Raw genomic sequence first — 121,896 nt, forward strand, 5'->3', positions numbered from 1 at the left:
TCTGTTCACAATTTAAAATAAACTGCCCTTTAAATATGTGCCAGCTGCTGTGACCCCGGCGGTGGGCCGGAAGGAGGTTAGCAGTGTTGTCACCAACACCTGTGTCCAGAGAGAACAAGGACAAGCTGTTCCCGTGTGTCCTCAGCCACTGCTCTCATTGACAAAAATGCCACCTGTCCTTCAGATTGACACCACAAGTGTCAGCAAGGCCTCATGACGTGGGTAAGGGGACAGGAACAGGGCAGGGTATTAATACCTGAAGCATTTCCCCTCTTTTACACATTTGTGTTTCTCTGTTTCCCATCTCCCACTCCCTCTCCCTCCATGCCACATGAATTGTGTTTGGCCTCTATTCCCAGGGAATGGAAGCCCCCAGGAGCCCATGGAATGCTTCTCTGAGGCACCTCTCACCTTTGTGCTGCCAGCAAAGTGAGAGGCAGAAATCAGGAGTGAACAGCCCCACAGTGTCACTGCTAGTCCCCAGGTCTCCAAAGCCCCTCCCCAGAACCCGTGCGAGCCACAGATCCCTACAGGATGATGTCAGTGGTAAAATCAACCCAAATTACTGGGAACTCAGGGCAATATCTCTATAGGGTTCAGAACCCATTTCTGGAGAGATTTTTGAAGGGACCTGCATTCCGCACACACAAAAATTCAGGAAACATGACCACATCTGTTGGATATTTGCAGCGCACTTAGGAATGAGGACAAGGCTGAGCAACAGCCTTAAGCAACAGGTAGGAAGAAATAAAGCAGCTAATCCTGCTCCCTCCAGGCAAACTCACACTTTTCCCACTGCTGCTAGGCTTTAAACACAGCAACAGGGATGATATCCAGGAGATAACTGAGCCTAAAAAGGCAGCTTTGCCAGAGGCAAGTCAGCAAGAAAGGGACCAGGAAACAGTCTCCTGGAAGTGTGTGTGAGATCTCCCACTCATCACTGCAGGAACTGTACATGCCACTCACTCTCCCATCCCAGAATTCTGAAAACCAGCCTCTTGGAAAAAGCACTTGAACAGAAATGCAGCTTTCAAACTCATCCTGTATTGTGTCAGTCTGTTTTTGAGGCACTCACCCAAAAAACTTGATCCCTAGATGTGGTCTCTCAGCTGCCTGGGCCATTCCTTTACTTCCTCTGAGGGCATTTCCAGTCCGGGCTGCTTCCTCTCAGTGTGAATGCAGTTTTGTGTAGCCCCACAAGAAGCAGTAGTATGGACCTTTGGGCTGCAAAAGACACAGAAGCACAGATTGCTGTGACAACAGGCATGTCAGAGATAAAAACACCTCCTCACCAGCCTGAGGAAAGTCAGATTTTCTCACAGAAAATCCCTGTGGTTATGGGCTTTTAAACCTGAACAAACTCAGCTGTGTCACAGCACTAAGTGTCCCACTGGCAGGCCCAGCGTTTTGCTCTGAAGGGAGAATTCTGATTTGGCACCAAAGAGCTTCTTCCGCTCAGCAGCACTGGAGTAGGAGGAAGGAATTAGAGGTCCTCTGTGCATCTAATATCCAGGATTATTCCCATGGAGTATTTCCTTAGATCAGTCCAGCTGACTTAGACCACTATCCTGTACAGACTCCACTGAGTGGGGATGGAATGCAGCCATGGCAGGGCCAGGATTTTAAACATAACAGCAGTGGGGTGAGAAAACTCTTTATTATTTACAAGACAATGTACAAGAATGTTATAAATGGATTATGATTTGTGCTAATGAAAATTGTAACTGTATCAATGTTGTAAAAAATATATCTGTTATAAGGCAAATAAAGGAAATTAGGTTACAAAGCAGATAGGACCCTTAGCAGATGTTACATGAAAAAAATAGGATCCAGGATGTAGCTTTGAGATAAGTAAAGTCTCAAGACAGAATCGACCTTGGGATGAACAAAGTTGGCTCGAGAATCATCCTTGGGATGGACAAAGATGGGTTGAGATCTGAAGTTGTAGTTTTATGTAGTAAATGCAGAGCTAATTTTTTGGAACATAATGCTTACTTAAGTAACACAATGCAATCAAAAATAGGAGGAGAATTATGGAAAGTGTTAATGAACATGCATTAGCATACAGTATATATGTTTAGTTTGGATTACTTTGTTTTGTACATGAAGATGGAAATGGTCCCACTCCATACCCTGATCAGTTTTGCTTCTGCCTTATCAGAACCTTAATCAGACTTAATTAACCACAGCCAAGTTTTACCTTATATGTATTTACCTCAATATGCTTGTATTCATCTCAATATGATTATATTAATCTCAATTAAAATTGCTGCTAAAATTTAATTTTGTTGTCTGTGGGACTTCATTCATAACAAGAACATGCAATGACAGGACAAGGGGTGAATGGCTTCAAACTGAAAGAGAGCAGGTTTAGAGGAAGTATTAGAAAAAATTCTTCCTTGTGAGGGTGGTAAGGCCCTGGCACAGGCTGCCCAGAGACTTTGGCTACCTCATCCCTGGAGGTGTCCAAGGCCAGGCTGGATGGGGCTTGGAGCAACCTGGGACAGTGGAAGGCATCCCCCGTTTTCTATACCACAGGCAAATTCTTTTATCTTCTAGGTGGTACTGGGATACTTTTTATTGCATTTTCATATGCTTCAAGCATTGTGATTATTTCATTCATATGCTTCATTATTTTAACAATCCAAATAAGCATAAACAATAATAAAGAGACATTTATACAAACTAGAATCAAAAGCATTATTATAGGATGACACAACATGTTTAAGATCCCAGTGGTGGTAGAGGACCATCCAAAGAGTACCTTCCACCAATGGTAAGTCATGTCATCCTTTACTCATTTTAAAACTTTCCCTATCTCCCCAGCATCATGGTGGACTGTGATTAAAGTTTTCTTTCCAATCTCCTTTACCTCTCTGAGAATATTCTCTAGGTCTTCATGTCTTAATAACTATTCTACTAGGGAAAGATGCACCCCGGTGGGTGTGGGTAATATCTCCTGAACCATAGTAAAATTGATTTTTACATATTGGTATGACAAAACTGGTGCTTGATCAGAAAAATTGCACCCATCTATTTTGACAAAATTTCAGATACAAAGATTAGAATAGTTATTATTCGCAGTTGAAATATTTATCACTATGCTGGGGCATGCTGTTCTTAGACACACATAGCCTTGGCCTATATACACAAGCATAGTTGTCTGGTTAATTGGATGAACCTCAAAATGACAGATACTCTGTTCAGTATCTAAGCAAATGTCTTGTTCATTTATCATATTGCTTTCACAAATGAATCCTAGTTGTTCTCTTACAATACAAGACTCTATATTTACAGTGTGCTGTTTCCCCTCGGTTTTTCGTGCCCAAGTCCTATGTTCAGAAGGATGTAACACAGCTTTGTCATGGTTCAATCCTACGGCAATGATGGGGTGAATAATGTGTATTGAGGAATTATGTATGGTCAACATGACAGCCGTCACTGTGCTAGTGACAAGCTCAATAGTGAAATTTACTGAAGTCTACCAGGACTGAAGCTCTCTCTCTAACTCAGCAGCATTGTCCCAGTGATCTCAGTGGGAAAGGTGCCCTCCCCTCCCTCTCATATAATTGAGGGAGTCACTGATTGCATTTATACTTGTGCCTGTACACAGCTAAGGGCTAAAGAAACATTGTCTTGAACTGCATCTAGTGCGATTATCATTAATTCAAGATCCTGTTTGTAATAAATAAGGGCCAGGAGACCTTGTACTCCTTTCTTGAGAGCCTTTATTAAAAGGCAAAAGAAGAGGGGGGGCTCAAGGGGCTGCGCACACCACCGCTGCTCCCACTGAGTCCATGCCGCAGAGGAGGATTTGTCAGGCCTGCCACTGCCACTGCCACTGCAGGTCCAGGGCTTCTTTCCTCATGGGAGCGTGTAGAATCTCACTGTGGCTCACTTGGTCCAGGGGTGTCTCTGTTGTTGAGTGCGTTGGAGGTGAGGGCGAGACAAGAAGTGGCTCCCTTCAGCAGCTGGGTGGTTTTCTTAGCTCAGTGGTGCTCCCCGCAAGCTCTCATTTGGCGTTGGTCAGCTGTCCAGGAGGTCTATTCACCTCTACTGGACTTCTGGGTAGAGCAATGTCTCCTGGGAGCTATGAGGTTTTTACATTCAAGGTGGAGCCAGCAACTGTAGGACAAGTTATGAAGGGTAACCATGGTGATGAAGTATCCACCGAAGTAGCAGCAGCAAAGGCAGGGCCTGTAACTATGGAGACGGAGTGGCAGCAACGAAGGTGGAGTCTCTGGCCTCTGGTGGGGAGCAGCGGAGGCAACGCAGGAAGGGGACGGCAGGGGAACAGGAATTAGGATCTGAGAGCTGTAAAATAACTTGAAACTGGTAAGGTAACAAGGGCTGGGGTTACAGAACTGTACAACAATTGCAACAACTGTCTTTTAATTAATACAACAAGAAAATTATAACCTTTGATCTTCCATTCTTAGAGGAGTGTTTACTTCACTGTTCTGTAGTTTTCCACCCTGGTAATATTTTAGATAATTTCCATTGGCTAGTGCCTAGGAAGTAAAGAAGACTGTAGAGGTTTTTGTAATTTAACTAGATTGCTGCCTGTTACAGCTAATCACTAGTACTTTAGAATCTATTTCATTCAAAATCCCCAGTCCCATTTCCAGTGCCCCTGTAAGGTCGCTCTTCTTTCGAGTTGTGTGGGGCTAACTTTCTGTTTCATTTTTTCCATGAAAGAATTCTTAAGGAATGGAGCACATTCCAAACAGATGTTAGAAGCATTCACTTGTACTGCCATTTCAACTCATTTCAGGGACCATTGTGGGTTAATCAATAGCTTTTGAATTCCTGTATTTTTAATAGTATATGGCCCTATTTCAGTAATTGCAGGTTGGAGCTCCTCCTTATGTTTGGGCTTTTCTTTATTTTTTATGTTTTTATCAAGAACCTTGCTTTCTTTTAAACAAAATTGTTATTGTATAGAAACTGTGTTGCCCCTTGTTCTTTGCCTTCAATGACATTTCAGAAACTGTACAGTTGATTAAGCATTTGTTACCAATTTCTGTTGAATGTATAGACCCATATTTTGTCATATTGTATAACACTTCCCGATTAGTTTGTTGTGTTCTTAATAACACTTAATACATATAGACATCTGTCTTGGTTTGGAAAGATAGGTGTCTGTCAGGGAAAACTGGAGTTTCCCTTGGAGTGGAGAATGTAAAACCCCTCCCTCCAAATTATTATAATTTTGCAATTAGGAGCTTTCAGGCAAAAAATATGGAAATAGGAATAACAGTTCTTTACTAGGAATATTAAAAATGCAGATGCAGTAATACAAAAAAAAAACCAAGCAAGCAAACAAACAAAAGTCCTAGAAAACCCTGACGGTGTCAGGAATATGACCTGACACTCTGTTGGCCAGGGTGTTGGAAGCAGTCCAAATAAATCCTCCTGGAGTGACAGATGTGGTTCTGTTGGAGTAGAGATGATCCTGTAAACAGGTTCAGTGGCAGTGAGATGAGTCCAGTCTTCCTCTGGGAATCCAGTGGAAAAGAAGATGATCTAAGGTCCCTGTGTCCCCATTTTTATCTGGGTAGGGAATGGTTGGTTCCTCCCCACTGGGTGGAGCATCTCACAATGGGATGATGTCATGTGTCCTGTGAGCCTAATGGCCCATTAACAGAAGATATCCCCCCTGAGGGTGGACGAGGTTGATGACAGAGATAAGAAACACTGCCCCATCTGGTTTTAACAGATGGTCTATTGTTGGAAATCACCCACCCTCCCCCCTCAGAGTTACAAGAGATAAAGAGAAAAAAAAAAAAAAAAGAAAAAGAAAACCATCTCCCAACTGCTTTCTACAGATGAAATAGAATACACAACCTGCAACTTACTAACAGTGGTGGTGCCATTGTAGGTGCTTGTGGGTATTACATTTTTTGTTTCTTCCAGTTTCTCATATCCTTTGATTAAAATTAGGATCATGAAAAGAGTAACTTTCCAGGATGTACTTGCATGACTTTCCAGGAAAACTGTGGAGCCTTTTTGATTCTGGTGTGATGTATCCAGGATGCTTGTTCCTTGATCTTGACTGCTGCAAATGAAATGAGCAGTTGGAATGGTCCCTCTCACTATGGTTCCAGAGATTTTCTGCAAGAGACTTTAAATATACATAATCTCCAGGTTGCATGTTATGCACAGGCCCATCCAAACCTCTGCTTCGAGTCCTAACCACATGTTTATGAATGTTGCTGAGTTGTTTGCCATCATGTAGGAGGCCAGAATTTCATCCCCAGCTTGTGTGAACATCCCTTTTTGTATTCTATAGTGTGGAGGCAGATGAGCCTGCCAGGCCTCTGCCCTGGAGGGATGTCCTTTGAATGGAATGTGATAAGCTCATCTCAACCCTCCCCAGGAGAGAACCCTTAGATGAGGCAGTTCTTTCTCCAGTCAGGTTAAAGTACCCATAATGTTCTGATATACTCGTGTAGATTCTTTCCAACCCATTGGCTGCTCCCCTTTGGTACCACCCCTGCTTTCCCCTATAAATACCCCAGCTGTACCCCTGTTCTGGAGGGAGCTGCCGTCCCTGGCTACCCTTTGCAGGGCTGGACAATAAAGGCTACTCTGTGGAATTTGCTACACAGCACTCCTGTCTCTGTCCCTGAGTTGGCCTAGGACCACCTCAGAAGGCAGACCTGAAATCACTTCTGAAAGCTGAATCCCTTGCAGCCACTGGCTGCACCTTGCTGAGGCTGCCTGGCAGCCAGGGGGCTGCCCGAGACCCCCAGAAGGCTGTGTCAAACGAGACCTCTCTCTGTGGGAAGATTGCGGCAGTCCGGGTCAGTGGCGAGTTCTAACGTGGGTTAGAATAATTATCTCTGCCTTTTGTGCAGAGGTGTTGATGAGCTAAGGTCCTGACTCTATTATTTCTTGACTGGTGGTGATGGCGTGTTGTTGTTTAAATTTAGGGGGACTCCCGGGGGGGGTCCCCTGGGAGACCCCCGGGGTCCTAGGGTCGTGGTTGTTCCCGTGCTGGCAGGCAAAGAGACTTCAGACGCCGGTGGGGTGCTGATGAGGTGAGGGTTTATTCACTGAGGGAGAGGGGAAGGGAAGGGGGGAAGGGGGAAAGGGAAGGGGAGCGTTCGGAGGCCTCCAGGGGAAGAGGGGCAAAGAGGGCGAGACCCCTTGCCTTAGCATTCTTAATACCGAGGTTCAAAGGGGCGCAGTAACATTTTCTAGCCAATGAGGTTACAGATAACTTGATACTGCAGGGAGGTTACAGACTTGGGATAAACCATACATTTTCCAGGGGTGAGCTAGAGCAAACCATTTCCATAAAATGCAATTCCACAATGGCATATCCAGCGTGTCTTTTGCTGTTCAGGACATAACTGCTTCCATCTGAGAACCAGTTTTCTATGTTCTCCATAGGGCTATCTTTCGAACATATTGCTTCAATGGTATCTAGACAGTCATGATGCACTGGTTCCCCTGTATTTCTGCTAAGGAAAAAGGCTGGATTGACAATGTTAGTTACTACAATTTCAACATCGTCTTGCATTGTAGCCTGGTATTTCAAAAATCTTTGTGGGGAAAGCCATTGCCCACCTTTCATCTCTAGTACTGCAGATACTGTACGGGTTACTAACACAGTCATTTTCTGGCCCAGGGTAAATTTTCGGGCCTCCTGGATGTTTAGTACCATGGTTGCAACTGCTCGCAAACATCTGGGTCAACCTTTCACAGTTGTGCCCAGTTGTTTGGACAAGTAAGGCACTGCTTGGCGATACAGACCCAGATCTTGTGCTAATATTCCTAGGGCAATCCCCTGCTTCTCATGAGAAAAGAGAAAAAATGGTCTACTCACATCTGGGAGTCCCAAGGCTGGAGCTGACATCAGAGCCTTTTTCAGTGACTTAAAGGCTTGTATAGCTCCTTTATTCCACCAAACGTGTTTTTGTTCAGTGGTTATCAGTGCATATAGGGGTTTAACCACAGTCTGTAGTCGTAGATCCATAGCCAACATCACCCTGTCACTCCCAAAAAAGTTTGTAACTCTTTCACTGTTTGTGGCTTAGGGGTTTGGCATATTGCTTCTTTGCAGGCTTGTCCCAAGTTCTTTGTTCAACACTGATCTCATATCTCAGACAAATTACCTTCTGCTGCATTACTTGAGCCTTCTTCTTAGAAACCCGGTACCCCTGGAGCCCCAAGAAATTTAGCAGAATCACTGTCCACGTCAGGCAAGCATCCGTTGTCCTGGTGGCAATCAGGATATCATCCACATATTGTAACAGCTTCCCTTCTTCAGATGGGGCCTTCCAAGTTTCTCTTGCTAGTTGATTGCCAAATATACTGGGGCTGTTCTTATATCTTTGTGGTAATACCATCCAAGTAAGCTGGTGTCTTGGGTTGCAATATGTAACCAAAGTGTGTATTCTATTTGCCATGTGTTGAAACTGGTTGGGGAGGTGTTTTTCTTTATCTCTTGTACAACTCATTCCTCATAACTCCAGGGGGCAGCAGGCAGGTGCCTTCTGTTAATGGGCCAGCTGTTAAAACCAGGGGGAGCAATGTTTCTGATATCTTCCATGACCCATCCTCCCTCCAGAGGATAACTTCTGTTAATGGGCCATTAAGGTTCACCACATGACTGGTAAAATTGCATCATTCCATTGTGTGATGCTCCACCCAGTGGGAGGAGCCAAGCATTCCTACCTGGATAAAAACTGGGATTCAGAACAGCAGAGCAGCCTGTTTGCCCTGGATTCCCAGAGAAAGACCAGACCCATCTCGCCACCATCTCCTCCCTTCTACAGGATAATCTCTACTCCAACAGAACCACATCTGTCACTCGAGGAGGACTTACTTTGGACTGCACCCAACACTCTGACCAGTAGGGTGTCAGGTCGTATTCTGACTCTGTCAGTGTTTCTAGGATTTTTTTGTTTGTTTGTTTGCTTGGTTTTTTTCTTGTATTGCTACACTTGTAATTTTTAATATTCCTAGTAAAGAACTGTTATTCCTATTCCCATATCTTTGCCTGAAAGCCCCCTTAATTGCAAAATTATAATAATTTGGAGGGAGGGGGTTTACATTCTCCATTCCAAAGGAAGCTCCACCTTTTCCCTGGCAGACACTTGTACTTCCAAACCAAGACAGTTGGATCTTATGCCCAGCTGGGCATAAGACCCAGCTTATGCCACTTTTGGGATTCTTCCATTAGAATGCAAATATTTTATGGCTGGCTTTATGGAGAGGGAGACAAAAGAAGCCATCCTTCAGGTCTAAAATAGTAAACCATGTTAGTTCAGGTGTCAATACAGACAACAAGGTGTATGGGTTTGCCACCAAGGATAGAGGTCCTCAGTTATTTTATTTACAGCTGGTAATTCCTGGAACACTTGATATGACCCGTCAGGTTTATGGACAGGTAATATGGGAGTATTAAAATTGGACTCACACTCCTTTAACAATCCCAGTAGTAAAAATTTTTCTTTCACTGGTTGAATTCTTTCCCTGTCTTCCCTTTCCAGGAGATACTGTTTGATTCTCACTGGCTGCCATCCCTCTTTGAGTTTGACCTTGACAGGTGGAGCATTCTTTGCTTTCCTGGGCACATCAGTGGTCCATACCCCAGAATATACCTGGTCCGTGATTTCTTTGCTGATTTTTTACTCTGTAGGAACACTAGCTAAGGATAGGCTCATTATTTGTATATACTGGAGATCATTTACCTTCAGAATAATTTCCCCTTTTTCAAACTTAATTACTGCCCCCAATTGCTCTAATAAATCTCTTCCCAAAAGTGCCCTTGGGGAATTAGGCATATACAGAATTTTGTGGATGCCCCATTGCTTTCCCAATTTATATCTCAGAGGTTCACAAAAATATCGCCTTTTCACTTTGGCCAATTGCACTTTTTACCATGATATAATCATTTCCCAGGGGCATCAAAGCTTGGTTCAAAACCAAGTATGCTGCCCTTGTGTCAACCAAAAATTTTACCTCCTTTTGTTTTTTCCCTAGCTTCATTATAACCAGGGGGTTTGCTAGGGTGTACTCCCCAGGTCCTTGTCAGTCTTCCTCTACAGGAGCCACTATCCTCCTCCTCTCATTCTCCTTATCCTTTGGTTTTTCTGGTCATTTGTTTTTCCAGTGGCCAGACTGTTTGCATGACGTACATTGGTCCTTGCCTAGTTGGGGCGGTCCTTGTTTGGGTTTTCTTTTTCCCTCCCCACTGGCAACTGCCACCACCTTTCCTTGTCCTTGCTTGTATTTTCTTCCCTAACACTCTCCACACTTCATCTAGCAACACTTCTAGGTTTCTGCTTTCTGTAGGATGCAGCTTTTGAAGCTTACGTCTAATATCTCTTGTAGACTGGCCCAGGAACAAAGAAATTAATTGTTGTTTTCCTACCTCTGACCCAGGGTCCAATGGTGTATTGAAGTGCATCACGTCCCTCAGTCAATCCAGGAATTCAGATGGTGACTCAGAGAGACCTTGTTTGATTGCGTATAATGCTGAGCAATTTATGGGTTTAGGAATGGGCCTTTCCATTCCTTTTGAGATCTACTTCTAGTATGCCTGTAATTTTTCCATTATGTGGAGACTTGTTTGCATCCCATTCTGGATCTTGGAGGGGGATGTATTCTTTAACATCTTCTCCTGTGGTTTTATAATAATCCTCAGCCAAATCTCTCACAGTTTATAGAATTACTTGTTTTTCTGTTTCAGTCATATATTTTAGTAATACCTGGATGTCATTCCAATCTGGAGTATGTTGTTTTACTATAAACTGGAAGTCTTTGGATACACTTACTGGATCATTCCGGTAGTCTCTGGCAACCCTCTTCCATGCCTTTAATCGGTGGTAGAACAAGGCACCTTAATTAGCATCGTCCCTCCCTCAGGTCCTACTGCCTCTAGAAGAGGTGCCTGCACAACCACTGGAGCCAACTTCTTCCTGGTGCAGGAAGACACAGGGCTACCCAGCGGGGTGAGGGTCCTGTCTGAGTGTGATCTTGTTCCTGTGGTCAAAGGGGAGGCTTAAACAGATCAGTTAGTTCCTGTTCTGGTGCCTGGGGGATTTTATCTATTCTAGTGCACCGTTGGCCAATATTGCACACCGAACAACACTGTTTCAATTTACTTTCAAGTTTTTTGTTTTTTACTTTACTTTTAAGTTTTCTGTTATTTTCTCTCTTGAGAGCAAGTAGAAGACAGTCTTGTGGTGGCACAATCCCACAGTCTCTTTGCCACTCCAGGTGGTTTCGGAGGGTGAAAAACATATCCACATATGATGCTTCCTCCCATTTTTCCTCCCTCCTTAAAAACAATATTAACTGCAAAATAGTGTTATAATCAATTGGTCCATTCAGTGACCATTTGACGTCCTCCTCTAATTTGTACAAAGGCCACCACTGGTTACAATATTTAATAATGAGCGTTCTCTTATTCTCTTTGCCTCCTGACCCAGCTATATCCTTCTAATGCATTAATATGCAGCCTAAAAGGGGGACTGTGGGACCTCTTTGCTCTGGTCTTTCCCCAAACTTTTTGTCCCCTTTGGTGTTTTTCTTGTTGCCCTTAGTTCCCACATGACCTTTTGTACACTTTATTATTGTCTTATCCCAGTTCTCTTCCCAGCTATTCACATATACAGATAGATATTCAAAGCTAGCTTAATATGTTATTGGCTACAATCTTGGATCCACAGCTTCCCAATGTTAAAATTGTTTGCAGTACTGGACACACCATATAGAATGTTTTAAACACTGTCCATCTCTGGCTGTTCCCTTCGTGGGGTCATGAAACTACAGACTGGGACTCCTCACTCGTTTCACAGCAATGCTGTGTCTCAAACACACACACATACACAAAAACGTGAAATGTTTTAAAACTTAGTACAAAATACCGGGCATTTAAACATGCAATTAAACATCCAATTAAAATTAAACATCCAATTATTATTTCAGTTAGTACCCCTCCATCAGCTGCAAATATTATCCAAGTAACCATTTAAAAGGGACCACTTACCCTTCTTCTGCTTCTTATACAATCATTAGCAGGTCCGTCCTGGCTCCCAATGCTGGGATGCAGCGGTGACCCCAGATTTTGCTTAATTTCCTATAGAAATTGCTCTTTGGCATAATCTAAACTGCAAATCCAGTTATTTCCAGTTTTTGAACACTGGTTTCTGCTTATCTGTCTTAAACAAATGAGCAAGGTCCTGGTTTTGTATGGCAAAGGATTATCTGTTTTTAACACACTGGATTACAAAGCAAATTATAATCTGTTTAAATTTCATTATAAATTCCCTATATCAGGAGCAAACTCTGCCAGGACTAGAAAAATCCTCCCACGAGAGGTCCACGGCAGGTGGGTTCAGGAAGAACATCGAGTGGCTTGACAGAGTCCAGAGCTAGGAACGGAGCTGGGAATGGAGCTGTGGAAGAGGCTAGAGTGCCAGAATTGGCTGAGGAAGCTGAGGGGGCCTCAGCCTGAAGAAAAGGAGGCTCAGGGGAGACCTTCTGGCTCTACACAGCTCCCTGACATGAGGGGACAGCCAGGTGGGGGGCGGTGGGGAGTGGAGGGCTCTGATCCCAGGGAACAAGGGACAGGACAAAAGGAAACAACATCAAGTTGTACCAGGAAAGGTTCAGGTTGGACATTCAGAAGAATTTCTCCACAGAAAGGGTGGTCAGGCATTGGAAGGGGCTGCCCAGGGACTCCAAATGGTAGAGTCCCTATTCCTGGAGGTGTCCAAGGAATGCCTGGACATGGCACTGTGATAAATCATGTGGGATAATTTGTGTTTATAATGTATGTGTAATATAAACCAAGTTGTGCTCTTTAAAATAAATGGTAAAAATCATTCGAGCCAGGGGGATAAACAGATTCGAGGAATTGAAAACTACTCTGACAGGAACCTGGGAACGACTGAATTTACAACAGAAAGGAGGGGAGGTCCAAGGAAGATGGATCTTCTCCAAGATGGAACTGCGAACGGCCCAACCATTACCACCGATCTGGATCTCGCTCCACCATGGGGGACACACATCTCAATGCACGATTCCCAGAAATTGTATTTAATATTCATCTCCCCGAGGAAGAACTATTCAACCAACCAGAGGATGAATCTACATGAATTTGAAGAAAAACTGAAGGGACAAAGAGAGAATGAAGTAATACCCTGTCCTGCTAAAAAAAAAGTATATAAACAGGACTCACAAAACCAAAGATGTGAACAAGGGAGCTATGGTGCGATAGAGGCCACAGCTAAGATTCACTCAGTGCCGATCCCGGGACTCGACACTGATTCTTTGATTGTTGGCTTAACCAAAATTCTGTTTGTTGATTCTTTAAAAATTAATAAAATAATTTATTAATTTGGAATTGGCTCTACATTTATTACAGCACTGAGTGCTCTGGACTAGATGACAAGGTGGGGGTCAGGCACAGGTTGGACTCCATGATCTCAGAGGTCTTTTCCAACCTATTTGATGTTGTGATTCTATTTCTAGAAGTTAAACCAGGGGTTTGGGTCTGGGTTTTTTTCTTTTTACCCGAAAAAAATTTAAGTTCTGACTTTATCCAGCAGCACAGACCAGGTAAATCTGCACCAGGTAAAGCAGCAAAGTGCCAGAGAAGCAGGTAAGCCCCTTGAGACGAAAGCTAATGTTTTTACAAACAGTTTGATGGGTGAAGGGGTGGATGTTAACGTCTCTGAAATGGGTCTTAATGTCTCTACTAACTTTGGGCAGCAGGTTTGTTGCAGAGCCCAGACAGCTTAGCTTCTGAAACAGACATGTGTCTGCACAAGCCTGAACTTTGGGGTGGCCTCAAGGGGGCACTTTTTGGTAGGCTGCTCGGGAAGGCTGAACCTTCCCAGTACCTGAGCGAATGGGGAAAGAAGAGGGCAACCTGTGCCCAGGAGTTTAGGATAAAAGGAGGCTGCGCCCTCCAAAACTTGGAAAGATAAAACGCTGCAGGCCTGTGTCCCGGTGGACTCTTTCCCTTTATTCTTATAAAGTTGCAGGACTCCTCTGTCTCTTTTTTTGATGTAAACCTCTGGCATGCGTGGATTTTCCTGAGACCTTCAATCCCTCCAGCTCTGAACAGAACCTCCTGGGAGCTGCCACTGGAGCAAAGCTGAGGCTTGGGGGTATTTGCACACCTGAAGGGTGCAGACACAGAAAGTGGGGCAGACCCGAGGTACTACAGGAATCACAACGCAGGAATGTTCTCTGGGCAAACACCAGACCCTGTGGCCTTGGAAAAGGACAGTGTTAGTCTTGGCACAACGACGAGGCTTTTTAAAAGAGTCACAAGTCTCAAATACAAGAGGTTCTTGTATTTGGCAGGACCAAAGCCTTTGAACCTGAAGGATCACTGATATCTATAACCATAAATCAGCCAAAAACAGAAGCAAGGGCACCACTGCGGCCGGGGCTTTTCCCTCTGATAAACACAGGACCACTACGGGTGTGAGGGAGAGCAGGGCCATGGCGGGAGAGTGGAGCCGTGTGGGGAGAGTGGGGTGTGAGGGGCGAACGGGGTCTGTGAGCGAAGAGAGGGACCATTAGGGGCGAGTGGGACTGTGAGGGGAGAAGGGGCTGTGAGGGGAGAACGGGGGGCTGAGGTGAGAAGAGGCTGGGAAGGAGCGGAGCTATCGCGCGGCTCAGCCCCAAGGAGGGGCGGCGCTGCCCCGTACGGAGAGCCAGGCGGGAGCTGCCCGGGTCATGTCCGTCGAAAGCCCCTCCGGCAACGACAACTGCGGACGCCGCGAATCCCACCGCCGGCTGCCACCACCGCGTCCCCTCAGCTCGGCGGAAAATGGGCCCACCCTCAGCGACCGGCTGGGCTGTCTGTCCTTCGATTGGCCAGCAGTGCTGTCTGTCACTGAGCATCCTGCTCCATGGCCAATGGGCGCGCGGGAAGGGTCGGGGTGGGGCCTGCAGGACGGGGCCGCGGCCGCGCTTGGGCCGGAGCGAGGGGCAGGTAAGGGGCAGATATGGGGTAGATGTGGGTCGGTATAACCGGGGGCCTGCGGGGCTCGGGCCCGGCTCTGGCCCTGCTCCGCTCCCCGCACCCGGGCGGGACCGTGCGGGGCTGTGCGGGACCCGGGGGTCTGGGGGCGGCGGCGGCCTGCACTGCCGGTGGCATTCCGGGAGGCCGGGTGGGACCGAGCGGTGGAAGCCCCTGGAGGGCTGAGGAACCATCCGAGTCTTCGGCGGGAATTGAGGAGTCCGGCCCTGCCTCGGGCCCTGGTCTGTGTCGGAGGTGGTTCGAGCACAGATCCGGCAAGGGACACGGGCCAGAGTCTTAGAAAGGCTCCAGGTGATGTTCACAGAATCAGTCCCAGAATGGTTTGGGTGGGAAGGGACCATAAAACTCATCCAGGCCCAACCCCGGCCATGGGCAAGGACTCCTTCCACGAGACCAGGCTGCTTCAAACCCCGTGCAGCCTGGCCTTGTACACTTCCAGGGATGAGGAGATTAAAGAGGAGGTGATTATTGGACACTCCCAGGGAGCAGGATCACGGGGTGGCTGTGTGCAGCGATGCCCTGCTGAGGGGGCCATCCCCTTTTGTGGGGACTCATCCTGGGAGCTGCCAGCCAGGTTTTTGCCAGCATTTACAGCCCCTGAAAACTTCACCTCAGCCACGTACCCACTGCTGTGCTTACTGCGCTGGTGGGTCGAGATGCAGCTGCTTTTGCTCACATGGCTGCTGTGGGCTGGGCTGATGGTCTGGAAAAAGTAGCTCTAAGGCACGTCCATATAGGCACGTGCATATGTCCCTTTGCTGTCAAACTTGGAGATAAATATGCCTTAATTATCCTTTGTATGGCTGAGGGTGTTCTGCAGTTCATGATGTGTGAACTCTGCCCAGGTTCTAAGTTTTTGTTTATGGTGTAACAGATCACGTGCTTTCCCCTGCTATTATTAATCATGATATCATTCATTCGGTTCAGATATTCTGAACTGGGCTGAGAGGCTAAAACTGAATTCCAGGTACATGCCCCCATTGCTGTGTTAAAAATTCAGACAAAATTTCAGACCCCTTTAAAATGGGGAACGTGGACTGGGCAGCTCAGATCTGGCCTGTTCCCCAGATCTGTGATGATCTGAACCCCTGGAAAGAACCGTTGTTTGAGGAGATTTTTGAAACTGTGGTGCAAAACCTTAATAAATCATGGGATGAGGTGATAGGACTGGGATGCCTTTTTGAGATCTGGCAGCTTGTTATAAGTTGCTGGTGTTTTGTTTAGATAAAGAAGAAAGGAATTAGGTGTTTGTAATCCATTATGTGAATTTAAGGTGTTGACATAAGATAAAGCAAAGGATGATGGAATATTGCAGTGATTTAAATCCCAATGGAATCAGGTCAGGTGATGGAGTACAAATACCCTGGAGTAAGATGTGGGATTATATGGGAGCTGATTAATGAAGGTGTAAATTCCACCCCCCTTCCCCTGCTGAAGCCGCTTTTCCATGCTGTCCCAAGGTCCCCAACACCTGCTCCACCTTTTCTCTCTGAGGCTCAACGCCAGCCTGGCCAAGGCTAACTTGCCTTTTGTGGTACAGGGAATAAATTCATATTCTTACAGATTTGTGGAAGCACATGTCTCTGGAACAACTTTATCCACACACACAGCGGTTGGAAGGAGATGATCTTTAGGGTCCCTGCCAGCCCAAACCATTCTGTAATATGTAGCAAAAGGCATTAATGAATTCACCAAGCTACCAGCTTGAAGTAATTTTAAAATTAGGATTTACTCTTGAGATAAAGGAGGTTTAGGAATTGGTTTGGAATACTTAGGAATATTCCATCCCTTTCCCATAGCTCATGTCAGGAAAATACATCATTCCCTTCAGCAGCAAGACTTTGACTGTCAGAAGATGAATGATTTACCATTCATGACAGTGCAGCAGGGAGGTACTGCTTTAGGTCAGTTCTGTGTCTTTTACTGAGCAAAACTCAGCACCAAAATATCTGTTGCTGGGTTCCATGGTAGTAAGAGAGGAACAGGTTTTGTGCAAGTCCACTTGTAAAGAAATCAGTATTTTTGCAGGGCTGGGGTAGTTTGGATGTGTGGTTGTACAGGGTTGAAGCTCTTCTGACAGGAGTGTTCTTGGGATATGTGTTAAGTGTTTCCAAGAGTTCCTGGCTGGCATCAGCTGTGATTCAGGAACAAATGTCTTCTTCTGGGCAAAACAGAGGCAAGCGGGCCAAAAAAAATCTCTGACTACCTCATTGTGGCTGCTGCCAGCTGAGATGCTCTATCGTGGATGTGAGTTTTGTTCCCTCAGGCTCACAGGATGTTTGCTCAGAGCTCCTGGAACTCTGTGAGCCCCGTGCTGCTGCTGGTGCTGCTGGGCTGTGTCCTGTGTCCCCCAGCACAGGCCAGCAAGGTGGGTGACTCTGAGCTGCGTGTGGGGCACAGCAGAGGCGGGGTGTGAGGGGACAGAGCTCTGTTCCCTCCTTCACATGGCTCCTGTGCCCTGCAGAGCTCCGAGGACATTCGCTGCAAGTGCATCTGCCCCCCGTACCGCAACATCAGCGGGCATATCTACAACAAGAATGTGTCCCAGAAGGACTGGTGAGTGAGTGGGAGCAGTCTCAGGGGTCGGTCCATGATAGGCAAGCTCTGGAGTTCCTGGTGCTGGTGCTGAGGAAGGGATTTCCTGCCTGTATGTTTGCAGAGGGAGCTGCTTTGGTGGGTGATGTTCAACCCAGACCAGAGACATTTTTTAAACACAAACTGAGGAATCTGGGCTGATGTGTTAACCCACCGCTCTTGGCACATGTAGGGTGTGCCCTCCAATCCCTTCCACCTGGACTGGATCCCTGCAGAAGGCACTGGGACAGTCTATCCCAGGGACTTTGGGCCAGCTGGGCTGTGAGGGCAGCTCTTAACACCAGATCAGTGTTATCAGCCTGACAGGAAGGCTGGGACAAAGTCACCCCAGTGTCCTTGCACAGAGCCCTGGTTTCACCTTGTGCTGCTGCTGGTTGTGGTTTATTTGTGCTGCAGCAACTGTCTGCACGTGGTGGAGCCCATGCCAGTGCCCGGGAACGACGTGGAGGCCTACTGCCTGCTCTGTGAGTGCAAGTACGAGGAGCGCAGCACCACCACCATCAAGGTACCTGAGCTCAGTCCCCTGTCTGTACCCTACTGCCTGACACGCCACAGCAGCCCAGGGTGACTGCAGTCACTGCCTGTGCCCCTTGCTGTGCCACAGCAGCCCAGGCACTGCCACAATGGTAGGTTTCTGAAGAGCCCAGAAAGAGAAAGCTGTCACAGCGAGTACGTGGTGGCAGTGCCAGGGATGCACTCTCTCTGCAACTCTCTGAAAGGAGGCTGTGGCCAGGTGGGGGTTGGCCTCTTCTCCCAGGCAGCCAGTGACAAGACAAGAAGACATGGTCTTAAGCTGCACCAGGGGAGGTTTAGGTTGGACATTAGAAAGAATTTCTTCACAAAAAGAGTGTTGGATACTGGAAAGGTCTGCCCAGGGAGGTGGTGGAATCACTGGATGTGGAGGTATTCAAGGAACAACTGGATGTGGTACTGAGTGCTGTGGGTAACAAGGTGGGGATGGTCACAGGTTGGATGATCTCAGACATCATCTCCAGCCTCAGTGTTTCAGGGATTCTGTGACTTCTATGATTTCTGTGATTCTGTGTCTGGGGCGTTCCTGGTAGTGAAGAGCTGTGTGGGAGCCCAGTCCTCTTGCTGGGGATGTGTGACAGTGCCAAGTGTCTCTGACAAGAGCCCCATCTCATTGCTCCTTATGTGCAGAACATGCCCTTAGCTGGCACAGTGAGAGCAGTTTGCAATGATGGCACAAGCTCAGGCTCCTGGCAAGAGCAAGAGACTCTTGTGAGCAAAATGAGAACAAGAGATCATACATTGGAGGCAGCTGCAAAGGAGCTTCCTGACCTCTGTGGTGCTTCTTATCTACACTGCTTATCCTTTCCCCCTGCACTGTCCTCAACTGCAGGTGATCATCATCATCTACCTGTCGGTGGTGGGGGCCCTGCTGCTCTATATGGCGTTCCTGGTGCTCGTGGACCCCCTGATCCGCAAGCCAGACCCCTATACCCAGCCCCTGCACAACGAGGAGGACAGTGAGGTGAGGGGGCAGGGGGACAGGAGAATGGGGTACAGGGAAACAGTGACCTCCTTCTTGTCTACTCTGATCCAGTGAGGGACCAGCACTGCTGCCTTGGGGGCTCTTCGACAGGTGAACATTTAGACTCAGATCTCTGCAGTTCATTCAGAAGCACAAGGAATATTCAAAGCTCTGTGTAATGAGCCCAAGGCAAGCCCTGCTCTCAGAGGCAGAGTGGGCTTTGTAGCAACTGGCCTGAATTTGGTTTGCCCATCTAGAGGGAACAAGAAGTCAAACAGATTCTGTTTGTGCAGTTGGAGTTTTGTGATGCTGAGCTTCCATGGAAGGATGAGCTTAAGTGTTGGCTGAAACATCTTCTAGACATTTAAAACATTGGCCTATGGGGTGCTGTTTGATCCTTTTCTGGGGCTGGGCCCTGCATTGTATCCAGGCTGTTCTTCCTTCTGCTTCTTCCCAGAGCACAATTTTATTCAAACACCATCTTTTTGTGGGACACTGACATACAAACCACGGGCAAAATTATTAGGACCCAGTAGCAAAGAAAGAGCCACTCTATCCTTCTTTCTCTCTTTGTCATACACCAGTTTGGGGAGAGGACAAATTTCTTGCTGCATAAAATTCCTGCAGTTGCAGCGCTGGGATGGACTGTCCTATTTGTACTTTGTTGTGAGTACAAACTATTTGGCCCAGTTCCTTCATACTCACGTAAGTGAGGAGCAGCTGCTCCAGTGTTCACAGTCCATCCATTGCCTCCTCTGCTGAAAAAGCAGTCCCTGCAGGAGGAGATGAATTGTATCCCAAAGTCATGAGTCTGCATCCTGCTCTGCAGCAGTAATTCAGATCCAGACCCAGGTGCACATGGTAAATGCCTCGTGTTGTTAGGTGAGGTTTATCTCACTCCAGGATGCTGGACTAAGTCATCTGGGATAGGCTTTGTTCTGTGCCTTGATGGATCTCCATCCATCATCAGCGTGGTTTTAGCAGGGGGATGTGTTTCACTTCAGCACTGTGGCTCCTTGCAGATTCCAAGAGGGGATTTCCAGCAGAGCTCTACATTTTGTGCAGTTCCTCTTCTGGGGACTTTTATCTGGAGTCGTGGGTGATACCCAAGAGCAAGGACTTGGGGGCTGGTGTTGAGGAGCTCTGAAAAGGTTTTTCATCAGAACCACTCAAACCTTTCAGGTTCAAACTGCTCTTTCAGGTGGAGTTTCTCCCCAAGTCAGCTGCCTCCCTCTGTGTTTGGGCCGGGCATTGCCTGGTCTCCAGCCCCTTTCCTTTCCTTGCAGGACACTCGCTCCCTGGGCGCAGTGCCTGCTCTGGCTGGTGCCAGGGCCAACACGGTGCTGGAGCGGGTGGAGGGGGCACAGCAGCGCTGGAAGCGGCAGGTGCAGGAGCAGAGGAAGACTGTGTTCGACCGGCACAAGATGCTGAGCTAGGCCCTGCTGGGCTCTGCCACATCAGGACACCCCAGCGTTGGAATGGAACCTCCAGCGCTCCCTGATTCACCGTCTCCAGAGGGAGCAACAGTCCCAAAGCCTTCTCTGGTCGTGTCCCCTGCCCTTCCCCAGCCCAGCCACGCTGGCCCCTGGGCTATGGCTGCCATGTGGAGCTTGGCCAAACATGGGACTCCATCAGCCTACCCCAGCAGGGACAGGGACTGGGAATGGAGCACTGGGAGCTGGCTGAGTCTTCCTAGGAGAAAAATAGAATTTTGATGTGGGATAAATTATGTGATGTTTCTCCAGGATGCAGCAGCCACCTCTTCCTCCTCCTCCAGTGTGCACTGATGGTCCCTGGGCATTGTAGTGCTGAGCCACGTGTGCAGCACAGGAACAAAGGGGAGGGGGTTTCTGCCAGTGGGCACTGCTGCTTCGGCTTATCCTGATGTAAATGGAGAGATTTCCATACCTCTGGAGTCTGTCCAGATTTACACCAGCATAACTGAGACTACAGCCTGCTTCTAGGCAGGTGAATATCAGAAAACCTGTTAGTATGTACTTCAGTAAGAGTCCAACAAGTAAAAAGCATTTTTATCTTTTTGTGCTTTACCAGTAGATAGAAACCTCCTGGAGTGAAACCTCTCCATTTGTACCCACACTGGTGACCCTTGGTGTTCTCCCAGGGTGGGCAGTGGCATTTCTGTCCAACAGAGCTGGGGCAAAGGCTCTCCTGGAGCACTGGAAGCACCTGTCAGGGCCCTGGGAAGTGGGCACCTGAGCCACTCAGAACACTCCAAGAGCTCTGACAGCACTTGGGCTGTGTGGAGGAAGCTGCAGTGGTTCTGCCATGTGTATTGATGCCACTGAAAACATTTGGAGTTTATGGTGTAGCACCTCTATTAAACGCAGACAAAGATCTACTACCTGAGTGGCTTCTTTTTAGGGGAAAAACCCCATCATGCTAGATCTGGGGCTCTCCATCTGCCTCCCAGTGCCCAGCAGGTGAGCTGATGCCACCTCAAGCCAGAGCTGTGGTTATGGCACTACAGGAGTGTCCCTGGCACTGCTCCCTGCTGACAGTGACTGTCCTGCTCCAGGAGCACCAGGCTTGGGACATGGGCAGATCACAGTCTTGCTTGGCACAGGTTAGTGACTTACTGCTCTGGGCTATACCGTGGGAAAGCTGAGCACACTGGGATTCTTCCTTTGCAGGAAGCTGAGAAATTGTTGCTTAAAGCCTAACTGGGAGAGGTGCTATTCACTGCCCTGTCTGCTGGGGCCAGCAGCTGCTAGTAGAGCATCCAGCCTTCCAAGGTGGCCCTGCCAGACAAACCCAAACAGCAGTTTTTGAGAGCCTGTGTGTACCCCAGTTACCCTTCAGCACCTCACTGAGCTAAAAAAGATCCAGAGCTCCATATTGTACCGAGGTCACATTTTCCTTGGCTCATCTTTGTTCCCTGGTGCTCAGTTCTGGGCCTTCCCCCCTTTGTGGAAGCCCCATCTTGCCTGTCTTTCCCTCTCCATGTGAATCTCGTATGGACATGAGGCGAGGTCCCAGGGAACTGATTTTTTGCCTTCCAGGCGGGAACAAGCAGTGCTGGTGGGAGGCGCTGCCCAGGGCCAGGCCAATGGGTCCATCTGGTGGCCCCCGATTGGCACTGCGAAATGGCCGGGCAACAAGCTTGCTACTGCCACGAGCCTGCTGAGCCTGCAGGGTGAGGAGTTTGGTGAGCAGCACCCCCAGACCTTCCCCTGAGTGCTCCGGGAGCAGCTAGGAAATGGGATCAGAGAGGAGGGAGTTAGAAATCAAGAGTTCTGGAAAAAGAAAACTTAGGGCAGGTATGGTGTGGAAAGGCTGCAAAAAATACCTGATTAATTACATGGTTTATTAATTAGCTGATTAGCTTTGCACTGTATATCATCCTGCCCAGGAGGAAACGTTTTCTACTGTCCAGCCTTGAATTCCCAAGCCCCTTCCCCTTCCTGTGTCCCCTCACTGGGATATCCCCCAGCAGGCACATCCTGATGGGCCCCATTCCCAGACCCATCCACAGCCCACAGCAGTGGTTCCCATCTCTCCAGACATGGGGCAGTGGGAGTCAATGACTTAATTTCTTATCCAAAAAGGGCATGTGAAAAATAAAGGACTTCTTAGAACCAAATCCAGCTGCTTTGACATCCTGCCACAGGTGTTGTGCTCAAGAGCCTGCTGTGGTCCAGATGTCGATGCTCTGGATGATGAGCCACTCGCTTTGGTCCTGGGTCACCCGGATCCTCACGCATTCCACACGCCCAGGCAGGACTCCCTCCAGGCCCCGCTGCTCCAGGGTCCCCTTCTCAAAGGAGCCCACGGGGATGTAGGAGGAGCAATCCCGGCTGTGGTCCCGGCGCCAGCCCAGCTCCAGCAGACCTGCGCGTAGGAAATCACCTGGGTGCTCCACAGAGCCCGTGCGTACCCGGACACGGCTGACTCGGGCTGGGTGCTGGAACACGATGGAAAAAGTACTGCCAGCTGCTGGGTCTTTGCCCCAAAAGTAGCCCTGTGCTGAGCTGTAGGCCTTGAGGGGCTTGTAGTTCTCGAAGACTGACATGCTGGTGTACAGGGATGCCGGTGGGTTGTCTGGGAGGTCCAAGGCATCAGCCTGGAAATCCTCGTCCTCCAGGCGGTTGACGGTGCCCTGGAAGGAGGAGTAGAGGCCCATGTGCTGGAAGAGGGATGGCTTGAAGCGGATCACATCCTTCTGGGTGAGCAGTTGGCGGAAGTGGACCAGCAGCCAGTCACAGGGCATTTCCTGGTAGAAGAGGAGGAGGAAGCGAGCCAGGCGAGGAAGGTCAGTGGAGCGGTAGAGCTTTCCAATGTAGCCCAGCTTGGAGAATTCAAGGGTGGCCCAGTTGGAGCCCTCCTGGGAAGCCAGTGCCCTGCGGATGGCTGTCAGGAAAGACCTGGCACTCAACACGTCATCCTCGATCATCAGGTAGTAGGAGGAGAGGTTGGCAGCGAAGTTGAGCAGGAAAGCATAGTCCACATTCTGCTTGGAGCGGAACTTCACCCGCTCCTCTGCATCATTGAAGTTCCTCTTCAGGCCTTCCAGGGTGGGGTAGAACTCAGGAGGACTGTGCATGAGCAGGAGCCGGCCCAGGAGGATGTGGCGAGCGAACTTCTGGGTGATGGTGGCGGCAACGCGCACGTTCCAGCCGGGATCAGTGTCAGCCAGGTGCACCACCACCACCATCTCCTGCAGCTCCTCCTCTGTGGACTGGCTGAAGAGGGACTGGAGTGTGGCTGGGAGGTAGAAACCACGTGGCCTCTGCACAGACGCCATTCCCACTGCCAGGAATTCTGCAAGGCAAAGGAAAGGCACGAACAGGCAGAGGGGTGACCTGGGATCAGCACAGTGATGTTCTTCCCTGCAAGATGTAATGAAAGGGCTCCACAAACCTCTTCCCAGCCTGCAGGGCCAGTGATGTTTGTAACCCCATGTCTAAGGCCGGTGGGTCCTTCCTGAAGCTGAAGCCTTCAGCATCTCAGGAGGGAGCCAATATTGGCCCAAATAGCAGCAAGAAGGGAGGCTGAGGAGGCAGGGGCTCCTCTGAAAAAATATTCTTGAAAAACACCTTAAAAAAGCCAAACCCAGGCAAGTAACAGTGCAGAGAGAGTCTATATGGCATGAATCACTTATTGATATGGCTGCACATCCTGGAAGCGTTCCCCACTCCACACCTCATGGGCATGCACCCACACTGGGATCAGGCACCTTCTGTCCTCCCCATGGCCCAGCACTGGCTGCCTTGGTTCAACTTCTCTTTCTGCTGGTCAGGACAGCACCATTCCTGTCATGGTTCCAGCACAGCCTCACAGATTGCTCTGAGCTCCTTCCCGCAGGGTTTGCATGGGAATTGCTTCTTGTGCACCTAAGAGCTTGGCCCATTTCTCCCACACTGTGGGGTTGTCCCAGTGGTCCAGCTCACCATCTCCACTGGAACCTCAATCCCAGGGAGATGGGATCTCAGCAACCCTCCCCAGGGAGGTCTGAGAAGCCCAAAACACCTGTGGTCACTCCAGTCCCAAGGTGCAGAAACTTGGACCCTGCATGGAGCACGTGGAGCTTCCCCAACTCCTCCATTCCCAGAGCGAGCAGTGAAGGTTGTGGAGGTTTTGGAGGAGGTTGTGGGCAGGTCCCCACCTAAAAAGGCTGGACACAGCCCCTCCCTGCCCCGGCAGCAATGAGGGGGCAGGTCTATTCTGGGATGTGCAGCACTCCCAGATGCACACACCCAGAAGGTCCAGGACCACTCACTTTTTTGGGGAGCCAGGGTGCCAGCAAGGATCTGGTAGGAGACGTTGTGGAGTGCAGAGAGCTCGCCTGTGTCCCTAAGGATGCGCTGGGCTCCCTCCGGCTGCAGCAGCTGCAGGGTCCTGTTGGGAGCCACATCCCTGAGCTCCACCTGCATGGGAGCCACAGGCAACCAGGTCACACCCCAGAGCACCATGCAGCAAGGGTGGATGGCAACAGGGGGACCCAGAAGCGAAGGGGAGCCCCTGTCCTGCCCTCCCAACTCCTGGATTCAGGGGGGTACAGCTGCCGCAGGCAACCCCAGGGAGAGGAGAAGGCAGAGCTGGGGGTTGGGGGTGGCATGGGGCAGGGGAGAGAGCAGAGCTGAGGCTGGGGTCCATGTGGGGCAGGAAGGGATAGAGGATGCTCCAGTGACCTCTCCAGTGGGACATCACTGGTTGGGGACTCACCTCCAGGGGATCCTGTTCCTGCCGGCTGCCTCCATGGAGGAGGAGGAAGAGGAGGAAAGAGGCAGTGAGCAGAACCATGAAGAAGCGTTTCAGGGAGCATCGCATGGCCCCTGCTGGCTGAGGCCTGGGGAGAGGGGACATGTCAGGGCACAGGTGGCTGGGGAAAGCCACCACCCACTGGATGGGACAGTGGGACAGCACCTGGATACACCCCTGGGACTGCCCCCCTGCCCTGAGCACCCACAGGTGCACACCTCGGGGCAGCCATGGGGCATCAGGGGACACTTGTGCACTGTCCCCTTTGGGCAGGCAGGGACAGGGACATCCCAACCTGACCAGGACAAAACCAGCCAGGTAAAAAATCCCCCCAAACCAGCCCCAGGACACCTCAGCTGCCCTGGGGCACCCCAAGCAGCACCCTGGAGCTTGAGGCAGAAGAAATGCAGGTGCCTCAGGAAAAACTTTCAGGTAATGGGGACTCCCCAGGACCAGTCAGCAACACCCCAGAACTTGTCACCAAGCCCTGGGAAACACTCATGTCTCAAATGGGCCCAGGCTGCTCTTCCAACACTGTGAGGAAGCAGCTCCCCACCTTTCTCCAGGTAGGCACCAGCTGACCCTATCCCAGCCCCACCCCCTGCTTGGTAGGACAAGAAAGGAGTCCCTGAGGGGACAGTGTCACCTTCAAGGAAGTTGCAGTGAACTTGAGATATTTTACCTTGTAGCAGAGGTGTGGCAGGAGGCTAAAAAGCTCCTGTGTTTGCCTGGGTTTTTTCCATTACAAATACAACAGTGCTGCCCTGGAAGAGAAGCAGCTGAGCCTGGGCGAGTGCCCAGCCTGACGGGGCAAACACCCTCAGCCCCATCCAAACAGTGCCTTGGCTTGGTCAAAGCAACTTTGAATGCAAATGTGGAAGAAAAGCCCTCCTAAGCCTTCCCAAACCAAGGCTAGGCTGCCCAGAACTGAGCCCTAAACACTTTCCTGCCCCAACCACTGCTGTGTAGGGAATGCTCCGAGCCCACCCTCGGGCCCCACACATGCGAGCACAGCACCTCTGGGGCCGCTGCCCTGGAGTGTGTGCTGAGCTTATTTAAAGGAGAACCCTCCAGTTTTTGTGCCCAGGAGTCCTCTGGAGGGGCTGTCAGCTCCTCCAGAGGCTGACGCCGAGCAGATGCCCCAGATCCGATCCGCAGCCACTCTGTCTTTGGAGCACCGACCCCGCCCAGGGGCACGGCTCATTCCTCGGACATAAACACTTGGAGCCGGAGAGCCGCGCTTCCAGGGCGGCGGGACTGACTCCCGGCAGAGACAACAAACTCCTGGAAGCTGCTCAAAATCTCTGTCCAGATCCCAACAGAGAGTGGGGCTTCTCTGTCTCTAACAGCTCTGGAGACCTCACCAGCTCAGGGGAGAGCAGCATTAGGGATCTGTGTGAGCCACGGAGACATGACATCCTGACACCACCCTGGACGTGGATTTCCAAGCCCTGACCTTCGGGATCTACTGCTGGGCCACCAGGTGAGCTGGAAAGGGTGAGGCTTGGCCACATGCCAGGCTGGGCATTTGCCAGTCTGGGTGGCCAAAGGTTTTTCCGACTGCTGGGGGAATGTCTGGCTGCCAAGGGCCCATCTGGCACAGAAAACAAGATGCTGCTCAGTACCCCAGCTCTCACAGGCAGCAACTCCACCCAAGGAACAGACAGCCCATGGGGAGCAGGGGTCACAGAACAGAACAGAAGGTAATGAGTGCAGCCCCACAATTAGCACCCTGATTAGGATTTGGATTTCTGCCTCCATGGAGGAACAAAGCAGCCCAGGTAAGGTAAGTGCAGCATCCTCCTGCTCCAGCTCAAAGCGCCTCCATAGAGTATCCCTGTCCCCACACTCTGCTCCAAGCACATCATGCACCTTCCCCACAGCTCAGCATCCCACTGCAGGTGTCCCCAAAAGCCAGCCCGCTGTGGGGACAGTAGGAGCTGAAAGCCACTTGCTTGGAGCCAAACTCTTCCCCAGCCTCAGGCCAGGGCAGGGGGAGGGAACAGTCCATTCCCAGCCTCTGTCCCACAAGGCTCCGAGGAAGCTCTCAGTGTGCAGGCAGCTCCAGCTGCTTCTGCCGGCGCCGGGGAGAGCAGGGTTGGTTGCACAAGGAGGAGGAACAGCAAGGGCTTCCTTCCCACTGCCAGGAGCGCCTTTCCATGCTGGGGGAAACTGAGGCGCAGACATAGGCTACGTCACCCAGCAGAGTAAACACCAGCTCTCCTGCAGCACAGCTCAGTGCCCTGCCCTGGGGTCACCAGGATGGAAAGGGGTGGGATGGACCCCAGCACCAGAAATGGGTGGGGGACACTGCAAATTGTGGCCGCACGACATCCCCCATGGGCAAATTGTGGCCATTCGGGGCTGTGTGGAATGGGCGTTCCTGGGCTCCTGGGAGTCAGGCGAGGGTCTGGCCCCACTGTCCGTGGATGTCTCTGCTCCAGAAGTTGTCCCACAGGGACAAAGGAGGGGAAATGCCCCATTCCAGTGGCACATGGCTCCAGGGGCAAAGCTTTCAGTCAGGTCAGGTGTGCCACAGCACAGCGGGGGGCCTGCAGTGAGGGACACTTACACCAATCGTGTCCCCACTGCTGACAGCTGAGAATCCCCAGCCCCTTACCCTCCCCCCTGGGTCCACAGGCACCCTCTCAGCGCACCCACCACGGGCACAGACTCACGGCTGGGCAGCAGCCTTGCCTCTCCGGGGTGCTCGGCCTTGGCCACTTCCCCGGGCTGGCCAGACTCTGGGTTCTCGCTCACACAGCCCCACCACGAGTCCCGCAGAGGAGGAGCGCCTGCCAGCGGCCTCTGCCCCAGCAGCTCCAGAGAACCGGCCAGGCCGGCAGGGACTCAGGTGGGACGGGCCAAGGGCCCCCAGCCACCGGGGGAACTGTGGCAGCCTCACAGACGGGCATCCCAGGATGGCATCAGCTGTGTCCCACTGACCCCATCCTCACAGGCAGCTCCAGTCCCCTGGGCAGCACCAACCCCTGCTGGGGGCTCTTGCCAAGCCCCAGCATCCCAAACTCTGGCACAAACCTTCCACTTCACCAAGCCAGCAGCTGGTGACACAGAGGTGGTGACACAGAGCTGGCACAGCTTTTTACCAATTTATTTTCCAGCTCTTGTGCTGAGGTGGCAAAAACCTCTGGGGTTGCAGAGCCAGAACTGCACACCTGGCACCCCAGGCCAGGGCAGAACCTGGATCCCACCTGGAATGTAACCCCAGGACATCACAGCTTCCCCACACACTCCAGCTCCTCACTGGACCATTGGGCATCACAGCTGGGCTGGGAATGAAGCCCCTTCTGATCCCAGTGAACCAATGTAGACCACATGGGCCACTTCAGTGGCCCGGTTTGTTCCTCCACCCTCCCAGCCTTTTCTCCCACTGCCTCCCTCCTCCAGACCCAGAGCAGGAACACGGCTCTGGAGCATCTACGAGTCACCAACGGCATCGCTTGTCCCCAGCTCCCAACCGGATCAGCTCCTTCACACATGGCAACTCACCCACAGCATCGCAATGGAGAGGAAACCCCTTCCCTTCCCTTCCATTCCACCCACCCTATTTATTCACACAGGAGTGTGTATCCCACTTCCCTTCTCTCCTTGCTGGACCTCTCTTACCTTCAGGGAGGCCTCAAGTCTCTTGCCAGGCTCTGTCTTCTACAAATCCCCCATGATGACATCCAGCCCCAGCCTCTCCCTGTGGGAGCACATGGAGCCTGAGACACCTCTGTGAGAGAGATAAGGTAGGGCAGGAAGCAGATGATGGTGCTGGGAAGGCAGAAGAGATGTCCCCAGGCTCCTGGATCTGCTGGCTTTCACTTTTCCTCCATCATTTGAGTTTAAATCCTTACATTTCTATGGTGGCTCTGTCCCAGTGGGGTCCCCGGGGCTCAGTGGGGACACCCCACCTACACTGGAGCAGAGGCAGTCCAGGATTCCCACCTGGGCAGGGGTTGGAGGACTCCAGGAGGACCAAGGGAGCTGAGATGGTGCAGCCCAGCAGAGCTGTGCTGCTCAGTGGCCCAGGGTGTGAAGGACCATGGGGCTTGGTGGCAGCTGCAGAAGGGGGAGGGCTTTTCTCACCACAGCTGCCCCTGACCCCCACCCTGCACAGGAAGGAAACCTGGTCCTTCCTGCCCCTGCAGAAAGGAAGAGGGGGAGGACTGTGACAACCAGCAGAGCCCTGGGTCCCCAATGCTCAGGGTGCTGCAGCCCTGCTATAGGAACAGCCAGCATGGCCAAGGGGAGCAGCAGAGCCTCCAAATTCCCTGTTGATCCCCACAGGCCACTTCAGGGTGCAGTGTTAGGGCAAGATTTGACCCTCTCCAGGCATATCCACAAGCCTGCCTGGAGCAGGAAAGGAATCCACAGCTAGGACATAGCTCTTGGTGCCCAGGCAAACACCCTGGATCCTCTTGCCCGCAAAGAAAGTGCCACAAGCCCAGCCTGAGCCAGTTCATTCAGTCTGTTATTCATCCCTGTCTGTTATGGAGCAAGTCTCAGATGGTGTTTGGGTGCTGAAAAAGGGTCCCTCCACCTGCTCCCTGTGAGGGCCACAGTATAGCCCCAGTGCCCAGGAACCAACCAGAGCCTGGCACCCAGAGCTGCTCTTAAACCTCCCTCTGGCCCCAAGCCCTAACACGCTCTGCTCACCGAAATATTTGACCAGGGGAAACAGGGAGGTGGCTGAAATGAGGCTAAAAGGCATATTTTTGCTTGCTTTTAGAATAAGCTGAAGAAGAAAGAGAAGCGCCAGGTGCAAAGGCTGCTCTGAGAGGGTCCCGTGGCTGCAGAGGCACACCCAGCTCAGGGGGCTGGGGAGGACCAGTTCCCCCACTTGGGGCCAGAGCAGAGGGACTGGGATGGGAGAGGCACAAGGGGACCTACAGCAGGGCCAAGCCCCCTTCCCCAAGCCCCCAGGCCTTGCCTTACCCAGCTGAGCTCCTGTTGGACACCGGATCCCTGACAAGGTCAGGAGCAGGGTGAGGATGGTGGTCAAGCCTTCCTGTCTCCCCTAGGAAACCAGAGAGCCAGGCAGGATCTGTTTACAGCCCTTCCATTATTCAGGAGCAGGACAAAGCAAAGGTAGAACAGGGCCCCTTACACAGGAGGGAGAGCACAGGGAGAGCCACCGTGATGCTGATCTGGGACTCCATTTCCACACCACCGAGCACCCCTCTCAGCCGTGTCCTACAGAAACGCGTGACACCAAACCACAGCCACTCCTGCAGATGCACTCACTGCATTCCACCGCAGAGAACACTGACAAGGACCTTTTTGGCAATCAAGCTTCAAGAGAGGGTGGGTTTAGGTGCCAGGGTGAAAATCCCCTACTCGGGGTTGAGCTTTGATATCACTCCCTCACTGAGTAAACCTCAGCTCAGGGTTCAGGGTCTGATGCTCTGGGTAAGGACCAAGGGGAACACCTGCACTTGCAGCTCTACAAAGAGGCAGAATCCGCCCTCCAGAGCATCCCTGCCACTCCCCAGCCTCCCAACATGGATCAGGACATGTTCCAAAACTGTGCTGATCAGCACAGTTCCAGCACCGGGATCACTGGGAGCTTTGTAAACTAAAAAACTGAGAATTGTTCTTGTACATTTTATACATTTCAGCCTAGAAAAAGCCCAGCCTGGGACGGGCACCTCTGGCTTAGGGGCATCTGCCTGTATCTAAATATCCATATTTGAATCCAGCAAGTCTGTTGGTAGCAGGAAACATCCCATCCACCTGCTTCCTGCTGTCACAGCCTGTGCCGCCTGCTCCGGCTGCACTGCCCGGGATCAGCCAGGGAATCCTGGGAGCTGCCAAGCACCTCTGCCCCCTGGATTTGCCATATGCCTGATCAGAAGGTATTCCTGCTTTGCCAGATGGCAGGAACAGCCCTAGGAGCTGTCCTGTAGCTCTCCACAGGAGCCAAAGCAGGGCCCAGGCTGCCATTCCCAGCCCCGCTCAGCCGGAGCAGCTCCCCACAGGTACGGGCACAGCCTCACACAGACACCAGCCTGCTCCACACTCCTGCCATCAGCCTGAGCCAGGAACCAAACCCCTCTGTCCCACTCTCCAGACCCTGCATAACCAGCAATCACCAGGTGTATAGCCCTGGCATCATCACTGCGGGAGTTTTCAGGGAATGTAGCAGGAAACAGCCTGAAGCAGTCAGAACCAGGCTCTGAGTAAGCTGCCACCTCCCACCAAGACAACCAGAAACTGCAGCCTGACCATGTTTCACTGTCTGAGCTGTCCCTGTGGGACACCACCTGTCCCCGAGTTCAGTGGTGTTTAACCCCACAGCAAAAGAAGCACTGCCCTGGATCAGCTTCCTTGGGGATGGAGCCCCTGCAGCCCTTACACACAGCTCCAGCCCCAACCCTGTCCTGCCTCTCCTGCACCACAATCACAACACAGCCCAGGCTCTGCTGTCATGGCAGCCCCAAGAGCACTGGAACAGCACATTTTTTTTGCCTTTTATCTCTACTAAACCAATTTAAGTTCAAAACTTACCTGGTGGCATCAAGAGAAGTTCAGCAGTGGTGCAAAGGGGAACTGTGAGGCAGGAGCTGTCCCAAATGTGTTTGAAGTCAAGATGAAGAGCCTCCAACACAGATCCAAGACTGGGGCAGATGTCCTTAGTGGTGATTTACAGAGTGGCAGAGGCACATGCAAGAAACTCCTCCTGGACAGCTACACCAGGGTCATGTGGGGTCACAGAACCACTGCATATTCTGAGCTGGAAGGGCCCCACAAAGACCAGAGTCCAAACCAAGATGGCAGAACTCCCTCTCCTGCAGAAGCTTCATTGAACATTCTACACAGACAAGAGCTTGTTCCTCCTGCTTGGGACCAGATGTGATGTGCAGTAGGACTGAGGAGCTGATATATGATAGGCAGCAAAGCTCAGTTCAGGTTCTGTATCTGCACAGCTGCTCCCCTGCCCTGCAGCACCTCCTCAAGGAGCCACGTGTTCAATTAAACCTCCAGCCAGGCTCATTCTGGTCAGACCACACTCCTGACAGGCCCAGCCCCTGCACCCCTCACTTCTCAGTCAACCCAGAGCCACAGGAAGTTTCAGGGTTGCTTCTTCCTCACAAAAGTCAATTTGTTTAGTCAAAAGCCAGATCAGTGGCTTTTGGTTGCTTGGGGGTTTTTAACACAATAGATTTCCACACTGCTCTCTGAAAAGACAGAGTCAAGTCCTTCATCACTGCTTCAGTTATTTTAGTTTATCCCCTCTTCTCCCTCCCTGTTAAGGTTCTCTGAAAAGCACCTTCTGGTTTTAAAAGTTCTCTTTTTCTCTTCTTTTCAAAGAAAAACACCAGTGTGAGAACTTGAGTACCTTTACATTCAAGTGGACTTTTGCCTTACAACTCTTTGAATTAATTCATTTGTTTGATCATTTATGCCTTTTTCTTTCCTTAAACTTGGATCTGCTGGGCTGGGAATTAAGAGTATTGTTGATTACTGCTGTCTTGCTCACTGCTTCTCAGACACCGAAATAAAACAAACATGGATTTTGTTTGCAAATTGTTCCTGGAAAGCAAAATATGAAGTTCTTAGAAAGCAAAACTTCTTGCTTCTTCCTGAACAAGAGAACACAGGACCACTTTGATTAGCACCAAAAGGATTTTAAATGAACAGTTCCAGGGAGCTCCTTTCAAATCATAAAATGTCAATTTTACATAAAAGTGTTTACAAATAGTTTCTGCTTTACACTCAGCTCTGCTCATTACTGACCAGAAGTTATATACATACAAACTAGCTCAGCAGCTTCAACCACTTGTAAGGAGACTGCAGAATTTATTTCAGAAATAAAAATAGGATTTCCTGGTTCCTAGAAATTCTCTTCAGCCTGCCAGATTCAGTCCCCTGTGGGCTCCTGCAGCCTCAGGAGAGCACTAAGCCTTTGGGGAGAAGGGGTACTGTGGGTGCCACCAATCCAGGAGCCTGACACTGTGCACGGGGTCCAGCACCACCTGCACCCCCTGCTCCACACGTGGCTTCTTCCCGTTGCGCACGGGTGTGTCCTGGAACACCAGGCGCACACGGTGGTGCCGCATGTCCGTGCTCACCGAGATGGAGAACTGCAAGAGAGGAAACCACAGCTGCTTCAGAAAGTCACAGTGACCAAGAGAGCTCTCAACACAACACTTCTAGATTTTATAAATTCCTCTGAATTGTACAACTCTAAGGTGTTTCACAGTAACACTCTCAAGGCTACAGCACTGGATCCAAACTGGCTCTCTGGCTGGCAGCCCCAAATAATCATGCTGGAAGCTGTAAGGGTTGTAAAGGAACACTGGAGCCACCTGGGCAGTGGTGAAGTCACCATTCCTTGCAGTGTTCAAAAGGCCTGCAGATTTGGCACTTGGGACATTGGCTAGGAGTGAACACTGCAGTGCTGGGACTTGATCTTGAAGGACTTTTCCAATCTAAGTAATTTTATGAGTCTGATTTTAAGTGAACCTGGAAGCAAGTGGCTATCAGAAATCTGGAACTCACTGCCCAACTCCTACGTGAGGCCAGACTGAACCTCTCCTGAACACTAGCCACATCTGAAACCCTGACTCCCAGTCAGGAACCAAACACACATGCAAAGAGTTTGCTCATATGGGATTTTACTCTCAGAATTTATTGCCATAAAGAGATATTGTCCTGTGAGGGGCAGGCTTCCACTTGTGCTGCTCTCTGTCTCCTGTACTTGCTGCAGTTCTGGTAATTGACCTGCTCCCAGACACTGAACAACCACAGCTCCTGACAGATTCTCTATATCCTGTCTATTCACTGCACCAAACAAGGAACAGCCAATGGAAATTGAGAAGTTAAACTGAGATTCTGAGCATTTCCTCTCTTCATTAACCATACCATTCCCAGAACTGGTTTGCTGATAGAGCAGTAAGATTTATACAGCCCAAAAGAGGCACTGAGTGGGACTCTTGGGGTTGTCCTGTATGATTCCTGGAGTTGGGCTCTATGATCCCTGATTCCAACACTGCAGATTCCAGGTTCCCTCTTCATGTCCTTACAGGAACCTCATCTGCAAAGCCTGGCAGCTTTCTCCCACTCACCAAGGCGAAGGTCATGCCCATGACGATTGGCACGAAGATGAAGTTGAAGGTGGTGATCTGCAGCAGGCAGCAATCCTGATCTGGGTTTGTGTGCACTTCCTCATACTGGATTGGGGGCTGGAGACCTTTGCAACACTTGCTCTTAAATCTGGGAGACTTGAAAGAAAGAGAGGCTGATTTAGCAAAGCAGGAACCTCTGCTGGGTTTGGCTGCTCCTCCCCAGTGTGGCCTGGCAGTCTCTCCTCCTCCCCAGGTGTTTGGGCAAAGTGTCACGTTAACAACAAAATACCATCACTCAGGATGGGCAATTTGCAGGACCATTTCTTTAGAGGGGAAATCTGCACAATTCCCAAGGCTGCCTGAAGTTACTGGTTTCTCCCAAGACCCACTACTGCAGGCTTTCCCTGGCGTAGCTGGCTGTCTTCACTTCTCTGAGAAATCTTGGCAATGGCATAACAAGAAGCTTCAGATTTTGGTCAACATTTTGACCACTGCATTGAGACAGTCTGGGTTTTGGTAGCAAAGAGTAGTGACGACCCAAAGATGAGATTAATTGGTGTAAAAAATTATCCACATTTTATAGCAGGGAAAGGCTACCAAAGGAGAAAATAAGTATGTGGGATTCTAATTGTCTTGGTAGCACAGACTGAAAACTGAGTGTAGTCCCACAATGTGCTTTAGTTTACCATGGGCATCAGTTTGCATTTACTGTCTCAATGGACAAAAAGCTTCCACTTCCCTTCTACCCCCCTGAAAAATAATTTCTGCTTGAAACAAAAGTCACAGCTGATCTGGTTCTTCATACCTGCTTTTTGAACTTGAAGTTGAATTCCCACATTGCTTCTTGTCTGTTCCCTACAATCTTTTTGCACCAGAAAAGCAGACACTGAGGCAGAAAAAAGAAACAGAAAATTATGAAACCCTTAGAAGCACCACTTTAAATAAGTTTTAACAGATATAAAGGCTTCCAATTGCAAACACAATTACATAGGAGCAATTTAAAGCCATTTATTCAAATGAATTATGTTCAAAGAACCCTCTCAGCAGTGTAGATCTCCCAGTTTCAATCTGGCCAACTCTCCATGCAACACATAGTCACTGAAGTGCCAAATAGCAAAATCCTGTTGTGCCACTTTTCCCTTTCCTAGGGCAGAGATGAGTGGTGCACATTCACCCATTCCCTACCACCCACCAGCAACTCCCATTAAACTGGGTTCCAAACAAGGCTAAAGTGAGGAACAATGGAGAACAGAATAAGGATTGAGAAGGAAAGGATCTAGAGGGAAATACAAAGACCAGTACATGAGCTATGAGGTGATGGATGAAGAAGTTCCTAAACCACTGTGATGTCAAATGGAAACCTTGACCTTGCCATCACCAGCACTGACTGTCATCCTTTCAAGTCCAAAACACTGCCAGGACAGCACGGTCTAACCACGTTCTGTCTCCTTTCAAAAGAAAATGAAAAACCAGCCTCAAACAGCTTCAGAAGTCACCAGCACTGCCCTCCCATGCAGACATACACCAGGACTGCTCCAATTTCACTTAGTTATCACTGTGTGGGCCACAGACTCCAGCCCAGGAGCTCAATCTAGAGCAGAAGGCTCAGAAGAACTCCTGTAGGAGGGAAATCCCTGCCTGCCAGACACAATACAAGCAACCAGCCTTCAACAGCCAGGAAAAGAACCTGGCAAGTCAGTCCTCCCATCCCTCAAAGCTTTTCCACACCACAGATGCCAGCCCACCACAGCTGGTCTTATCTTTCATCAGCGTCAGCAGGAAAAGGAGTAATAATGTGGGTGAAGAGAACTTCCTGTGATCCATACACAGCCTCTCCTGAAGAGAGAAGGCCTGACTGAGTTGCAGGGCAAACCACACATTTAACTTCATTCCAGGATGGAGTGATCCTAATAAAACAAAGCCAGAACCAGCCTCCACCACAGGGGCTCTGAAGAGACCAAAGGGGTACAAGACTCTACTTCAACTCTGAGTCATATCCATATCCAACAAGAGTCCTTAAAGGACCTTTTATCTCCACAGTGTTCATGAGGTGAACAACAAAGCTCTGCGAAGTAAAGCTCAGAAACATGCATGGAATAACTTCCACCTAGGAGAAAGCAGCCCTCAGGGGTTTTTCCAATAAAAACATTCTCCAGATCCTTTAACTAAGATGAGCAGCAGATGCTGCTGAGTTGAACTCCACCATCAGTGGCATTTGTAGTTCACCTGCAGAGACAGGCTGGTCTAGCAACCTGTTTGGTCATGGCAAGTAGTGAATCACGAAAGGTCAGTACCTCCTAAGGGGCAGAGGATGTCGTCCTCGGGTCAGCCGTCCTGCCCTTCAGACGCGCCGTGCGGCTGCCGCTCCGCCCAAAATAATGGGGTGTCTTTAAAGGGCAAACACCTCTGCTGACACCATAACGGCTCCAGTGTCCCACACAAGCTAGGCTAGGGAAAGAAAAAAGGAAATTAAAGAGGAAAAGCTAGGTTGGATCACACCCGGGGCTGGGCTCTCCTCTAGCCACATGCAGTTTAGGTAGGTGTTGCCGTTAGTGTCAGCAACCCACAAAGGTACGACCAAAGCCCAGGAAAGCCATAACGTGGGGAGGCACTGCCAGGTCCCCCTGCAAACCCTCTGTACTGAGGAATTTCTGTGCACAGTCCCACAGGTGGAGCTCAGAGTCCTGCAGTGCAACGGTACAGCAAGACCAGACTCAGGATGGCTCTTTCATGCTGCAAGGGGTTAGGTCAAACCTCTACTGCTCTGACAAAGTCTCATTCCCATTTAATTTCCTTTTTTAAAAGCTGAACAATGAAAGACTGCACTTAAAGGATCCTTGTCCAACTGTTAGTACAGGAGAAGCACTAGCAGTGGGCACCAAAGCCGTTATGATGTCACCAGGAATCCTCCCAAAATGCCAAGCCTGCCAGCACCGCCTCAGGGTTCCAGCTCCTGCAACCACGAGCAGTGGGAGCTTGGGCTCAGGACTACTGGAATTTCCTCAAAGTGTCTTGCTTTTTCAGTTGGTAAGAATGAAGATCCCAAACTTGGGGACTCAGGAAGAGAAGCACACACAGAGCCATGTGTTTTTCCCTGTGCTGCAGCACCACCTCCTGTGTGCTGCTGGATGCTCCCCGAGCCTATGACAGCCTATGACAGGGAGAAGAAGGAAGGAGGGTGAGATGTCACGTACAGATAGATGAGGCTCCTCTATTTTGAATAGCAAAGAAAGAATAACTCCTCAACAAAACCCACTTCAGTTTGGCTCCAAAAACCTCATTCAACAGGTTTTTGACCTTGATTTGGAGGGTGGAGAATTCATTGTTGCTTAAGCCACTCACAGAGCATTGACTAGTTGCAAGTTAAAACCAAACAAGAGACACAAAGGCATTTCAGAGTTAATGGTCAACAGCAACTAGAGTGCAATGATATGCAAGTGCTGCAAGCTGGGATAGTGCAGGGAATTACCTGCCCACACCACAGACAAACCTTTCACAACCCGACGCAAGTGCAGCCCAGTCCCAAAGCAGACACTGGCTCTGCACATTTGCCATGCTCACCCCAGCATCACCACCCTGCTTCACCCACACACCAGACCATGGATGACCTGCAGGAAAGCAGGGTGACACAACTCCTGGCATCAGTGTCACTCCTGAGCTCTCCAGAGGCCTGTTACAGAGAGATGTGCTCTGACAGTGTCAGAATAAAGCAAAACATATAAAAGCTGATCCTATGGAGGCTCGTTCAGAGAAGGGAAGTGCTGCAAACATTCCTGGCAGTTCTGACATCCAGTGAAACCAGAGCCCTTTTGCTGGTTAAAACGGTGTAGTGTAGGACTTAGACAGAAGTTACTCCAAAGAGTAACTGCACAGGTACAAGTAACCAGCCCACTTTTACAAATCCCACTGAGAATACCCAGTTAGTGACCATCCTACTCCACAGCTTCACTGGTGACCATCTCCACAGTATTTGCTTTTCTTCTAGAAAGAAAAATACAAACCAAACAGAAACAGCAACATCTCATACAAATCCCAGGTCCTGAGTGATGCCACTTACTCTGGAATTCTTTAAAGTGCTGGGAGTACTGTCTGGGATGGCGGGGTTCCTGGAGAGGCGGGCGGCGAAGGGCTCATACATGTGGAACAGGGAGCGGATGACGCAGGCGCGCAGGCAGTGCAGCTTCTCCATGGACTCCGGGCGCAGGCGCAGGGGCAGGTACGCATCCAGGCTGTAGTGCCTGCAGAACCCACAGGAATGGTGTCAACTCCAGGGCACAGCCAGGGCAGGGCAGGGACAGAGCTCTGTCACAGGAAAACTCCACATCTGACTGACCACTGGACTCTGGTAAACTCTGAAGGCTGAGAGGGGGTTATGCTGCTGACGGGACGTCACATGGCAGCCTCAAAGCCCTGACCTGCACCAGGCAGGCTTCCAGCCCACACATCCTGCTACAATTCCCAATGGCTACTAGTCTGCCTAGAGACCAGCTGGGGATGGAGCTGCAGGCTGCAGGTTGCTGCAGGTTCCCAGGGACTCCCAGCTGAGCTGACTGCAGCTCTCAGCACTGCCTGAGTCGCCTGAATGCCTGCCCTCAAGGGCTATTCCTTGATCACATTCCAAAGGAGCCCTTGCTAGGGAATGTCACACTAAAAAACAGGGGTGAGGGTGACCTCTACTCTGTGCCCCCACTGCATGTGCCTCCTGGGCAACAGGTGTGTGAAGAAAATGTTCTCTCCTGAAGGAATACCCCGGTGGCATGCACTGGGACAGAAGAATTTGTATCAAGTGTTGACTACCCCTTTGCCCTCCTTGCTTTCACTCACTCCTGTCACTATACAGCTCCAAAATGGCCCAATTACAGGGAGGTGGCTGTGATCAGAGCTTGAGGCAGGGCAAATTGTCCATCAGTGATGTTTGCCTTTCCACACTGACCATGCCATACACACTTGGAGAGGCTGATGTATACAAGTGTTGGGCCACGGCAAGCAGAAAAGGACACAAAGCTCTGAGATTTTACAGGGAGCATACAGGAATACACCACAGAGATCCATTTCCTGATCCAAAGCAGATGTGATATTAGAATCTTATTATGGTTTGGGCTGGAAGGAACCTTAAAGCTCAGCTCATTCCACCCCCCACCATGGACGGGGACACCTTCCACTATCCCAGGGTGCTCCAGCCTGGTCTCGGACACTTCCACAGATGGGACAGCCACAGTTTCTCTGGGAAATCTGTGCCAAGACCTCACTGCCTTCACAGCCAAGAATTTTTTCCTAACATCCAATATAACCCTCCCCTCTCCCCTTTACAACCATTACTCCTTGTCCTGTCACCACCCACCGATATAAGAAGTCCCTCTGCCTCCCTTTTATAAGCCCCCTTAAGGTACTGGAAGGCCACAGGGAAGTCTTCCCCAAGCCCTCTCTTCTCCAGGCTGAACAACCCCAGCTTTACCAGCTTGTCTTTGAGGGAGAAGAATATTCCACAACCCCTTGCCAAGAAAAGCCCACATCACCATGTCTATGTTCAAACACAAGGCCCAGGCCTACAGGGAATTATTCCCTTATTTCCAGCTCTGCAGAGAACTGCTCTCTACTGAAACCTCCCACAACCAGTTTAAAAACTCTCTAGAGGCTCACCTTCTGTAGAGCCTGGTCCAAAAGGCAGCAGTGCAAGTGACAGTCCAGGCTTTCTTGCAGATCAGAGAGAACCGGACAATGTCCTCAGGGCGGATGTAGGAAGCCAGGAGCAGCCAGATATCGATGGGATATTCCTCTCCTCCTCCCCCTTCAGCATCTTCTAAAGGCAGTGAGGGTGTATTAGCACAGGACATCACATCTGCACCAATTCCCACCTAGAGACACCTGTTGCACACTGGGCCGCTGAATTACACACACAGAGTCAGCCCAAGCCCCAGTCCACACAACCTCAGTGGCCCTGCTGCCCACTCCCATCAGTGTCCACACAGCCACGACACCTCCCTCATGCTGGACACCTGCCACTGTTAACCCTGCTGCACAAGTGTGCAAAGTGGCAGATCCATAAAGGAATTCAGGCTGAAAGGGTTCTCTGGAGGTTTCTAATCCAGCAGCTCAGCTCAAAGCACTAAGAATTAGGTCATTTTGTTCAGCATCTTATCCAAGTGAGTTCTCTGTGCAAGGATGGAAACCACAAAGCTTTTCTGGACCCTGTTTCAATGCCTGACCCTGTCACAGCTGAAATACCATACTGAAGTTGGGAAATAAAAATTTGATGTAAAATAAAGAGGCAACTTTATGTAAAAGAGGGCCAAGCTCCCTCTTGCATTTTTAATCAAAAGGGCACATTCAACAGGTCACTACAATTGCTTCACACTTGAAGACTTAGATCATTGATACACCCAGGCTTGTCAATTCTTTGTTCCAGTGGTCACAATGTTTTGATAGGAGCTCTGTCAGGGAGGAAAATTCTGTTCTGCATCTGGCAATCAGCTGCTTTTCTCAAATCTCTTAATTTCATTAAAGCTTCTTGGATGGGAATTTTTAATGCAATTCAGACAGAGAGAATGGCCTGCTCTTCCTCTCAGAGGTGTCAGAACTGCTCAGCCAGAACTGAGGGCTCACACTCCTTTCATTCCTGGAGTGTTTTGTAGTTTACACCACATGTAAAGAATATTTTTAAAGAATATAAGTAGGTGAACAATACTGAGCATTAGGGAGGTTAAGAACAGAAAAGGAAAACATAACTTGTCCATAGTGCTAATAGGAAAAGCTGCTGTGAGGTCTCTGGCACAGAAGAGGTGTTTGGGAACTTGAGGATGCCAGATCTAACCCTGAGACAGCAGGTTAATACAAAGGGCAGTTCTTTAACCTCATGTGATACTGGCCAAAGAAAACTCTGGACATGATCATTTCCCCAGAGCACTTCAGATTTATGGCAGCCACACCCACAACGGGCTGCTGCACCCACTCTGCTGCATCAGCTCTGACTTAAGAAGCCATCAGATTCCCCACTGCTGATCTCAAGAGGGCAGCCAGAAGCATCACTGTTCTATGCTGTTTTTTCTTCCCTAAACAAGACAAGGCTGTAATAGAACAGAATATTGTCTTAGTCTCATAGCTCCAGTCACTCAGATATTATTTTGCCAGCATTCTGAAGGATGCCTTAATACAAGAGGTTAAACTCTTAACTCCCTTCCCAGAGGAAGTTCTGTCCACCTTCAGTCTGTGGTGGATGATCACGTGCTACATAAATTGCTATTAAGCTCAAGAAAACTGGTTAAAATTTGCTTCTCAAACTGAAAACAACCTGTTACTAGAAACTTCTTCAGGGTTCCCCAGTCCAGCAGAGCTGTTTGCTGCTTACACTGCATTGTCAACGGATTTCTATGGAGTTGCACAAAGTGTAAATGCTGAAGGATACATCTCCCTTGAACTAATGTATTATGATGCTACTAGGATCAAATACACTTCCTTGCTGGAAAAAGAGCCCTTTAAACCCATTTGTAACAAATCACAGCCTTGGAAACACACTGAAAGCAGAACTTGTGTTTTGCCAACAACTGCATCACTGACAGCAGCACTTCAACCCCAGAGCAAACCTCCTGCCACCACCCCACGTTCAGTGAAGCAACAAAGCCAGCGGCAAAGCAGCACAACTTTGGAATAGCAGTGTTTGTTTTCCAAGGCTGAAGGACATTTGCTAAAAGCAAGGAGCTCACAGGCTCTGATTTCATCTCCCAGGCTCTGCCTTTGTGCAAATACAGCTCCTGTAACCAAGTGCCAGCAGATTTACAAGTGACTAAACCCTTGGAATGTCTTTGTGCACATACAAATTTCAGAATGCTCCAAGAGCCCCATGACCATCCTGTAAATCCCCAGCATGAGCATCCCCCACGCAGGACATGCAGCAGGAGCCCACAGAGCCACAGAAGGGCAGGTGACCACACCTTTGTGCCTTTTGCTCTTCTTTTTCCTCGAGGCAGCCCTCCCATTGATGCTGTCCTTGGCATCCATCTCATCGCTGCTGTCACAGGACTCTCCTGACACGGAGAGAACTTCCTCAGTAGGGACACAGGAAGCTTCCAAACCACACAGGGATTTTACTGGAATGAAAAATGACAGTAAGTTCAACAGCAGAGAGGAAAACGTGATCCAAGTTCAGGAGATGCTTCAGTGTAGCCACTGCCTTAAAGCATTCTGGTGAGTGACACAAGCAAAATAAATCCTGAGCTCAAGGATTACCTTGTCAGGGAAAGATTAGCAGGGGTGAGTCAATGGGAAACATAATTATTCAGCTGCTTGTTTTAAAGAATGAACAATAAGGATGATTACCAGCACATTATGCAGATCCCACTGGTTTAGCTGAAGCTATTTACAACACCAAATAAACAACAGGCTCTTTCTAAGGGGTAACTGGTTTCCCTGAACAGCAGAGTTGCCTTGCATGGCCGTGTTCAGCCAGGAGCCAGCACCTGCTCTGGAGCTGTTTTATGAGCAGAGAAGACTCACTCCCTTTGTAGCAGGACAAACATCCTGTGGCCAATGACACAGTCCACCAGGGCTGGAACTGTGTCAAGTGCACAGGAGTTTCACTTAACCTGGAATTTAGTGAAGGGAAAGACTCTGGCCTCGTGAAGAAAACAGCCAGTTGAGTCAGCTGGAGTTTGGAGTTGGTTTTTTTTCTGTATCTGGGGACATGTTTAGACATATGCCTGTTCAGAAATATTATTTTTAAAACTCTACCTGTAAACTGAGGGCTCATTAGGGCACAAAAATCCACATGTGAGTAAGTAATGACAGTCTTGGAAAAAGAAAGGTGTGGTTCTACCTTACAGCTGTGAGGCACAGCCAGAGACACCAGCACTGCCACAGCAGCACAAAGGCTTTGCAAACAGGCTGTGAAATTCATTCAAGAGCTGAATTCCAACCCAGCCTGGGTGAAGAATAGAACATGACCATGAGGTCAGAGGAGGCTCACGGTGTTCAAGCATTTCTACCTAGCACAAATAGAAGCCCAGGAAGGTTTTACACATCCCAGTTCCAGTTACTGCAGTCACCAGAGCCACTGAAGAGCAGAATGTGCTGTTTGAATCACAGAGTACCAGAAAAACAACAACAAGAAACCGAACATAAACTCAGGTGAAAAATATTCTCATTTCTAACCATCTAACAAGGTTTTAAAATGAAAAGACAGCAAATGGAAAGATAATCTTCAAACAGGGCTTGACTGTACCCACTGACTAGACACACCTCAGTGCTCTGCTAAACCAGTTCTACCTCACTTTGCACAGTTTGTACTGTAAACTGGATGCTTTCCTGGCACCTGTATGTATTCATGACAGTTAGTTCCCTCACTGCCAAATCCTACTGCCCTCTCCACATGACCTTTTATAGATAAAAAGAGAGTGAAATAGGTGGCAACACAAATGATAGTGAGTTAAGATATCAACTTCAGCCAAGCAAGAGAGGACATAACTGACAGGGACTCAGAGTGGGGTTTAGAAGAAGAGTCCCACTCTGCTACGGAAAAGTCAGTCTCTGAGTCAACAGGACAGTACATTGAGCAGTGTAACCCTCTCTTCACCTCACTGTTGTAATCCTCCCATCTTGAGCATTAGAAGGGGGAGGAAAAAAAGCCCAGAAAAATTCCTCCTGGGCGTGGCTCCCCTGCCGGTGAAGCTCCCATGGGATGCTCGCTGTGGGAAGTGCCCTGCCTGCTGCACTCACACCCAGCACGGGGTTTACTCTGAGCCAAGCTTCTGGAGAGCAGCAAGGCCAAAGGTTGGGGCTCCCGTCTCCACGCGTGGCACTCCACGATGCACAGATAAGGCTGGGCCAGATAAGGCTGCAGCACAGTCATGGCTGCAGCAGATAAGGCTGGAGCACAGCCCTGGGGCTGGGGAGGAGATCCCGAGGATCCCTGAATCCGGAAGGGAAACCCCTGAGACAGCACTGCAAAGACCTAGGAAAGGGGTGGGCAGGAAACTGCTGCAACCTGGAATCACCAGGATGAGGTAGGGGTAAGCCAGAAACACAGCAGGAAAGGGGATAAACTGGATGAAGCAGGTGATGCTGGGGGCAAGGAGCACAGAACACCAGCAGTTTGCCAGCATGATGCTGAAGTGCCGGACTTTGCCTCAAGGAGACAGAACACAGATGGGTGAACAGGAACAGGAATGGAAGAGGGAAGCCCCAAACAAAGGAGGCCACAAAAGAGGGAGGTAGTAGTAGCTTTTAAGCTACTCAAGCTGAAGAGGATGTTCACATCACTACTGCCCCTGACAGGCACTCATGCTAAGCGCATACTGTCTCCAACAATGCAAGATTTCAGCAGCAAACCAAGAGCTTCCCTTTATGAAAAGTTCAGTCATTGCTGTCAACACAACATCAACCTCCAGCATGTGTGACCAGATACATTTAAAAGGCCTAAACATCACCATTTCTCAAGCAAGTGGGGTGTGTTCGTTCAGAAAGCTTCCAGACCAGGAGGAAGTAGGTAACAAAGTACTGCACTACCCTTCCAGGAAAGCTCCTTGTTTACAGAGTTCACCAAATAAACAGCAACACCCTCCCAAGACCTCCTTGCAACATATGTTTGACAGAAATATCACAATCTTACTCTCCCTGGAAAGAACTTTACCTACTAATAAAGTTATCTACAGTTTTATATGTGGTAATAAAGAAATAATGACTTTTATCATGTTATTGTCTGCTTCAAGCAGGAGATGACACCCAAGCCTCTCCTTCTCAGGCACTAACAAAGCCTCAGCAACTCTTGCACCAGGCTTTCTGCAAACCTCCTGTCTAAATCCTTAACACCCAATTGTCTACAGAGTAGCACAGGCTCACTGTCAGCACTAAAGGACACACATTTTCTCAGTTTAAGGAAGAGGAGCTTCCCATGTCACACAGAGGCCTGCAGAACGTGAAGACAGCATGGGGAAGGCTGGGGCCCCAGGGCAGACTCACCTTCCTGCTGCACTGCATTGGCCACAGCTTTCTTCACCCGCCCAGACTTCACGACAGCTGGGTCTGAGTTGGCGTAATCTGCCACCGTCACTGCAGAGAGGGGGAAACAAGGGTCAGAGGGATTAGAGGTTATGGCGAGGGGACAGAAGGGCTAAGAGTTATGATGCCTAAAGGCAATACTCCCTAGAGCAGACACTTGAGGAGGAGACGCACAAGCAGGAAAATGAGCCTCAGCAGAGAGGTGCAGGCCAGGAGTCCCCAGCAATTCTCTACTCCAGACCGTCGGTCTGGTGGGTTCAGAAGACCCACGCCCCTGCCCAGCCCAGTGCAATTCTCCTTATCCCACCACCTCAGCCAATGATAATCCCATTCTCCCTCATATAGCCCAACTCGAGTCTGGCTCATCCTCTGGTCCCAGGCTCCTCCTCCACAGGCAAAGAGGTCTCATTTCCACACATCCGTCCAGAACCCCGCTGGGGGATCCCTCCTGGACGCAGCTCTCTGCCTGCACAAACCCGAGAGAGCCCAGCTCACTCCTAGGTGAGACTGGATTGTCCTTCTTCCCCTCATCCCCTTCACCCAGGCCAAGCCCACGCCCTTCAACTACCTCCTCCCTCAGGCCCTAATGCAGGTCCAGGCCTCCTCTCAGGCCTGCACCAGCAGGGCCGAGCTCGGCCCGGCTCACCTCAGGCCCGCCTTCCCTCAGAGTCCCCGCTCCCCTCATCAGGCGCCGCTCCCCTCAGCCGCGGCCCAGGCCCGGCCCCGCCGGCCCAGCCCGGCCCGACCCGGCCCGGCCCGGCTCTCACCCCGCTCGGAGCACACGTCGTCGGCGCGAAACTTGAGGCGTTTGCGGGCGCCCCTGCGGGGCATGGCGGCGGCGGCGGGGCGGCCGCGCGGGGCCATGTCCGGCCGGGCCCCGCGGGGACAGCGGGGACAGCGCCACAGCGCCCGCCCCGCGCGCGTCACCCCGCGACACCGCGCGCCGCTCTGACGTCACCGCGGCGGGGAGCTGTGACATAACTCCCCCCGTCCTCCCAGTGCTGAGGGGATCCCCCCGGAGAGTTCCATTAACGGCGACCCCGGAGGTGATTCCCCCTCCCAGTTCGCCCAGTATTGAGGATCCTTGAGGGTTTCTCCCTCCCCCCATAGTCTTGTCAGTAACAAGAGCACTTAAGGAGATCCCCCCCGTTCAAGTCCTCCCAGTAACAGGGATCCCTGTTCTAGGGGGAGATTTGCCCCTAGGAAGGAAGATGTATAATTGCCCCCTCCCAGTAATGGGGATGTTTGAGGGGTTGCCCCCTCCCAGTTCTCCCATTAACAGGGGCCCTGAGGGGCTTCCCCCCTGCCCCCGTCCTCCTAATAATGAGGGGTCCTAAGAGGATTCCGTCCAGTCCTGAGGGTCTGTGAGGTACCTGCCCCCTCCCAGAAACGAGGGCGCCTGAGGGGATCTCCCACACACACCAGTGCTCCCGGTACTGAGGGTCCCTGAGGTGAACAGCACCCCAGTCCCCCCAGTCACAAAGGCCTTTAAGGATGCTGGCTCCTCAGTGCTCCCAGTAACAAGGGCCTCTGAGTAAGTGGGTCCCCAGTTCTCCCAGGAACATGGATCTCTGAGGGAATTGCCCCCAAGTCCTCCCTGTAAGGAGAGCCCCCTTCGCTCTCCAGTCCTGCCAGTAATGAGGGGCTCTGAGATAATTGCCCTTCCCAGTCATCCCAGTAAGAAGGGGCTCTGAGGGGATTCCCCCATCCTCCCAGTAGGGAGGGTCGCTGAGCCAACTGGTGACCCAGTAAAAAGGGTTCTGGAGTGATGATCCCAGTAAGGAGGAACTCTGAGATAACTGCCCTGACGCACCCCCCTGCTGGAAACGGTGGAACTTTAAAATAATAATTTTAGTTAACTGTTTTAATTAACTTTTTAATTAATTGCTTTAATTAATCATAACCTATATATATATAAATTATAAATAGTGTATTATTTTTAAATTACTCTTTGCCAGCATTTAGCAAAGTTACCATGAGCCACTTCTGTAGGAACACAGACTGGGGAAAGTACTGAAGTGTTGATAAACTAAGTCTGATATGCTTCAATGAACAAAGCCTGGGAGAGAAAAACATATTGGTGAGGTTGGACTTCTGGAATATTGAATTTATTCATTTTGTCTTTCAATGTCATTCAAATGTCTGCAAGCACATTTTCCAGAAACCTGAAGATAAAGAAGAGGCGAACTAAGACTCCATCTATGAGTTGAAAGTCCCTACTTTCCAAAGATACAAAAAAGACTAAAAAGATGGACTAATTAACATCAAAAGTGAGAAATCAGTAACCAGTAGAGGATAGAATAGTATTAAATGAAAGTTATTTATAAGAGAATTATGGAATTTAGAACAAATGAACTCTTTCTCTCTCTCGCTCTCTCTCTTTTTTTTTTTTTTTTTTTTTTTTTTTTTTTTCCCTAAAAATGTGTGAATGTATGACCAGGTGAAAAAGTTTTGTATTTCTGTCTGTGAGGAGGCTGGAATTCTATTGGCCAGACACACCCTGGCCAAGAATAAAGTAATGCCACTGACACTAAAAAGCGTGTTGGAGAGGTTTATCCTGATGATTTCAGAGGATTTGGAACACTCCCGGGAGACACCCACTGAGCAGTGGGCTCCCAGTATCACCCACACCTCTGTGGTGGGAGCAGCGATGGGTGGCCACCAGCTGTAAACTGTATTTGCTAGTTTTAGTGCTGAAACGAGTGCTCGGAGCTTACTGAAGGAATGGTGCCGTCCCATGGGGGAGGAATTTGTTCCAAGGAATCAGCAAAGGGAAATCACGACTGGCAGCCCAGGGCCTGATGGTGATTTCAAGGTCGGTGTCCCCCTGAGGGCTTGTGCCCTGCACACATGGGGATTTGAGCACTGCCAGGAACTGGCTGGGAATCCTGCGGTAAACTGGGCAAGCTGGTGGAATCCTGTTCCCCTCCTTTGGGGTTTACACAGTGACCAAAGAGCCCAGCCCTGCCCCATTCTCCCTCAATGGCTCTAACCACTCCAGAATGCTGCACTACCACCTGTGCCCCTTTCCTACAAAATTTCAGGAGAGGATTGGAATGACAGTGAGATGTTTTCACAGCTGTGGTGTCAGCTCTTGGGCTTCCCCAGAGCAGGATAAAGCATGGAATATGGACAAATCCAACAAATCCACATTCCTTCTGCTTCCTAGGCATGGCCAGGAGCTGGTATGTCCATAACCTCCCTGCCTAACCCAATTTCTCTCAGCATTTCTTAAATACACAAAGGGTATTTTATCAGCAAGGAACACATTTGATTGAGAAAACGTCTGATCATCCCAGGCAGGAAAGGCCATTCTTTGACAGAATGACTATTCCTAATCCATCTGTTCTTAAGGCAATGGATAAGAATTAATGTAGATGGCAGTCAATAAACCAGATCCTGGTGCTGCTGGCTGCACCTGTCTCTTTACTTGAAAATATTTTCCTTGGATTATCCTATTCACCATTGTTATTTGAGAACTGTATCACAGTATTATTTTTAAAAAGCAAAGCTTGTCTTGGCTTAGAAAACTCTGTCATGTGGAAAACATGAAATGTTCTTGGGATTGAAGGTAGTTGTTCCTGAGTCTGGCGGGTGGGTGGATCCAGCAGACTCCCTCCTCCTTTGGGTTTGAGGCATTTATGTGAGACCTCCCCAGGGTCCTCCAGCAAAAATCCTGAGGATGAGCTCAATGTCCTTCCTGGAGAGAGGAAGGTGGTGCCTTGGGATGATGCTACTGATCCCAGTTGTTCCCAGTGGGGTCACAGAAAGGAGCTCCTCGTTGGTAGGCTGGGTGAGGACTGCTGAGGGATCCCCAAGGCTGTGCCAGGGGCTGTTTCCAAGGCCCCCCAATTAACTGTTTGTTAATGATGCCCCTATGCAGGGCAGCATGATAGAGCAGTTGGGCTTTTGCCTGCTCCCACTGAAGTTCATCGGTGCCCTCTGTACCAAATCCCATTTATGACGCTGAAGACTATTCCTGAGGGGAGCCCGGGGTGATACATCTCATCCCCCCCAGGGCTTCGAACTGAGCCTTGCAAGATGAGAAAGGGGCTGTGGCAGAGTCTGGAGGTCACTGCCTGGCCCCATTGCTGCTCCCTACATGTTGTAGGGGAATGGGCACCCAGGGCTTGGGACATGCCACAGCCAAGGTCTGTTTCTGCCTCCCTCCTTCCGAGGCTGGACAAGACCCCTGAGGAGTCCTGCCCCTATAGGGGCTTTTAAACCCTGAAGAGGTTCCTGCCCCCAGGAGAGTTCTCTGTCCATTCCAGGGGGATTCCTGTATCTCCCCCAGGGAGGAACCGTTCCTACAAGAGAGTTCTCTGCTCCTAGAGGGGCATTTCTGCCCCACCTCAGAGTTTTCTGTCCTCCTGGGGGGATTCCTGCCCCACAAGGAGGTTTCTGCCCTCAAGGAGAGTTCCCCAGGGGGGATTCCTGTCGCTCCCGAATGTCTTCTAACGCCCAAAGAGGGGGTGTCCCTCACCTTTCCAGGCGGATCCTGCCCCCAGGGAGGTTCCTCTCTCCGAGAGGACCCCCGGCCCCAGATCCCGCCCTGACCCCCGACCCCCTCCCCTGGGGCGTGGCCGCTTGGGGGCGTGGCCGGGAGCGTGTCCAGGCGGGGACGGTGACGCAGTGGGCGGGGCAGGGCGGGGCGGCAGCGGCGGCAGCGGCGGCTTCCAGCGACTTCGGCGGGCGGTGAGTGCGGGCGGGGCCGCGCTGCCCACGGGGGATGCTCAGTCCCGCGCGGGGCCGCCCGGGAGGAGCTCTGCCCCCGTGACCTCTGTGGGGCTGCCCAGGGGGTGCTCAGCTCCCCCGGTGGGGCCAGACCCGGAGGGCTCTACCCGTATTGCATCTCCGGGGGATGCTCTGCTGCCCCCCCAGAGGATGCTTGGCCCCCCCGTGGGGATGGTCAGGCCCCCCCCCCCCCCCCCGCTGGGGCTGGACTCGGGGGGCTCTGCCCTTTTTGCCTACCCCCGGGGATGCTGTGCTCTCCTCCCTCCCCGCCCCGGGGATGCTCCCCATTGCCCCTCGGGCGCGGCCGCAGTGGGGATGCTCAGCTGTGCCGTGCCTCAGGGGATGCTTTGCCTCCCCCGGAAGGGGCTGAGTCGCTCCGGAGGGGCTTCATCTCCCACCCCGTTATCCCTTGGAGGGGATGTCTGAGTCAGGGTATGCTGAGCTCCCCCGTTTCCTTTGGGCTGAGTCTGAGCTGGGAGGTGTCATTCTCACCCTGAGCTGGGTTGGAGGGGGGTCTTGCTGTGCCCCAGCTTTACCCGCAGACCGGGCATTTGAGCCAGGATTGCCCCCCTCAGTCCACTGGCTCGGGGGCAGAGCCGGGAAGATGTTCTGCCCCATCACCAGTGGATGTGCAGGCAAGGGGGTGAAGGGGTGGGCACATCCCCCGAGGCCGCATGGTATGAGGGGCAGGGAGGGGGCAGTGATTTCTTAATCCAGGAGCAGGGAGAAGGGGCCTTGATTTTCAGCTGCTCTCTGACCCTGGCAGCCCCCGATATGCTCCCAAGCTGTCCCTTTGCATCCCCTCCCCCAGCTTCTACCTTACAGTGAGGGGAGGGCAGGAATGCTGGTGAGCCTGGTCCTACCATGGCCTTCTCCTGCTCCTCTGATTTCCCAGTGCTGTCTCTTCAGTGCTGCCTCCAGCTCTGGAGCATCCACCCAGTGCCGAGCTCTGTGTCAGCCGCACTGAGCATCTGCCTGGCTCCAAGCTCTGGGCTGGACTGGCTTGTGGGGATGCTGCCACACAGATGCTCCTGGAGCTCAGCACCAGGTAAATACCTGCCAAGCTGGGCCAGCTCAAACCTGGGAAGATGCTCATGGATCTGGTTCAGCCTGAACATTGGCCCATGTGCTCGGGGCCAGAGCAGCAGAGCATCCGGCCAGCCTGGCTAGCTCCAGCTGTGCCCACACTGGTTTGCAGCCTCTGTTAGCTGGTGTCATCACAGCTGCAGCAAGCTGCCTCCAGACAGCACCATTTGCTCCTGAATAACCAGCCTTGAAGGGCTTGTTTATCCCCTAAATTGCATCATTAGAGCAGCAATTGGCTTAGGGAGCTGGGTTTTGTTAAAGCTGTGCAAACCCTTCAGGGGAGGCCCTGTTTTTGGCCAAGTCAGGGTTGGCAAAATGTTCATTTTAGCTCGTTTGCCACCATCTGCTGGATGCTGGAATGAGGTTCTCCTGGTGGATTTGATACCACCAAGCCACTGTGTGAGCAGGAGCTAGTCCAGAGGCAAGCATGAGCTAAGAGTTTAGGACCTGGATGAATGTGCCTTTGTGGTTTGGGAGTTTCTTGGTTGTGCAGCCCATGCAGCAGGAGATGGAAAGTTGGTGTCTTTGTGTCTCTGATGGTCTGAGAGTCTCAGGTACCTGTGCTCTTGGGTACATCACAGTGTGCTGCTCCCTGTGCGTGCTGGTTGGGGAACAGGACTGATCTCTAGGGGCTTCCCTGGAGACTTGACAGGGAGCTACCAGCACAGGTCCCTGCTGCCATCTCCCTGGCACCCTGTGGTGCTCAGGTGCACAGGTGCCTTCCCAGCTTCAGTGCTTGCTCCTCCTGCAGCTTTTTCCCAGCAGTCAGACCAGAGGCTCTCTGGGACCTGTGTCACCAACAGAAGGGTGGGAGTGCCTCTGAACTGGCAGGTTCCTGAGACACTAGTGGTGGGACTGATGGACAGATTTGGCTTTCTGGAATGGCCAGCTCAGCTTGGTAGATGTGGGATTAAACATCTCATTTGTGTCTTTGCAGTGAGGGGCTCTTGCTCCGCACTGGTGGCTTGGTCCAGCTGTGCATGAGAGCAGCTCCAGTGCATGGCAGCAGCTCCAGTGCAGATGCAGAGGGACTGGACATGTGGGAGATTTGGATTCCTGCCTGTCTCAGCTGTCTCAAGAAACACCAGAGATAAAACCTCTGCTGAAACCCTTCTCATCTGCCTCTTTGGAGGGACCTTTTTGCACTTCTTGTCCTTTGGGGCAGCTCCCACTCAGGGCTGGGAATGAGGACAAGGTTGAGGAGGAGGCTGAGTGTGAGTTGATGGGTCCTGCTGTACTGGGTGAGGATGTGGAGGTCCTGAGTTAGTGCTGGGAAAGAGCCTAAAACTGTGCTGGAGCTGGAAGTTCACACTGGAGTTGGCACAGGCATTCTTGGAGCCTCAGAGGGAGCTGAACTCAAATTGGGGCCCAGCTGGGAATACCTCTGGAGGGCTCCACTCTGTACACATGGAGAGACCTTGACATGAGTGTCTATCCTCTGCTTGGGGAGTGCCATTTCAGGGTTTCCAGCAAAGCAGAAAGATACTGTATTCTTTATCTAACCTTGAAACCTTAATTCACAATTAATTTCCTCCTACAGAATGATTTGGTGAGCCAGAGGTTTCCCAGATGGCTCCCAAAACTGAGCTGTGAGGTCTCTGAATATTAACTGGAGGATAAGGCTGTTGGATCCATTGCCCAGCTTGCCTCCCAGAGAGGTGTGAATGACAGCACCCTCCTTATGGGTGATTTCTAGGACGTGCCAAGCACCAGGTGTGGGGTGACAGACCTAACCCAGGCTGAGGGCTCTGCTGTGGGCCCTGCAGGTGGGTCCAAGCCTTGGCCAGGCTCCTGGAGGATGTGGTTGGGAGTTTTCAGTGCTTAAAGGCCTCCTCTTTAAGCAGACTAAAGGCTTGGAGGTGGGTGCCCGTGTGGGTGTGCTCACACGGGCTGGCATTTGGGAGGGAGGAGGGAAAATATCACATGTAACAACTGCAGTGTTGGGGAACAGGTCTGTGCTTGGGCCCATCTGGAGCAGAAGTTGTGGAAAATGATTCAAGGTTTTTTGCTAAAAAAAGTTATGCTGATATAATTGGATTTTATTTCTGTTTGTTGTGTGGTGAAGCAGGTTGAAACCCTTGTGGGGACAGGGTAAAAACTCTGACTTCATTGGTAGGGTGAGGATGTCCTGAGGAATCAGGCTGAGAAAGCTGGGGCAGTTCAGCCTAGAGACCCCACAGCCCCTTCCAGGGTGTGAAGGGGCTACAAGGAAGCTAGAGAGGGATTCTGCATAAAGAAACTGAGTGACAGGACAAGAGGGTTCTCACTGAAAGAAGAGAGATTTAGATTAGATATTGGGAGGGAATTCCTCCCTGTGAGGGTGGTGAATCTCTGGCACAGGTTCCCCAGAGAAGCTGGGACTGCCCCTGAATCCCTGGAAGCGTCCATGGTCAGGCTGGACAGGGCTTGGAGCAACCTAGAATTAGTAGGAGGTGTCCCTGCCCATGGCAGGGTGTTGGAATGAGCTGAGCTTTAAGGTCCCTTCCAGCCCAAGCCATGCTATGATTCTGTGGTTTTATGAATGAAGTGGCTGCTCATCTCTCTCATATTTTTGTGCCAATCTGTGCCTTGAGCAGCCTTGCTGCCTCTCAGCCATGGGCAGCACTGGCAGGGCAGTGATTCGCATCCCACAGGAGCACCTGGAAGCTAGGTCTCAAACCTTCTCCAAAAGCCACTGGCCAGTAGGTGACTGACCCTGTGTCCTCCACGTTGCCCTTCCCTAGCTGAATCTTCACCCTGATGTTTTAAGCAGCTCGAGGGTCGCTGTCTCCAGCTCGGTAATCCTGCAGGACTGACAAGGCTGGAATTTATCTGAAATGCAGATTATTTTTTTTCTGCTCCTGGTTTTCAGTTCCTGCCACACTTCTCTTAGCAAGCGCGAGGAGGTGCCGGCTGAGTGGCTGCCTCTAATTGCATCCAAAAATTAAAAAAAGAAGAAAACAAGTGGCAGATGAGAGCTCGTTTCCCCATCCTCCTGTCCGTGTCGAGCGGTTTCCAGAAGAGGGCAGTTCCCCGGGATTTTTCCTGCCTCGTGCCTCTCGCCTGCAGCTGCTGCCGTGCCGAGCCCCTGGTGCCGGTGGTAGAGCCGTGCCAGGGAACGCGGGGGCCAGAGCCCAGCTCCTCCGTGGGGAGGGAGGCGCTGGCAGCGTGGCCGAGTGCTTTAAATAGCGGCCGCGGGGCCGCGGGGGTGTGCGGCAGGGAGGGAAGGAAGGAGGCTCTTCCTGCCTGCATTCCACATGCCGCCTTCCAGAGAGGGCAGCATCCCTCGCCAGGGCAGCATCCCTCACCAGGGCAGGATGACAAGGCAGGGAAGGAGCCCCCTCCTGGAATTGCTGCCCATGGGCCAGGTTCATGCATTTAAACTTCTTATTTCCACCCTTTCCTGGTGGAAATTCCTGCTGGAATTTTCTCTGCAATTCCAGATTGTCCCATGGCCACATCATAATGTGATGTGCTTGGACAGGGCAAACACTCTGCAGCCGTGGGGTGCCCGAGGAGTCTATAGCCCAGAGGAAGGAGCTGGGTGGAACATGGGATGGCTGGAGCCTGGGAGAAGGGGATGTCTGGCCTGAGCCCAACTCTCACCTTTTCAGAGTCTCATTAGTGCAGAGCATCCTCATGTGGATTTTCTCCTGCCAAAGCCTGGCCTTTCTGATTCCAGAATTGGGAAGATGTTTATAGCCTCGCTGTAGCATTAACACAGGTGTCACAAACCTGATCTCAGGCTCTTGACCATGAGTTAAATATGCTTGGTGGTGGTGTCTAGAGCTGCTCCCCACGCAGACATTCCCAGTGCCAGGGGCTGCGGGCACAGCGGAGAAAGATGGGCTTGTACAAAGTCCATAATCCACTTAATCTGTCCTGTAATTCAGTGTCTGGCAGCTGTAACTAAGTAGATCTGGGCTTCTTTCAAGTATCTCCCCCAAAACTGTTTTCCAGGAAGGAGTCAAAAAATGTCCAGAGGTTATTTTTGGCTGTGGCTGATTTATTCACATGCTGATCAGCCAGGAGAGGAGTTATTCTGGTCCCACACTGCCCCACATAACACCAAGTGCCGTGTGCGGGTGTGGTTTCCCTGGGAGACATTGGGGGATGATGCTCCTGTTTGCCAGTGGAGCTCTCAGAAACCACCCTGGAGGCTCTGTGTCCTGTGGACCCACTCAAGGTCCTCAAATGTCCTAGGGAACACAGGCTCTGTGCCCTCTCATCCTCTGTCCCTGGGGATAGACCTGAGCCCTGTGTCCTGGGATGGTGGAAGGCTCTGTGCTCTTCCGAGGAGTACCCAGCTCACCTGGGGTCTCCGTGGGTGACACTTGGATTTGGGCAGTGCAGGAAGCAGTTTCAGGGCTCTTTTGGGTATGGTGTTGTTTCAAGGTTGGGGAAGGGCTGCAGTGTCTGGGACGGTTTCTTTGCAGGATATAGTGGCTCTGGTGCTCCTGGATTTTTCTCACCTGTGTTTGCTTTCCCTGAATGCTGTGAAGCTGAGCTCCTACTCTTGGGAAGGGGTGGTGGGAGTCAAGTGTGAGGGTGATACAGCCAAATCCTGCTTTTATCCTGTATCTGCAGAAGGGAATGTTTCCCTGCGCATTCCAGTGTGGCCACAGCCAGTTTCTGGTCATGGATTGGGATCTGCCAGGGTGGGAATCTCTGGGACATAGTGCTGCTGGAGCCTTTGCCATCCCAGCATGTCTCCCGCCCAGCTGAGGATGGAATCACTGTTGGCTGTGTCCCTGTGCAGAGATGCTGGCAGCAGCAGAGATCCCATCCCTCCAGGTTGCTGTGGGACTGGAGCATGGGTGGAGGCAATGTGGGTGTCCAGCCTGGATGTCCAATGTGGGTGTCCAGCCTGGATGTCCATTGTGGGTGTCCGGCCTGGAAGTCTATTGTGAGTGTCCAGCCTGGATGTCCTGTGAGGGTGTCCGGCCTGGATGTCCCGTGTGGGTGTCCAGCCTAGATGTCCCGTGTGGGTGTCCGGCCTGGATGCCCAGTGTGAGTGTCCGGCCTGGATGTCCCGTGTGGGTGTCCAGCCTGGATGTCCCGTGTGGGTGTCCGGCCTGGATGCCCAGTGTGAGTGTCTGGCCTGGATGCCCAATGTGGGTGTCCGGCCTGGAGGTCCCGTGTGGGTGTCCAGCCTGGATGTCCAGTGTGGGTGTCCGGCCTGGATGCCCAGTGTGAGTGTCCAGCTTGGATGTCCCCTGTGGGTGTCTGGCCTGGATGCACTGCTGAATGGGCAAAGGGGACCCGACCCCCACATCTCCTGCAGCCAGGGCTGTATCTGTCAGCAATTTGGGCTAAGGCAGGCTGGGGAGGGTTCAGGAGGCCATGTGGGGTTAGAGGAGCAGCAAACTGAAGCCTCTGAAGGACCCATGGGGGTGCTGACCAACCCAAATTTTCAAGCTTTGCTGCTTGGAAAACCTGGCTGTGCAAGAGAGTGGATGTGTGGAAGTTGTGGAGATTCTCATATGCCTGTGGAGAGCTGCTGTCCATGTTCCTCCACAGCATCACAGCACCTGGAAGCAGATGTGGCATTACTGGGAGATGGGATGGAGTCTCGGGTCACTGCCAGCATCCCTTGGAGAGCCTCTCCCAGAACCCTTCCAAGGGCTTGGGCTCTCCATGCACCATGTGCTCAATAACATGGCTTTACTCATCTTAACTCATCAGGTTTTAATTAGAGCCAGGAGGCTGATCTCTCCTGACCTGAGCTGTCTTTCCTTTGACTGGAAATGGTTTTCTTTGGTGCTGTTACCTGTCTGACATCCAGATGTGCCACCCTGAGTGCAGCCTGTGTTTGATGGAGAGAGAATCATCTCCCCAATCTCAAAACCTGGGTGATAATCACTCAATTACAGCCAACACTTTGGTCTGCTATATTTAAAAAAGAGCATTTTTTCAGGCTTTTGATCATCTGCTTCTAGTTAGTTTAGTTAGCAGACTTTCACAGTGGCCGTTTTTGGAGTTGGCAGCCAGAGCATCCCTGCAAGCAGAAATGGCTTTTGTTATATGTGTCCTTCATGTTTACATGTTTGTAGAGAAATTTTGTCTCCTAAACTGAGGTTGCCATGAGCCCCACACTGCTGATCAGTGCCTGGCTCTCCAGGAGTGCCGGTGTTGCTTTCAAATCACACGTTGTCAATAAATCTCATTCCGAGTGCCCTGCAGCAAATGGCATCAGCCTGCACGGGGAGAGCTCTCCCACATCTCCTCCTGCTGCCTAAAAATACCAGCGCTTGAATTCTCCAATGACTTGGCTATTGCACAGTCTCCATTCCTGCCTCAGATACTGCTCATGGCTGGTTGCAGCACATCTGCTGTGCTCCCGGGGGACACACTCTGCCCTCCAGATCTGGCCTTTAGATAACGCAGCAGCTGCATCAATTTGGGCATGAATGAACATTTATTACCTTTATTCTCTGTGCTGTGAGGTGTGTTCATAATCAGGGGTGTGGGGTCCAGGAGGGAAATGATGGCACTTTCTCTGGTGGCCACTGAGGGCCCATCTCATTGAGGAAAGGATGAGTTTGGGGGACTTCATGTAGCATCAAGCAAAATATCCTCGAAACCCTCTGTTAACTCTTTGTGTATGTCCTGGCAGTCTGTTCTGTCTTCTTTGTAAATACACAATTTACCTTTTCACATCTGGCTTTGAGATGTGAGATAGAGAAAAGGTGACCAACTGTTCTGCTTTGAGAGTTAAGTCTCTGTTCAGTAGGTGAAAGCAGAGGGCTTGCTGGTGTTTCCAGTTCTCACAGGGCACTGGGCAGGCTGGTGTGCAGGCAGCAGGCTCTTGTCTCCAGCAGCTTTCAACCTCCTGACCCCGCTGGCTTGTGGTAGAGCAGTGAGAGCTGTGTGAACTATGAATGAAGCCAAGAGCTGATGTCACGTGCTGTGATCTTGAGGGGAAGTGACAAACTGGCTTTGTGGCACAGGGATTCCGGAGCAGAGCTATGTGGGATGGATGTGCAAATGGAAGTTCAGCACAGCTAGGAGGTGCTCAGCTGTAAAACAGGAGTGATGCTCTAAAGGGATGTGTTTCTTTAGGAGACCTTGGATGGGTAAGGTATTTGGATTTTCCTGTTGTCATCTCCATGTGGTTGCCCTGCTTGCTGCTGGGAAGTTTGTGAGGGGGCTGGAATGCAGCAGTGTAGGAGCAGGGGCTCGAGGAGCACACTCACAGGGCTGGCTGCTCCCTGGGAGCCCTACACCCTGCTGCAATGTGGGCACGCCATGGACACAACCATTGATAATTCCCCCAGTCTTACAAAGAAAATAATGTTTATTTTCAAGGCTGGAAAGGTGAGGAAACCAGTCACCAGCCCCACCAGCTGGCAGACACTGGCTGCTTGATTTCTTCCTTTCTCCATTGCAAATCGAAGGAAATCCAACCACTGGAGATGCCAGGGAGGGGCTGTCTCTGCCCTGGCCTGGGAACAAATGTAGTAACCCATCAGGAAGAGCTACCCTGGTCTGTCAGACAAGCTGTGTCAGGTCCTCCCTCACTCAATGCCTGGACTTTCTCCTTCCAAGGGCTTTTGACTCCTTGTGAGCTGCCCTGCAGTGCCTCAAATTGCCAAAACCCTGGTGTGGGGAAGGAAGCAGAAGGATCTTCCCATGCTGCTGTCTGCATCTGGAGCTTTCTCTCTTTTCTCTTGGTGCACATGGAGAGTGACATTGGTCAGCTCTTGTGTGGTCACCCGTGAGCTGGACATTTGTCTGAGTGTGTTCTCCCAAAAGGATGAGAATTTGCATGATTTATCCCTAAATCATAGAATCAAGGACTCATAGAATCATTAGGGTTGGAAAAGACTTCCAAGATCATCAAGTCCAACTTTTGACTTAGTATCACTGTGGCCACTAAACCGTGATGAGAAGCTGTTTGTCAGCACCCAGTTTAACCAGTCCCTAGGGCAGCTGGGACCTTCATGGTTTCCTTTTGCCCCTGTCCATCCCCCTGGCATGACTTGAGGCTTATCACTCTGATGCAGCTGCTGAGTGCACTTGGTGGTACCCAAAACTTCTGTAATTATGAGAGGACTTCCAGGCCCAGGACAGGTGCTGATGACACCAGTAACCAGAGCAGACTGGCAGGGCACAGCTGGTCCAGACTCATGGTGGGAGGAGGATGCTGAAGGTGATGGTGGCCCCTGAGATCCTGTGCTGCCTCTGTATTTTCCACTTGAAGGTGACGATCTGGGTTTGGAAAAGTCCAACCTCTGTGCAGGCACAGCTCCCAAGTCCCTGCTGCCCTAGACCTCCGGCAGGAAACGTATGAGGTTTGACTCTCACTTCTTGCTTCCCAAAAAGGGAATCGTGTGAGATTCGGAGGACTCTGGCCACAACGCGGGTGTGAATGTGGGGCAGAGCACAGCTCGGCTGGGGGAGCCGGGCCGTGCCCGGGGTTCTGCCGGCGGCAGGGTGGAGCCCTGTGTCCGCAAACGCAGCTCCTGGGAGGCGCTGGGGGAGATGCCAAGAGAGGAGGATGCCGCCGGCAATGCGAGCGGCTCCTGCTGCAGAATTCCCGGCGCGGCAGCCGGGGCAGTGCCGGAGGGACCAGCGGCATGGGATCAGAGACGGGCGCTGTGTCCGCGCCGGGAGAGCGGGGGCGGCGCGGCTCCGGCCCGGCCTCCCGGCGGCGATGGAGCTGCCGTGGCGGGGAGCGGGAGAGAGCGGCCCCGCAGTGCTGCGTGACAGTGACAGTGACAGTGGCACAGCCCCGACACTGCCCTGCCTCCCGTGCGAGGCCGCGGCCGCCCCGGGCGGGTGTTCCCTCGGGGCTCACAGGGATGGGTGTCCCCTCCCGGCTGATGCCAGCTGCTTTTCCGCTCGGGATTCTGCCGGCTGCATTCCCGGCCGTGCTGCTGGCGCTCCTCCTGACACCCTCCTGACAGGCACAGCCTCCCAGGACCCCAAATTCCTCACAGGTCACCCCAGGCACAGCTCTGGAGGTCAGCCCACCCCTGTAGTCACCAGGGTTGCTCCCCAACTTGTTCTGTATCTGTTCATCTTCCCCCATCATATCCCTGTTCTCATCACTCATTATTTCTCTTCAGGTGAGGGCTCTTTAATAACAGCTGACATTTCAGCCATTTTTGAGTCATTTCCTTTCTTCTACTCCAATTTTCTTCATAACTAGGAAGCCTTTCTTTGTCCTTGGCCAGAGGGGAGGTGTCTGTTATTGCCTCTGTTATATTCCAGGAGGTTTGATCGGGTTAATGAAAATCCTTCTGGTTTTTTTGTGTGTCGCTTCCACTCCCATCTTCTTTAGCCCGGTTTCTTAAGGAAATTAAACCAAAAGCCTCGTTGCATCATGGCCTATTCTCTCCCCCTGCTTGCTCTTGAGTGTATTGGTCCCTGATGGGGTGGAGAGCTTGGAATGCTCAAAGGTTTGTGATGGCTGTTGGCGAGGACAGAGCCTGGGGACACCTCGGAGGGATGTGGGGCATGGGGCTGTGGTGCAGGGCTGGGGCTCATTGCCCAGAGAATGGGGCTATGAATCCCACCAGGAATATAGGGACAGAAGGGATGTATCCCCCAGCCCACGGACTGGGATAACAGGCCACAGCCCCAGGCTATTTGTGCTGCGCAGCTGCTTTTCCTGAGCTCAGGAAGGGACCCAGAGGAGGATCCAGCCTCAAAAAAGTGGGGTTAGCCTGGGATTTGGGAGGCCTGGGCTGTGTTTGCAGGTGCAGACTCACATGTGGCTGTGCTCGAGGGCTTTTCCTGCAGCAGCAGGAGCTGCAGCTGCTTTAAGCTGATCTCCTGGAGTGTAAACTGCAGTGACAGGGGAGCCAGAGGAGATTTTCTGCTCATGCTACAGCAGGGAGAGACAGTAGAGCTTTCCCAGTGGCTTCTGCAAAATCTGGTTCCTTTGGTAGTAATGTGGGGATTGTAACAATGCTGGCGAGGGAAATCTTGGGAGTCCTGGGAGAAGCACGATGTGGAGTCAGGAGCTCAAATGTGTCAGTCTAAAAGAACCAAGGTGCTTCTTGGGGTGTCCATGGAGCTTGTTGCCCTTCGCAGCAAGGGATGGCGCCCCTCTTGAGTGCATCCCCTCCTGTCCCTGTTCAGTCTGGGGACAGGTATCGCCCCTTCCAGCTCAGAATACTCTGTGAGTCTGTGCCAGGTTGGGGAGGAGAGTTTGCTGGGAATTTGTATAGCCTGGAGGTGCTCTGCCCACACCTCACAGTGAGGGAGCAACGTGCCTGCCTGGAAGTTCAGCTGGGGACTTCTCTCCTGTGCAGGTGAGTTCCTGCTGCTTGGCACCAAATCTGCTGTAGAGCTGCACTCAGAAGATTTCCCCCTTCCTTCACTTTGCATTTACCTCTGGTGTTTATTTTGGCAGCCTGTTCTGCTGATTCTGTCCAACCAGCATCCCTCAGGCCTGGGGCTTGGCTGAACCCGAGGCCCTTGCCCAGTCCACTGCTGGAGGAGACTGGACTTGCCATTCCTACCTCCTGGTCCCTGTTCCGTGTCCCCTGCCTGATCCCACCTCACTTGTGGTCCCTCCAAGGTGAGGAGCTTTCTGGGTGACACCCAGTGCACAAAGGCACTTGTAGTCTGGCAGTGGGTTCTCACCAGGTCCCCAGAGGATCCCTTCTGCTGGGGGATCCTCAAACTTTGTGATCCCCCAGAGGGGGGTGCACACAGGTGGCTCCATGTCCCAGCTCATCCCACATCCTTTTCATCTTTGCTTGTGCTGTTCTGAGTACGAGGGCCTGGTAGGAAGACAGGGCCATGGTCACACATTATGCAGCTCTTTGGGTGTGGTTTGGAGCAAGATTTCCTGTCCAGCTGTGACAGAGACCTGGATAAATGGAGGAGAAGGCAGTGCCCCCTGCTTGTGTGGGTGCTTGCATGGTTCCTCTTTCCAGGAAGCATTTTGGGCTTCCTTTGTTCTCTCCAGCCTCTCTTGTGATAGTGGTGAGTTGGGCTCTGTAATTGAGGAGATTGGAATAATCCACTGAGGAAGCTGCTAATTTGAAGACATGTCTGTAATAATTAAATCATTATCTGGAGGGAAGAGAGAGCAGATACCAAAACGGGGCTAATTAAAATCCAAAGCCAGGATGACTTGGGCTCTGGGCCAGAGCAGAGGAGAGTCTGTTGGGGATGTCTTCATGTGTAATTGCTTTTCAGAACATCAGTCCCCACCAGAAAACCCATCTGTTTCCCCTCAGGAGACTTGGATTGACCCAGAAACCCTCTTGCCTTGCCCTTTGCCATGTTCCCCAGACCAGACACAGCTGGAGGAAGCAACATAATTTGCAAAGGGCAGAGAAGATGGTGAGACCCAGTTTGGGAGGGTGTTTGCTCAGGAAACTGTATTCCACCTTAACTCTGAATATTTAGGCCCTTACCTCATTTCAGCCTTCAGAATTGGCTAATGCTCTTCAGAAATCCCTGAGAGCAAGGAGCAAGGTGGGCTCAGTCTATGCATGGAAGGATTTGGACATGCAAAGGGACCCAGTGCCTGGGAGGAAGGTGGCTTTGGCTGTAGGGAGAGATGAATCCTGTTCAGGTTCACTCTGTATCCAGGGTGGGAGCACTCTGGGAAAGGCTGCCTGTAAGGATGCAGAGCACTGCTGAGTGTGAGCCCAGCCCTGGAGCTCCCTGCCAGCTCTGAGCAGGTCCAGACAGGTGAAGATGGCTCTGCTGAGCTGAAAGATGGTGACCAACAACTGCGGTTGTGATGTTGGAGCGGAGAAAGGGCCTTTGGACAGCACCTCATGCTGTGCCATGAGGGTGGGAGATCTGCAGGGTGGGTGTTAATGTGCATTCCCAGAGCTTCTGGGAGTGCTCTGTCAAGCCCAGAGTCCACTAACTTCTTCAGAGTCCACCATGATTTCAGAGTCCACCATGTTCTTCAACAGGGCCAAACACTTTGCAAAGGGCAAGGCACAAAAATCCCACCTGCACTTACATACCAGTAGGATGCAGGGTAAATTCCATCCTTCTGAGCTTCTGCTCTGGGTGCATTCCTGCACCAGGGAGGTGTTGCTGCTGTGTCTGCATGGGCTGAAGGTCCTCTCATGGTGGTGGCAAGATGGAACCTGGCAGCAATCATCACTTAGGTGAGCTGGCCTGGAATTGCTGTATTTCGGCAGGGAAGCGATTGTAGCTGTCCAAACTAAGCACCTTCCAGAGCTGGTGAAGATAATTGGTGCATTTACCCAGAGGAGACAAGGTCAGAGAACTCTGTCTATCAGGTGTTCACATGTGAGCATCACTCAGTGAATGTCCCTGTATCAGCACGACAGGTGAAGGTCACCTCAGGTGGGTTGGTGCCTGCAGGCAGCTCTGAACTTGGGGAGGTGGGAGGAGGGCACAGGAGGCTGGCCAGGGAGCCACTTCTGCTTGGGTGAGCATCACACCAATCCTGACACATGCTGGATTTTCTGCCTGTGCTGCCCTGGAGGGGCTGCAGCTCTGCAGCAGTACAGCCTGGCACTGCTGAGTGCTGGGGCTCAGGGTTGGCCTGAACCCCCCTGGCCAGTGCTGCTGGAGCCGGGCTCTGCCTGCTCCCACATCTGCAGGAACAGGCACTGGGGGGTGCACAGGGTCCAAAACTGCGTTGTAAAAGAGCCAGAAATTTAAAGCTGTCTGCAGAAATGGTCGCTAAACCCTCTGGAAAGCATTGCTCAGCTGCAAAGCCTTGTGAGCTTTGATATGCTTTTGGCTTTTAATAGAGAGCACACAACATCCTTAGCTCAGGCAGCAGATGTTTTCCGAGGCATTGGGATATCCCCTTTCCTTCATTCCCCCCCCCAAGGGAGTTTAAGATGTCCTGGCCCCCACCTTTTTGAGTGTCCACAGAAGCAAACAGGGAGACCAGGTAGGAAACCACCCCACCTGCAACTCCTCCCACCAGTGGTGTACCCACATTTCATTCCTTTGAAAGCTTGCCGAGCTGCAGATGTGTCCCTCCTCTCCTGGTGATGTCTCATGGATTGGCCAAATCCTGCTCTAACCTCATGGGGTGGGTCAGGGGATGGTTCCTGGTGCTGCGTTGGATGGGGCTTGGAGCAACCTGGGACAGTGGAAGGTGTCCCTTGGCAAGGGGTGGAACAGGATGGGCTTAAAGGTCCCTTCCCACCCAAACCAGTCTGGGATCCTGTGAACTCAGCATCTGCAGGAGCCTCCAAGGTACAGGGGGTGGCAGAGTGCTGTTCACAGGGGCTTTGGGCCAAAGGGTGAAACAGGTTCAGTGTTTTTTGGGTGCCCTTTGGGAGTGATGGACAGAAGCAGGGGCCAGGCTCGATGATGCCATGGTTGGGGCTCCCCCTTGGGTGAGCTGAGATGGCCACGGGGGCCTGTGGGAATCACAATGAGGACAAGGGCAGAGCTGCTGGGGCTCTCATGCCAGGCAGTGCCAGGGGACACCAAGGACACTGCCTTAGCAGAGCTCCACGGAGCTGACATTTTGAGAGGGAGCAAGTTAGAAATTGAGTTGAACTAATGCCCAGTGCTGGATTTGAGATGATAAATGCCCAGATGAGAGCTCTGCTGCCATAGAGGAGGACTGCTGCCCCTCTGCAAACCACTACACTTCCCACACTTTCTGGAGCAATTTGGTGTTGCTTCCCTCAATTTGAAGCTTTCTCTGTTTTCTCCAATCGCCAAAAGAGGGGAGCAGTGGTGGGACATGGTGTTTCTTCTGGTCCCTCTCTCTGCTCATCCCATGCTGGCTGAAGCCCTCGGGGGCTCTGCTTAGAACTCGCTGCTGGATCCAACACAGCTTGTCACATTCATGCAAACCTTGATTTATTCTTCCTGATCTTTTCCAGTACTTGGAATTTCTGGAGGGAGCTGGACTTTTATATCACTTACATCTTCCTTGTGGCCTATATCCAGGAGGAATGAGCTCCAGATGGAGTTTTTCCATGGCAGGCTATTTTTGAGGTGCTTTCTGTGGTTCCTCTGATGCTTAATAAGGGCTGAGCTAATCCAACAGTTCTCCTAAAGAGGAACAACTTGGATTTTCTTTCTAAAGCACAGCATCTCCAGGCCCTCTGCCTCACTGATGTGGTGAGTGGGCACATCCTCCCCTGCGTCAGGAGCTGGAATGTGCAGGGCAGAGGCTCACCAGGAAGTCCTTCTTGCATGAAACAAGGCTTAAAATGCAGACAGGAGTTGGATGAGTCCTTCTTGCAGCACTGTGGCTTTGGCTACGCCAGCTGTACTGGGTGTGCCAGGTGTGCCGAGTGTTCCAGGTGGGCTTTGGCCGGGGCTCATTTTGGGGGCTCACTTTGCACCTAAGAGTGCAGGTTGAAGATGTGACCCTGCTCAATGTGAATTTAGACAGAGCAGACAGGGCTCCAGTGCCTGAGCCTTGCCCCCAGCTGCCCTGTAATGTCACTGTCCTCAGATGCCCCCACACGGCTGGCTGCTCCAGCCACATCCTGTCGCTGGCAGGGATGAGACAGCAGGAGCTGACACTGTCCTGGGCCCTCCCCAAGGTAGCACCATGGGAACAGCACCGGGGCCATTCCAGCCTGGATTGGGGGTGGACAGGGCTGTTTGTTTCCATCTCTGCCTGCTCCTTGCTGGGATTCGTCCACCCCTTCCACACCAGTGGAGGACAGCCAAGGTGCAGAAGGAGCCAGGCTTGGCGAGGGAGGGCTGTGGTTATCTATGGTGTGAGGGTGCTTGGGAGGAAGAGCAGGTGTCAGGAAGCAGGGATTTAATCCCACGGTCCTGCCTTGTCCTACGTGGAGCTGAGTACCCACGTGTCCCAGTAGGGGTGGAGATGCTTGTGGTAAATCCTGTGAGGTGTCCTTGCCAGATGCTGCAGAGCTGTCCTGGTGCTGGATCTGCTCATCCTCAAAGCCTGAGTGTCCAGAACCGAGAACCCCACTGATGTTCCACTGCCCACTACTGTGTCTGGGCAAAAGCTGTGCTATCAGCAAAAGGATTAAGTACAGGCAAGGAACAACAGAAGGGATGAAGACAAGGGGGAATCTTCCCCACCCCCCATCACCTGACTTACTGAAACCATCCCAGTCACTCTGGTTGAGGTCATCCAGTGCCCAAGCCATGACGTTACCACTCTTCTGGAACAAGGAAGACTAAAACCTTCCGTGCTTTGGGAAAATGGAGGAAAGGGGAGCCCTGCCTGGATTGTCTGCAGGTGGAATGGGGAGCACAGGGGAAACTTGGGGCACAGTCTTGCTGCTGTTGTCTCTGTTTGTGTGCTGGGGTGGTTGGTGGTGAATTGAGCTCTGGAGGCCTCCCCAGGGCCAGAGTTGTGCTCCAGGATCACTGGTGTTCCTTTGCAGGTTGTGGTGCCTGCAAAACCCCAAAGTGTGATGCAAGGATGTGTTCCTGAGCCTGCTATGGTCCAACCTGGAGCCAACAGCACTGGACACATCCCTGCTCTGTCCACTGTGGCTCTGAACACCCTCTAAAACGTCCCAAATTTCACTGAAAGCCCCATCTACCTCTTTCCTGACTCCAAACTCCCTCTCTGGGCTCTTCCTCACTCATAATTTAGAGTCAGGTGAGGATGGTTGGACAGGGCTTGGAACATCCTGGTCTCATGAAAGGTTTCCCTGCCCATAGCAGGGGGTGGAACTGGTTGAGCTTTCAAGATCCCTTCCAAGGCAAACCATTCCATGATTCTGTAGTGGCAGAATGCTGGAGACCTGCCTGAGCAGGGCAGGGAGTGGGATTGTGCTCTGGGCCCTGGGGAGCTCACTGAGCCACTTTCCCTTTCCACCAGTCATGCAGGTGGTGGCCGAATTTTACATTGGGAGCTGGGCAGATGTACAGCTGATGTGTGGGAGTGGTTGTCACTGCTGAAGCTCGTGGCAGGGAGGGCCTGCTGAGGGTGTGCAAGAGATTCCAGTGGGATAGGTGGGGCAGGGGAAACCCTGGATCTTGGGCAGACCAGGCATGGAAGCTCCTCAGGTGTGCGTGGGGTTTGTCCCGGGGTTTGGCTACGAGCAGCAGCCTCCCCTGTGCCCTGGGCAGGGCATGGGCTGGGTGAGTGAAGAGGCACCTCTGCAGCATTTGGCAGGGCTCCGGCGCACCCCTGGCACAGATTTCCTCCGCCCTCCTTGGAGCTGGTGACTCTTCCCTCGTCGCTGAATAAATTAGCACCACAAGTGCTCACGGGGTGTGACTAAAGCAGGGCGGGCGCTGGTTTGGCAGAGAGGGGGAGGCCCCCGGCTCCAGCCTGGCAGGCTCCCAGATGAGATAACTCCTAGCAGAAGTGTCATGGGGGCAGGAGGGATGTACCCATGGCAAAACCTCTAGTGAAATCATGGAAAATCACCAGCCGTTCCTGTGTGTCTCAGCAAGGATTGAAGCTGTGCCCTACTCGTGGGGAAACTGAGGCACAAAGCCTCACTTTCCAAAAGGTAAGGGGACTTTGCAATGATGCCCCTTCTGTGGCAAACACAGGATTTTCTCCCAGTGGTTGTGGATCACTTCCCTGTGCCTTGTTCCCTGTCAGAGAAGTCTCCATCCATCCTGGGCTGGAAACCAGCCCGATTGCTGGGATGGATCCCAGTGCTGCCTTCCCTGGCAGAGTCACCCAGGGGCTGGTTCTCTGTAGGCATTGCATTTCCTTCTGCTGCTGTTCAAAGTAACCTTCCTTGAGAGAGAAATCAACGACTCTCAACACCTCAACACGAGGAAGAACTTCTTTCCATGGAGAAGGGCAGAGCACCAGAGCAGCTGCCTGGGGAGGGCATGGAGTCTCCCTCCCTGGAGACATTCCAGACTCACCTGCATATGTCCCTGTGTCACCTGCTTGAGGTTTGATCCTGCCTTGAGAGGGCATTGGACCAGATGATCTTCAGAGGTCCCTTCCAACCCTGACTATTCTGGGCTTTTGGGATTCTGTGACTTTGGCCTAACAAAGCAAAGGACAGGGGGTTTGGTTGCAAAGTTATGGAACAAAATGATGGATGAGCTGTATGTACACACAGCAGAGCAGCAACTGCAAAAGGAAATTGTTGTAATCAGAATTGTGCCTTTTTTGTTTTGTTTTGCTGGCTGCTGAAACCGCTCCTTCTCCCTGTGGATGGATCTGAGTGCAGATCACACGCTGGAAGAGGGATGTGAGTTTGGTCTCATGGATCAGGTGCATCCATCTCCTCCCTTCCTCCCTTGGTGGTTTTCCAACCTCTTGTACACCAAAGATATCGGGATTTCTCCAGGATTTCCTCAGTCCTGTCTTTCAGTGATGCTGCTGGGTGCAGGTGACTGGAGTGGCATGTGATTACAGGATTTGGGGGATTTGGTTTGTGTTTTTGCTGGTTCAGGTGAACTCCTCATGCCAACTGGGGCAGCTGTGGCACAGAGTGTAATCTGGCTTGTGTTCCAGCAACCACATTCCCATGCTCCTCCAGACCACACCCTGTGCTTCCACACGGGCTCCTGGGATCCTCGGGGCTTCAGCAGTTTCCTCAGACCTATGGTCCTCTCTCCTCCCGGCCATGTCCTTGGCTGTTGCAAACCCAGGGATGAAGTCTGAAGGTGAGCCTGGGCTTGCTGAATCTCTTGGCCAGGCTTGGAGATCCCACTTGTCAGAGGGATCATCCAGGCTAGAGCCCCTCCAAGGCTCATTTCTGTCTGTCACATCACCCCAAGGTGCAAGGGCAGGAGGTTGCTGTGGCTTTACCCCACCAGTTCTGCCTCTGGCACATTCCTCCTAGCAATACCCTGAGATCCCGCCTTTCTCTGGGCAGGACACATGGCCCACTTTGGAAACAGGGAAACTGAGTCAGGACCCCTGACATGACCCCCACAACATCTCCCAAGGTGACAGAGTCCTGTAGGTTCCTGCAGATGTCTGTGTGACCGCGTTTGGATGCCAAGCCTGGGGGTTAAGCCCCCTCCTCACCCCCAGGGCCTGGCGCAGATTTCGGCTCCTTGTCTGACAAGGTTTTGCTGAGGAGCAATTGTGTCTCTGCACAATGAGGAGCAGGTGTCTGTCTGAAAATACCCTCTGGAAGTGGTGTGTAATGCCTCCCCTCCCACTGGGAAGTATAAATACCAGTACAATGCTAGCACTGACTGCTCCCTGCAAAGAAACTGTCAGATCTGTACACTTTTCCTCACGGATTCTCCTCTGGTTTAGCAACTTGAGTGAGCAAGGGTTGAGGTGGGAACTGCTTCATGGGTTTGGAGCAAGTCTTTGGGGCAGAAGTGTGTTGTTTAAGATAAGATACTGGGAGTAGCTGCCTTTTATTGCTTGCGGTGTCCCCTGTCCCCATCCTTTAGGGGCACCCAGGGCTTCCCAACACCCGAGACAGTTCCAAACCCTGAAGACGCTGCCAAATGTCTTGTTCTGCCACTGCTGCATCTCCAGCAAGGGACAAGTTGGACATTGTCCCCTTGGCGGCAAAGGACACGCTGCTGCAGGTATGGGGACCCCAGGAGACCTCCCAGACCTGGATGAGAGGAGGCACCGCTGCATATTTTCTCAGGTCTCCACCACATTCCCAGCCCTGATCTCGGCAAATCCATCTCACCTTTTGGAATGGGAACCCAGTCCTCTGCTGCTAAAAACTGGCACCTTATTTCCAGCCAGAATGCCTCATTTCCCTTGTTATCCCTGGGTGTCCTGGCCACGGGCAGCCCCTGGCACCAGCCAGGGACCATCTGTGCAGTTCCCTGCTGGCAGCGGGGCTGTGTTAGGGAATGTGGGGGCACTGTCACTGTATGGGCCCTATGGAAAACTGGATCTTCCTTGCCTCTCTCAGGGGACTGGAGGTCCCAAGAGACCACAGTGTATCTGGGGAATGAATGAGGGGACTTGGGAGAAAAGCTGGGATGAGGCTGTATGTGCTGATCAGTTTTCTTCATGAAAAGCAGTTTTTTCCCCAGGTATGGCCCAGAATGGAGAAATCAGGATGCTTCACCTCACAGCAGGACTGCTCCAGTCCAGGCCTGCTCCAGTCCAGGCTTGTAAAACTCTTAAGAAACCTGTGGAGTGTGTGGAAAGGTGTCTGTACCTGGGCCCAGGGATAGAGGGAGGGAAGGAAGGATGGAGAGGGGCACTGGCGGCTGTGGGGCATTGAGGGCTGTGGGGCTGTCCAGAGAGATCCAAGTAGCTCCTGGCAGACATGCAACTCAGCTGGCATCTGCTTTGGACATTGTGGTATGAACAACACCTCTCCTGAGGTGTCAGGGCACCTGGGAGGGGAAATCCCAGCCCATGACCCAAGCAGCATGTGGCAAAGGCTGAACTAAGACTTGCTGCAGGTCCTACCCTTGAATCAGCAATTTCTACTGTCAAGCCAGGGTTCTTCAGTATCCCCTTTGTATTGTGTGCAGAATAATCTGCCTTTTCCTAACCTGTAATTACCACACCTCTCACTGAGGGTAGGAGAAATGGGCTCTGTGGCTTGGTAGAGATGGTGAGGATGATCCCACTCTGCCATCCCAGTGCTCAGCAGGTCACTACTGATCTTCCCTGGGGTAGGCAAGGGGGAATTGGCGTCTCAACATGTCCTGGCTGCTTCCAAGTGGTGCCCGACTTCAGTGAGGGTGGGCAGGACTTGTGCTGGGATGTGGCTCTGTCCGCAGGGGCAGAGTTTGGGATGAGCTTGCTGGGAATGCCAGGATACCACACTTGCAGCTTGTCCTAGGGTCACGTTTAATTATCGTGCATTAAAAGAGTTCCTGAAAGGTAAAACTAACAGCAAAAGTGCATCAGACTTTGATCCCTCCAGGATCTGGCAGGGAGAGGTCAGTGTGGCAGGTCTGTGTGGGTGCTGGACCCCAAGTTTGGCTGGTGGGGAGGAGGGGAAGCTGTTCCTGTGCCAGGGAGCTGCGAGTGAGGGGTGTTGGTGTGGGCTCTGCCACCCCAACTCTGCACTTTTGAGGCCAAGCTGGGCAGCTGAGGAGGATTTTCCAGGAGCAGAAAAGATCAGAGTGATGTTTTTATGGGATGATCAATCTCTGAGAGCTTGTTGCCTCCAAGGAGTGCATTAAAGCCTCTGCCAGTTGCCTGCTGGGTGGTGGTCCTGCTGACAGAGCCACTGAGACTTTTCTCTTTCTCTTGTCAGGGCTGGGATGGGAGCTGTTCAGAGAGCAAACACGAGGCTGTCTCTATCCTCCATGTGTGGGTAAAGCTGTGGGTGCTTCTCGCCCTCATTGGGAAGGGAAAGCCAGGGTGCTCCCTGGGACCCAGCATCCCACGGGCAGCCTGACTCACAGCTGAGCTGTGCTGAGCAAATCATCAGCTCTGGGGCAAAGCCCCCTTCTGCTGCCCTTCAGCTGCTCCACGTCTGGGCACCACCATGGGGAGGTGACCTCTCGAGCAGGCAACATGTGACTGCTGTTTTCCATCCCAAAAAACGGGGGAAAGCATCATTTTGGGGTGGAGGGGGGAGGGATAGTAAAGCAAGCACATTTTCCTGGCAAGAAACCTGCTCCCAGCAAGCCTGTGCCTGGCAGCCCCACAGGACTAAAAATACCCAGCAAGGGCTGGAGCTGTACAGTGTCTGTTTGCTCAGCTCTCAGCTGTCTCCTCACAGCCTCACAGCTCTACCCAATGATTATCCCAGCACTTAAGGCCCTCTAAAGCCAGGCAGGAGCATTTAGGGAGTTTTCCCAGAGACCTGTGGAAGGTTGATATTTGCAGGCACTAGTTGGGAGCGAGCTCAGGCCCCTCTGACCTCCAGCAGCAAAGAGCTGCTCTGGATGTGCCCTCGCTGCTGCTGCAGTCACAGCAGAGTGTGGGGGGTGTCTGGCTGTCACCCACACTGATGTCTGCGAGGTCCTTCAAAGTGACCGCTGCCATGTGTGGCTTTGCCTGTGGGTAGGGACAGACCCTGTGTGTGCCCCCTCCAGCTGGGCTTCCTGGGAGAGGCACCCTGGGAATGGGTGAGATTCTCTTGCTTTTGGAGAATGGGGAAAAGCCCAAGGTTTGAGGTGGGACAGAAACGAGGGGAGTTGACCCTGGACAGGAACTTCCTGCACGTTCCTGCTGGTGTGCACATCCCTGGATATGTGGATGTTGCTGTATCCCTGTCCCTGTGTGCACATCCCTACACACTCACCTGTGCCTGTTGGTTACTGAACTCACTTCCTGTTCTACAGGCCTTGAAGACAGCAGGGATCAAACTCAGCCTGGTCCTGGCTTCCTCACGTGCCATCCCAGATAAACCCTTCGAAGCTGCCCTGACTCTGGGTGTTGGCCCTTCCCAGAGCCTGGGCTACTCCTGGGACTTGTGGTGTTGCTGTGAAAGCTGTAGTGTTTGAATCCAGAAATGATCACTTACAAATCCATGGGGTAGGAGAGTTCCTGTGGTTGTTGAAGGAATGGATCCATGATGGGGATGCTGGAGGCAGCTCAGTGTCTGTCCATGGATGTGGACGGTCCCCCTGCAGTGCAGGGAATTTTTGACTCTTGGACTTTGCCATGGTTCCAGCCAGGATGGGCACGTGGTGCTGGACTGTGTCCAGAGCCACACTCAGAGGTGGCAGAGCATCCCTGTAGTGGTGTGTTAATGAGTTCTTTCTATTTTATAAGTTTTTCTAAGTTCTTTGTAAGATGATTTCTTCCTTGTACCCCCTATTTTGCCTTCCTGATAGTTGTCCCTGGTAATCCCCCAGTAACTGTTAGGTGTCAATCCTTTCCCCCCTCCTCCCTGAAGCCTGCCTGTCATCTCAGAGCCCTGCCTCAGAGCTAGAAAGTTCTGTGAGGGGCTTCGAATGATAGGCTAGGTTCGGGGAAAATTCCCTCCTCTCCCTTCTGTGTGGTCCTCGTTTGTGTCAGTCACCTTCCTAGCCCCTTATGTATTGAACCCGATTGGTTGTACCCCCCCTCACCGCTCTCTGTACCACCACCCCCCCCCTAATAAAAGGAGGTCCCAAAAAGCCAAAAGTGGCTTGGTCTGAGCAGTCCTTGGCAGGTGGGGAGGCTCCGCCTGACCCCTCAAATAAACCCCCTTGGACTTACTCGGCCAGCTCCTCCCTTTGTTCTCCGCCGTTGTGTGCCCCTTGCTGCCTGTGCCCTCGACATTTCATTGGAACCAAGAGCCACTGGATCGGTTTGGCCTGCGCTGCTCGCCTGCCATGCCTGCTGCTTGCTGTGGTGCCTGAGCCTGGGCAGGGCAGGACTGCATTCTGAAAGGCACCAGTGACACATGGCCCTGGATTTCCCTGCCAGGGACCCTCTGGTAGAGGCATTCTCGTGTCGAGGCAGCAGTGTCCTGGGAGGCACAGAGAGCCCTGAGGACCCTGGGCTGGCTGGTCCCACCTGTCTGGGGGTTTCAGGCCAGGTCAGGGGGACTTTGGCTGCTCTCTGTGATGGTGGGAGGTCTGACCCTGCTCATAGGGCTGCTCCAGCTGCAGAGGGTTGTAGCAGCTCCTGCCTTACACCTCTGTGTGTGTCCTTGGTGGCGCAGGACGAGGGGGAAATGTGACCTCCCTCAGTGGAAACACCCCAAAACCTGGGCACAGAGGAGCTTTGGGTCATCAACGTTGCCTTGTCCAGGACAGTTGGATGCTTCACTGGGCATCCTCAGGGACAGGGCACAGAGGCTTTTGGAGACTGGTGGGATGGGATGAGTCCATCCCGGACCAGCACCAGTGCTGTGTAAGATCCCTGTGGTTCTGTGATCACCCTTCCCAGGCTGAGGGACTGGTTCATCTTCCCATCTCCTTGCAGAAGCATACAGGGGTAACAGGATGTGACTGTGGGCAGGAGCAGGTTAGCAGTGAAACAAAACCCCTCCAGAACGACCCTCGACCATGCACGAGCTCAACCGTGGGGGAAGCAGAAAGAAAATCAGCTTTTGGCTGTAAATCTGTGCCTCCTCCTGCACTGTGTGGGTCCAGCCCCTTGGATGACCTCCATGGGGTGCAGGAAGCCACCACGGCCCTGCTGGAATTGGCATCTGCAGAGTCTCCTCATGGTGAAGGTGTCTCTTCTTTGCAGCTGGGATAAATTTCTATCCCGTCATTGCTCTGGTCAGATTTATGTCTTGGTCATTCCCTGCAGCATTTCCCTTCCCTGAGGGCTTGCAGGGCTCTTCCCTGCGTGTCTTGATTAGTATCTCTTAATTCATCTGCTAATTTCTCCCAGCTCCCCACCAGCAGCTGGCTAGGGCCATGCCCACATGGCTCATTTTGCCATTCAAGCTGTGCTCAGGAGCTGCCAGACTTTCCCCAGCCTGGATGTTCCTTCCCCATGCTCAACCCACAAGCACAGGCACAGCAGAGGAGGGGACATGAAAGTCACCTCATTTAGGCTTTGCACCCAAATTAAGAGGGCTTATCCCTGGAGTAGGACTGATTTCTACTCTTCTTGGCCCTGGATTTCCCTGGAGTCTGGGATGTCTTACCCTCTGGAAAGCTGACAGGGAGCCACATGTCTGTGGGTACCTCTGGGGCTGTTCATTATGGGCAGGAGAACTGGAAAGCATTTATCCTGCTTAATTACAGGGATGAGGCTCATGTCCAACTCAACCCAAGGAGAGCAGGGACTGGTATGCTCCCTCTCTCTATGGCTTTTCCCCCACCAGCCTTGTTTTTGTGGGATGCTGCTGGAATGGGATGTCCTCTGTGCAGTTATCCCATGAATCCACAGTTATCCTGATCATTCATGTGCCAGGATGGAGCATGAACAACCCTCAAAGCCTCAGGAGAGTGTTACATGTCCACAACAGGTTTTATTCCACTTGAGGATCCAATCTGTGAAGGGAGAGGAGGACACCACCTGTGGAACAGCTGTGTCCGACGTCCCTGTGTGCTGGAGCTGGCTCTCAGCATCACATAGGATGCACAGTGAGGGGCTGCTGCTTTTGCCAGAGCTTCTCTATTCTTAGAGAGTTTTTTGTGTCAAACTTCCGCTCAGCTGATGAGCCAATGTCATCCAAAGAGCAGAGTTCTGATTCCCCCACCCTGGCAGTGTCTGGTGTGACAAAGATACCTCCTCACAAGTGTCACCTTTCATCAGGGCAGGTCCCTGCTGTGCTATTGAGCTGTTGGACACACGAGCTTTTATCCCAGCCCAAAGGGGCAGAACAGGCTGCTCTGGCCCAGGCCTGTGTGCAGCTCCTTTTTATCCATGTGTGTGAGGGGGAGTTTGAAGGGGAATGACACAGAATCACAGCTGGTTTGGGCTGGAAGGGATCTTGAAGCTCATCTAGTCCAAGCCCTGTCCAGCCTGGTTTTGGACACTTCCAGGGATGAGGCAGCCACAGCCTCAGATGCATCCACAGAATATTCAGACCTATCCTTGAGCATTTCATCTGGAAAGTTTAAAACTGGAGCGGGGCCTGCCCCAGGAGCAGCACTAGACCAGCATTCCTCACCCTGGGCCTGCCACATTTTGCTGCTCAGTTCGAGCCCTGCCCATGGTTTGTCCCCTGGCACAGATGGTGACCAGGGTGGGTATGTCCCCACGGTGGCTGGGGTGGCAGTGTCACACTCACCCTTGCTGCTGGGCACTCTCACCTGGCTGCAGAGGGCTGAAGTTCCCCCACAGGACTGTGAATCCCCACCTGGCACCTTGTCTGGGATGGTTTTGGGCTGCAGAAGGGAGGATGGGGCTGTGGGTTCCAGCATCACCCCGGGGCTGGGTCCTCAGGTCAGCCATGCTTTAATCCAGCCTATATATTGCCCAAATGCCAGCTCTGCCTCTCCCCTCCAGCCTCTCATTTCTGGTGCTTGTGCTTGGGCAGGAATTTGGGGATGCTGCTGCCTCCATCCCCTGGGAGAGGTTTGACCAAGGAAGGATGAGCTGAAATTCAGTTGTCACTGAACACCTGGGCCCAGCACATCTGTCTAGAAGAGAGGGGAACATTATTCCAGTCATTCAACTCATTTGTTGCTGTGACTTCCTGCCAGGTTTGGGCCAAACTCAGGTTGGAGCCTGATTTTCTGCAAATTCCCTGAGGCTGGGGAACACTGGGGCCACAGGGGCCCTGGGCAGCCAGGAGTTCCACAGAGGGGATGGGATTCTGGCTCAGGATATGTGAATGTCAAGGACAGTTGCAGGATTTTGGGTGCCAGGGCTGCTGTTTCCTGCAGCTTGGTACCATCCTGGGCTCAGTGTAGTGGGCGCATGAGGTACAACCCAGCACAGCCCATTCTTGTGGGTGCTGAGCCCACCTGGGGCAGCTCTCAAGGGGGCAGATGGGGCTGTCTCTGGGCATTTTGGGGCCAGCAGGAGGGATCTGATCTCTGTACCCTCTGCCACAGGTCACTGCTGGGTGTTTGAAGAACTGTGATGCCTGACGGAGACACGCTTCCACATCAGCAGTGAAATCTCATCCAGCTTTAGGGACAGCAGTCCATCCTCATCAGAGCCCCCTCAGCATGCCCAGGCAGCCCAAACACTCCCTGGACCCTCCCTGTGCTGCTCTTGCCTTGGGCTCTCCATTGGGAGAAATCCTCAAGGATCGTTTTGTCCCACTCTGAGCAGCCCGTGGGTCACGGATGCTGCAGCCCCTTGGAAAGGCATCAGGGAGGTGACACACGGGAGCCCGGAGAGGTGACACACAGGACCCAGAGAGGTGACACACGGGACCCAGGAGAGGTGACAGTGGGAGCCAGGAGTGACGAGCAGTGAGTGGGGCACTGGTGACTGCAAGGACCCTGTTGATGCCCAGGACATTGCTGCACCCTGCTGGAGTGATGCCAGCTGCTGCTTAACACCCAGGAGGAAGGGATGGGGAGTCCCCCTCCTTGAGCACCCCATTGTCCCCTCCCGTGCTGGCTCCCCTGGTCCCCGGGAGCCTGCAGTGATGTGAGCTGTGCTCAGCACACCCCCAGCCCCGTTGGGACCCTCCCCCAGCCAGCCCAGCCATGATGTGCGAGGTGATGCCCACCATCAGCGAGGGGGACCCGCTGGGCCCCCCCCAGGGCTCGGAGGCGGACGCTGACTTCGAGCAGCTGATGGTGAACATGCTGGACGAGAGGGACAAGCTGCTGGACACCCTGCGGGAGACGCGTGAGACGCTCGCCGTCACCCAGAGCCGCCTGCAGGAGACGCTCCGGGAGCGGGACCAGCTCCAGAGGCAGCTGAACTCGGCACTGCCACAGGTGAGGACCTGCCCCTGGCACGAGCAGAGCCCTGAGGCACACCGCGGGGAGGGTTTAGCTCATGGCTCTGGGAGGGTTGGCTCGGTATGACAGTGGTGACTCTGCTGCGTGTGTTGCACCTCCTGTCGACAGCAAATCCTGTAGGTCCCCTCAGGCTAAGCCACCAGCTGGGACATCTCCCCTTTTCCTCTGTACTGTCACTGGTCTGTGAGGAGGGGTGGGAGTGCAATCCCTGCTCTCTACAGGGGAATGGATTTGGAGAAGGGTCAAAATCACCCAAGGACAGCCCAGGGTCAGAGCAAGGCAGATGCAGAGCCTTCACTTCCCATGGGGACAGTCAGTCTGGTGGGGGACAGCACCTGGGGAGCAGATAGCTCATTTTGGGCAGCAGATCTAGCTTGCTGCCTGCAGTCAACTTCTTGGGATGTTAGGAGGTGCTGAGCCCACACTGGCACTTTAGATGGGGACATTAACCATTAACCATTCATCACTTTCCTTCCCCACTGTGCAGAGCAGTCCCACTGCTGCCCCTTCCCTCTCCAGGAGGGCTCCTTTCCATCAGCCCCATTCCCCAGTGGGGCAATGGGACTTCTATGTCTCAATCTTGGTCCTGAGAGGGGACACTGGAGGCAAAGCTTGTGCAGGGTGAGGACTGGGACATCTCAGGGAGCAGAGGAGCAGAGGACAGTGAGGCTGCCAGAGGCCTGTGCTCAGTGAGCAGCCCAGGGCTTGAGGAATCAGGGCTTGCCTTGGGGCTTCTGTTAGTGCTATGCTCCTTGTTCCTTCACCTGCAGGACCTTCTCCAGGTACTCCAGAAGCCTGGGCTTGATTTCCACAAAGATGTTCAGGCTAGAAGAGAGTGTCACAGGGATGAGTCTGCAGGATGAGTCTGAGCTATCCACCATCCTTGTGGGGTCTTGTGGGAAAGCACAGTGGCCCAGGGCTCAGACTTGGGGGAGCAGGGATTTTAGGGGGCTGTTGCTCTGCTCCACTGTGGGTATGGTGTGGGAGAAGCCCAAGAGCCAAGGGAAGCAGGAGGCTTTGAATGTTTGCATCTGTTCCAACTCTGCTGTGACCTGAGATCCTCCTTGCCTGGGTGCTGGGGTTTGGAGCACCTTGGAGAGATGGGAAATGGGTCAAAACTGGTGGCACGAGCTAGGACAGAGCTTAGGCTGTGGGCTGGCCAGCTCTCTGCATCCCTGCCTTGTCTGGATGGAGGAAAGCAGATGGGAATAGCTGCTCCATACACAGAGCTGGGCTGGTCCTGCATCTGCCCAAGATACTGAGAGCAAAACACCCAACAGTGCTTCTCAGGAGCTCCTGGGATTCCTCTGGATGTATTTCTACCTTCCTGAGTGGTTTGCTGAGACGTACCCAGGTGTTGGGTGCATCCAGTCCCTCCACCACCTCGCTGTGCCGGGGGCTCGGTCCCTCTGCTCCCTGCCCGGGAGAGAGCAAGCCAGGTCACCCTGATGCTCTGCCCGCCCCACCACAGCCTCCCGGATTAAGGGATGCGCGGATTTAGCCTCCGCTCCCGCTCCAGGGATGGGCTCTGGAGCCTCGGGGTGTGCTCGGAGCAATCTGGGTCAGCACACAGGGACGCGCCGGCAGTGCTGTGCCCGCCACCCCCTGGGTGCCTGCCGGGGGCCGCCTCTGGCCCCTCCGGCCCTGGGATGTGACCGGGGTGGATCCCATGGGGAGTTCCCCGGAGCTGCTGCTGCCTCCCGCAGCCCCAGCGCGGGCAGGGGGCTCTGCGCCCAGGCACGGTGGCCCCTGGTGCCCCCCGTGCTGGCCCCCGGACATGAAGGCTCGGCATGAACACGGGAAGCAAATCCAAAGGTGCTCACCTGCCCAATGGGATTAATCCCAGGATGTGCATGTACCAGGTAAGAGGGACCGGGACGCACGGGTCTCTCCCCAGGGCACTGTGTGGGGGCATCCCATAGGTCTGTCCCATCCTCTTCCTCTTTCTCTGTGAGGTCTTTTGCCCAGAACCTTCCTGCAGTGTCTCAGACCCCATTTGGAATGGGATGCAAGCTAGATTTCTGAGACAACCCCTTCTTTGAGGGCAGGATTGGGCACCCAGGCTCATCAGTAGTGTCCCCTGGGTGCAGCCAGGCTGGGAGATGCACTGCCTGGTGAGGCTGGGATGGATGGCAGCTGGGGATGTGGCACTCTACACCCTCTCAGGGCAGTGGCAGCTGGATGCTGCTGTGTCAGCCTGGGATCCAAAGGGACAGGCTGGGAATGTGCATCTGGTACAGATCCAGATGTGGGGCAGGCAGGGGATGTGCCTGTCCAGGGCACGGATCCCTTGGCAGGGATACTCCAGGGATGCTCCTGCCTGTAGCTCCCATTCCCTCTTGCCTGTGCTGCATGGCTGAGCCATCTCCATTCCCAGTCCATGGGGGCATCCCTCAGCCCCCAAAAGGCAGAACTCCAGGGCAATTTCCTGGGGAGACTAAGCTGCCTTAATGCTTCTTACATGATTTATTTATTCATGTGGGAGTGCTGAATGCGACTTAATCAGGCTGAAAGCTCCAGCTCCAGCCCCCCTGTTCTTCAGGGAATTGGTGGCCGAGGACCAAGCCCTGGGTGGATTCTGGGTGCTCTGAGCAGTCTCCCAAGGCCCTGGCTTTGGTCCCAGCTTCCTCCTGCCCAGCCCCCCCAGCTCAGTTTCTCCTGGGGGCAGGTACCACCAGATCTGACACTCAGGGCTCCCGGTGCATCCAGTCGTGTTCCCAGTGCATGGTCCTGTGTGGGATAGAGCTCCTCCCTGTCCTGCCGTGCCTTGGGGGTTTGGCAGGAGTCCCTGTCCCCAGCTATGTCAGGGGGAGAGCATGCTCCCAAATTTCACAGGGCTGAGGGCTGCAGGCTGCCAATGGCCACGGAAATCTCCCACAGTTCCTCCTTCCACGAAGCTCTGCACCTTTGCTGCCTCTTGGGCTGTGTGGAGAGCTGAGATCTGGCCTTCTTGTGCTGAGCAGACCTCCTAAGACTTCCCAAACTCCCTGGAGGTGCCCCAGGAGCTGGGGCAGGTCCTGACATCAAACAATCCCATTTAACCTTAAAATGTATCTCAAGTTAACTTACAAAGACCAGCAGGTAAATGGGAACCTCAGGAGCCCCAGGTGGGGGAAAACACCCACCAGGTAAGACCCTGAAAGCATCTCCAGATTTTGGAAAGGATGGAGGTATCTGGCAGCAGTGTGGAACTGCTGGAGCTGTTGTGCTCCTACAAGACTAGGATGCTGAGATGTTGGCTTCCTGCTTCCTGGCAGCACAGTGCTCCTCCCTGAGCAATCCCAGGTGGAAATATCCTGATGAAGGGGGGACATTGATTCCCCACGGATGGTCTCACAGAGCCCCAGTGTTGTATCCAGGAGGTCTGGGAGGTGCCGGTGCCCAGCGCTGAGGGTGAGTGATGGTCAAAGTCCTGGGTTTACCCAGCAGGATTTAATCTGTGTAATCCCATGCTACAACTGCTGGGGTTTTGTTTATCCCCTCATCTCCAATTTGGGGCTTTCTCTTCATTCTGCTCCACTCCTGGGATAGAAGGAGGAGTGGGGTGATGGGGCTGCCACACGGGCAGACAATGGATGGGACTCTGCCGAGTCAGCAGTGCTGATTTCTCAGCACGGGCATCCTTCCCACACATCCCCTGCCACTCCTGTCAGAAGCAATCACTCCAATTAGGGGCTTTAAAATGCCATTAATCCTACAGCTGGAGATGGTTTGTGCCCAGGCTCGGGTGCCTTGGAGCAGCAGCCACGCTCCTGCCACAAACAGGGAATTTTGCTGGCTCTGCTGTGATCCCGCTGCATCCCTCATCCCTGTCCCTGGGCTGAGGACTTTGGCATTTCAGCTTTTCCATGCTACAGGCCTTGGAGCCTTTTCCTCTTGAGCTTCCTAAACCTCTCTGTGCTTTTCCAGCCATCTCCATGCTGCTGGTTCCTGGCCTCCCTCCAGCATTTCCCTGTGCCTTCTCCCCTGATGCAGCCAAGGAGGAAAACCCCAAATCCCCATCATGCATGCTACTGATTAAAGATCTGAGTCCAAATCCACAGCATCCCACTTCAATACCTTGTGTGGCGTTCCAGGTCTCCCTCCCTGCTCCGACAGTGCAGACAGCATCTCTACATCCTGCTCCATCCCTCCATCCTTCTCCTTCCCTCCATCCTGCTCCTTCTCTCCATCCTGCTCCTTCCCTCCATCCTGCTCCCTCCCTCCATCCTGTTCCCTCCCACCCCAGGACTTGGGGACATGCCCATTCAGTCACATGGTGGAGGTTTGGTTTTACTCCAAACTGGCCCCTTCCCGAACTGCTGGGCTTCCTGTAGGGGACTCTCAGGCTGTGTCTCATTGTCCACCCTTGGTCTCAAGATCAGGCACCTCTCCTTCACTTTCTAATCTGTTTATAGGTGTCCCTGCTTAGTCCCAGAGCTTACCAGAGCTGGGCAGGCGCTTCTGCCTTGCCTGGGAGACTCCTGGCCATGGCCAGGGCAGAGGAAAATAATTTAGATCCTCTTTGTCTCCACTTTGCTGGGTTGGGCCATGGCACACCACATGGGGGTGGAGGCTGCACTCCACAGTGTGACACTGCAGCTGTGAGCTGGGGACAGCTTGTCATGGTCCCCAAGTTGCCTGGTGCCTGCCAGTGACCCAGAGCAAGGGGGCAGCATTGGTCTCTGGCACAGCTGGGGCTAAGGGAGGTGGCTACAAGCAGGTGTTGGAGTGATTTTTTTCCTATTTTTTATTCCCAAGCCATCATACTCTGGCCCTGTTGTACTCGGCTGACCTCACTGCTGGCCTGGCTCGCCGCAGGGCCATTGCTATTTTTGATGTAAATGTTCATTTTTGCAGCCTTTCCCCGAGAGGGGACAGTTATTGAGGGCTCTTTGAATGCCACAGGGTGCTCCAGGCCTGGCACAGGATGTGGGACACAGAGCACAGGATGCCGCCAGCATTCCTGTCAGGATGGAGGGCTTGGAGAGGAGCACCCCCAGGAAAGGGCTGGCAGGAGCTCTGTGCTGTGCCCGCCCCTGGCTGTGACCTGCTGACCGTGTGTGTGCAGGGCTGGCCGCAGCAGCGGCTGCCTCTCACTCCAGAGGATTTGCTCCTTTTAATCCCCTCTTTCAGGATGAAATCCTGATTGTGGGAGCATCTGCACAGCCTGGCCACCACAGCGAGGGAATGCGGGGAGAGGAGGCAGAGTGCTTGTCCCTGTCCCCAGCGCTGGCTGCCTTTGTCCTCTTGCTGCCTCCAATGCCCATCCTGAGCTGCCCTGCCCCGTTCACTCCAGTGGGAAGAACATCCCTGTCTACAGCTGGTGTCCCCTGCCACCCACGGGGCAGAAGAATAAGTTTCCACCTTTGCAGATCCAGGGGCTTTGGGTCCGCAGGGTCCTGTCCTGGTGCTGGAAAAGCCCAGAGCTGATGCCTCCCCCACGTTTACAGCTCGGGCTTCTGGAAGACATTCCCAGGGCCACGCTGGCTGCCAGGATGCTTCTCCCGAGCTCCTGGAGCCCTGTTGCCTGTCTCTTGGTGTGTTGAGGGACCGGGGGAGTGACAGATCCCTGAATCTGAGGCGATGCACAGGCACCTCTCTGGCACATCTCCCTGCTGCTTTCTGCTTGCCGGCATTCCCAGCCTGACTAATCCACAGGGATGCTTGGGAGCTGCTGGCAGCGCTTGCATAACCCACGGAAGGCACACGTGTGCCTGCGGCCGGGCTGCGCCGAGCCTGATCCGCCGGGATGCTGGCGCCAGGGAGAGCGCGGCTCCAGGAAGGGCTGGGCTGGCACTGCAGGGTCCCAGCGGAGCTGGACCTGCCAAGGGTTCTCTGCACTCTGGGGGCTGTGGGATGGCCCCAGAGCAAGTGTGGGGTGGGCCATGGCAGGGGTTGGTGATGAGGTTTGGAGCGTTGTGACAGATCTGGGGGAGAACTGGTGGGGAGAAGGGTGATCCCAGGGCTGGAGAGATCCCTGAGGAAGGGATGGGGCCAGGGACCATTCCAATCTGGGATCCCAGATTGGAATGGTCCCTAAGAAGGAATGGGAAGAGGGAAGATTGCAGGGCTGGAGTGGTCCTTGAGGAATGCATGGGGCACGAGGGGGTCTGGGAAGGAACATCTGAGCCCAGGCCATGGGGCAATGCCAGAGCAGGGATTTTGGAGCAGGGATGTCTGAGCAGGGATGTGGAGCAGGGCTGTGGGGTGGCAGTGGCCTGAGGCAGGTCACAGGGAGGAAAGCAGCTATTTATGGGGTGACTCTTTCCCTTCACTGCGACCTGCTCAGGTCCTGTCCCACTGTGGGGTCTCAGTTGCACCAGTGCCACCACCATTCCCACCCATCCCAAGCTACAAACCCCACCAGTGGGAGAGGTTGGGGGTGGGGAGAGAAAGGGAAAACCTGGCTGGGACAAACAGCTAAAAAAGCTCTGGATTTCTCGGAGCTTCAGCTGTCACAGGAGGTTTCACTTGGAGCTGAGCAGAGCATTTGGTTCAGCCTAAGCCTCAATGCTTTGCTTCAGTTTGAAGGGGTTTTATTTGCTAAACCTGAAAATTAAAGTGAAAAAGAATTTCATGCTGTAAAACAGCTCTCAGCCCCCTCTTGAAATCTGGGTTGTTAATGCTCCATCAAATCCTTCTCAGCTTCTTCTGAAATCCTTTGCCTTTTAAAATTCTTCCCAACAACACTGAACCTGGTGTGAATTCATGGCGTGTTCCTGCATTTGCATTTCTCACCCTAAGAAATCCCAGCTGCAAAATATCACTTGGGCCTGGCACCACCGAAGAGCAACTGGGAGCAATGGGAGCTGCTCCTGGGCTCACCCAGGTGCCTGGGTTTCATTTTTTATGGCAAAGGGAAGCCTCCTGCATCTAAGGGACTTTAAAGTGAGTTTCCCTTCCCCTCCAACACAGCCAAAAGTGTGATTGTGGTTTTCACTCTGTCTCAAGGGATGTGCTGGCTGTACAGCATTCCTTTGACATTGCTCTGGCTAAGGCTTTTCCTTGCTGATTGTCACATTCCTGGAGGGAGCGGTGGCGGCAGCAGCAAGAGCTGGTGGCACCTGGCATATCTCCTGCTGTGCCCCATCCCTCTCAGCTGGCACTCGGGACCTGGGGGTGCCCCCTATGCAGCTTGCTGGGCCTCCACATGCTGTACTGAGGCAGCAACCTCTTTCTTTTGGAAAGAAGTTTTGGATGATTCCAGGTCCTGAGGCCATGGCAGGGGCTGGCTGAGGGCCAGAGGACTCATCCTGGCCAGCTGTGGCTTTGTGGTGAGTTTTAGACTGATGGGATGCTACAAGGTGGGGCCTGCATCCAGGGGACAGTGGGAATGGGAATATGCTGGTGGTCTTTACTGGGATGCTTTAAATGCCATTAACCACCTCTGCAGCTGTAGAACAGTTTCTTGTGTCACTGGACATCAAACCAAGTGGGATAAATCTTGAGCTGCTGTGTTCTCCTTGTCCAAAGCATGAGGGAAGCCAGGAATAAATCCCCTCCTGGTCTGGCTATGCCTCCACTGGTTTCTCCACGTTCCCCATGGTGTTACCCTGGTTGGGTTTGGATGGGAGATGCTGTGCTGGAGGTCCAGCAGTGGGGCTGGAACGCTGGCTCCATCCCACCCGCTGGCCTGCCCTGCTCTCCGCAGGAGTTTGCAACGCTGACGCGGGAGCTCAGCGCCTGCCGGGAGCAGCTCCTAGAGCGGGAGGAGGAGATCTCAGAGCTGAAAGCCGAGCGCAACAACACCCGGGTAAGGCTGGAGGCCCTGCTGGCACACCTTCAGTCCCGTGACTATGGGACACTAGGGGCTGCTGGGCCCATCCTAGCAGTGACAGCCCCTCTCTCGTCCCCCTGCAGCTCCTGCTGGAGCACCTGGAGTGCCTGGTGTCACGGCATGAGCGCTCCCTCAGGATGACCGTGGTCAAGCGCCAGGCCCAGTCACCATCCGGGGTGTCCAGTGAGGTCGAGGTGCTCAAGGCACTCAAGTCACTCTTTGAGCATCACAAGGCACTGGATGAAAAGGTGGGAAAGCTGCTGGGACCTCTACTGCTCAGAGCTACTTCTCCCAATCCTCCGCTCCCTCCCTGCCACTTGGTGTTGTTAAGGTGACATGGAGGCCCTCAGCAGGAAAGTCTTGGATATCCCAAAGCTGCATTGAGGAGCTACTGGGGCTGCCCAGTGGATCCTCTGGGTCTGAGGCTGTCAGGGACAGGGAATTCCCCCAGGTCACTCGGGATGGTGGCATTTGACACCCTGGGTTAGTCTTCACTGTTCCTCCTCCTTCATTCACCTAAGCATCTCCTTCCTCCACTAGGAGACCTCTCCAGGGTATTCTGCCCATAGATCTCCAAGAATTGGACCAGCCTGTTGTCTCCAACACAATTTCACCCCCACCCCGTGATGGGCTGATCCTGAACCTGTGAATCCACCTGAGCCTGGCTGTCAGCCCAACAAACAGGCCTGGGAATATGCCTAAATCCTGGACTCCCTCATTTCAGATAAATAACACCCTTCCCTGTTGTTTCACTCACCTGCAGGTGAGGGAACGCCTGCGAGCAGCCTTGGAGCGAGTGGCCACCCTGGAGGAGCAGCTCGTGGATGCCCATCGGCAGGTAAGAAGTACCTGGGCACCCTCTGGGCTGGGAATGCTCCCATTGCCTTTGGATGTTCATGCGGTATTTGCATTTGGTCAGGTTTGATGTAAGGCTTTTGTTCTAAATTTGCTGTTTACTTGAAGGTTTGTATTTGTCATGGGTTAGCACTGGCTAGATGTTAATGCACCCATGAATATATGTTTTTTCTCTAACAACTACTGTGGGATGTGATCAGGAACAGAGCAGAGCAGGCTTAAATCTTGAAAACAAAAAAACCCCCAAAACTTTATTACATTACATAAGAACAGAGACAGAAAACTCTTAAACACACACAGAGACAGAAATAAAAACTTCTCAGAACATTTCTTCTCTTCTCCTAGTTTCTACCCCCTACACATTACTCTCCATAGACTACACCTTTGGGTTTTAAATCAAACAATCACTACTCAAAAAAACCCCAATTTTTAATTCAGCAAGGGAGAGAGGAGTCTCTCTCGCACTATAGACTCTTCCTCAGAAAACACAGGTCTACCCCTTATGTGTTTCTATGTCACTCGTGGCACCGCCCGGAGAAGTCTGCCAGGGTGACACTCTCTTTTTCCTATGTCCAGCGCTCTCACCACTGTCTATAGGCTGAAGCTGTATACAGGGCTCTTTTAAGGATGCTTGCATGCTGAGCTCTCTCCTTTTTTCCCCACAGGCCGAGGTTTCCAAGAGCAGGTCTGCCCTGAAGGCAGAGAGCGCCACTACACTCTCTCCCTCTCTTCTCTGCTCGCTCTACTCTTAAAGTGCCAGTCACTGTAGCAAAAGCAGGGGCAGCTGTATTTACTTAAAATGCAGTTTATGTTCAAAAGAGACTTAAGTTCAGTCTATGGCTAACATTATGCAAGAAAAGTCTAGCTCAAAAGCTACTCCTCTTCAATCTCTGCCCATCTGAGTTTTTTTTCATCTCTTTTTATCATCTCGGTCCCAGGCTGCTTCTCTCTCTCCTCCGAAACTACCAGTCATGAGAATCGATGTCTAAGAAACGTTTCTTTCTGCCAAGCAAGGGTTAACAGTTTCTAGCTCTCAGCAGGGCTGCGGGCTCAGGCACTCCTAGGCTGGGCAACTCTCACATAGCTAGGCACCTTTTCCGGGAGGGGCGGGGGGGGCGGGTGGTGAGCACACACAGAAGGCACTTCCACAGTTTTCCACCCCTCCATCCTGGATGGGGCAGCTCAGTTCTAGTCCTGTCCACTCTCTTCTCCCCCTGGGGGCCCAGCTTACTTTAGTTCCACTGCGTGGTTGTCCTCAGCCCGGCCATGTGGCTCTCCTCCCCCACTCAGCCTAGAGCTGAGCAGGGAAGAGGAGATGTTTCCACTGCTGAAACCAGAATCCAAAAGAGGCCGAACCCCCCTGGAGTCCTGCTTTTAACTCTTTGTGTCCTCAGAGGCGTGTCCAAACCTCTGAGTGACCAACCCAGGTGCCAGCAGAAAAGCTGATCACTGATTGGCCTGCCCACATCCCCGTAGAAAAATTGACCTCCCCCCGCAACCACGACAGTATTTAAGGAAACCTTGTAAAGATTCTGAAAATCATTTGTCTCACAGGTAACATTTCCCTGTTTGCTTTTTGGAATTGACTGACAAAAACAGTCTGAGTCTGAATCATTCCAGGGAGCTGAGGGTGACTTGGGATTTGCCCTGATTTGGCAGAGACCCAAACCACGCTGCTTCAAGCATCTCATGTTGCATCCCCCATCTTCTTCCCTGCTGGAGTCCTGGGGTTGGGACTCTGCTGTTCCAAACCTCCAGCCATGGTCATCTCAGAATCCCAGAATCCCAGACTCATTTGGATGGGAAGGAACCTTAAAGCTCACCTCATTCCACCCCCTGCCATGGGCAGATACACCTTCCACTATCCCAGGTTGCCTCAAGCTCTGTCCAGCCTGGCCTTGGACACTTTCAGGAATAAAGTGTTCCTCAAGAGAGATGAACTCCATTTTCCTTCCTAGAGTTTGTGCCCAGCCACTACTTCCAAAAGGAAAGAGCTATTCCAGCAGCCTCTGCTGGCCAAATTTTGCTCCTCTTTCCATTCCCAGGATAAGTCTCAGGGTATTTCCCAGGCTCCCAGGCCCTTCTTGCAGAGACTATTCCCCATCCTCCTCTCTCAGAGCAAGACATGATACCAGTGTTTATCCCCTGCTCCTGCTGCACTGGGTTCAGAATCTGCCTGGCTGCAAACCAGTGAAATGAGCTGGGAGGGAGCCCTGGGATTCAGGGCTCACCAGGAAAACCTCCTGCAGTGCTGAGCCTTCCCAGCACCTCTGACTTCCTCTCTCTTAGAATCGTGGAATCATTGAGGCTGGAAAAACATCCAATCTTTGACCAAATACCCCCATGCCCACTGAACAATATTGTGAAGTTCTACGTCCACTTGTTTTTTGAACACTTCCAGGGATGACGACTCCATCACTGCCCTGGGCAGTTGTGCCAGGGCCTGACCACCCTTTCAGGGAAAAATTTCTTCCTGATGTCCAACCAGACCATCCCCTGGCACAACTTGAGGCCATTTCTTCTTGTCCTGTCTCTGTTCCCTGGGGGTATAGCCTGACCATCCCCCTGGCTGTCCCCTCCTGGCAGGGATTTGTGCGGAGTCAGAAGGTCCCCCTGAGGAGCCTGAGGTCCCTGAGTGTCACCGCTGAGTATGGACAGCATGACTAATGACACTAACTCTCAGCGTAGAGCAAAAATGAGAGCAATCTAATTTTTATACAGTACTTCGGTACAGTGAATATGATTGGTCGTTAGAGCCTGCACCTCTTTGTAAACATCTTTGCCAGTAAACAAGTTGGAAAAACACCACCTGCTGATGGTTTTTCACTTCCCAAGGATTGTTATAGTTCCTCTTTTATTTTTCCCAGGCCACTTTCCCAGGCCTGTGTGAAAATATTATGTGAATGATTTCACACAGACACTGCTGCTGCCTGATGCATAAAAGTCAGACCATTGTCAGTATCCACAGCTGAGGACCTTCTTTTCTCCAGGCTCTGTTCCCTTCCCTGAACATGCTCCAGCCCCTCAATGTCCTTCCCGAATTGAGGGGCCCAGAGCTGCCCTCAGGAATCCAGGTGTGACCCCAGCAGTGCCAGCCCAGGGCTGTTCCTCACCTGCTCCCTCCAGTCCCCCCGCAGCCAGAAGCAGCACTCTGGCAGGGAGCTGGTGCAGCCCTGGCTGCAGCCAGGCTGGTCTCACCTCCTGCTGTCTGCCACTGCTGAGTCCCTGTTCCTGTGCAGGTGGCAGCTCTGCAGCAGGGCTCCACCCGGGAGCCAGTGGTGGGCGAGCGCGAGGACAGGGAGCCCAAGGAGCCAAAGCTTCCCTGGAAGGTGAGAGCCCTGGAAACCCCTGCTCTAACCATGCTCAGTGAGGCTGTCATTTCTCCCACCTTCCTGTTGCTGGCTCCAGGGTGCTGAACACCTTTTTCCCTCTCCCCTGGGTCCAGCTCCATGGGAAATGCCCTTCCTGGTGGATACAGGCCATTTCTGAGAGGGGGGAATTTGTGCTGGGGTGCTCCAAGGGGTTCTGCTTCCCAGAGATCACAGCATGGTTTGTATGGAAAGAGACCTTAAGGGCCATCTTGTTCCAACCCCCTCATGTGCAGGGACACCTTCCACCAGATGCTCTGGGAAGCCCTCAACCATCCCTATTCCATAATTCCTGTAAGAAGCCCCATCCCTGGCTTGTGGAGGCTGTTGATGGAGGTCCCAGAGCCCCCTGTCTCCACTTCCACCCCCTGACTGAATGGCTGCAGGCAGTGCCACAGCCTGGAAGCTTCGGAGCATCCCAATATCCACCTCCCTGTCTGGTGCCTTGCAGCGTCTCTCCAATGGCTCCGTCCACCCGGATGACGAGGCTGGGCGGGTGGTGGAGCTGCAGGAGCTCCTTGAGAAGCAGAATTTTGAAGTGGTCCAGGCCAAGGAGCGAATCTCTGCCTTGGCTGCCAGCGTGGCTGAGCTGGAGGAGGATCTGGGCACTGCCAGGAAGGATTTGATCAAATCTGAGGAGATGAGCAGCAAGTACCAGAGAGACCTCCGAGAGGTGAGTCCCTGTCCCCCTGCACTGCCTGGCAGAGACCTCACAGCTGCTTCCCCTGGGCTGGGAAGGGATTAGAACTCCTGTTTGTGTTCTCCAAAAGAGGCCACTGCCCATGGGAAATTATCCCCAGGTCCACCAGCAGGACTTTCCTGAGATTACAGACAGGGTCTCAGGTGTGCTGCACACCCGGGGCAGTGACCTGTGTCCTCTCTAGAAGGTTCTTCTGTGATTGACTCTCCCTTTATCACTGTCTCATTCTGCTGTCCCTCATCCCTCTCTCAAGGGGGGTTTTCACACCCCTTGGATTCGGGATGTCCCAGGCTTGAAGGAGCTGGACGGCACTGCTGTTCCCAAAATGCTGCCACAGGGCAGGATGTGACAGCCCCATCTCTTCCCCAGGCCCTGGCACAGAAGGAGGACATGGAGGAGAGGATCACCACACTGGAGAAACGGTACCTGGCAGCCCAGCGAGAGGCCACCTCCATCCATGACCTCAATGACAAACTGGAAAATGAGCTGGCCAACAAGGAGTCCCTGCACCGCCAGGTACCAGAACTGGACACAAAGTGTTCCCCTGCCCTGGGGCCCTGGGGGCAGAAGGGGATGCTGGGGCTGGGACGTGCCAGGCAGTCATCCTGCTGTCCCACAGTGTGAGGAGAAGGCACGGCACCTGCAGGAGCTGCTGGAGCTGGCGGAGCAGAAGCTGCAGCAGACAATGAGAAAGGCAGAGACGCTGCCCGAGGTGGAAGCGGAGCTGGCCCAGCGCATTGCTGCGCTCACCAAGGCAAGGGGCAGGGGCAGGGCGGGTGCTGGGAGCTGGAGGGGCTGGCAGAAGGAAGGCAGGGCTGGGACTAGGGGAGAAGCTGGGTCTGGCCACCCCCTCCAGCGATGGAGCCCCTGGCAGCCCGAGGCATCCCACTCTCCTTCCCAGCTGTGGCCTCTCTGTTCCCTGCTGTCCCCACTGCTGCAGGCACAAGGCACCGCCTTTAAGGGACCCCTCAGTGTGTCCTGCTCCTTTGGGGTTTTCTCCCTTCCCTCGGCCCCTTTCTCCAAGGCAGGGTGCCCCTGTTGGTGTGAATGCCCTTTGGCTTGGGTGAGATTACTTGTAGGATAAGGAGAAAGAGGAAGCACTAGGCTGGATTTTGGAGGGTGCAGGCCTGGAGGGAGGGATGGATGCAGCCATCCCTGTCCTTCCTGGGTTCTGGCATGGTGTTTAATCCCTCACAGAGCACCTCCAACTCCTGTCACTGTGCCAGCAGGGCTGGTTTGGGCTCACAGGGAGCCCTGGCAGGGGTGCAGGCAGTGGGAGAGAGCCCTGCATCCCAGGAAGGACTGAGATGCAGAGATGGACACCAGGATGCAGTAGGGCCCTCATGGCTTTGGGGAGCATCATCTGAGAAGGCTGCTCTGCTTTTCCCAGGCAGAAGAGAGGCACGGGAGCATCGAGGAGCACCTCCGGCAGCTGGAGACTCAGCTGGAGGAGAAGAACCAGGAGCTGGCCAGGGTGAGTCCTGATCCTTGCCTTGGTGCCTGGGCACACCTGGATTGCAGTTCAGGAGCAGGCTGGGAGAACAGCCTGGTTAGTCCTCTTCCATCCAGGATCACTTAAACTTGAGCCACACAGCAGTTTATGGCACTCTCTGCTGTGATTTCCTCTCTCCCAGGTGTCCAAGACTTCCTGTTAATATTCCACACCCACTCCTCCCCCAGCATCACCCCCTGGGGCAAGCTGGGACCCCACAGGGTGGAAGGGGAGGCTCCAGCAGCTCTTCCCCTGAGCCTGGATCAGTGGGATGAATGGGGCAGGGAAGCTGAGCTACTGTGCCTGGGCTGCACAGTCCCTTCTCCAGCTTCTTTGCTTCTCAGCCAGGGGCTGAGCTGTTCATGCAGGTGACATTACAGATGCCCCCACATGTTTTGCCTTAAGGCAGATATTTGAAAATCCAGAGGTTCAGTGTCCATTGGGATCTGGAAAGTGACCCCAGTGTGGATATTCCTGGCAGATATACAGGAGAAGCTTTCTTGAGGGGCAGGCAGGCAGGCATGATCTCCCTAAACCCTTTTCTCTCCTGTTCATCCCTGGCTGGAAGGTGGCAGAGAGCAGCAGAGCCACCACAGAGGGTCCAACCAGTGCTGTAAGAGGTGGATTTGTTCCCAAAAGCTGGGCCTGGTGGGCCAACTCTGACACCGCAGCAGGCACAGGATGGCAGGAGGGCACTGAGCCCCTCTGGAGGTGACAGGGATGTCACTGTGTCTGTCCTAGGCCCGCCAGCGGGAGAAGATGAATGAGGAGCACAACAAGCGGCTCTCGGACACTGTGGATCGGCTGCTGAGCGAGTCCAATGAGCGGCTGCAGCTGCACCTCAAGGAGAGGATGGCAGCCTTGGAGGAGAAGGTAGTGCCTGGGGCAGGGGTCCTCTGGGAGTTGAGGGGGCTGCAGCTGCTCTGTGCCTCATCTGGCCATGGCCCATGGCTGGAAGCGCCTGTGCAGGGCTGGAGAAATGGTAACATGCAGGACACGGCTGTGCTGGGGCTGGTGGAACACAGGGACCTGCTCCAGTCACCCCACCAGGGACACCCCCTGCCCAACACCTCCCACCTCCCAACCCAGCAGGATTTGTCCTGCTCCATTCCCTCGCCTCCCTGTGTCTCTGCTGATGCAGCCCTGATGTCATCTGTGCCCAGCTGTCAGAGCAAATCCCAACTGCATTCTGCAGGAAAAAATGCAGTATTCATCCTGTCCCAGTGCTCATCCTTCCATGTGCTGCCTTAAAACCTTCCAGCCCCTACGTCCAGACTGATTTCTCTTCTCTAAGCCAGGGCAGTGTCCATGAACATCTCCCACCTGACTCCTGGGGATCTGGGTTTCCTTGGAGGAGCCAGCTGGAGCTGTGGCTGCCTCGGTGTGAATAGAATTAACTGGGAGCAGCTGGCTCCAAGCAAGGATCCACCCGCAGTGCCAGTGGGAGGTCAGACCTTGGTGATTCAGCTCCCTGGGGCTTCCTGCCCTTGGCAAGCTGGAGCACACAGGTGCATCCCCCAGCTGATGCCTCCAGGGCTGGCTCTGTCCCCCCACTGCTCTGCTCCTCCTGTCCCCAACCATGTGTGGCTGTGCCAGCATGTCCAGTTGCTCAGCAGATTTGTCTGAATAAAGAGCAGGACCCAACCTGCGGGGATGAATTCAAATCCCACCTCAGCAAGTAACAGGGACCAGAGTGGTGACATGTTGTGAAGGCATTGCCTGCTCCCCAGTCTGGTGCCAGCACTGTCCCACCCTGAGAGTTTATCCAGGTCTTTCATGCACAAAAATGATTCTGTTTGGCTGACAGCACTCACCAAAGATGAGAACTGGTTCAGGCAGTTACAAACTCTCCAGGGGAGGTTTAGATAGATATTAGGGAAGAAAAAATCAAGGAAAGAATTATAGCATTGAAATAGACTGCCCAGGACAGTGGTGGAGTCACCATCCCTGAAGTGTTCCAAAAACATGGATGTGACATTCGGTGTCATGGTGCTGGGGGGAATGGTTGGGCTCAGTCTTAGAGGGCTTTTCCAATCTTAACAATCCCATGAGTCTGTGATTCTATAAGCACATCTCCTTTCCATCCTGCCTACTCCCTAGCTAGATGTAAGGGACATTTTTCCCCTTGACCCACCTGCTCAAGGAGTTCTTCTCCTCTCAGTCATTTCCCAGTCCTCAAGCCCTGTCCATCACATCCCTCATCGCCCTCCACGGCCATGGTCAGCCACACAGTGGGACAGGAGTTGAGCTGTGGCCATCCTGCTTGAGAGGCAGGAGCTTTGCAGAGGAGACCTGTGCACAGGCAGGTGAGGAGTAGCCCAGGGAGCCTTTTCCAGGTGTTCACTACACAGGGATTCCACACTGGCCATTCCTGGGAGGCTGCATGGCCATTTCCTAAATGGTCTCTGTTTTTCTTTCCTGTTTTTGTTCCCTTTTATTTTCTTTGGTTTTTCTTAAAGAATACATTGTTACAAGAGCTGGAAAATACCCAAAAGCAGATAGAGGAACACCAGCATGACAAGGTAAATGCACTGCAGGGACCTGACCCAGTGATGGCATTGCCTCACTCTCAGCCCCTTGCTTCTCCTGAAATGCCCCAGCTGGGGAGAAGCTGGGATCCCAGAGCACCTGGCAGCAGGAGGCCACACACTCACCCACGCAGTAACTGGATAGAAGCTGCCACCCCCCTCCCTGGAGAGCCCTGGGTCAGTTCCCTATGGGATGTTGTGTCCCATCTCCTTGTTTCTGTCACACTCATCCATCCCTGAGCCCGCTGGGGACAGTGGCAAGCCGTGGTGGCTTCACCTGTGCAGGTAGCCATGTCCCCTTGGCCCCTGAGGCTTTCTCAGACTGGGGGGAGATCTGCCCCGTGCCCCCCAGCTTGCAGAGGCCCTGTAGCCTTCACACCCCGCTCTCAGATAAAGCATCTCAGTGTTGTCTGCATGAATCCCTAGAGGCCTTGCTAGAAAGCTGGAGGGACACGGCTTTTTGGAGCAATGGGAGCTTTGAGGATGTGCTGCATGTCTGATGCATGTTTTGGGGGATCAGGAGGGCTTTTCCTCTTGCCTGCAGGGAGGATGTGTGCTCATTCCTTGTGCTTCCCAGCCATGGCTGCTCAGGTCTGGGCAGGGCAGAGCTCAGGGACTCGCATGACACTGCTGGCACTTCGACCACCCTGGCTCAGCCTGTTTGTCCCCCAGACTGGATCCTGCTGTGCTTGGGAGATCCCTTCTCCCCTCCCTGTCCATCTGCAGCCTCCTCCTGGCATCTCCCAGCACTGGGTGTGGGCACAGCTTCCCCATGGGGATGCAGCTGGGAGCAGGAGGGACAGGGCCAACAGCAAGTTTGGCTGGGGGAGTCCCTCACTGCCAATCCCTTGCCAAGGGAATACACACATGCATCTGGAGCAGAACCAGAACATTTAAGTGGGACTTGTTTTCCTTCATCTCCCGAAGCAGCATTCCTTGAGCACCTGTGTCTGTCTGTCGTGATCCTCCCTCCCCAGCACCCTCATTCCCTGTGCCTGCATGAGCTGTTTCTTTACTGATGTGTCCAAGATGCTTTAAACCTGGGGTGGGGATCAGTAAAGGGAATGTAAACATGGCAATAGCCAAGCATGTGGATTACCCCAAACCTGGCAGCTCTCCAGAGCAAACCCAACCCCTGCCTGTCTCATCCCCCCAAACAGCGGCGTTTGTCCGATGAGATCGACAAGCTGAGGCTGGAGGTGGATCAGCTCAAGACCAGGAGTGGGACGTTTGTGGAGAGTGTGCACACCAGGTAAGTGCCAGGGCAAACACCTGCACCCCTGGCTTTGGGGACCCCAAAGTGCTGCTGGCACTGGGTATTTCTGGTGCACCCAAGATTCAGTGCCAGGCTGCAGGGTACTCACAGCAGGGTCAGGTCCAGCTGTGCTGTCCCACCGTAGATCTGTCCTGGGGTGGGATAGAGACTCTTGAGAATAGCCCAGCCCAACTGAATTGCCCCAGATTTGCTCTTGTATGGATGAGAAACCACTGGGCATTGTTTCTTTTTCTGCACAAGTGGCTCAGGACTTATTTTGGTCCGAAAGCTGGATATTCACCAAAAGACTTTTTTCCATGTGGAGTACAGGGGATGGGCTGGTGCAGCAGGAGGAATTGCTTTGGAGCTCTTGCAGGCAAAGGAGAATGAAGCCCCTCTTTCTCCAATGCAATGGTCCTTCCACACTCTTTCATTTAAAGTCAACTGGGACATGGGGACATCCCAGCCCAGGGCACCAGGAGCAGAGGTGAGTCCATCGGGCCTCAGCCTCTGGCACTGACCAGGATACCCAGAGCTGCTCCAGGAAGACGGGTGGAAAAGAAGGCTGACAGCACAACCACCCCATTGTACTGCTGCAGCCACCTAGGACACCACACCCTGCCCTGGGCATTTCCAAGTGTGGGTTCAAGGCAGCAAGGGGTCAACAGGAGCACACAGTGAAAAAAATTCCCCTCTCAGCAAAGCTGGAAAAGATGGGGAGGAGCTGGTGTAACCAGCTTTGGATCTGTCAGCAGAGAGGAGAAGAAGGCCATTACTGTCGTGGAGAAAAGAAATGGATGGAGGAGAGCTGAGTGCTGGAGCAGAGTCTGCAGCATGTGTTGGACCTTTTTGCATGGGTCTTTAGGAGCAGGATGGACAATTTGGTGATTTTTTTTTGTATTTCTCAGAGGAAAAATCAGCAGAAATCTTGAGTTGCAGAGTCATCCCCCAGCTGAAATGTCAGCTTTTGTCTAAGGTGTTTTTATCTGGTTTTAGCTGGGCAGCAGCTTGTCAGGAGCTCTGAAATCCCTGGAACTTGGGTTGTGCCTTTGTCTGACACACTAGGCTGGCGCAGCCATGCTGCTCGTGGTGCTGATTTTATCTCCAGGCCTGTATCTGTGCTTCAAACCAGGCCCACCATAGTGGAAAACTGCGATCTGCCTGAGGCTGCTGCTTTTGTCATCTTAAATTCATTTTAAACTAAACAAACCTTGAGTCTCCAATGGCACTGTATGTGGGGAGTAATCACCCTGTGCCCAGGAAGGTGCCTTGCTTAGCTCCATGGTTGGGTCTTCAGGGCCAAGAGGAACAACCAGGCAAGCTGGAGACATGGAATGAACACCACGAGTAGCTCCAGGTGTCCTCATGTGCAGCTGCTGCCTTGCTCTGCCACGTATGGCACTCACCAGGTCCTGCTCCCAAGCACTAGCCCTGGCAGGGAGGTGTGAAGAAGTGCCAGCTGAGACATCCCAACAATGCTCATGTCCTCACACCTGGAAGATGTTTCAGGTGGCATTTTATTCACTGAAATCACAGAATCATTAAGGTTCGAAAAGTTCTCCAAGGTCATCAAGTCCAGCCTTCAGCCAAATACCAACATTCCCGACCAACATAAATCACATCATAAAGTGCCACATCTACTATTTTTTGAACACTTCCAGGAGTGGGAACTCCACCACTGCCCTGGGCAGCCTGTGCCTGGGGCCTAACCACCCTTTCCGTTAAGAAATTTTTCCCAATATCCAACCTGAACTTCCCCTCGAGGCCACTTCCCCTCATCCTGTCACTCACTGCCTGGGAGAAGAGACCAACCCTCATCAGGGTACTTTCTCCTGAAAGTGTTGGAGTAAACCTAAAAAGGAGAAGAGCTCCGTGGCTGGCTCCTGCTCGGTATGTGGGGATGGAGAAGACACAAGTTGTGTTGAGAGATTCCAGCTGCTCTGGAGAGGGAGGGGCAAGATGGGTTTGTTCAGCCCTGGTTTCACAGCAGCCCCCCCCAGTGCAGAGGTGTTTGGGCAGAAGTGGCTGGATGCCCCCATGGGTGCACAGAGAAGGGGGAGGGAGCAGCAGGGGAAGGCCCAGGGCTAAACTTCTGACAGTCTGGGAAAGTTGGGAGTCTCCTGAGGTTAGAGGTCACCAGAGGCTGCAGATTGCTCAGAAGGGGCATCTCTGATCTCTGTGAGCAGGGACAGGACCCCAGGGAATGGATGGAGCTGGGTCAGGGGAGGGTCAGCCTGGATATCAGGGAAAGGTTCTTCCCACAGAGGGTGCTGGGCTCTGCCCAGGCTCCTCAGAGAATGTGCACAGCCCCAAGGCTGCCAGAGCTCCAGGAGTGTTTGGACAATGCTCTCAGGGATGCACAGGATGGGATTGTTGGGGTGTCCTGTGCAGGGCCAGGAGTTGGACTTGATTGTTGTGGGTCCCTTCCAGCTCAGGATATTCTGTGACTCAATGATTCTGTAAGTGATTCTGTGAGTGCATTTCCAGGTTCCCTGTTGGGGAATGGGGCACCTTTTTCCAGAGCCTGGTTTTGCATCCTTTTGTGCCGAGCAGGCAACTATGGTTGGGATGGGCATCCCACAGTGGTCTGCTTCTCCTTCTCCTCCTTCTCCTCCTCCTTCTCCTCCTCCTTCTCCTCCTCCTCCTCCTCCTCTGTCTGGAGAAGCCTGGGCTGCAAGGGGAGCAGCCTGAGGGTGAGGGTGTCCTGCACATAGCAGTATCCCCCACAGGGCTCTTTCTTCCCAGGTCCCACATGGGGAGTGCCACCGACCTGCGCTTCCCGCTGGGAACTGTGGTCCACGCCCCAGCCGAGCCCTTCGGAGCAGCTCCAGGGCTGCCCCGGGCACAGAAAGGACGATTCGGTGCCCGGAGAGAGGAGCCAGCCAAGGTAAACCCTGTACAGCCCAGCATTAGGGTCTGCTCCTGCCCTGCACCCTAGGATTAGGGTCAGATCTGGACACTCGGGGCAGTTTCCTTTCCTTCTTGGTACACTGATGGGGGCGTATCAGAAGGGTTTCCCATTGGGGTCACATTGAGATGGAATTCCTGCATGGAGGTTGCCAGTCTGGCTTTTGGAGACATGGGAATGCTGTGTAGGACTGTGGCCCTTGTTCCCCCAGGACTGGGAGCAGGCCCAGGCAGGTGGGGTCCTGGCCACAGGGCCTCACGCCTTTGACAGCGACCCCGATATCTCTGACATGGACGAGGACGACCGCGAGACGCTGTTCAGCTCCATGGATGTGCTCTCTCCTGGTGGGCACTCAGATGCCCAGACGTTGGCCATGATGCTTCAGGAGCAGCTGGATGCCATCAATGAAGAGATCAGGTACGACCGTGGCCAAAACCCACCACTGCCTTGTGCAGAAATGGCTCCAGGTGGACAACAAATAGCCAGGAAGCTCTGCTGCCCTAAAATTGGGGCCTTGGTGTGTGTTCAGCCAGGGAAGGGGCTCCAGGACATCCAACCACAGGGCTTGGTCCTTCCTGCCATGTCTCCCCGTCCCTCAGCTGCACCACTGCTGACTCAAAGGGTCATTATTCCAAAGGATCGTTATTTTATAAAAAGTCCTCCATGGATATTAAAAGGAATCAGGGTGTGTCTCAGCTCTGGTTTTTATGGATCCTGATGTATCTTGCTGCCATTCCTGGAGATCAGGGGTTGAGGCACTGCTCCAAGGTGCATTTCCACAGGACAGAGGTCCTGTGTCCCTGGGAAGGTGGGGAGCCAGGAGCCCTGAGCCCCGCTGCTTCCCCAGGATGATCCAGGAGGAGAAGGAGTCCACAGAGCTCCGTGCAGAGGAGCTGGAGACGCGGGTCACGAGCGGCAGCATGGAGGGCCTGAACCTCACCCAGCTGTGCAAGAGGGCCTCCATCCCCACTTCGCTGACAGCCCTGTCCCTGGCCAGCTCATCCCCGCCACTCAGCGGCCGCTCCACGCCCAAGCTCAGCTCCCGCAGCGCGGCGCAGGACCTGGACCGCATGGGGATCATGACGCTGGTGAGAAGCCAGGAGGGCCGGGGCTCCGGCTGTGGGGTGGGAGCAGTGCCCACTGTCCACATGGGCCTGCGGGGGGTGCGGGACAGTGGGGTGCCCGTGTTTGCTGTCTCCAGCCTGGCAGCCTGGCCCCGGGAATGCTCTGGGGGGTTGCTCCATTAACTGCCCCCCTTTCTGTGTCTCTCTCGCTTTCCCCCTTGCAATCAGCCCAGCGACTTGAGGAAGCACCGGAGGAAACTGCTAGTGAGTGGCTCCCATCCCGTTGGTTTTTGTCCAGGCCCTTTTTCCAGCCTGCTCCTGGCTTTGTCCACACCAGGTCAGGGTGCAGCAGGCGCGGGATGGAGCTGGGGACCCCAGGGATTCAGCAGGACAATCATGGGGATCCCAAAAGGTGCTTGGACATGTTCCCGCCGGCAACCTGGGGGGTCTGGCAGGACATGGGGAGGTTCAGAAAGCCACTGGGTCCTCAAACATTGTGTTCCCTCTGGCAACAGGGTGTCCTTGGGACATTCCCATCTGTGCTCTTCAGAGCCCTCTGATGAGGGCCATCAACTTCTTTCCCCACACCCTGACCTGGACCATGGGGCTGCATCCTCTCACCCCCCATTCCCAGGATCTCAGCCATACTGCCACATCCTCCCCATCCTCTTGGGCATCTGGAACCATTGCCAGAGCTCTCATTCAGACCATTCTTGGAGCGTGGCAAAGCCCCAGGGTTCTGGTGGCTCTTTTGGCCATGCCTCCATGTAGCAAGAGAGAGGCAGGCAGCAGGGCAAGGATGGAGCTGGGCTCTGGCCTCCCACCCTCACAGCCCCTCCACTTGTTCAGTGGCAGCAGGGCAAGGATGGAGCTGGGCTCTGGCCTCCCACCCTCACAGCCCCTCCACTTGTTCAGTCGCCCGCAGGTCGGGATGAGAGCCGGGAGGACAAAACCACCATCAAGTGTGAGACATCCCCGCCATCGTCACCCCGGACACTGCGGCTGGAGAAGCTGGGCCACCCTGCCCTGAGTCAGGAGGAAGGCAAGAGGTATGTGCAGACCCTTGGCATCTCTGTTGGTTTGAGCATATACCTGGGGCACATGTGTGATGTGGGGTGGGCTAGGATTTGCCATGGCTTGTGCTCTGCTCAAGAATAACCAAAAGGCTTTGCTGTTCCTCTCCCTCCTCCACCCTCAGCTCACTGGAGGACCAGGCCAGCAATCCCAGCAGCAGCCAGGACTCCTTGCACAAGGGCTCCAAGAGGAAGGGCATCAAATCCTCCATCGGGCGCCTGTTTGGGAAGAAAGAGAAGGGTCGCTTGATCCAGCTGAGCAGAGAAGGGGCCACGGGGCAGGGTTTGTGAGCAGCCCTGTCCCTGTCTGTGCCAGACTGTCCACACCCTCTGGCTCTGTCTGTCATTGGGGTGCTGTTAGGGTGACAGGGAGAGGCAGGGACACCTCTGGTGGTTTGGGGATGTTGGGGGCATGGCAGCTTCAGGGAAGCTGAAGCTTGGTGTTTTCTCCCCTTGGCCTGTCTGGCCTGAGCATGGTGTCAGCTTGATGCTCTGTCAGAGCTGGAGTGTGGACAGTGACCTCCTTCACTGTATCTCATCTTTAATGTCCTCAAATCTACTTCCCTCCCATGGATTTTGCAGAGCCCTTTGGTAGGAGTTGCTTTTCCTTTACTGCTTCCACATTGAGCATTGTTGGACTCAGTGATCTTTCTGTGTCCCTTCCAGAAGGGACTATTCTGTGACTTTGGGATTCTGGGATTTGGAAATAGGAGGTATGGCAGGAGGTGTCTGCTTGGGCTTCCCAGGGATGCAGAGGGGCCATGGGGGTAGGTTGCAAAGGGACACTGCCACCTCCTGTGCTGCACAGTGTCCCCCTGACATGGGGACGGTGACAGTGCCTGCACTGGCCCTGGTGGTGGTCACACTGGCTCGGGGACATCACACTGACCTGAGGGTGTCTTGCTTGCCCAACAGTGGTGCTGACTGACGTGGAGGGGGGCATCCAGGACCCCCTGGGACTGGGCAAGCTGGGGGCTCAGGCTGAGAAGGATCGACGCTTGCGGAAGAAGTGAGTGAGCTTCCTTCCCTATCCCAGCAAGAAACTGATCTTCTGGGAGGCCATAAAACAGGATTAGAAATTGCTGGGAAATATGCTCACCTTCATCCTCCCTTGGGCCTTGTTGCTTCCTTCACAACTTTGTCTCCAGCTGTTTCCTACTGCCTGGGGTCTGTTCCGTTCCAGGAACTCTCCCTTCCCCCAAGCCCCCCATAAATCACTCCTCTGCTTTTGTTCCTGCCAGGCACGAGCTCCTGGAGGTGCGTGCCCATGGATTGTCCCCATGCTGTCCCCACAGGCACAGGTCTTTGTGTGCCACCATGTCCCACCATACTTGGTCCATGTGCATGGCTGAGGCCTGCAAGTCCTGGGAGAGCAGAGGGGATCCCTGGATCCCTCATAGCCTGTGGAGCTGTGGTTTGAGTAGAGCTTTGGGTTTAAGCACGTCTGATGAGGAGTGGCTGAGGGAGCAGCTAGGGGCCTCAGCCTGGAGAAAAGGAGACTCAGGGGGCACCTTCTGGCTCTGCACAACTCCTGACAGGAGTGGGGAGCTGGGGGGGAGTTGGACTCAGCTCCCAGGGAGCAGGGACAGGACAAGAGGAAATGGCCTCAAGCTGTGCCAGGGGAGGTTCAGGTTGGATATTGGGGAAAAGTTCTTTGGTGAAAGGATGGTCAGGCCCTGGCACAACTGCCCAGGGCAGTGGTGGCATAACCATCCCTGGAAGTGTTTGAAAGATGTGTGGATGTGGCACTTGGACATGGGTAGGTGGAGAATGTATCACTGCTGGGGGAATGGTTAGAACTGATCTTAGAGGGCTTTTCCAACCTTTATGGTTCTATGAGAAGCTCCGTGGGTGCTCCTTCCTTGTGCTGTCATCAGGCAGGGGGAGCTGGGCTGCCCACAGGCCACCTGTGCCAGCTACAACCAGACCCAGATTCCCATGTGGACATTCAGTTTTGATATTGGGCTCTAGAGAGGGCAGCCTTGCCCCTGGCACGGGAGCCAGGGTGGCAGTGCCAGGCAGTCACTGCTGTCCCTGTCCCCAGCTCTGGGTGGGGATGCCAGCCTGGTACGTGGCCGCATGCCGGGCCAACGTCAAGAGCGGGGCCATCATGTCAGCGCTGTCGGACACGGAGATCCAGCGGGAGATCGGCATCAGCAACGCCCTGCACCGCCTCAAGCTGCGCCTGGCCATCCAGGAGATGGTGTCCCTCACCAGCCCCTCGGCACCGCCCACCTCCCGCACGGTGAGTGCTCCCTGCACACCCCAGGCCCCTCGAGCACCACACTGCCTGCTCCGTGCCCTCCTTGCCCTCCTTCTCCTTGGACCACTGTGGCAAACGGTGGCCGTGGAGGGGGTGGTGTCCCCTCGTGGGCTGGTCAAACCACTGGACGCTCATCCTCCAGCACAAAGGTCATTACTGGCTGGAAGCGTGAAGCTCTTTCCAGTTTCAAGGCTTCTGCCATTCATATGGGACTGTCAGCAGGAGGCCAAGCCTGCAAAGAGCAGAACTCAGGGGCTGGCTGCCCTGGAGAGGATAAAACTCCATCCAAAGAGCAGAAATCCAAATGTTCCTGAGGTACAGAGCCAGCTTGGTTGCACGCAGCCTTTTTCCCATTCATTTCAGCACAAGCCTTTTCCATCTGAAATTCCTGGGGCACCTCAGAGCAACTGCAGATCCCTGCCCTCTGTAGGATGGAGGGATTGTGTCTTTTGCTGGTCCCAAAGGGCCTTGAGGGGTTAATGGTGGCCAAGGAAAGCCAAGTCACATCTGTAGACTTGAAGCTGGCATAAGGAAGGCTGCTATGTCCCCCTCAGAGGGCTGTGTCTGGGGCCACAGCTGATGTGGACAGGCCTGCAGACTCCTTGAGCATCACACTAAAGTTGAAGAGGAGATGAATGAAGGTCCCTGCTCGGCTCTGTGTGACAGCCCAGCATCCTCTCAGGCAGTGGGGTGTCAGTAGGCTGAGCTGCAAAGATGTGGGGTGTCCCTAGGACAACTCCAAGCACAGGGTGGTCTGATCCTCCACCAGCCTGAGCCTGTATTGGTTCCAGCATAGTTGGTGCTGACAGAGGCTGGACATGAAGCCAGGTGAGCCCAGGTGTGCTCAGGGCAAAAAGGCCAAGGGCACCTGTACTGTCCCAGCACTGTGGTAGCAGCAGGCCCAGGGCAGTCCCCATCCCCTGTGCTGGCACTGCTGGGGTCACACCTGGAATCTTGGGGGAGTTCTGGGCGCTGTCCCTCTATGACAATAGAGACCTGGAGGGGCTGGAGCGTGTCCAGGGAAGGGAGCAGAGCTGAGGAAGGGTCTGGAGCACCAGGAGTGGCTGAGGGAGCTGGGAAAGGGGCTCAGCCTGGAGAAAAGGAGGCTCAGGGGGCACCTTCTGGTTCTGCACAACTCCCTGACAGGAGAGGGAGCTGGGGGTGTCGGGCTGTGCTCCCAGGGAACAGGGACAGGACAAGAGGAAACAGCCTCAAGTTGTGCCAGGGGAGGTTTAGGCTGATATTGGGAGAAGTTTGTTCCTGGAAAGGGTGGTCAGGCCCTGCCACAACTGCCCAGGGCAGTGGTGGGGTCACCATCCCTGGAAGTGTTCAAAAATGAGTGGATGTGGCACTCGAGGACATGGGATAGTGCTGAACACAGTGGTGGTGCTGGGTTGAGCGCTGGACTTGATATTTCAGCCTTACTAATTCTGTGATTCCATGACTCCACGATGATTGTGAACTGAGGCCATGTTTCTGTAGTGGTTTGCTCTGACCCCTCTGCTCTTTTCCCTACAGTCCTCTGGAAATGTCTGGGTCACCCATGAGGAGATGGAGAACATGGCAACTTCCACCAAGACGGTGAGGCTGGGCAGCCCCCAGGGTGTTGGGGGAAGCCCCTGGGGTGTCAGGGTCCGAGCAGCTCCAGGTGTGTTAACCCAGAGGGAAGGGCATCCCTCACATCAGCGCTTGGCCAGCACCCTACAGCTCTTTAGAAACCCTCTTTCAACCTTTAATGTCCCCACAATTTCTAAAAGTAGCTTTAAACCCCATCAGATTTTTTTTCCTTTGTGGATCTCACTGGGTTTCCAGAGCAGCCTGGCTGTTTGGGAGTTAAAGACAAAACCCAGGAGTGATCTTGAGACACATGAGATCCCCAAATCATTCTGCACGCACGTCATGGTCTAAACCCCCACTGACCTCAACACACCCAAATACTGTCCCCACTGTGTGTCCCTGCCACTGGCTGACAGCTTAGGGTCCCTTGCAGGGATGTGTCCATGCTCCCAAAAGCTCTGGCTCCTTTGGAGAGATGGAGCCACACTCCCTTCTCTGCAGCCTGATCATCCGCTGTCTGTGTCTCAGAGCAGGGCAGCATTTTGGATTGTGGGAACTGTGTGTCCAAGGCCAGGCTGGCACACCCTGGGATAGTGGAAGGTGTCCCTGCCCATGGCGTGGGTGGAATAGGATGAACTCTAAGGTCCCTTCCAATTCAAACAAGTTTGGGGTTCTCTGAAATAGGCATTTTATTGAAGCTTTTGTGAGTAGCTGGGATGTGCCACTATCCCTTGGCAGGTTCTCTGAGAATGAAGAAAACCAGCACAGGTTGGCAAAGGAGGAAAGAGCTAATAAAAAATTAGCGAATTGCCTTGGGCAGCCGTCTGCAGATTGTGACAGATGTACTGAAGCTTAATGCTCTTTCATCCATCTAAACTGGGGGGACCTAAGAACTCTCCATATTTCCCAGGAAACATGAACGAGCCCCAGGGTCGGTGCCATCTCCAGCCCAAGCCTCATCCTATTCTCCTCCTCCTCCTCCTCCTCCTCCTCCTCCTCCTCCTCCTCCTCCTTCTCCTCCTCCTCCTCCTCCTCCTCCTCCTCCTTCTCCTCCTCCTCCTCCTTCTCCTCCTCCTTCTCCTTCTCCTTCTCCTTCTCCTTCTCCTTCTCCTTCTCCTTCTCCTTCTCCTTCTCCTTCTCCTTCTCCTTCTCCTTCTCCTTCTCCTTCTCCTTCTCCTTCTCCTTCTCCTTCTCCTTCTCCTTCTCCTTCTCCTTCTCCTTCTCCTTCTCCTTCTCCTTCTCCTTCTCCTTCTCCTTCTCCTTCTCCTTCTCCTTCTCCTTCTCCTTCTCCTTCTCCTTCTCCTTCTCCTTCTCCTTCTTCTCCTCCTCCTTCTCCTTCTCCTTCTCCTTCTCCTTCTCCTTCTCCTTCTCCTTCTCCTTCTCCTTCTCCTTCTCCTTCTCCTTCTCCTTCTCCTTCTCCTTCTCCTTCTCCTTCTCCTTCTCCTTCTCCTTCTCCTTCTCCTTCTCCTTCTCCTTCTCCTTCTCCTTCTCCTTCTCCTTCTCCTTCTCCTTCTCCTTCTCCTTCTCCTTCTCCTTCTCCTTCTCCTCCTTCTCCTTCTCCTTCTCCTTCTCCTTCTCCTCCTTCTCCTTCTCCTTCTCCTTCTCCTTCTCCTTCTCCTTCTCCTTCTCCTTCTCCTTCTCCTTCTCCTTCTCCTTCTCCTTCTCCTTCTCCTTCTCCTTCTCCTTCTCCTTCTCCTTCTCCTCCTTCTCCTTCTCCTTCTCCTTCTCCTTCTCCTTCTCCTTCTCCTTCTCCTTCTCCTTCTCCTTCTCCTTCTCCTTCTCCTTCTCCTTCTCCTTCTCCTTCTCCCTCTCCCTCTCCTTCTCCTTCTCCTTCTCCTTCTCCTTCTCCTTCTCCCTCTCCTTCTTCTTCTCCTCCATGCTGTATTCTTGGTTACAGATTGGGTTGGGAACCAGGCCCAGTGGGATCAGAGTGTCCCCAGCACCTTGGGGACCAGGCTGAGGACCCCAACCCGTAGGAGTGGGCCCTGTCCCCTCAGTGTCCCTCTGCTGCGGCTTCCCATGCTCAGTGTGTGTGGCAGGCCCTGTCCCTGTGCAGCACCACCAGGTACTAACTTCACTGTCCTTTCTGTTGACATGCTGCGTGTCACACTTAGGACACAGAGGAAGGCAGCTGGGCACAGGTGAGGTCCCTGGGCCACCCTTGTCCGTGGGTGGTGCATGGGGTGGTCCTGGGGGGAAGGTGGAAATCTCAGGGAATATCTGGGGCATTGATGTTCTCCAAGGCCTTGGAGCCTTTACCTGAACCCCATGGCTGCTCCTCTGGGTGGTCTCTCAGGTACAGGATGTCCTCCTGGGCCCTTCTCTGCTCCAAGCAGTGGCTTTTCCTGGAACATCTGTGAGATCCAGAACCTGTGCTAAAAACCCCCACCTGTGTGACCACCCTGCATGCAAGCAGGATTCCAGCTGCACATTTACTTTTCATCTATTTTGTAGCCCAAATCCATACAGATTATTTTTATTAAGCAAAAAGGTGTGAGAAAAGAGTCCTACTTGGATCCATCTCTTCTGGTTTTATCCCTCTCAAGTACTTTACTTTCCTTCTGGTGAATTTTCATTCATTTTTGGACCCAAAATCAGTCTGCAGTGGAAGTGAATGGATGAGAGTTTTTTCCCAAAACTGACCTTTTTTTTGTTGTTTTTGTTTTGAAGTCATAAAATAGATATTCATTAAGTAGAGATTCTTAAAAATCAGTTAGGAATGCACTGGAACCTGTTTCTCAGGTATTTTGTCTTTCAATGAATGTGCTTTTTCCAGAGGCAGCTGCTGATAAAGTCCAGTTATACCTTGCCATTGCTTTTGGTACTTCTCTGTCTGCTGGGGGGGCATGAGTAGGACACAGACCATAGCCAGCAGGACTGTTCCCTCCACTCCTTCAGTAACCCCCAGGGCCGACTCCTCTGGCCAGGGTTCAGTCTCAGGACAGTGACCCTCCTGGGCTGTCACTGATCTCCTGGGAGTCTGCAGCTCCGCCAAGCCCTGGGTGCTCCCCAGCTTCTCCATGTGCTTCCCTGCAGACATTGGCCTATGGGGACATGAACCACGAGTGGATTGGGAACGAGTGGCTGCCCAGCCTGGGTCTCCCCCAGTACCGCAGCTACTTCATGGAGTGCCTGGTGGACGCGCGGATGCTGGACCACCTCACCAAGAAGGACCTGCGGGTGCACCTCAAGATGGTGGACAGCTTCCACCGGTGAGTCCTGGCCCCCGGGGTGCCCCGGCGTGCACATGGAGCAGAGGAGGGGGAGATTTGAGGGGTTCTCCTATGTCTTGGGCAGCCCTGGATGGCTCTTCCAGGCTGGACTCGCTGCCCTGAGCTGGCACTGCTCTTACGGGTAGAAGTTCTCCTTCACCTCGCTCCCTGCTGCAGGATTGCAGAGGACCAGGCCTTGCCCTGGCTGTGAAGAAAACCATGGGCAAAACTTCAGGCTCATCCTACCTGGTGCTCCACTGCCATCTGCCAGCAGTGCAGGGGGAGAAGGCTTGTACCATCCCAGCCATGGCTCCAACACCAGGATCTAGCCCTGCCACGGGGTTCCCACTGCCCACTCTGAGCCATGGGCCTGCCAGGGTCACCTCCAGGGGTGAGCCCTTCAGCCTGGAGCAGCCCCTGTAGGCTGGTTCCCCTTCCCTCTCCAGCCACCAAATGTGAGGATTGTTTGGATCTGTGCACTCTCAGGCAGCTGGAATAGGCTCAAACTGAGGAAGTGAGGAATTGCCAGGGAAGGGAGGGACATTCCCCATTTTCCAGCTTTGGGTTGTGTCCTGACCCATCCCTGGCCTGAAGCATCCTTTGGGCATGCGGGGAGCATGCAGAGAGGGCGTCCCCACCTGAGTGCCTGCCATCCCCATCCCCTGGAGGGCTGGGTGACCCCTGTGTCCCGTCTGTTGTTGCAGCACCAGCCTCCAGTATGGCATCATGTGCCTCAAGAGGCTCAACTACGACCGCAAAGAGCTCGAGAGGAGGCGAGAGGAGACCCAACATGAAATCAAAGGTCAGCGTCCCCTGTCCAGCTCCAGAACAGGAGAAGAGACACTGCCCAGGAGACACCCAGGGCTGATCTCTCTTCTGTCTCTTATTTTTAACCCATTTTGAGCCCACAGGGCTGTTCTCCTGAGGGACCTTCCGGCTGCTCGAAGTCCCTTTATCAGCTGACCCCAGGCAGGCATGAGGAGGGAGGAGGGGAAAGCAAAGATGCTGCCTGAGCATCCCATGATCTTCTCTGCCAATTTCACTATTCGGGACATCCCCAGCTTGCTCAGCCTCCCCTTCCTCATCACTGTCCTGAGATTCCCTATGCATCTGGCTGCTGCTTGGATTACATCTCATTATTGGTAATGCCCCTAATTACATCAGCAGCCATGCTGATTCTTAGGATTCTTAGGATTAATTTTCACAGTTGTTTTCTGCCTGTTATTTCAGCTTTGAGCTTGGTAAATTGAACTGAGCTATTTGTGGCACTTGAGCTCCTGGTTTTGCTGCTGGCTTGGGAAGGAGAGTCCCAGGACTATCCTGGGGCAAAGGGAAAAGGCCTCAGGACACCCCCAGACCTCCCCAGAGCCACGAGTGTGGTGTGAGGTGGCCCTGAGCTGTGCCCTTGCTGTTGTGCAGATGTGTTGGTGTGGACCAATGACCAGGTCATTCACTGGATCCAGTCCATCGGGCTGCGCGAGTATGGGAACAACCTGGTGGAGAGTGGCGTGCACGGGGCCCTGCTGGCCCTAGACGAGAACTTTGACCACAACAGCCTCGCCCTTGTGCTGCAGATCCCCACCCAGAACACCCAGGTAGGAGCAGCATCCTTGGTGGATTTTCGAGGGTGGCCAGTGTGGAACATGGCTGTGGTGTGACCGCACCATTGTCACCAACTCAGCTCTGCCTCTCAAAGCAGAGCTCTCCTATGGCATGGGGGCTCTCTCTGTCACACTCAGGCTTTTCTGGGATAGAAGTCTGGGCTGGAAGCACATTCCCCATTGATGGGGATCATAATTTTTTGGTTAATTGCAGGCTCGACAAGTGCTGGAGAGGGAGTTCAACAACCTGCTCGCCTTGGGTACAGACCGGAGGCTGGATGATGTGAGTGCCAAACCTCTCCATGTCCTGTGTGACTGAGGAAGGACTTGGGGATGCTGGTGGATGAGAAGCTCAACATGCCCTGGCCACACGTTCTACAAGCCCAGAACCCCCCTTGTGCTGGGCTGATCCTCCAGTGTGGGCAGCAGGGCAGGGGGAGATTGGAGATTCTGCCCCCGTGCCCCGCTCAGCAGAGCTGCCTCCAGCCCCAGACTCCAACATCAGAAGGATGTGGAGCTGCTGGAGCAAGTCTGGAAGAGGTGCTCCGGGGGCTGGAGCTCCTCTGCCATGAGCCCAGCATCCTTTGGAGTCTTTAATGGGACTTTTGTGTTGATGTCTCTGAGGCATCTTTGCAGGCAGGCTGTAGAGAAGAGACAGATGAGCTGGAAAGGATAAAGCCAATGCCATGGGATCCCAGCAAGATGTCCTATGACCTTGGCTCAGTTTGATCCCACACTTTGCTAGGGCTGGTCATCAATACCCTTGTTAGCTGGTGTCTCCCACTGTTCCCTGCAGGGCGATGACAAAACCTTCCGTCGGACACCGTCCTGGCGCAAGCGCTTCCGCCCACGGGACGTGCACAGCATCAACCTCCTCAGCGGCTCTGCTGAGACCCTCCCCGCCGGCTTCCGTGTCACCAGCCTCGTACCACTGCCCCCTCCAGCTGCTCCAGCCAAGAAAATGCCCCCGGAAGGTGGGTCAGCCCTTCTCCAGAGGGTCCTCTCCCACCCCCGCTCAGAGTTTGGGGAATGTGGGGAAGGATGTGCCACCAGAAGAGGAAGGCAATAGAAGGGGAGAGGGAGAGGGACAGGGACAGGGACAGGGACAGGGACAGGGACAGGGACAGGGACAGGGACAGGGACAGGGACAGGGAGAAGAAGGAGGAGGGGAAAGGGAAGGGGAAGGAGAAGGAGGAAGGGGAAGGGAAGCAGAGGGAGATAAGAGAAGCTTTCTGGTCACCCAAGATGCTCAATCCATGTGATCCTGGAGCTGTGGCCTGCTGGAAATGGTTTTTCTGGAAGGGTTACTTCAGACCTGTGTGTGATTGCTTGGTTTTGAACTACAAGGACAAGTTAGGGGCCAGGACTGGGGCATGAAGTGGGATATGTCACCCAGGGGCTGCCAGGATGCAGGAGCCCAGTCTGGGCCAGTTTTCTCCATTCTGCCTTTTTGGAACCACTTCCAAAGGGATGTATTAGCTGGCTCCTTTTGCCTGAGCTCTCCCAGGGCTGGCAGGACCTGCTGGGACACCCTGGCTGCCCATGCTGCTGGTTGTCCTGTTTTATGTCCCAGGATCTGCCCCCACCACACAACTCTTTTCTTCAAGGTGTCTTGGTCCTTTCCAAAGCCATAGGGAGGCAGAACCTCCAGCCAGGTCACCCCAATTTGTCCCCTAGACCAGGCACCCTGGTCCCACTATCCCAAGGCAGCAGCTGCTCCCTACTGGAACAAAACTGGCTTCAGAAGACTCAGAAATGAGGGTGGGAATGAGAATTAAAAAGCTGTGCGCTTACCTTCCAGCTCCAAACCTCAGGCTCAGCTCTTCTGCCTCCAGTTTTGCTCAAATGTCCCAGCTTTCCATCCAACAGTTTGGGTCAAGCTTCTGTTTGACCTTTTCCACCCCATCCCTGGAAGCTGCAGTTCCTACCTGGCTGGACACAGTGAAACCTGGGACAGAATCCCACCCAGACAGGGATCAGGGTGCTCCCTGCCCAGGAGCAGGGATGGCAAGTGGCAATTTCCCAAATACCCTGGAACCTCAGGAGCATCTGAGCTGGCCAAATGTGGCGCTTCCTCTGACCCTCATCTTTATGTGGCTGCAGTGCAGAGATGCTGCTCAATAAACACAGGGTTTGGGGAAGCTGGGGGCTAATTGGAGCAGTTACTAATTGCTTTGCTCTTTGGTTCCCTTCCAGTTGGTGCCTCTGGGTCCCCAAGGCTGGAGACCTCGACGGTCCGGACGTACTCGTGCTGAGGGTCAGCGAGATGGGAGCCAGGCCCTGGGTGAGTGTGAGGCCCTGGAGCTGGCTGGGGACCAGGGGCAGAGCAGGAGCCCCAGCAGCACTCAGTCAGTGGGCTGCCCTCCCCAGGGTTTGCCTGGCTGTGGAGGGCCAGGCAGACCTCAGTGGTGGGGGAGATGCTGCTGCCCAAGGCTCACAGAGTTTGTCCACTCTTGGACAGAGAGCTCCGCTGGGCACCCCAGGATGCCATCCCATGAGGGTCCCCCTTGGGTGAGGGAAGAACAGTCAAGCATTTCAGGGAGGCTTTTGGGATCCTGCTGTGCCCTGGGCCATGGTTACCCCATGCCAGGAGGATCCAGTGCTGATTCCATCTGGTTTTGTTGGCCAGGGGGTGCACGGGGTAGCTGAGCCACCATCCTCACGGGGCCTTTCCCACTTTGCTCCTCAGCAAATCCCCGTGTCCGTATGCCGCGTGCTGGCTGCCTTCCAGGACGAGAGCCCAGCCTGTGCCTGTTCCTCAGCCCAGACCCACAGACTCTCACTGCTGTGGACCAACAGGATCTGTCCCTCCTGCTCGTGCACCCCCTGCTTCCCCCGGCTCCCGTGGCTCCCGCCGTGGCCTGGCTCTCCCCATGCTGGCTGGGCCAAGGATTTGCTCCAGGTGCTGTCCTGGCGTGGTGCAATCTGGGGAGCAGCACAGACACCCCCAAAGTGTCTGCCATGTCTGGAAGCCTCTCTCCTGCCTGGTTCATGTTGCCAATCTGCCACGGGGCTGGACTGAGTCGCCTGAGCCCTGGGCATCAGGGATGCTGCTGCCCACAGGACTTGAAGCCAAGGAAGATTCAGGCTCGTGAAAATCCTCCCTCCAGGGTGGCTGGGCAAGGAGTTGCCCTCGGGGCCGCTGGGGCAGCGGCAGGGCTGGTGCTGGGTGGGACAAAGCGGGCCCAGCGTGAGCTGAGGAGAGCGGTGACTGCCCAGGGCTGGGCGAGCAAGGTGCTGATTTTGGTGCTGTCAGGTGCCCTGTTTGGGGGGGCTGTGCCTGGGACCGCCCCACATGGCTCACAGGGACAGTGCCTGGCACCCATGGGAGAGGGGACCCTCCTTGGGTGCCCAGGGAGACAACGGGAGCCCTCCCTGCCCCCGGGACGTGCCACCCTTCCCCTCTGGGTGCAGAGGAGATGCTCTCCCCTCCTGCCTCCTGGCAGGGGTTAATCCAGGAGGCTCTTAACTCTTCCCATTTCTTCCCCGTAGGGTAGGATCTCTTCGTCTCCTCATGCCACGTTTGCCTTGTGTGGCCCCTATTTCTGATGTGATATTTATTGATGGCTGGAATGACCTTATACTTATCATGTGCTGTCTGGAAGTGCAATATCTGAGAGACTCTACAGTCACAACGTCTTTTTGGTGTATCATTTGCCTAATACAGTATTAAATATTTTTTTAATTTGAAGAGTCAGTGAGCCCTTTATATCGATGCCCTATTTCTTTCGTCATATTATTGGTACTGCATGGACTCCAAACCCTGGATCAGGTCAGGAAAGGATGTATGTGTGCTCCAATAAACAGGATTTTAAAACAGCGCTGGCTTTGAGCCTTCTTTGTAGAGCCCAAATATAAAATATTAATTTCTAGCTCCCTCAAGATCTTTGGGGTACAAGGCTGGACCCCAGTTAAACACCAGTGAAATCACTGGTCTGTGTAGGGCTGATTGAAGTGTGGCACACTCAGTTCCCAGCTGAGTGACTGTGCTGAGGTCCAGCTGGATTTACTGATATGAAAATCTCCAACCTGGATTTGGGGATTGTGGAACTGGGGAGACCTACACAAGGCAGGACACCCAAGCCATCCAAACAAGAATGCCTTTATTTAAAAAAGAATCCAAATAAGTTAGCAAAAATAATAATTAAAAAAACCCTAAATGGCAACTGCACACAGCGTTCAGTAGAAAAGACAGGTGGGCTCCGGGTCGGCACCACCGGACACTGGCCGGAGAGACACCTTGGTCAAGGAGCATCTGGAAAACTCAGCAAAGCGCACCCAGCACACACACTGGCCCCAACCCCGCCCGTCCCCGGCAGGCAGCAGAGCAGGGCCTGGCCCTGAGCAGCCCCTGCAGGATCTGCGGCCTCTGCGGCTCTGTCCCGTCCCACCTCTGCCTGTTCTTCCAACCCAGCAGGAGCGCTCCGCAAGGAGTGGGAAGGGACTCGAGTGGTGTCAGCCACACAGCCCACGACACCGGAGGGGTGGATGTGATTTCCAGCGGCTGGGCCCTTCTGGCATCTCATTCCCACCCCGTTACCATCTCGAGGAGCCGCCGGGGTTTGCGCCAGCTCAGTTTTGACCCCGCTCCTCTGGGAACGTCACAGCCACGTCCTCCACAGCAATGCTCTCCACGATGGAAGACAGCGAGTGCAGGTTGCGCTCCTCGGCTGCCTCACTGGCCAGGAGGTGATCTGGGGAGACAGAGTGGTGAGGACACTGCTGGGAATGGGAACTGCGTGCTGGAGGTGGCTCCTGGTTCTGCTCAGGGGGATGTAGGTTAGTGGCGAACATGGCTAAGGGTTGGACTTGATGATCTTCTGCACCTGGAACAATTGGTTGATTCTTTTCTACGATTTTATGACCCCATGATCCCCCACATGGCCAGAGTGACCCAGGGACCTGCTGCCAGCCCTTACCCTGGGGAAGGATGAGGGAGCAACAGGGAGTAGAACTTTTGGACCCTTTATAGGTTTTAATCTCCACTGGAAAATGAGATTTAAGTTTCTGCCTTCTGGGGAAAATAACAGGTGGATTTGGCAGGGGTGAGGATAATGGCAAGCATGGAAAAAAAGATCAGCAGTTGCTGAGGGGGTGTAGGGACAGAAGGGGGCTGGGGCAGCACTGCCCATCCATGCCCAGCAACAAATAGCAAAGCCAAGCCAAGAGATGGCAACAGATGAAACTCCTGCTGGGGATGAAGGCACCAGGGCCCAGGCTGCTGCAGCCCAATATCTCAGCTCCCAAGGGTTGGTGTTTTGGTGAAATCAGGGCTGGGAGAACCCTAAATTGCTGAGCACTGAGCCAAGGAGGTGCTGTAGGATTTCTGAGATCATCATCTGCAGCAGTGAGATGGGGAGATAAGGACAAGGTTCCTTCTGTCCTTTGCTCCAACCATCTCCTGCCCGGGGGTGTTGGCTCAGTGATGCTCTGCTCCAGAGCTGCAGTGTCCCTGCTGTTCCCACTCCCTGCAGAGCCCAGCAAGGTCGTGGGGTGCCCCTGGGAGGTGAGGAGGACGTTACCTGCAGGGTTGGTGCCGAACTCCAGCTGGCTGCTCCACTCAGGGCTGCAGGAGGAGCTGCCAGACCCACACTCGCTGGCTGCCTGCAGGAGCCCAGAGCAACCATGTGTCACCTCCCCCAGCATGGCCAAACTCCACCAGCACCCCACAAACACCCCAGGGGGCCCACCCCACAGCACGACACCCCTGTGGAGAGGTAGACATGCTGACAATGGTCTGAATTTAGGCATCAGACAGCAGCAGTGTCTGTGTGAAATCATTCACATAATACTTACACACAGGCCTGAGAAAGTGGCCTGAGAAAAATAAAAGAGGAACAAACCTTGGGAAGAGAAATGTTTACAAAAGGGTGTAGAATCTAAACACCAATCATATGAATTGTACCGAAGTACTCTATAAATAGAGAATTTAGAAGAATAAAGATTGCTCTCATTTCATCATCATATCAAGAGTCATGTCGTTATTTCCATGCCGACCAAAAACGATAACGACAGAGGGGGGCACGTCCCTCCCCACCTGGAGAAGCCAACAACACACAGGGTCCCCAGGACCCATCAGGGCCTGGTGCTTCCTAACCATAAAGGCTGAAAAACCTCCTTTTTTTGGGATACAGCCACAGAGAAGTGGGGCTCCCCTCTCACTGCAGGTAAAAAGCATCTCCCCACTGATTATGAAAAAGGGGTGGAGACGAACAAATGTGCTTGGGCAAAACACCTTTTTGCTGAGAATTTTAAAAAGTTACACAGGTCAGGATGCCTTCAGGCCATCCCGTGGGGGAGGATTTGGAAAAGGTTTTGGCGGTTTGATTTGTGGATTTGGGGCTTAGTGGTTATTTTGGAGAAAAGAGCTGGCAGCATGAAAAATGAGAACATTATTCAGCAAAGCTCAGAAGTCACTTTTTTTGGAGTGTGTCTTAATCTAGGAGTGGGTGTCAGCTCAGGTAAAACCCCAAACATGATTTATATGAGCAACCCCATGGACTCAACTCTGCAGCAAACTAGAATGGCAATTTGGATCTGCAAGCTCAAGGCAACATGGGATAATCAATTAACACTTGGACTTATTTCCCATTAAAGCAGGAAATTCTTACAGATACATTTTTTTTCCCCAAAATATTGGCTTTTGCATCAATATGTGAATCCCTGATGACACCTGAGAGAAGGGGCAGCTCAGAACAGAAGTGACAAAGGGACAGCTCAGCATGGTTTTGGGCACATTTGCAAACTCAAGTGGATTCTGGGAAGTGGAAATTGGATTCTGACATTCAAGTGGATTTTGGCATTAAAGTGGATACTGGGAAGTCCCATAAATATGTAGGATGGAGCCTAAATACTTTTTCATTCCTTTATTCAGCATTAAATTGGACTACCTGGATACCTACTGGTTTGGCCCTTAAATCCCTTAGTCTGGAAGGAGATGGGGAATTCCCTCTTCTGGGTCTCTGATAAAGTCCTTCCATATTGATATCTGTGTCTGTATCTGTATCTATATCTATATCCATATCTATATGTATCTATATGTATCTCCATATATCTATATGTCATATTTATATCCGTATCTACATTACCTATTTCTGTATCTCTATTATCCATATCTACATTATCTACATCTCCATAATCAGTATCTATAGATATACCTGTACGTCATTTATATTTTATATATCTATAGATAATCTATAAAATCTTTATCACTGCCTATATTATCTATATATATTAATTTAATCTATCTCTATAATTTGTATCTATCTCAATAGCTATTACATCCATATCAATTTTGTCTCCATCTAATTTATCTGTATGATCTCTAGATCTATAAAACCCATATCATCAATGCCTATACCAATACATCCCCCTATATCTATCTATTCCATCTGTATTGATCTTCTCTCCCTACACCTGCACCTGTAATTTCATCTCTCTGTGCATTCCCAGATCCAAACCTCAGAGCAGCAGGGAAGCACATGCCCAGCCATCCACAGGAACCAGAGGGCAGATGAAAATACCCCCCAAAACTTGGTTAAATGACCAAACTCTTGTGGAGTGACAGGTCCTGGCTCCCTGGGGACAGTGGCAGGACACAACCTACTGAGTGCCATCAGCCAGTGTCCAAAATCAGCCCCTTCAGTCCTAGAAACCAAAGGTGTCCCTGTGCCACCCCTCTCATCCCTTCCTTGGCGTAGATGTGAGCAGAGAGTGTTAATTTTATTTTACATTCTATGCTTTATATTTTTTGAATATTTCATATTTGTATTTCTATTTTCGTATTTAGTATTTAATTATGTTATGTTATGTTATGTTATGTTATGTTATGTTATGTTATGTTATGTTATGTTATGTTATGTTATGTTATGTTATGTTATGTTATGTTATGTTATGTTATGTTATTATTTTCATTTAGTTTAGTTCTATGTTATTTACTTCATTTTCCCCATTCTCACCCCTCCCCAACCCAGGCCCATGTGTCGCTCACATGCATGGCCCCAGTGCACATATTCACAGGGACACAGTGGCAGCCACCTCTTTCCCGCAGGGATGTGAGCACTCGGCAGGGTCGGATCATTGTCTCTGTGCCCCGTGCAGGACACACTCACACATCCAGCAGTGTCCCAGGATGGCAGTGTCTGCCTCGCCCCAGAGCTGGGGTCCTGTTCCCCACCCCAGCAGGACCCAGTGCCCCAGAGCCTCTGCCTGGGGTTACTCCCACAGGGAATCACCCCCACAGAGCAATGTCCCCACAGAGAATCACTCCCCTAGGGCTTCACCCTGAAATGGCAATGACTCCTTAAAGTGTCCTTATCGTCCTATAGAGTGTCACCTGCAAAGAATGGCACCCCAAAATGACATCACCCCCATAGAACGTCATTCCCATATGGCATCAACCCCACAGAGTGTCACCACCATAGGGCATAACCCCAAAGAGCATCTCTGCCACGGAATGGCACCCCAAAATGATCCCACATCAGGCATCAACCCCACAGACTATCACCCCTAATTGGCATCCCCCTATAGAGCATCAACCCATAGAGTATCACCCCACAGAAAGTCACCTCCACAGGACATTGTCCACACAGGTCATCAGTCCTATACAGCCCTTCTCCCGTGGAGTGTCACCCCGAAATGGTATCACCCCTCGGAGTGTCACCCCCATACGCATCCCCGCACGGGCACCACCCCCGCACCCGCTGCCAGCCCAGGCTGGGGCCCGGGAACAGCCGGGGACACTCACGGCGGGCTGGGACGCGGCGGGCAGGAAGCGCAGGTCCCGCTGGTCCCGCTCCTGCTGGTTGAGGGAGCTGAGCAGGCTCTGCAGCCGCTCGATGTACTGGATGGCGCTGCGCAAGATCTCCACCTTGGGCAGCCGCTGGTTGGGGTTCAGGAGGGTGCTGCGCTTCAGAGCCTCGAACGCCTCGTTCACCTTCTTGAGCCGCCGCTTCTCCCGCAGCGTGGCCGCTCGCCGCCGGTCCATGGACACCGATTTCCTCTTGCACACCTTGCAGGCCCAGGGCAGGCACTGCCCGGGACAGTGCTCGGCCAGCGCCTCCTTGTCCTCCGGAGCCACCCTGCCCTGGGCACACAGGGCCGCCTCGGCGCGCTCGGGGAACGCCGCGGGCTCGTAGGCCTGCAAGCGGGACGCCAGAAAGTTTTCCCCATCGTAAAACCTCTGCTCCGGGAAGAAGTACGGGTTGGTCTCGAAGAGCTCCATGGGCGGCTCGGGGACGTGTGCGCGGCTCGGGGACGGCTGCTCCCTCTCCCCGCGCCAACTGCTTGGTGCCATTTAAACCCCGGCGCTGGCATTAAATCACGGAGATAAATATAGAAAACCCAAAGGAAACCTGAGCCCACCCTAAGCTGCTGCCTCACATCAAAACTTGTCCGTCTCATTCTATGTGCTCTCCCCACGGGGATTACAGTGCCCGGCCCGGGGTTGGGGGGGCTGGCACGGCGGGGGGGCAGCTCGGCTGGACCCGAACAAGGGCTTTGTGTGAGCTCCGAGGTGCCACTGGGGACAGCGGCGGCTGCCAGCTCCTCCACCCGCCTCCACGGCATTCCCACATCATCTGGTCCCTTCAGTTACGGCTGGGCTGGGGGAGCCGCCGTGGCCTCATCGCCAATCTGCCTGACCAGGGCACCCCCATCCCTCTATGCTGCTCCCCTGAATCCCATGGCATCCCAAATCTGTGCCTTTCCTGGGGTGGAACCTAACACCAGCACAGCATCATCCCCTTCCCAGCCCTTACCACCTTCCAATCCCGCTCTGCCCCATATTCCCCACAGCCCCATCCCCGTGGGCCCCCCAGTGCAGGTCACACTGGTCCAACTTCTGCTGAAGCCTCGGGGAAGCCTTGGAGTCCAGCCCTGGGAGGGATATCCCAATGCAGGGAGACCCCCGGGCTCCAGTGCCGTCCCTGTGGACACCCCTCTCCATGCTCACCAGCCCAGTTCCAGCTGCTTTGCCTGCTGCCTGTCCCACAGGAACAGAGCAGGCAGGAGCAGGCAGGACAGAGCCAAGCCCAACCTTTCCTCTGCTGTGGGCTTCTTCAAGGTGTGCCCAGCCAAGTCCCTTATCACATATTTGTCACAAAATCCACATTCATGACTTCTCCCATGCACCAAACCCAAAGGACACCTTCTCCCACATGTCTCTAGGTTCCAGCAGAGCCAGGCTGGGCTCGACCCTCTCCCAGCTGGCCTCTCTACCTGTGGATAACCAAAGCCCCAATGCCATCCTGATGCACGCCTCTCCTAGAAAAGACACATTGCTCATGCATTCCTGATAGGGAAACTGAGGCACACCCAGCAGCAGTAGTGTGAGGGGGATTTTAACCCATCCCCAGTCCTTCCCTGCTGACTCGAATGGCTTGGCTACATTGGTCCAGCTTTGTCTTTAATTCAGAGGGGATTTTTTTTTCATCTGGAGCACCAGAAACCATCTCCCATCTCCTCCTATTCCTGCTCCAGGCCAGATTCCATCTGAGGGATCGGTCAGTGGAAAGAATGTCAGCAAAGTGCAGGGCCAACCCTGTCGGGATTTTCCTTCACCAAATTCCCCCTCCTCAGAGAGGCTGGGCTGTGGCACATTCCCTGCGCCCACTATCAGCACCCTTGCTCCATTGGGATTGATTTCTCCCCTTGTTGGAACCTGTCATGATGCTCTTCTCTCCTTGTTGTGATTTCTTTGGGGCCAGGAGCTTTCCTGCTCTCCTGGGGTCCCAGGCCTGTGGATTTGCTGTCCCCATGGTTTTAACATCTACAAAAGTCTGTACTAAGGAAAGCAGGACCTGCAGCCTTGAGGCTCACCCTCGGCAAAACCCCTGTGCTCCCCAGTCAGTCAAACTCCAAAACACTCAAGAAGGAAAGAAATCAGAGCATCAGCTTGGCCCTTGCCTAATGTAAAAGCACTAAAAGTGTTGGGAAGAGGCAGGATTCATCCCTCAGGTGTGCAGAGGTGCCTAAGGCAGGAGTGAAGGCTTTAGGAGTGGACAATGTGAGCCTAAGATCTTCACATCAGCCCCACACCATCACTTCAAGCGGCTTGAGTCCCTCATGGGGACCTTTATCTGTGGCATTTGGTGCACATGACCCCAGTGAGCCCCTTGAGCTGCAGCCGCATCCCTGGGTGAGAGGTGCCAGGACCACCCTGGTATAAACGGGCTTTTTGGAATTGCAGGAGCATGTTTGGAGGGTGAGAGACACAGTGGTGACATAACGGGCTCAACGGGCACGTGGCTGACCTGCACAAGAGAGCACTCAAGCATTTGTCAGTTCATAAACAGGGGCAGCACTGGTGGGGCACCGCTGGCTGCGTGTCCCCAGCTGGAGAAGTGGGACATGCCAGCCCCAACAGGCCACCGAGGCCACTGTGCCCCACAGCTGAGTGTGCAGGGGAGACAGAAGACAGTTCACGGAGATGGGGAGGAAAGGCCATTCAGTGCCTGCGTGGGGTGGGCACTGGGAAGAGGTATCCACTGGCAGCTGGACTGCCCCAGCAGCTGCACTCGCTCCAGCTCCATTTGGAGGTCTCATCCAGTGATGTGGACGCAGGGATAACACTGTGCCCACCCAACAGCAGCTCTGCAGCTCCTTCAGCCCCTCCATGCCGTGGATGATCCCTCCTGAACACAGCAGAGGGACATGGCGGGGTCTGGGGTCTGTGGATCCAGCGGCCTCATCCCAGTGAACATCAAATCAAGGATCATGAATCCCATTGAGCAAGTATCCATCATCAAGGGACCCCGTGTCTGGGCTACAGGGAGGCTCGCATTATGGCCGCCCCCACCCCACAAAGACACCTGCTGCGGGACAGGAGAGCGTGGCTTTTCCCCGGTCCCGTGGATGCCCGCGGCGGCTGAGGCTGCACCCCGGGTAATTCGGAGCCGAGGGGGGATTAGGGCTCTGCTGCCGGCTGTCAGGTTATCCTGTGATGGATGGTGGCGGCTGGGAGGCAACACAAAGCGACGCTGTGTGAGCCCCGGGCAGAACGTGCTGCGATCTGTCACGGGTGACCTTCCCCCGGCCGGCGGGGGCCCCGCGGGGACGGCTCACCCCGACACAGCTGGCGGGGAGCACAGCCGCCAGCCCAGAGCTAAAAATACCCCTCCATTGAGAAAATCCCGGCGAAGAGGTCTTGTCCTTGCTCCTCTGGGGCAGCTTCCCAAGCCGGTGGCCAGGTCCACGGAGCGGAGTCACGGAGAGACATCCAGGGGCTGCCTCGGCTGTTTGACTTTCCCACCACGCCTGATGGTCTGGATTTGCTGAGATTTGGGGATACACGTGAGCATGTTGCAGCCTGGAGAGTGTCCCTCCCAGTGCATAGAGCCTTTATCAGTGCATGTTCCAGTTCCCTGCTAGCACACACGGGCTGCACATCCCTGCCTGGGGCATGACGCTGCGCCCTGTCCACGCTGGTGAAGCGATGGTGGGGATGGTGCCGGCCGGCTCCCAGTGGGAAGGGCAGAAAACCCTGGATTTAGGGGTTGGTGAAGAGATTTGGGTGCTCCAAGCAGCATCCACAGCCCAGGGTGCTGGGACCATCCCACTGATGGGGAGAAAAGTGGGGGAAAGCCAGGGCTCAGCAGGTATCATCCCTCTGGGATTTCAGTACAGGAGACTCCCCAAATGCCACTTGCAGTCAGAGCCACCCTCCCGCCCCCACCAGGCACCCCACCGTCCCACATCCCCTCTTGCTTTCCAGGCTCACCGACATCCCTTCCTGCCGCCGTGACAAGTCGTAACATATTTGGGAGCAGCTGCAGGCAGCGGGGAGATGCTTGGCCCTGTCCCAGCTCTCAGCCGAGGAATGTGGAGCAGATCTCTCCTCCGACCCCCGGGATTTCCAAAGTGCCTGCTCGCCGGAGACTTGGGACGGCGGCAGCTGCTCGGCTGGGATGGGGCTCGGCAGAGCCTCTCCATTCAGCCCCAGCCCGAGCCTTTGCACATCCACTTCTCGTCCTGCTGGGGGTTTGGGGTTAGTTTGGGGTCCAGCCCGTGGGGAACGATGG

The 121,896-nt window shown here is 53.2% G+C and overlaps 5 protein-coding genes across 22 annotated transcripts; 2 read left to right on the top strand and 3 right to left on the bottom strand.

Annotated features, from left to right (window-relative positions):
* Window positions 1-14,624: 14,624 nt before the first annotated feature.
* Window positions 14,625-21,468, top strand: TMEM9 (transmembrane protein 9). Of its 5 annotated transcripts, XR_010082927.1 has the most exons (7): window positions 14,649-14,971; window positions 17,272-17,387; window positions 17,484-17,575; window positions 18,011-18,119; window positions 18,978-19,109; window positions 20,396-21,077; window positions 21,162-21,468. XR_010082927.1 is itself a non-coding variant. In XM_063418464.1 (6 exons), the coding sequence occupies exons 1-6, from the start codon at window positions 14,713-14,715 to the stop codon at window positions 20,543-20,545; spliced, it is 858 nt and encodes a 285-aa protein (XP_063274534.1). In that variant the 5' UTR covers window positions 14,649-14,712; the 3' UTR covers window positions 20,546-21,149. The 5 variants fall into 5 exon arrangements, 4 of the variants coding, with proteins under 4 accessions (XP_063274536.1, XP_063274534.1, XP_063274535.1 ...); XM_063418464.1 differs by lacking the exon at window positions 21,162-21,468 and having other exon boundaries at window positions 20,396-21,149; XM_063418465.1 differs by lacking the exon at window positions 21,162-21,468 and having other exon boundaries at window positions 14,792-14,971; window positions 17,286-17,387; window positions 20,396-21,149.
* LOC134561452 (alpha-1,6-mannosyl-glycoprotein 4-beta-N-acetylglucosaminyltransferase-like) lies at window positions 20,829-31,979 on the bottom strand. Of its 12 annotated transcripts, none has more exons than XM_063418449.1 (6): window positions 31,842-31,898; window positions 30,270-30,351; window positions 28,956-29,064; window positions 25,293-25,416; window positions 24,847-24,994; window positions 20,829-23,888 (listed from the first exon to the last, which is right to left on the bottom strand). In XM_063418449.1, the coding sequence occupies exons 4-6, from the start codon at window positions 25,395-25,397 to the stop codon at window positions 22,747-22,749; spliced, it is 1,395 nt and encodes a 464-aa protein (XP_063274519.1). In that variant the 5' UTR covers window positions 25,398-25,416; window positions 28,956-29,064; window positions 30,270-30,351; window positions 31,842-31,898; the 3' UTR covers window positions 20,829-22,746. The 12 variants fall into 12 exon arrangements, with proteins under 12 accessions (XP_063274519.1, XP_063274520.1, XP_063274522.1 ...); XM_063418450.1 differs by having other exon boundaries at window positions 28,956-29,034; window positions 31,842-31,897; XM_063418452.1 differs by lacking the exon at window positions 30,270-30,351 and having other exon boundaries at window positions 28,956-29,034; window positions 31,842-31,978.
* A 1,242-nt stretch (window positions 31,980-33,221) lies between these two features.
* On the bottom strand, window positions 33,222-46,342 carry TMEM183A (transmembrane protein 183A). Of its 3 annotated transcripts, none has more exons than XM_063418462.1 (8): window positions 46,159-46,342; window positions 45,353-45,442; window positions 42,331-42,486; window positions 40,043-40,199; window positions 38,460-38,640; window positions 35,208-35,288; window positions 34,403-34,558; window positions 33,222-33,418 (listed from the first exon to the last, which is right to left on the bottom strand). In XM_063418462.1, exons 1-8 carry the CDS (start codon window positions 46,253-46,255, stop codon window positions 33,233-33,235), a joined length of 1,104 nt encoding a protein of 367 aa, XP_063274532.1. In that variant the 5' UTR covers window positions 46,256-46,342; the 3' UTR covers window positions 33,222-33,232. The 3 variants fall into 3 exon arrangements, with proteins under 3 accessions (XP_063274532.1, XP_063274531.1, XP_063274533.1); XM_063418461.1 differs by having other exon boundaries at window positions 40,043-40,202; window positions 46,159-46,340; XM_063418463.1 differs by lacking the exon at window positions 46,159-46,342 and adding an exon at window positions 46,038-46,085 and having other exon boundaries at window positions 40,043-40,202.
* A 3,688-nt stretch (window positions 46,343-50,030) lies between these two features.
* Window positions 50,031-112,696, top strand: PPFIA4 (PTPRF interacting protein alpha 4). Its single transcript, XM_063418706.1, has 31 exons — window positions 50,031-50,086; window positions 76,376-77,218; window positions 84,876-84,977; window positions 85,085-85,249; window positions 85,765-85,839; window positions 89,096-89,185; window positions 89,676-89,897; window positions 90,294-90,440; window positions 90,544-90,678; window positions 91,315-91,398; window positions 92,158-92,289; window positions 93,876-93,938; window positions 95,105-95,196; window positions 97,945-98,086; window positions 98,319-98,524; window positions 98,955-99,195; window positions 99,400-99,435; window positions 100,087-100,220; window positions 100,370-100,527; window positions 101,160-101,253; window positions 101,486-101,545; window positions 102,042-102,489; window positions 104,026-104,088; window positions 106,179-106,205; window positions 107,101-107,276; window positions 107,981-108,078; window positions 108,696-108,871; window positions 109,092-109,160; window positions 109,674-109,851; window positions 111,074-111,161; window positions 111,567-112,696. The coding sequence occupies exons 2-30, from the start codon at window positions 76,982-76,984 to the stop codon at window positions 111,130-111,132; spliced, it is 3,909 nt and encodes a 1,302-aa protein (XP_063274776.1). The 5' UTR covers window positions 50,031-50,086; window positions 76,376-76,981; the 3' UTR covers window positions 111,133-111,161; window positions 111,567-112,696.
* A 753-nt stretch (window positions 112,697-113,449) lies between these two features.
* Window positions 113,450-118,100, bottom strand: MYOG (myogenin). Its single transcript, XM_063418661.1, has 4 exons — window positions 117,655-118,100; window positions 117,548-117,579; window positions 114,400-114,477; window positions 113,450-113,571 (listed from the first exon to the last, which is right to left on the bottom strand). Exons 1-4 carry the CDS (start codon window positions 118,098-118,100, stop codon window positions 113,450-113,452), a joined length of 678 nt encoding a protein of 225 aa, XP_063274731.1.
* Between the last annotated feature and the right edge of the window lie 3,796 nt (window positions 118,101-121,896).

This window comes from Prinia subflava, chromosome 23, assembly GCF_021018805.1.
Source record: "Prinia subflava isolate CZ2003 ecotype Zambia chromosome 23, Cam_Psub_1.2, whole genome shotgun sequence".
Lineage (NCBI taxonomy): Eukaryota > Metazoa > Chordata > Aves > Passeriformes > Cisticolidae > Prinia > Prinia subflava.

What these genes read in the sequence shown, in the direction of transcription:
- TMEM183A (XM_063418461.1), bottom strand. Translation starts at nt 46,255, where the DNA reads ATGGCCCCGCGCGGCCGCCCCGCCGCCGCCGCCATGCCCCGCAGGGGC. An exon ending in CAATGCAGTGCAGCAGGAAG is followed by an intron (nt 42,487 to 45,352) that starts GTGAGTCTGCCC and finishes TTTTCATTCCAG; the next exon opens with TAAAATCCCTGTGTGGTTTG. An exon ending in TGGGCATGACCTTCGCCTTG is followed by an intron (nt 33,419 to 34,402) that starts GTGAGTGGGAGA and finishes CCTCTCTTGCAG; the next exon opens with TTCTCCATCTCGGTGAGCAC.
- TMEM9 (XM_063418464.1), top strand. Translation starts at nt 14,713, where the DNA reads ATGTCCGTCGAAAGCCCCTCCGGCAACGACAACTGCGGACGCCGCGAA. An exon ending in TGGGCCGGAGCGAGGGGCAG is followed by an intron (nt 14,972 to 17,271) that starts GTAAGGGGCAGA and finishes CGTGGATGTGAG; the next exon opens with TTTTGTTCCCTCAGGCTCAC. An exon ending in AATGTGTCCCAGAAGGACTG is followed by an intron (nt 17,576 to 18,010) that starts GTGAGTGAGTGG and finishes TTTGTGCTGCAG; the next exon opens with CAACTGTCTGCACGTGGTGG.
- PPFIA4 (XM_063418706.1), top strand. Translation starts at nt 76,982, where the DNA reads ATGATGTGCGAGGTGATGCCCACCATCAGCGAGGGGGACCCGCTGGGC. An exon ending in AGCACCGGAGGAAACTGCTA is followed by an intron (nt 99,436 to 100,086) that starts GTGAGTGGCTCC and finishes CCACTTGTTCAG; the next exon opens with TCGCCCGCAGGTCGGGATGA. An exon ending in CAAGAAAATGCCCCCGGAAG is followed by an intron (nt 109,852 to 111,073) that starts GTGGGTCAGCCC and finishes GTTCCCTTCCAG; the next exon opens with TTGGTGCCTCTGGGTCCCCA.
- LOC134561452 (XM_063418448.1), bottom strand. Translation starts at nt 25,433, where the DNA reads ATGTCCCCTCTCCCCAGGCCTCAGCCAGCAGGGGCCATGCGATGCTCC. An exon ending in AGGAACAGGATCCCCTGGAG is followed by an intron (nt 24,995 to 25,292) that starts GTGAGTCCCCAA and finishes GCTCCCATGCAG; the next exon opens with GTGGAGCTCAGGGATGTGGC. An exon ending in CACCCTGGCTCCCCAAAAAA is followed by an intron (nt 23,889 to 24,846) that starts GTGAGTGGTCCT and finishes TTTGCCTTGCAG; the next exon opens with AATTCCTGGCAGTGGGAATG.
- MYOG (XM_063418661.1), bottom strand. Translation starts at nt 118,100, where the DNA reads ATGGAGCTCTTCGAGACCAACCCGTACTTCTTCCCGGAGCAGAGGTTT. An exon ending in TGGTGCCCGTGCGGGGATGC is followed by an intron (nt 114,478 to 117,547) that starts GTATGGGGGTGA and finishes TCCTGCAGGCAG; the next exon opens with CCAGCGAGTGTGGGTCTGGC. An exon ending in GTTCGGCACCAACCCTGCAG is followed by an intron (nt 113,572 to 114,399) that starts GTAACGTCCTCC and finishes CTGTCTCCCCAG; the next exon opens with ATCACCTCCTGGCCAGTGAG.